The 140,501-nt window shown below is 48.0% G+C and overlaps 5 protein-coding genes, 1 long non-coding RNA gene and 1 pseudogene across 18 annotated transcripts; 3 read left to right on the top strand and 4 right to left on the bottom strand.

Annotated features, from left to right (window-relative positions):
* Positions 1–3,209: 3,209 nt before the first annotated feature.
* Positions 3,210–9,850, top strand: LOC115513821. The gene is made up of 3 exons (XR_003968800.1): positions 3,210–3,312; positions 3,531–3,657; positions 9,292–9,850. It is a non-coding gene; the product is annotated as an uncharacterized LOC115513821 (long non-coding RNA).
* A 57,922-nt stretch (positions 9,851–67,772) lies between these two features.
* On the bottom strand, positions 67,773–70,697 carry ZBTB9 (zinc finger and BTB domain containing 9). Its single transcript, XM_030315265.1, has 2 exons — positions 70,458–70,697; positions 67,773–70,272 (listed from the first exon to the last, which is right to left on the bottom strand). Exon 2 carries the CDS (start codon positions 70,188–70,190, stop codon positions 68,766–68,768), a length of 1,425 nt encoding a protein of 474 aa, XP_030171125.1. The 5' UTR covers positions 70,191–70,272; positions 70,458–70,697; the 3' UTR covers positions 67,773–68,765.
* Positions 70,698–72,717: 2,020 nt separating this feature from the next.
* SYNGAP1 (synaptic Ras GTPase activating protein 1) lies at positions 72,718–103,555 on the bottom strand. Of its 6 annotated transcripts, XR_003968799.1 has the most exons (20): positions 103,489–103,555; positions 99,939–100,060; positions 97,684–97,789; positions 91,299–91,390; positions 90,718–90,839; positions 88,777–88,930; positions 88,462–88,560; positions 86,292–86,918; positions 86,005–86,149; positions 85,633–85,777; positions 83,881–84,117; positions 83,539–83,740; positions 83,133–83,311; positions 82,398–82,439; positions 80,930–82,004; positions 80,434–80,607; positions 78,579–78,790; positions 77,369–77,459; positions 76,484–76,563; positions 73,410–73,491 (listed from the first exon to the last, which is right to left on the bottom strand). XR_003968799.1 is itself a non-coding variant. In XM_030315253.2 (19 exons), the coding sequence occupies exons 1-19, from the start codon at positions 103,553–103,555 to the stop codon at positions 73,345–73,347; spliced, it is 4,038 nt and encodes a 1,345-aa protein (XP_030171113.1). In that variant the 3' UTR covers positions 72,718–73,344. The 6 variants fall into 6 exon arrangements, 5 of the variants coding, with proteins under 5 accessions (XP_030171113.1, XP_032449035.1, XP_032449036.1 ...); XM_030315253.2 differs by lacking the exon at positions 76,484–76,563 and having other exon boundaries at positions 72,718–73,491; XM_030315257.1 differs by lacking the exon at positions 76,484–76,563 and having other exon boundaries at positions 73,409–73,491; positions 77,369–77,472; positions 103,489–103,541.
* Positions 103,556–105,719: 2,164 nt separating this feature from the next.
* CUTA (cutA divalent cation tolerance homolog) lies at positions 105,720–107,335 on the top strand. 3 transcript variants are annotated; one of them, XM_030315248.1, is made up of 6 exons: positions 105,720–105,822; positions 106,221–106,429; positions 106,611–106,670; positions 106,782–106,827; positions 106,935–106,984; positions 107,110–107,335. In XM_030315248.1, the coding sequence occupies exons 1-6, from the start codon at positions 105,757–105,759 to the stop codon at positions 107,234–107,236; spliced, it is 558 nt and encodes a 185-aa protein (XP_030171108.1). In that variant the 5' UTR covers positions 105,720–105,756; the 3' UTR covers positions 107,237–107,335. The 3 variants fall into 3 exon arrangements, with proteins under 3 accessions (XP_030171108.1, XP_030171109.1, XP_030171111.1); XM_030315249.1 differs by lacking the exon at positions 105,720–105,822 and adding an exon at positions 105,854–105,958; XM_030315251.1 differs by lacking the exon at positions 105,720–105,822 and adding an exon at positions 105,995–106,027.
* Positions 107,336–107,431: 96 nt separating this feature from the next.
* PHF1 (PHD finger protein 1) lies at positions 107,432–112,774 on the bottom strand. Of its 5 annotated transcripts, none has more exons than XM_030315245.1 (15): positions 112,386–112,774; positions 111,491–111,666; positions 111,315–111,396; positions 111,110–111,205; positions 110,593–110,693; positions 110,358–110,506; positions 110,074–110,169; positions 109,795–109,863; positions 109,535–109,658; positions 109,358–109,425; positions 109,088–109,192; positions 108,774–108,963; positions 108,591–108,685; positions 108,241–108,321; positions 107,432–108,079 (listed from the first exon to the last, which is right to left on the bottom strand). In XM_030315245.1, the coding sequence occupies exons 2-15, from the start codon at positions 111,647–111,649 to the stop codon at positions 107,791–107,793; spliced, it is 1,704 nt and encodes a 567-aa protein (XP_030171105.1). In that variant the 5' UTR covers positions 111,650–111,666; positions 112,386–112,774; the 3' UTR covers positions 107,432–107,790. The 5 variants fall into 5 exon arrangements, with proteins under 5 accessions (XP_030171105.1, XP_030171103.1, XP_030171104.1 ...); XM_030315243.1 differs by having other exon boundaries at positions 108,241–108,318; positions 112,386–112,641; XM_030315244.1 differs by lacking the exon at positions 108,241–108,321 and having other exon boundaries at positions 112,386–112,641.
* Positions 112,775–113,682: 908 nt separating this feature from the next.
* Positions 113,683–129,167, bottom strand: KIFC1 (kinesin family member C1). Of its 2 annotated transcripts, XM_030315242.2 has the most exons (11): positions 128,734–129,167; positions 122,242–122,379; positions 122,020–122,119; positions 121,456–121,509; positions 121,295–121,345; positions 120,697–121,091; positions 118,205–118,984; positions 117,265–117,555; positions 117,091–117,164; positions 116,747–116,822; positions 113,683–113,862 (listed from the first exon to the last, which is right to left on the bottom strand). In XM_030315242.2, exons 1-11 carry the CDS (start codon positions 128,743–128,745, stop codon positions 113,818–113,820), a joined length of 2,016 nt encoding a protein of 671 aa, XP_030171102.1. In that variant the 5' UTR covers positions 128,746–129,167; the 3' UTR covers positions 113,683–113,817. The 2 variants fall into 2 exon arrangements, with proteins under 2 accessions (XP_030171102.1, XP_030171101.1); XM_030315241.2 differs by lacking the exon at positions 113,683–113,862 and having other exon boundaries at positions 116,407–116,822.
* Positions 129,168–139,384: 10,217 nt separating this feature from the next.
* Positions 139,385–140,304, top strand: LOC115514899 (annotated as a pseudogene).
* The last annotated feature ends 197 nt before the right edge of the window (positions 140,305–140,501 follow it).

The following is a 140,501-nucleotide window of genomic DNA, read 5'->3' as shown; positions in this document are numbered from 1 at the left end:
TTAGCAGATTTTGTCCTCCCTGGGAACGAGTGGCTCCCTGAACAAATTGAGTCAGGGTATGAGAAGGGGAGACCATTCCTACCTGTTGACCCCCTAAGGCTGAGGGTCCTGGTTTAGAGCCCTGTAGGCTCAGGCTGTTGGGACTGGGGCTGCTGAGAAGGGACAGTAGCTCCGGTGCCCCCACAGGGTGGAAGAGCTGTACAGGAGTTTAATTCAAGTAATCAATAAATCATCCTCCTCTCCCTGGTGAGGATCAGGCAACACAGCCTTTTTATTGTCACTGGTTTGTTGGAGTAGAATTTTACATCTTCTCTGAGCTGGCTTATTTTGATACAAAAGCAAAAAAAAAAAAAAAAGACTTACCTTCCCTTTTACAAAGCAAATCTAATTGCAAGATGGTATTACACTTTGGGTATCCATTAATTGGCTATTTTTTTCCAGAGTCTAATGAATATTGTGGCCAAGCATTGTTGCAAAAGATCATCTTTTTCCTTTTCATAGATTCATAACTAAACATTGTCCAATTTTGGAGAATATAGCCCAAAGGGCTGCATGCAGGGATCAAATTGTCATTTCTTATTTTCCAATTAGAACACAGCCAGTTTAATGCAAAGATACCAAAAGCTGCAGCAACAAATGAGCCAAATGAAGCCAAGAGTACCTCTGTGAACAAAGGTTCTCTAGTTCCACTCTAAAAGTCAGGGCTTCACCAACTGAATCAAATGGCTTCCTAGCCAATGTTTTCTTTTCCACTTGTTTTTGTTTTTGTTTTGGGGGGGGGGAGGAGCAGAGGGAGAGAGAGAGAGAGAGAGAGAGAGAGAGAGAGAGAGAGGATCTTAAGCAGGCTCTACATCAAGTATAGAGCCCAACACAGGGCTCAATCTCATGACCATCTGCGAGATCATGACCTGAGCCAAAATCAAGACTTGGACACTTAACCACATTGAGCCACCCAGGCACCGACCCCCCCCCCCCCCCAGTCAACTTTTTCTTAATCAAGCAACAAAAAAAAGGCTATGAGAGCCAAACTAAAACCCCTTATTTGGAGGCCACCAAATGGGAGGAAGAAATAAGAATTTAGTCACTTGTACTGAGGTTACTCACCAAAGAGATATCTGTCCATACTGAAACCAAAAGCTGTTTCCTTTGCCACAAGAGTTAAATTAAGCACCTGAAGGTCAGTGGAGCTGAAGTGGGGTGGGGCCCCCAGAGTAAGGTCTCTAGGACAAAGAGCCTAGGCAGCTGCTTAGACTCACCACCAGACTCCCATTAATAGCTGGGGCCACTGAACCAAGGTCAAAGAGTTCCTGGCTGGCTCACCAAATTTGTGACCAAACCCAGGTTCGTAGGACCAATGTGCAGCAGAGCCAATCAACTGAGACATCAAGTATGCAGCAAGGAAAGGGTTTATTCAGGATGAGCTGGAGCTTGTAACTCTTGATCTTAGGATCGTGTGTTCCAGCCCCTGGTTAGGCATCCAGCTTACTTGAAAAAAAAGAAGGAGGAGTTGGAGGAGGAGGGGGAGGGAAGAAGGAGGAGAAGGAGAAGGAGAAGGAGAAGGAGGAGGAGGAGGAGGAGGAGGAGGAGGAGGAGAGGAAGAAGAAGAAGAAAAGAAAAGAAAAGAAAAGAAAAGAAAAGAAAAGAAAAGAAAAGAAAAAGAAAAGAGGAAACCAAAGGAGAAGGGAGGGCAATCCTCAAATTCCTCTTCTCAAAGGGGGAGAGTCAGGGATATTTAAAGGTAAATGAAAAAGGATCTGGGTATAGGGAAAAGGAGCTACATGATTTCAAAATCAGTTAAAGGTAATTATTAAGTAAGGGAAGGATTGAAGTGATTTCATTGGCTGTACCTTCACATATCTTCTGTATGCCTCTTCTATGATCAGAGAATGGCCTCCTTGGTATGATTCGAGGGTGGGGTTTTAGACCCTTCTGTATCAAATATTCATCTATCAGACACAGGTGCATGCTCAAAGAGAAGACTGGCTGTCTTAACCGGTTCTGGCTGGTTTCTACTGAAACCTTGATTCTGCAAAATAAGGAAACCAACATTTTCTTATTGTTAGGCTAGGCAAGAATGTTATCTCTAGAAACATGGAAGCAGGCTGCATTCTGAGAATAAACAGATTTGAGTAGAAAGTCACCTTTGCATTTATTGGTCCCCTTAATCCTTTGGTAAGATTTGCTGTTAGCTTTCTAACAACCGGCTCAACTCAAATTCAAAACTCCCTGGGTCCATAGGCCAAAACTAACCCGTTGCTCTATTCTTGATACCAAGACCATAAAAATGTCCTCCTTTGAGTGATTATAGAGAGGGACTGTGTAACAAGAGCACCGTCCCTGGGGTGAAAACGGTTAACAAGCTTCACAGCATTTCCCTAAGGACAGGCTGAGACCCACTTCGGTGGTGCTATTCAGTGGAAGGCTGGTATTCCTGGGCTCAGTGTGGGTGATTTGATACAGAATGAATAAATAAGCGATGATAATCCAGTCAACGTAGTATTACAACGGGTATCACAGTGTGGGAAGGAGGGGCGAGCGCTTACGTGACAAAATCAAGTAGGAAAATTGGAGATGACAAAAACACAAAAATATTAAACTATATGTGGAAAATTATAGGAGTAAAAGTCTCTAAAATGGTAACAGTGGTCATTTCCTTATATTAGGGGTGACACTGCCTTTTTTTTTTTTTTTTTCCCCTCTTTAATGGTCCACTAGGAAATACAATGGGGAAAAGCAGTTTTAAAGATGATTCGCAGGGCGGCTGGGTGCCTCAGTCCCTTAAGCGGCCAACTTCGCCCCAGGTAATGGTCTCACGGTTTCTGGGTCGGAGCCCCGCATCTGGTTCTGTGCTGACAACTCCAGAGACCGGAGCCTGGAGCCCGCTTTGGCTTCCGTGTCTCCCTCTCCCTCTCTCTCTCAAAAATAAATAAACATCGAAAAATAAATAAATAAATAAAAAGTTAAAAAAAAAAAAAAAAGATGATTCGCGTGAAACGTGAAGAGTGAGGGGACCAAGCCTCGCAGAATCGCCGAGGCCCGGGTCGCCATGTTTCCGGTCCAACCCGGGACCGGCGCTCCCCAAGCGAGCTACGGAGCGGCCCACCGAGACGCAAGGTCCTCCGCGCAGCCTAGAGAGGGCACGAAGTTGCCTAGGGGCGGGGCCCGAGGCTCAGGCGGACGCGTGGTGGGCTGGGCGCGCGGAGTTTTGCTGCTCTACTGAGTGTGGGGCGGAAGCTTGTTGCTGAGGGCGGAAGCTTGTTGCTGAGGGCGGACGGCGTGTACTTTACTTCTCTGTTATACCCAGCGCCTAAGGTGAGTCGGTGCAGGTCCCGAGCCCCCTCGCGGGGGTCCACTTCGGCATTGTCTCTCCCCCTGCCCGGGGTCGTCGGGCCCTGCCACTCTCGGTGCCCCCCGACCGCGTCTTCTCAGCGCATCTCTCCCCCGCTCCTCAAGTTCCCAGCCCTGCTTCTCCTTCGAGGAGCAGGTGCTGGGATGACCCCGGACCATAGTGCACAAACCTCCTGTGGCAGGGGCCGGTGACCTTCGATGATGTGGACGTGGGCTTCGGAAACGAAGAGTGGAATCGCCTGGACTGCACCCAGAAGGCTCTTTACACGGACTGATGCTGAAGAATTAAGGGAAACACCAGCGCGCTGAGTAAGGACTTTCCTGTGACCCGACTGGTCTGACTGGAAGGCTTAACTGCAGTTTCTCACTAACTGTGGCTCCGTCTTTCTCCACATTTGCCCGCTCGTGTGTGGTGGAACGCTTCAGGGTCTGGAGAGCCTCCAGAGCTTCAGACCTTCCGAACAGCTGAGCTCAAGCTTCTTCTGTTTTTGGTTTTTGTTTTAGTCAATATTTATTTATTTCTAATTTATAGTATTTATGTTTATGCCCGACGAAAGGCTTGGAATTTGCGTGTGACTTGGCTTGAAATGTCCCTTATTGGTATGCCAAGCCCTCTTTTGATGCAAGTGTTGCTGGGTGGAGCTGTACAGGTCCTAATTCCCAGTGTTTTTGACAGAGAGAGCCTTGATGTGCTGCTGGACCCTGAGGCAAGAGATTCCTTTTTCTTTCTTTCTGTCTGTCTTTTCTTTTTTCTTTTCTTTTCTCTCCTCTCTCTCTCTTTCTTTTCTTGTCTTAAGTAAAATCTACCCCCCCATGTGGGGCTGAAACTCAGGACCCCAAGATTCATTAACAATGTGCAGTTTTCTAAGTGTTCTCAGTTCTTGCCTTTCTCCTGCCTGGAGTTCTGTGTAAGCATCCCACAGCAGGATCTTAGGCCTGGGACTGACTGGTAGGTATCTAGGGTGACTGCCCACTGCCACTGTCATCTTTCCATCCCAGACACACAAAAAGGAATTGCCCACTGGGCCCATCCACACCTCAGAGTAGGTTCTGTCTGTCGGAGAGAGCATATTCCTCCAGCTTCCCCCAAATACGTAAAATGAGTCTAGTTCCTTTTGTCATTATAATCCTGTATCAGAATGATTTAATTATATTAAATGGGGGGGGGGCATTAAGGTGGAAGACTCCACAATCTGGAGTTTGCCAGCCCCCCATATTTTGTCGTTAAAAAAGGAGGCCCCCAGTATAAGTGTTGGAGAAAGTATGTATGAATGGGATGGAGTTGAAATCCACCCTTGATAATGAAAGTGTGGTAGGAAAGAGATTCCCAGGGGTGCTTGGGTGGCTCAGTTGGTTAAGCATCTGACTTTGGCTCAAGTCATGATCTCACAGCTTGTGAGTTCAAGCCCCGCATTGGGCTCTCTCTCTGCTTTCAGTGTAGAGCCTGCTTCAGATCCTCTGTCCCCCCTCTCTCTGCCCTTCCCCCAAGCTTTCTCTCTCTCTCTCTCAAAAATTAAAATATTAAAAAGAAAAGGGATTCCCAGAATATCACCTAAAAAGGAAAACCAGAAACACAGACCAGGCTTTAACTGCCGGTTCTCTGTATTTCTGTGGTTTTTAGCAGAAAAACCTTTATCTAAGCTTTTTTTTAGGTTAGAGTGGACAGCAAGATAGTGGAAAGCTGGAAAGTCTACAGTTGGTCATGAGAAGAGAGGAAAGAAGGAATCAAATGGAGTATCTAGAGCCAGTGGGAAGGAGCCAAGAGGCAGGAACAGAGGAGGACAGTTAGCTTGACTGCAGCCATGAAATTAGAGGGCTCATCAGCAGAGAATTGCCCTGATATCCTGATTCCTTAACATGCTGACTCTTTTCCCTTGCCTGTGAATAGGATTTTCAGTCTATAAAACTGAAGTGATAAGCCATTTGGAAAGTGGGGAGGTCTTGCGTATCTGGGCTGGATAAAGAACCATAGTGTGGTGAGTGCAGGAAGGCCTTAGGAGCCCCTGTCCTGCTCTGCCTGCAACTTGTACCTGTTACATAGTAATTCTAAAGGCTTTTGAATTCTTTTGTTAAGAATATAGATTCATTCTAGTAAGTTCTCTCCTGGTTTATTTTATTTTTTTAATTTAATTTTTTTCTAAATTTTTTTTTGAGAGAGAGAGGGAACGAGAGTGGGAGAGGGACAGAGAGATAGGGAGACAGAGGTTCCGAAGCAGTCTCTGCCCTGTCAGTACAGAGCCTGATGTGGGTCTCCAACTCAGGAACCAACTCATGAACCGTGAGATCATGACCTGAGCTGAAGTTTGACGTTTAACTAACTGAACCACCCAGGCGCCCCCTTATTTTATTTAATTAATTAATTAATTTATTTATTTATTTTTAAATTTAATTTTATTTTGTCTTATCTTACTTATTTATTTTTGGTTTATTTTACTATTACCAATGTTATGCAGCCTTTTCTCCCAGGTCTGAACTCTGGTTCAGAGGTACTATGAAGGAAGGCTTAAGATGGATTCCTTTCCACCTTCCTCAGTTCCCCGTGGACTTAGGATTTCTAAGTGAGCAGAGTGTAGTAACATTTGCAGGTGTTTTTTTTTTTTTTTTTCCTATGTTATTAATCATTTTTTTATTTTTTAAGTAACCTCTATACCCAAAGCGGGGCTCGAACTTGCAACCCCGAGATCAAGAGTCACATGCTCTTTTGACTGAGCTGGCCCGGCACCCCTAGCATTTACAGTTTTTATGTGTCCTATTTAGAATCTGCATCTTCATGTTTGCTTGGAAATAGAGCCGAGTAGAGAACAGGACTTTAGATCTGGATCCCCTCAAATTCTCAGAACCCTCATGTTCAAATAAGTCCCAGTCCGAATCCAGTGGCTCCTCTTCTGAGGTTGGACTGAGAAAAGGTGTCTGGGTGATGGGCATTGGGACCTCCAACCTTGCTTTCTCCCCTCTGTCCCCTTAGTGAAATCATAGGGACCTCTCATCCCAGGGAATAGGAAGAGGACTGGAAAGTTATGCTGACAGGACAGACCATTTTGCCTCTAGAAGATGAAGACCTTTCCTAGTTGCTTGGAGGGCCAGGAGCCCATTCCTGTTCTACTCTCCTGGTTGCTGAGTGAGTGAGCCCTGGCCCTAGTAGGATTGATGTACTCCCTCCGATCCAGACAGCTGGGGTCATTTGCTAAGGGCAAAAAGAGTAACTTCAACCACCAGATATTTAAATAGTTGGAGGTTTATTGCTGATAAAATTAATTTAAACATTTGATTGTCAAATTCTATTTGAAAATGAAATCCAATAAGGGATGCCTGAGTGGCTCAGTCAGTTAGGTGTTCCACTCGATTTCAGCTCAGGTCATGGAGACTGCTTGAGATTCTCTCTCTTTCTCTTTCTTTCTGCCTCTCCCCAGCTCATCCGCTCTCTCTCAAAATAAACAAACATTAAAAAAAAAAAACCAAAACACTGAAATCCAATAAAGCCATTGTTGTTCATTTTTATTTCCATGCTCTTATGAGTAGAGAAGGTTGCTAATAATGATCCTCTCCTGGTTTAAGAATGAAAAATCACACACTTTGTGGTCATGAGTGAGCCAAAAAACCTAGCATATCTATTTAAATAGTGCTACCAAGGGGCGTCTGGGTGGCGCAGTTGGTTAAGCGTCTGACTTCAGCCAGGTCATGATCTCGAGGTCTGTGAGTTCGAGCCCTGCGTCGGGCTCTGGGCTGATGGCTCAGAGCCTGGAGCCTGTTTCCGATTCTGTGTCTCCCTCTCTCTCTGCCCCTCCCCCGTTCATGCTCTGTCTCTCTCTGTCCCAAAAATAAATAAACATTGGAAAAAAAAAAATTTTTTTTAAATAAATAAATAAATAGTGCTACCAAGACTACAAATTAAGTAAGTCCGTCAGAATTATAGACTTTAAAAGTTAAAGACTACTTTCCCAGGACGTGGTAGCAATCTCTGAAGTCCAAGAGTCTTGAAGGACTCCTTAAAAACAACCTTAACAAGAACACTTTCGTGACATTGAATAGTACGTGCTTTTCTGCAGCTGTAGGAGAACAGAAATATTTTTTCCTTTGATCTAGCTGAGACTTTTTTCACCAGTAGGTGGGAAGGTCTGTAGTTTCAAAGCCAGACTTGGAATTCTGTTAATTAGTAAAGGAGGAGGGAAAAGAGAGCAAACTTGAGAAGCTAAAAATTCACAACGTAGAAAGGAAAAGAGCTGAATAGGATAATTATCAAACAGACCATGGGAATGTAATGTAGTCCTGTTTTCCAGTAGAATCTGGAAGATAGTTGTTAGGTAGAACGCACATGAAGTACAAGTCCTAGCTGGTCTCAACCATGGACATGGTCTTGGGCCTGTAATCATGGTCTCCTGTCACTACTGCACTGGTGGCTTCTGAGCCAGTGGCCGACCTGTAACCCCTAGAGGAAAAGGGAACAGGGTGGCTGGTGGGACAGCTCCTGACCCTGCTGTGTTCATGTGGAGCTGCTGCTCAGAGTAGTCCTCTTAGTCTCTCCTCCCTGAGGCTGATGTGGTGTCAGGGATCTAGGGAGGGACCAGTAACTGAGAGATCAACTAATCACTACTGCCTTCTGAAATGCTTTTCAGTATATCAACTCTGGGACCCAGGGTCCTCATTCTGGCTGTAGAGCCTCTTGGCTTTCAATCCAAGCATTCCAGAAAGGAAGATCCCAAACCTCTGTGGGTAGTAAACCCTTTAAATAAGTCTACTGGGTTATTTACTAGTACACGGTGGTTTGAAGAGAGTGGTTTCTAAATGCCATGAAAGTAGATTGTTTTCAGGGCACCTGGGTGGCTCAGGGTTAAGCATTTGACTTGGGCTTGGGTCATGATCTTGTGGTTCGTGAATTTGAACCCCGTCTCTGTGCTGACAGCTCAGAGCCTGGAGCCTGCTTTGGATTCTGTGTCTCCCTCTCTCTCTCTGCCCCTCCCCAGCTCGCCCTCTATCTGTCTCTCTCTCAAAAATAAATGAACATTAAAAAAAAAAGTAGATAGTTTTCAAGTGAAGAGCTGGAATTTACCCTAGGCCTTAGGGAACACTATGATTTTAATTGGGTAGCCATATGTCCCAATTTGTTTGAGACATTTCTAGTCAAGACCCAATGTCCTGCTCCAATTTTTTTTTTAATGTTTATTTATTCGAAGAGAGAGAGCACGCGAGCAATGGAGGGGCAGGAGAGAGGGAAAGAGAGAAGCGCTGTCAGTGCAGAGCCCAACACAGTGCTTGATCTCACAAACTATAAAATCATGATCTGAGCTGAAGTCAATAGTCGACTGAGCCACCCAGGTGCCAGCCCTCTTCCCCCTCCTGCTTTTTTAACAGAGAAAGAACACCAGCAGGGGAGAGGGGCAGAGGGAGAGAGAGTGAGTCTTAAGCAGGCTTTACGCTCAGCATGGAGCCTGACGTGGATCCCAAGAACTGAGTCAAAATCAAGAGTCAACTGACTGAGCTACCCAGGCGCCCTCTGGTGTAATTATTATTTTTAAAGTATGTTTATTATTCTTGAGAGAGAGAGAGTACATCAGCCAGGGAGGGGCACAGAGAGAGAGGGAGGCACCATCCAAAGCAGGCCCTGAGCTGTCAGCCCAGAGTCCCATGCAGGGCTCAAATCCACAAACCGTGAGATCATGACCTGACCTTAAGTTGGACGCTTAACCGACTGAGCTACCCAGGCACCCCTCTGGTGGAATTATTAATAGCATTCCTTTCCAGTCTCAGAAGTAAGAAGTATCCCCATTGTGACAATAAATCGTACGGTCCCTGAAATTCTAGGACAGATTACATTTGGTCCAGTATTAGTTCCTACTCTCTGAATTCCCTCCCTGGTCATTTGGACTGGAAGCAGTCAGACTAACTTACCTACGGGTTACCTGTGTAACCCTGGAATCCCTTTCTTTTTCTTTTTTTTTTTTAAAGGAATCTCTCTACACCCAGCGTGGACCTCTCAAAATTCCAAGATCAGAGTTACACGCGCCACCGACTGAGCCAGCCAGACGCCCCCAACCCTGGAATCCCTTTCTTACCACAGGTTGGTCATGCAGTTGGTTTCCATCATTGATAACAGCGACTGACACGTGAGCATAGAAACTGTTCATTGTTGAGGTGCCTGGCTGGTAGAGCATGTGACTTGATTTTGGGTTCATGAGTTCAAGCCCCGTGTTGTGCATGGAGCCTACTTAAACAAACAAACCTGTTCATTGCTGGTGTTTTAACAACATCCTACCTGAGGGAACACTGACAAATAACTTGAAACCCAGTTGTGAACACCCTGAAGAAAGAGGAGCATTGACTGGGATGGCCTGTACAACAACCTGTAAATTCCTATCACTTTAAATTGGTCTTTTCTGTGGATACTTTAATGCACAAATCAGGGCAGCTACAGGGTAGATGGGGGCTGTTAGGCCAGTGCAGGCTATTTATTTATTTATTATTTAAAAATTAATTTTAAGTTTATTTCTTTTGAGGGAGAGAAAGAGCATGGGAGTGGGGAGGGGCAGAGAGAGAGAATCCCAAGGGGCTCCACGCTGACAGCGTGGAGCCCAATGTGAGGTTTGAACTCACAAACCAGGATGTCATGACCTGAGCCAAAATCAAGAATCAGACGTTCAACTGACTGAGCCAGTCAGGCACCCCTGCAGGCTTTTAAAATAAGTGGAATGGGGCTCCTGGCCAGCTCAGTCGGAGGAGCATGCAGTTCTTTGTCTCAGGGTTGTAAGTTCGAGCCTCATGTTGGCTATAGAGATTAATAAAATAGGCCAAATTGAGGTACTTCTGAGGAGCATCCCCCCTCCCGCTGCCACTTCTGCAGAGCCATAGCACCCTGCTCCTTGTCAACCTCCCAGCTGCTTCACTCACATTTACTTTTTTTCCCTGGTGTCTAAAGACTTGGGAATTTGTGAACTCAGCCCTAAATTTCCCTTTCTACCTTTGTTGTTGTGGAATTAGATGGAGAGGCCTGCTGGCTTCTCAGGCTGGCTCTACCCTACCCGTGAGACAGACCTGGCCCTCCAGTACACATGCATACTTGCAAGAATTTCAGAGCTAATAGCTAACCTTTACTGAGCAACTCCCACTTGCCAGGTATTGTTGTAAGCATTTACATGTCCTGGTAACCTAAAGGCAGGAGTCCTTTTATCCCCATATTTATAGGTAAAGAGAGGTTGATTAACTTGCCTAAGGTCATCTGAATGAAAATTGAAAAACAAAATTATTGCTGCTTGTTTTCTGATTATAGAAGCAATTATTTTTCATTATAGAAAGTTTGGAAAATGCAGAAAAATGAGACCTAAATTTACAAAATTACAGTATAAAACAAGGCGTCTTTAGCTGTACCCTGAGACACAACCCCATGCTTAGTAAGGTTCTGCCAGGTTTTTTTCTCTCCTATTTAGTTTTTTAAACATAGCCAGGATTATTTGATACATCTGTTTTGTAACCTGATTTTCTAAATGTCCTCTATTTGTGGACATTTTCCCATGGCAATCTCTACTTTTACATCATGTTTTTTAATGGCTGTGTAGTCTTATATATATATATGCACTATAATGAATTTTATTCTTAACTGATTCCCTATTGTTGGACATTTATGTAACTTTCAAGCTGTTATAATTAGCCAGCATGCAAATTTACAATGAGAAATATATCTGGCAAGCAAACAAGACTATTTCTGCAAGTTGGTCACACATCTTTTCCCTATAAAAAGGATATAGAAAGTCAAACTATGTCATAGAATTCAAAAAAAGGGCATTGATCTTAATAACCAGCATCAGCAAGCTACGTGGTAGTCTGTTAATACACATTTGAAGATGTTTGAATCAGGTTGTCTGCATCATAGCTTTCCAAGTTACATTAAACACAAAGCCTAAATCATGTGTGTCAGTCTTCTCATCCTCACCTTTAGAGCTAGCCTGTGGTGTCTGGGTTCGGCAGGTGATTTATCTTGTCTCTCCTGCCACTCCTAGGGTCCTAAGTGCCTGTCATCTCATCCCCATGGATGAGGCCTGAACATCTAACATGGATATCTATCATGTATACATGCTACCTTGCCCTCTTTTCACCATAATTTACATCTCATTGCCATGTGTTTGTAACACCTAAGTATTTGATTAACAAAATTGTATTAGCTTTATATTCTTTGGTGAATGCATAGATTAGTGGGAAACTACTCAACATCCTTTTCTCTTGGAGACATTTGCAAATTGATTTAATGTGTGTCTGAATGTAATTTTTTAAAATTTACTTATTTTGAGAGAGAGAGCAGAAGCAGAGGAGAAGGAGAGGTAGAGAGAGAGAGAGAGAGAGAGAGAGAGAGAGAGAGAATCCCAAGCAGGCTTTGTGCTGGGGCTCGATCTCAGGAACAGTGAGATCATGACCTGAGCTGAGATCAAAAGTTGGATGCTTAACCAACTGAGCTACCCAGACACCCCTGTGTGTAGTATTTTAATTTAAGTGAAGACTTTGTTTATTGCTAATACAGTCATTCACATTTTCCCCCCACACCTCATATGTGACAGGTACTGTCCTAGATGCTTGAGATCATCAATGAACAAATAAGAAAAAAATCCCTTGCCTTGTGAATTTCTGTGCTAGTGAAGTAGGGTATTGGGTATTACTGAATTTCACTGTGTGGCATGAGTATGGTAATCTCTGCTGAGCCACTCTCTTGTGCTATAGTTTTAGTTTAGGGTGAGTTTTGCCTATTTGGATTGTTGTATTCACATTTTAACTTAACTGTATTCAAAAGACAGCTTAAATAGTGGGTTTTTAAATTCTTGAGATGTTCTTATATGTGGAGTGTAGAGAGTCCAGTAAGAAGGAAATGCACACAATAAGATGCTTCAGTGCTTCTTAAATGTGTGTTTGAACATTTTCCCCTTAAAGGGAGGATTCTGGAAAGCTGTACTTAGTTTAGTTTTACTGTGCTTGTACAAGAGTTTTTTGAGCTGCCTCTGAAGTGGATACATGTACGTGGGCCTCAGGTGTGACTGCTCTTTGCCTTTGAGGATCATGTTATTTTGAAATATAGCCAGACATTAATTTAGTAGAGTCTGAAAACCAAGGAATTAATCAAGCTGGTGAACAGATGTTTATTCAAAAATATATGTGATGTGGGGCACCTGGGTGGCTCAGTCGGTTGAGCGTCTGACTTTGGCTCAGGTCATGATCTTTCAGTGTGTGGGTTCGAGCCCTGTGTTGGGCTCTGTGCTGACAGCTCAGAGCCTGGAGCCTGCTTCAGATTCTGTGTCTCCCTCTCTCTCTGCCCCTCCCCTGCTCATGCTTTGTCTTTGTCTCTCTCAAAAATAAATAAACGTTAAAAAAAATTAAAAAATGTATGTGATGTGACCTGGGAGTTTTTTGGCCCATAGGAGTAGAGAGTGTGCAAATTATACTCAGTTTGAAGCCCATTGTCATTATTAGTCAAGCAAGGTTTCTCTCACTTTATTCACTGTTTTCTTGGTAGCCCATTCCCACCCCCAAGAGTAGGCAATTCTTTTTTTTTTTTTTTTTTAGGGGTTTATTTATTTATTTAAATAGTCTCTAACTCCCCACCCCCGCCACCAGTGTGGGGTTTGAACTCACAACCTAAGATCAAGGGCTGCATGCTCTTCCAACTGAGCCAGCCAAGCACCCTGGCAATTCTTTTTTTTTTTTTTTTTTTTTTTTTTTTTTTTTTTTTTTTTTTAAGATTTTATTTCTTAAGTTACTCTATACCCAGCGTGGGACTCAAACTCACAATCTGGAGATCAAGAAGAGCCGCATGCTCCACTGACTGAGCTAGCCAGGTGCTGCACCCTGGCAGTTCTTTATCCTGTTCAATATTGTACCTTTTTTCATGTTAAGGTGTCCTTTTGTGTAAGGTACATGTATTTTCTAAACAATGTCTCTTATTATAAAATTCATGCACAGTGTAAAAAATTCAGTCAATAACAGAAGGTATAAGGAAGAAAATTAAATTTACTCCTAATTCCACCACCTACACTCTGAGCATTCTGATGCATATACTTTTTTTTAAAATTTTTTTCTTGTGATGAGAACTTTTTTTTTTTTGAGTTTATTTTGAGAGAGAGAGAGAGAGAGAGGGGTAGGGAAGGAGGAGAGAGAACATCCCAAGCAGGTGCAGAGCACAATGCAGGGCTCAAGCTCACAAACCGTGAGATCATGACCTGAGCCAAAATTAAGAGTCAAGTCAGATGCTTAACCAACTGAGACACCCAGGCTCCCCAGTTGATGTATATACTTCCATCCTGTGGAAATTTTCATACACTTACATGTGCCTCTATATATTAACTTGAAATGAAAAGATTCTATATGGTTTATGATCCAGTAACGGTTGACTGTGCCTTTTTCTTGCTTCGGGCTTTCTGATATCTTCTAGTCTGTACATCTGGAGTGGTTCCTTGTCAGTAGTAAGTACACATGGTAGAGGTTATTCCCCTTGTGTTAAAGAGGTCTGGAGCTGCGGTGCCTGGCTGACTCAGTCAGCAGAGCATGGGACTCTTGATCTTGGGGTTGTGAGTTGGAGTGCCACGTTGTGTGTAGAGATTACTAAAAAAAAAAAAAAAAAAAATCTGGAGCAGGCAGCTCCAGGCGGTGTGGTGGCTCCATGATCATGATGTCATCAGTGCCTCAGTCTCCTCCTGCTTTTTTCACTATCTTCCTTAGCATGTGGCTTTTGTGAGGTCACATCATGGTCAAAAGATGGCCACTGTAGCTCCAGCCACCACCTTCACATTCCAGGCTGGAAAAAAGAGGAAGCTAACTAAACTCCCCTTAAAGTAGCACTTCTCAGAACTTTAAATGCACATGTGAATAAACAGAGGATCTTGTTAAAATGCAGATCCCAATTCTGTAGGACCCAAGATTCCATATTTCTTTTTTTAATGTTTTACTTATTTTTGAGACAGAAAGAGAGAAAAAGAGACAGAACATGAGCAGGAGAGGGGCAGAGAGGAAGACATAGAACCTGAAGCAGGCTCCAGGCTCCGAGCAGTCAGCACAGAGCCCAATATGGGGCTTGAACTCACGAACCGTGAGATCATGACCTGAACTGAAGTTAGATGCTTAACAGACTGAGCCACCCAGGCGTCCCCCAATATTCCGTATTTCTAACAAAGTGTCACATTTTTAAATAACAGGGCTTTAAAGAGCTTTCTGGAAGCCCTATCTAGTGACTCCTGGCTTTCATTTCATTGGCCAGAACTCTCATGTAACCAACCAGCCCTGGCTATGGGGGAGGCTGGAAGATGTGGCCTTTTTAGCTGAGCACTTTGTCACCCTGGATACAAATGTGTTTCTGTTAGCAGGAAAGAAGAGAGTGGTGTTGGTAGGTGACTGGCACCCTCTGACAGTGGTCAGATCACATTGAAAAAGCTTTTTTGAAAGTCTGTCCTGTTAATTGTCACAATTCATTTTTGGTAGAAAGAATGATTTCCACTGCCTAGCCTATATGGAAAATCTTTTCTGGGGATGTTCTCAGTGAAACCAGAGTAACTTAGTAATATATATGAAGTGATGGCCCTTGTCACCCTTTCCAGATACAAATTCTGTGTACTATAGTTTTCCCATTCTGATTTGTGAAATGTGACCTTTGCGGCGGGAGAAAGGGCAGGCAGAGATGGGCTAAGAGAGACCCTCCTGCTTGGCTTTGCATATTTATTCAGCCTTTACATTCGTCCTGTGATGCTATTTTAACTCCAGATACAAACATCTAAGGTCCTGTAGATCTGTCGTTATTTCAAAATAAAAAGCTAAATAATCTTGAAAATCCCGATCCAACTATAAATGATACTTTTGAGACATTTTTTTTTTAAATGTTTATTTATTTTTGAGACAGAGAGAGACAGAGCATGAATGGGGGAGGGTCAGAGAGAGAGGGAGACACAGAATCTGAAACAGGCTCCAGGCTCTGAGCTGTCAGCACAGAGCCCGATGCAGGGCTTGAACTCACAGACCACTAGATCATGACCTGAGCTGAAGTCGGATGCTTAACCGACTGAGCCACCCAGGCACCCCGTGAGAAATTCTTGAATTGTAGACATTTTCCATGCAAAAAGTTTTTTAGAAAGTCTTTAAAAATTGAAAGAGATCCAAAATATATAAAGGACTCCTACAATTTAAATAAATAAATAAATAAATAAATAAATAAATAAATAAATAAATAAATCCTAAATGACTCCATTAAAAAATGGGCCAAAGACTTAAATAATAGACATTTCTCACAAAGATGTGCAGATGGCTAATAAGCATAGGAAGAGATGCTTAACATCCCTAATCATTAGGGAAACGCAAATCACACCTACAGTGAGATACCGCTTCACACCCCTTACAATTATTATACCAGAAAAACAGAAAATACAAGGGTTGGTGAGGCTATAGAGAAATCACAACCCTCGTGCATTGCCAGTGAGAATGTAAAATGCTGCAGCTGCTGTGAAAAATGGTATGGCAGTTCCTCAAAATAATTAAAATATAATTACCATATGACCCAGCTATTCTGTTTTTCAAGATATTTCCAAAAATTAAAAACAGGGACTCCAGTATTTATTTGCACACTCATGTTTGTAGCAGCGTTAGTGATGATAGCCAAAAGGTGGGAGCCACTCAGGTATCCACGAGGGGATGACTGGGTAAACAAAATGCGGTGTACATACAACGGAATGTTTGTTATTCAGCCTTGAAAATGAAGGAAATTCTGACACATGCTACAACATGGATGAACCTTGAGGACATGTTAGTGAAGTAAGGCAGTCACCAAAGAATAAATACTGTTCGACTCCACTTACATGAGGTACCTAGAGGAGTCAAATTCATAGAGACAGCAAGTAGCACAGTGGTTGCCAGGGGCTGGGGGGAAGTTATTGTTTAACGGACGTGGAGTTTCAGTTTGGGCAGATGAGAAAAGTTCTGGAGACGGATGGTGGTGATGGCTGCACGGCAGTGTGAATGTACTTAATGCCACTGAACTATCCACTGAAAAATTCGTACAATGGCAAATAAGTTCTATACATCGCACCACAATTTTAAAAAGAAAAAAGGTGGTTGCTGGTTGGGCTCAGCCACGAGGAAGTCTCGGGGATTGTCCTTTCAGCCTGGGTGCCATGGAGCAAAGCCACAGCCCTTCTATAACACGAGTGAGAAATAAATCTTTTTACTGTTCTAAACATCAATAAATACATTTTATGTTTATATCTTACATGATACAAAAATTTGAGAGAGATGTTTTTCATAAAGCTCTTTGTGTAAAAAAAAAATGTTGAGAGTGAATGAATACCCCTCTTAACCCTTTCCTTCAAGAGTTTGGAATACCTTCATCCAGACTTTGTACAAGTCTTAAATTCTAGAGTGAGGCCTGCCTGTCTTTCTCCCACACGAGAGATGTTGGGTATTGTCCATTGCTGCCTGAGAGTCTGGTTTCCAAAGTAGGTTTGGTTGCAGGGTCAGAACTACAGGGCTGTGCGCACTCCGCCTTTGGTAAACATTCCTGCCTTGTAAATATTCCCTCCCTGGGCATTGGGAATTGGTCAGGGCACAAGGCAGAGGACTGCCTTTGTGTGTGTGTGTGTGTGTGTGTGTGTGTGTGTGTGTGTGTGTCCCCTCAGAAACTTTTCCCCCATCCTCTGCCAGTTGTGGCCCTAAAGCACTCACCCTCTGCAGAGGAAAGTCCTGAGGCCCAGTCATGGCAGCCGCAGCCCTACCGCTTGGGTCTGTGAAGCCTTGCTTCCCTCTGCTGCCCTTCCTGAGACCTTGGCTGGCCATCTAATTAATTAAAGTTTGCATTCCTTCCTGTGGTATAATAAATATATTTGGTCTTTGTCCCTGATTCCTGGCAGTGAGCTCCTAAAGCCCTTGGAATTTCCTGGGTGATAGGATTGTCTCTTGCTACTCTTCAGGAGTCCCTTTCCAAGTGCACTGGGTTTATGCTAACAAGGGCACTTAAGGTAGGGTCCCTTGATAACCTCAGGATGGAGCTGATCACCAGAAAGATCAAGTAATTGGAGGGTTGCAATTTTCAGCGCCACCTGCCAATCTGTGGGAAGGGAAGAGGGCTGGATAATAAGCCCTGTAAAAATTGCTGGGCAGTGAGATTTGATGAGCTCCTCCGGGTTGATGAACAAGAACGTGTCCATTTGCCAGGAGGTGGCACATCCGAAGTCCACAGGGGAGGAGGCACCTGTGCTCTGCTTATGTATCCCTTCATCTAACTGTTTATTCATATCTTTTAATACCCTTTGTAATAAACTGGCAATAGTAAGTACAGTTTTCCTGAGTTCTGAGAGCGCCTTTCGCAAATTAATGGAACCTGAGGAGAGGGTCATGGGAACCTGATTTATAGCCAGTCAGTTAGTGCAGGTGACAACTTGGACTTAAGACTGGTGTCTGAAGTGGGGACAGACCAGTGGAACTGAGCCCTTAACCTGTAGGATCTGATGCTTTCTCCACATAGTGTCAAAATTGAGTTAAATTGTGGCACACCCTTGGAGTGCCTGCCTGGCTCAGTCCGTAGAGCACGTGACTCTTGATCTTGGGATTGTGAGTTCAAGCCCCACATTGGGTATAGAGATTACTTAAAATCTCTAAACTGTGGGACACCCAGCTGGTGTCAGAGAACTGCTTGGTGTAGGAACACTCTCCTCCCCACATTGGCCCCCCAATAGACACACATTTGGTGACCAAAAGTGTTGGGAGAGGGGAGAGAAACGCAGTTTTCCCTTGCACTTTCATCGCTGTGACATTTGCTAACCATGGCAGCCCTGACCACCGCTTCTCTGCTGGAAGGGTCTTCCTAAACTTGACCCTTGTCTTATTCCATAGCTGTCTTTGCTTGTCAGGTATAAACATAGATTCAAAGCCTTCCCTTTACCCTGCTGAATCTGGTTGTGCCCCTCAGGGAGTATTCCTCTGGTGGCAGTAGAAATCACGTGTTTCAGGATTGGGTGACCTTCGAGGACGTGTGAGGCCACAGCTCTACACTTCACTCATGGGGACTGGCATCATCTGACCCTTCCGAGAGGAGTCTCCATTAAGATGTGATGGAGAATTTGGGGAATGTGATATGACTGGGGCAGAAATCTGTGTGACTCAGTTCATCCATTGCTATAACTAAGTCATTGCTGCCACCCATTTGCTAGCAGCATGCTCTAAAGATTTCAGGTTAGTTGGTTTTACTTTCTGGATCCTTGTAAGCTCCGTGGTTCCTCCTGATGAAACGTGAGCTAGTTCTGCCTCCCATAAATGTTGGGTTCTGATATTTCCCTCACTGGGAATGGGCACCTTTTCTGTGATGTGAGTCTACCCTCTGCAGCACCCAGGTGATCTGCCTTTGTATTGAAGACCCTGCCCGTGGGGGTTTCACTTCTGTCCTGAGATGGTCATCCCCTTACATAGCAGCCTGCCTGTTGGCTCCCCTGCCATATCCGTTTCATGGCTTAGGGCTAAGTCTGGTTTTGGTCCACCATGTTCCCTTTCCTGTCTCAGTGCTATGAACAGAATTTCATTTTTCCCAGCCTAATCTGATCGTCTTCCTAGAACAAAGGGAAGCGCAGCGGGGACCAGGTCTGCCGGCCACTGAGGGACGGAGGACTTCATTTGCACCAGTGAGTGAGGGGGGCCATTCGCTCCCTCCTTGTTGTGACCCCTGCCTCGTGCCTTTTGAAACATGGCTGCACCCAAGGCAGAACACGGATCTAGGGGATTCCTCATTTTCTCTTGGTCTCTTAGCCACCGGGTGGAAATCTGATGGGCACAGGAATACCCAGCACACATTCCTTTCTGGGGCTAGCCGTCAGCACCCAGAGGACGGCGGCTGATGCCATGCCTCTGCCTGGTCTGTCTGTGTGACGACACCGAGGACCTCTGCCCTCAGCCATTCCCCTTTGCCTGCTTCTTTGTTTTCTCACCCCTTACATTCAAGGGGTTGACTTCATCTTCATATATTGGCTGATTTTCCTATTTATTCCCTAGGTGTTTTGTTCTGTCCTTTGTCCCCTCCCTCTTATGCTCTGTGTTTACCAGTCTACTCGGCCTTCTTTGCTGGCTCCTGTCCCCGTTCAAGCCCCCTTCCCTGCCTTACTGTGAAGGGTTGGGAGGGTAAATGCTGCACACTCCCATTCTCTCTCTCTCTCTCTCTCTCTCTCTCTCTCTCTCTCTCTCCCTTTTTTTTAAATGTTCATTTTTGAGACCGAGACAGAACATGAACAGGGGAGGGGCAGAGAGAGAGAGGGAGACACAGAATCCAAAGCAGGCTCCAGGCTCTGAGCTGTCAGCACAGAGTCCGATGTGGGGCTCGAACTCACGAGCTGTGAGATCACGACCTGAGCCAAAGTTAGATGCTTAACTGACTGAGCCACCCAGGCGCCCCTCCTATTCTCTCTTTGATTGTTCTGTTCTCGGTTTGGTTTTTGCTCACAGTGGCTATCAGGTCATGCCATGTTTTTATTTGTCAGATGGTGAGAGCAGAGCCAAGAAGGTGGAGTCAGCAGTAAAGCAGGGTCTTTCTGACCACACTGAGTATGGAGGGAAGGTGTGGGGAAAACTCCCAAAGGCTGGGCCCCAGAGATCCAATTTGGTAGACTTTCCTAGAGTCTCTAAGACCAGAGGTCTTAGAAGAAAAGATCCTTCAAGTATGGTGAGTGCAGTTAGAGATCCACTGGGAAGTCACAACTTACTGCGTATCAGAAAATATAGTGGAGAGAGGTTTGCACTGTCCCGTTCTGCAGCCCATAGGAACTGCACTGGCAAGAGAGTGTGATGGATATACAGAGTATGAGAAAGCACCGAGAAGCAATAAGATTCTTGTGCATCAGTGTGCCCACACCAGAGAGAGCCCACTCCTGCAGCAAGTGTGGGAAATTGTGTGTCCAGGGCTGTGACTGTCCGCAGCAGATAGAAGGCAGTGAATGTAAGCAATGTGGCAAGACCTTCAGCTCTAGTTCCCAGCTTCCAACACATGGGAAGAAGTGTCCTGAGAGCTGAGGGTGGAGAGATAGCACCAGGAATCACCAGGAACCAATCACTCAAGCTCCTCATTAGTTCTTCATAATAGACAAGGCTCCAAGCGTGGAAGAACCTTCGAAGACAACGAGGCCCCTTTTCCCTTTCTTTCTGATTAGGAGTATATGTATATCTGTAAGGAGTGCAGAGAGGCCTTTCCTCAGGAGGCTGCTTTTTGTTGTTGATTACACAGTCCACACTAGGGAAAAGCTGCGTAGGATGTAAAGCAATAGGTTATACCACATTACGTATCAGAGAGTTCACACCCCTAGTAGGCTATATGTGTGCAACAAGGGTGGGAGAGCTTTTATGTATTACATTAATTACTGTGCGCTGTAGAGTTGACACTGGAGAGAAGCCCCACAAACATCAGAGCTCCCAAAGCTTGGTGCCTCTGAGTAGTCTCTGGGGAAAAGCCTTTTACATGTGGCCATTGTGGGAAGGCCTTCAGAAATCAGCCCCATGTCATCACCCATCAGACTATTCAGACTGCAGAGACGCCTTAAGAGTGCCAGAGGTGTGGGGGCGCCTGGGTGGCGCAGTCGGTTAAGCGTCCAACTTCAGCCAGGTCACGATCTCGCGGTCCGTGAGTTCGAGCCCCGCGTCAGGCTCCGGGCTGATGGCTCAGAGCCTGTTTCCGATTCTGTGTCTCCCTCTCACTCTGCCCCTCCCCCGTTCATGCTCTGTCTCTCTCTGTCCCAAAAATAAATAAACATTGAAAAAAAAAAAAATTTAAAAAAGAGTGCCAGAGGTGTGAAAAAGCCTTCGGCCAAAATGAATCTAAGGGCCTATCAAAGAGTCCACACAGGAGAGAAACCTGGGAGTATCGCGAATGTGGGAAGGCCTTTATGAGGAATACCAACCTTATTGATCATTAAAGACTCCACTTTGGGAAGAGGCATTGACTGGAGAGAGGAAAGAAGAAAGGTTGTTAATAATCATGAGGACCGTCAACGTAGTCGGTTTCATACAATTTCCAATCCCATGAGTGTGATGAGTGGGAAAGCAGAAAAGATCACACCTGACTACCCCAGAATGGACGCAGGAGACAGATTGTGCAAGCACGCTAAGGAGGGGAGACCTTCGCTGTGGCTAATTCCGGAGCATGGGTGGCCACGCTGTTTTTGTAAAGGGCCAGAGAGTAAATATGTTGGGCTCATGAGCTCTATGGTCTCTGTCGTAGCTACTCAGCTCTGCTGTTGGGGCACAAAAGCAGCTAGACGGTACGTACACAAATGAATGTGGCTGTATTCCAGGAAGATTTTCTTTACAAAAGCAGAGAGCTGACCAGATCTGGCCCATAGGTCCTACTTTGCCAACCCCTGTTCTAGAGAGAAAAACCTCTTAAGAAGCCTTAATAATCAGAGGGCGGGGTCACAGACTGGATTCCTTCTGCAGAGGAATCTTGGAACAGCATGACCATGGAACAGAACCTTCAGGGGATACTCCAGCCTTGTGAGAGGGTCAACAGGAGAGGCATGAAAGATCCAGAAACCTGCGTTCTGCCACAGAATAGCTGAAGGACTAGCGCCCAGTCACCTAAGAGCCACAGGGCTTTTTTTTTTTTTTTTTTTTAACGTTTGTTTATTTTTGAGAGAGAACATGCCAGTGGGGGACGGGCAGAGAGGGAGACAGAGGATCTGAAGCAGGCTCTGCATTGACAGAGAGCCTGATGCAGGGCTTGAACTTGTGAAGTGCGAGGTCATGACCTGAGCTGAAGTTGGATGTTGAGTCACCCAGGAGCCCCAGGAGCCACAGGGCTTTTATGAGAAGAGCAAGAGAGTATATCTGAAAGTGCTTTCAAAGTGAATGTGGTAAACACATTTATTACATTTGTTAATTTTTTTTTTTTTTTTTTTTTTTTAAGTAAGCTCTACACCCACCACGGGGCTCAAACTCACCACCCTGAGATCAAGAGTCGCACACTCTGCCGACTGAGCCAGAGCCGGCCAGGTGCCCCAGTATGGTAAACACATTTGAAATGGTGGTTTATGTGAAAAGATTTTACTCTTTGCCCAAATAGTTTTGGAGCCCCTACTGTGCCCGCATCCTGCAGAGGTAAATTGGGAGTGTCAGTGTGTGGATGGTGTTTAGAGCCGTGGAACAGGATGCTTCATGAAGAGGATTCATGGCTGAGCTAGGGGCGTCCAACATTTAGCAGTGGGGAGAAGTGAAGGACTCAGCATAAAAGATTGTGAAAGTGTCCTGTGAGGTAGGAAAACGGCATTGTGGAGCCAGGAAATCAGGGTAAAGGCAGTGTCTGATGACGGAACGGTCACTGTGTTAGGTCCCTGGGGCTGCCCTAATGCACCACCGCCAGCTGGCTGGCTTGAAACAACAGGAATTCTCAGAGTTCTGCAGGCCCGATGTCCAAAATCAAGGTACCAGCAGGGCCGTGCTCCCTCCGCGGGCCCTCAGGGATAATGCTTTGCCTCTGCCAGCTTCTGGGGCTCCAGAGGCTCCTTGGTTTGTGTGGCTGTGGAACCCCAATCTCTGCCTGTGTCTTCACAAGGCCCACTATGCTGCCTGTGTCTCTTAGGACACTTGTGTTTGGATTTAGGGCTCACCTCAGAATCCAGGGTGGACTCATCTCAGGATTCTCCACTTAACTACATCTGCAAACTCCCTTTTTCCGTATCAGTTCACAGTCATAGGCTCCAGGGTTTAGGATGTGGATGTAGCTTTTGTGGGGCAGCACTCCAGGTTTTGCTGGTGAAGCACTAGTAGCAAAGCATGTGAGCCGGTTCTGGAGAGAGTGGGGGCAGAGCGCAGACGGCAAGCAGGTCTAGAGCTGGAGGGTAAGACTGAGTCACACTTGCCTGATGAAAGCAAAGATCCTATTATACCCTACTCTCCGCGTCGGATGCCTCACCCCCGCACACGCGTTCTCAGAAGGAGGGGCCGGAGGAGGTGGGGAGTTATATCACAGTATTCCTGTTACACAGCCATGACCTTTCTGGAACCAGCCATTGCAGTGGGTGCGTCGCATCAGGGTCTAGGGGCCACATGAGCTTGATTGGAGGTTGGAGAGGAGCGTTACCAACGGCGGGGCGGGGGGGGGGGGGCGGGCAGGATATAAAAGAGATGAAACTTGTAGTGGCCTGACTTCTGGAAGCCCTTAAGGCTGTGTGGAGGGCTCGCAGAAGCCGGGTTACCTGCAGTACTGAGGCAGCTCTCCAGAAAGCAAGTGGCATGTCCTCCATTGCCACAAGAGACTTGTCCTTGCATAGGAAACCCACTCCCCAGATTTCCAGGAGAAGGAGGTAGTCTTGTATGCAGGGTGCCCTCGTTAGACTTGGCGTCAGGCTGGTACCCAGACCTCTGGTGGTAAAAGCTCACCCCAGCTGTCTGGCATAGGATTTCTTCCCCCCGCCCCCCGGGTTTGTTTTATTTATTTATTTATTTATTTATTTATTTATTTATTTATATTTTTTAAATATATGAAATTTATTGTCAAATTGGTTTCCATACAACACCCAGTGCTCATGCCAACAGGTGCCCTCCTCAATACCCATCACCCACCCTCCACTCCCTCCCACCCCCCCATCAGCCCTCAGTTTGTTCTCAGTTTTTAAGAGTCTCTTATGCTTTGGCTCTCTCCCACTCTAACCTCTTTTTTTTTTTTTCCTTCCCCTCCCCCATGGGTTCCTGTTAAGTTTCTCAGGATCCACATAAGAGTGAACACATATGGTATCTGTCTTTCTCTGTATGGCTTTCTTAAACAGCAACACAAATGGTGCACTTGAGGGAATAGTGAGTTGAGGTCATCTCAGCCTTGAGCAAAAGAGAACTAAACAGAGGGTCTTAGGTAGGGGCCATAGCCAGATAGGCCATGTTGCGACATGTAGACAGCCAGTGATGGTGACAGGCTGGATGAAATTACTCCCTGGAGGGATAGTGCCTGGAGGATGGTCAGGTGCAGGGTGGGGGGGGATGTGTTCAAGTCTCAGTTGAAACATAACTTTTCCAGAAAGACATCCCTGAGTAAATTGTGTTCCCTATTTCAACTCATCCTATTCCTGTCATCCGCCTGCGAGTGTAGCTCCACAATGGTAAGGACTGGCCCAGCATTCCTAACTCTGACTGAATAAACTGGAGAGGGGGAGGCAGAGCGTCTGGCTCCCACATCTCCTGGGGAGGGCTTTGTCCTGAGCAGTTGCCTGGTGACATCCAGGGGCACCGCCACCGCTCACCGCCTGTGGGAGCTGCTCTGTGCACAGCCACCAGGAGCAGGGTGTGCAGCATGGGGGTGGGGTCCCTTGAAGTCACTCACTGAGGGTGGAGGGGGTGCCGCCCTCCCCCTGCACCTTTGCCTCTCCAGCGGCCTCTTTTGTCACTGTTGCCATTGCCTCCCACTTCCAGCTCTTCCTGTCCCATGTCCTTATTCCCACACTGCAGAATGCCACATTGACGTGTTTCCTTTGAGTCCCTCTCCCCCTCTCCCCCGCAATGTTCCCCTGTCTTTTGGACAACCCTAGCTGAGAAAACACGGTGGGGCGAGAGGTGTGCTACTCCCAGCACTGGCCTGAGGTCCTGCTTCCCATCCTTCGCCAGGCAGAAGTACCTCAAACGAGTGGATGGAAGCAGACATTTCTACTTCTACACACGCTTCTGGGGGTGTTCACACACAGGCATCTCCCTGTGAGAAGGTGGGTCAGACACACAACTGTTTCTGAGGTTTGACACTGGAAATGGAATTACTGGAGAAACTCATTTTCTTTTTTTTTTTTTTTTAATTTTTTTTTTCAACGTTTATTTATTTTTGGGACAGAGAGAGACAGAGCATGAACGGGGAGGGGCAGAGAGAGAGGGAGACACAGAATCGGAAACAGGCTCCAGGCTCCGAGCCATCAGCCCAGAGCCCGACGCGGGGCTCGAACTCACGGACCGCGAGATCGTGACCTGGCTGAAGTCGGACGCTTAACCGACTGCGCCACCCAGGCGCCCCTGGAGAAACTCATTTTCTATGTCCTGTGCCTCTAATGTATTTTGTAATCAGAAGGAGAAATTAAAAAACTGAAAAAATATGTGTGTGGCTATTTACTAACCATTAGTTACTAGAATCTTTTTTAAGGATTGTTTTCAGTATTAGGGCTCTGCTCAGCTTGATCTTTCTATACATCTTTTTCTCTTGAAATTTAATTTTGACACATCAGCTCCCCATTTTGTAAAGCACAGATTAAAAACCATTTATAACCTATGTTTGGCCAAAGGAAAGTTGTAGAAAAGTAGTTCCTATCTTAGCTGTTTTTAAAAATTAAAGCCTAGTTCTAATTTGATTGTTGATAAGGGTGTACAATCTTGGAATATTTGAGAAGTATCCATTTTGTTGCCTGCTGGTGCACTGATCACAAACTTTTCTCTAAGTGATGTTTATTTGCTAGTTGTGAGCAGAGGGGAGTGTCCCACGGTCACTCGGGGACCTGTCTCCAGAAGTGGAGTGGACTTTGTGACTCCGGGTTTGCTCCATGTGATGCTGTGTTCAGTGTGGCCCGGAAGCAATGCTCTGGTGTCCCACTTCCCTCCTGACCCATGGCACTAAATACGTAATCTAAAAAGAAAAACAAGAATGGTATCTGTTTTGTAGACACTTGAGGAGGAAAATCCCTGAAATGGGAACAGGCTTTTTTCAAAAGCAAACTTGGCTTCGGCCTTCCAATTTCTTTGATTCTGATTGTGTTGTTCTAGAAGCTGTTACATAGCTGTTACCTACCGTTAAGGTAGGTAGTTTCCACTGTTAGAGGTGCCCCCCACCCCTGCGCCTGCCGCTTTTTTGAAGGGTGGCATTAAAGACCTAGGACTAGACTGAATTTTTGAACTCCGGGAGCATTTCTTAGTCATCTCAGCACCTCCAGTACTTGATGTGAACTAGTGAGGTGCGTGGAGTTTTCACATGGCCAGAAAGTCATCAGCCCGGTGCCTGTTCCTGGGAGTAGGTGGGCTTTGCAGTCTGCCCCCCACCCCCTGACCCTTGGACCCCAGCTCAGGGAGAGGAGGTAGAGATGAGCGGCCCCACAACCCCCCCGCGGCAGATGGCTCCAGCACCCCAGGTGAGAGAACAGTGAGGGCAGCCGCAATGAGGCCAGCGGTTGGGCTGAGCGCACCCCTGCCCCCTGGCCAAGGAGCAGGGGTGACCTGAGGCGGGAAAAGAAGAGGCCCAGGCCCGGGGAATGCAAGAGAGGTTACAACCCTGGGGAGACAAGCAGGAAAAGGTTTCCTTTCCTCAGAGGAAAAGGAAGGAGAGAGCCTACTTTTAAAAACACCCACGGCCCCTGCTGGTAACCAGAGGGGCCCAGGAGGCTGGCCTCTGATGGAAAAGGGTGGGCTGGGGCACGCAGAGCCACCCCCAAACAGCAGGCAACACAGGCATCGAGCCGCAGGAGAAGCAGGTTTATGAGCCTTGAAACCCTCTGAGATGTGAGAGATAATATCCATAAAATCCAGGATTGCTAGAAAGCCACAGACTTGCTTCTCCAAACTGCTGAAAATAGAAAGGAGGAAGTGAAATTAATAGCGCTGGGAATGAGAAGGAAACCAGGCCATGTGTGCATATCTTCAAAGCTAGAAAATAACCACATCTTCTGAACACATTACATTCCAGGTGCTGAACCAAGCAATTTTCACTTATTATTTCATTTAATCCTCATAAAAGCCCAAGGAGATAGGTATTACAATCTTGTTTTATCGGTGAAATTCTCTTAGGTTGAGTAACTTGCCCAAAGTCACAGCTGAACCCTATTCTAGCTGACTCAAGAGGATGGGCTTAATCACTGCCGGTAGCTTTCGAACTTTTTCCACCAAGACCCACAGATCTTAACCCAGCATGCATACGTATAATATATAACTGAAAGAAAAATTTCATAAAACAGCATGTACCCTTACCACCTACAATGCTCTCTGATACTTTCTATTCATTCTATTTTATTTAAAAGGAAATGCTAGTCACGACTTGCTAAATGCATTTCCTAATTCATTAATGGGAGAGGACCCCAATCCCCCCACACAGTTGGAGGAACACTGTTACCACCTCCTGGCAGTGGGAGGGGGTACATTGGACCCAGAAGATGGCTTTACCAGCCCCCCTGAGTTGCTGGGCTGAAGGGTAAACAGCGCAGACTGTAAAATCCTCTCGAATCTTCTGGGCCTGATGATCAGCACAGTGCGAGAATGCGCCTCATGGACCTTTCAGGAAATGCCCCCGGGGGACACTCTGAATTATGAACAAATAATTAGTAAGCGATTACAAAGGGTGCATTCGTGAAGAATAATTCTTGCCAGATTGACCTCTGTCCTGTCTGATACATTTCACTAGTATGGCAGACACCATGGCCGTGAATTTCAGCAAAGCATTTGACTGATCTCCTAATAGCCCCAAGGATAATTTGGGAGATTGAGGATGGTGTGTGGTTAAGTAAACTTATTCCTGGTTGACTGCCTATCCCAAACAGGGCTCAAAAGAGACAATCTGTGAGGGAGTTCTTTGTAAAAACAAAAGAACAAGGGGAAGTTGTAATTTGTATATGTAATTGCCTCTGCCTCCTCCACAAGGGTGTGAGCCCTGTGAGGGTGGAGGACTTGTTTCCTCTGCCATCTTGCATCCCCAGCACTCAGCCCAGGCTCAGACATTTAGATGCTCCTCAAGAACTCTCAGGGGATGTTATCATTAATTAGTCAATATCTGCCTGAGAGAGGACTCTGGGGACACGGTCCAGGGTTCTGGCCTTAGTCCTCTTGTGCTCCACATTCTCTCCAGTTACTTGGACAGAGAAACAGATGACATATTTACCAAAGTTTCAGGTGGCAAAAAACTGGGACAGCCAAAGCACTGGATGAATCGGGGTCCAAAAATAACTTAGCAGCCGGGAACGGTGGGCCGAATCAAGATGAAAAATAATAGAGATCTGTGTTCTGCCTGTAGGTCTAAGACTTAACTTCCCTAGCGCAGGATGAGGGGGTATACGGTTTAACAGCAACACACGTCAGGGACTTGTGGTTTATATTGGAAACTAACAAATGAAGCAGCGATGTAGCAAGGTCACCAGCCAACACTGCAGACTTAGCCTGTGAAAATACAAGCTTAGTGAACAAATAGCAGAAGGTCAGGGCCCCTCTACTTCGTGCAGGTCAAATGACACTGGAAGGGCTGGCTTTGAACAGCAGTTATTAAGGACGATATTGACACATTGCAAACCTTCTAGAGGAGAATATGTTGAATTTGCCCACATCAAAATCAAGGATTTCTGTTCAGTAAAACACCAGAAAGGCACTCAATGGCTGGATAACAGACTAGGAAAAGATGTATACAATTAACACAGAATTAACATCCAGGGTATTTAAGGAACACCTTCACATCAACAAGAGAAAAGCAGGAAACTAGGAGAAAAGAGGGCACAGGGGATGAGCAGGCATTTTGCAGAAGAGGAAATTGGAATTGCCACCGGTGTAAGAAGAGAGGCTGGGATCCGCCACTAATCAAAGGAACTCAAATTAAAACAACAGGACTCTCCTGTAATAGGATAACTCTCCCCAGCAACCCTCCTGCTGAAACAGCTAAATAAGCTGGATAAAATGTTGAAAATAACCTCTGTAAAGAGCTGACAAGATGGGATGAGGTAGGACAGCATCCTAAGGCACGGGGATCAAGGAGTGAGGAGCCCAGAGGCTGGTCCCTTCCTGAGGATTGCACTGAAGCGGAGGGTTGAACTTTCCTACTGATGGCCTCTTGAGATGAATATGTCCCCAGGCCTGCCCCGGGTGGAAAGTCTAACAGGAGACCCCATTCCCCGCAATATGCCCGGTTAAGGGTAAACTAGAAGTGGACCAATCTGCCAGAATCACAGCCTGGTTCTGTTTGCCTGGGCTACGGCAGAGCATCCCAAGCCTCAACTTTGAATAGCTCAGCACTGGCAATGCCCCCAGGCTCTTGAAAGCAGCAAACACAAATTCTCTGTGGAGAAAGCTACCTTCATCCCAAATTATTCCTACAAATAATCTTTGAAATATAACAACCAGCATATAATCAAAGATAACTTGGGAAACAAGGAAATCAGGCTCCAGTCCAGTGCCCTGGAAGCCCAATTTCTGTGGCTGCTAGACTCCAAATCTGACACCTGGGAGCTGGGGTGCCACTGACTAAGCGTGTGGCCATCAGCGCCCATGTGCCCTGGCGGCCAGGGATTGTGTGAGTGGGTGACCGTGTGTGTGCCACCAGCATGGTTTTTTTAGAGCAGAAGTTTGTTTGTCTGTTTGAAGTTAGTTTATTTTTGGAGAGAGGGGAGGGGAGGAGCAGAGAGAGAGAGGGAGAGAGAGAATCCCCAGCAGGCTCCACCGCACTGTCAGTGAGGAGCCTGGGGCAGGGCTCAAACTCACAAATGGTGAGGCAAAGTGGGATGCTTAAACGACTGAGCCACCCGGGCATCCCTAAGGGGCCCTAAATAGGAAGGCAAAGTGATTTTTCATGTTGAGGTGATTACAATTTTAACTATTTTATTTGTATTGCTGTCATAGTGTTAAAAAAATCACTTAATTTGTTAAAGTCTAATGCATAGAAGAAGTAATCCAGATTATTAGGAAAATAAAATCTAAAATACTTTTATAATGTCAGTATATTTTTTGGTAATGGTGGTCTCTTCACAGAATCTGACAAAAATAAATTCTCGGTCAAAATGCAAAACTGACCAATTAGCTGGAGAGGGTTCATCTCCCAATGACTCCAGTTATTTAAGTCCTCTATTTTTGTTAAATTTATCAACAAAATCATCTTTCCATATTTCTTTAGATACATTTGTGAAGTTAATGATTGATTTTAATTAGTTAATCATTTAATGGGATTAACATTTTTTAAAGTCCCCATAGTCAAATGTAGCCTACAGCCAAACCTGAAGCGTAAAGATCGTGTATAAAATTTATATCAATTGGGAATGCAAGCTGGTGCAGCCACTCTGGAAAACAGTATGGAGGTTCCTCAAAAACTAAAAATAGAGCTACCCTATGACCCAGCAATTGCACCACTAGGCATTTATCCACAGGATACAGGTGTGCTGTTTCGAAGGGACACATGCACCCCCATGTTTATAGCAGCACTATCAACAATAGGCAAAGTATGGAAAGAGCCAAATGTCCATCGGTGGATGAATGGATAAAGAAGATGTGGTGTATATATATATATATATATATATATATATATATATACACACACACACACACACACAATGGAGTATTACTCAGCAATCAGAAAGAATGAAATCTTGCCATTTGCAACTACGTGGATGGAACTGGAGGGTATTATGCTAAGTGAAATTAGAGAAAGACAAAAATCATATGACTTCACTCATATGAGGACTTTAAGAGACAAAACAGATGAACATCAGGGAAGGGGACAAAACAGAAGAGACTCATAAATATGGAGAACAAACTGAGGGTTACGGGAGGGGTTGTAGGAGGGGGGATGGGCTAAATGGGTAAGAGGCATTAAGGAATCTATTCCTGAAATCATTGTTGCAGTATATACTAACTAATTTGGATGTAAATTAAAAAAAAATCTCTTTCAAGAAACATAAATAAGATGATACACAGTTAGAAGGAAAAAATAATTTATATCATTGGGTGCCTGGGTGGCTCAGTTGGTTAAGTGTCTGAGTCTTGATTTTGACTTAGGTTATGATCTCACAGTTCTCGAGATTGAGCCCCTGGTCGGGCTCTGCACTGACAGTGAGGAGCCTGCTTGGGATTTTCTCTTTCTGTCTCTCTCTGCCCTTACCCGCTCAAAATAAATAAATAAACACTTAAATTTTATATCAAATGACAGGCACACGCACACAAAATGACAAACACTATTTGCTGAAAGTTGATTAAATCAAGAAACCTAGACCAGCATTTTATTTTTTATTTTTTTTTCAACGTTTATTTATTTTTGGGACAGAGAGGGACAGAGCATGAACAGGGGAGGGGCAGAGAGAGAGGGAGACACAGAATCGGAAACAGGCTCCAGGCTCTGAGCCATCAGCCCAGAGCCCGACGTGGGGCTCGAACTCACGGACCGCGAGATCGTGACCCGGCTGAAGTCGGACGCCCAACCGACTGCGCCACCCAGGCACCCCAAGAAACCTAGACCAGCATTTTAAGTAAGTGGTCAATCTACCTCATTAAAATCAGATCCCCTAACTCCAAATGACTAGGTACAACTTATGCTGATAATATTTAAGATAGATGGCAATTCTCGAACACTCCAACTGGTCTCTGGATGATGATCCTGGGAAGAGCTGGACTGGTGAGGGGTCTCCTGAAACCCACGTTGTGAGCAGGCTCGTTGCAGCTTGGGCCTGGGTAATGAACGATTGACGACTGAAATGTGTTGCCACCAACTGGCTTTAATGTGTCCTGGTTTACTGATGCAAAATTGTTTATGTTGAAGTTACATTTGCAAACTCCTTATTAAGAGATTAAATTTACACTGGTTTGCTTTGTTGTATTTGGAATGCTCAGATACATTTTTATTATCTTCTGGGAGCTCCAGGGGTTTCTCACAAGTAAGCTTCTTGTTAATTGCCTTTTTTGTGCATAAACAAAATCCCAAATTGGAAAAATGAAAGAAAATGAAGAACTAAAATTTCTTTACTTAAAATGCAATTTAAAAAAATGCAATTCTTTTGTAGTTTTATGCATTCTTTCTCCTTTTTCATGAATTATTTAACACGTTTTTATGATCCGTGGGGTTAACTGGCCTGAATTAAAATTGGAACGGGGAAAAAATATGTTGTCCAAATGATGGTGTATTTTTCCAGTAATAGTTCTGAAGAACAATGGGGTGAATTTGAAAAAGCATGAACTTTACAATCATTCAGACCTGGGTTTTAACTGGGGTTCCCCAATTAGCTCTAAATTGATGCCTTTGTTGCAGTTTCTGTTCTGTCCGATGGGAATATCACCACTCTTGCAGTTGTTATGAAGGTTAAAGATATGAGGAAAGTGTCTGGCACATGAGAAAGAGTGCTTAATATTATTCCCTAGTATGATTCTTTTATAAGTTTATTTTTTAAATGTTTGTTTATTTATTTATTTATTTATTTATTTATTTATTTATTTATTTTGAGAGAGAGAGAGAGAATATGCACACGCGCACGAGTGGGGCAGGGGTAGAGAGAGAGGGAGAGAGAGAATCCGTGAGGTCATGACCTGAGCTGAAATCAAGAGTAGGATGCTCAACCGACTAAGCCACCCAGGTGCCCCTCCCCAGTGTGATTCCTGCCAGGATTTAATGGTTTAAGCGTGTCAGTCTTGTGGGGGTTTTGTGTTGTTTGTTTGCTTTTACACTTAGTCTGACCTCGTGGACTGTTCTTGTCCTTCTGTATATTCTTTTCAATATGATTTTATTTTCACCTGAACTTGAGACATACCTTCTTCATGTAAGTTCATTGATCTGATCTTCACAATAGCCTGTGAAGGTCTCTTTCAAGGCCATGAACATGAGCTCACAATCCAAAATGGGGAAATCCACAAGGAAGTAATCCACCATGAATCAGAATTTGCCTACGTAACAAAGAGCAAGTTTAGACCCAGACAATGGAATAACAAGATTCAAGCTATAAGTATGTTAAAAATAACTGAAGTCAGGGGCACTTGGGTAGCTCAGTTGATTAAGTGTCCGACTTAGACTCAGGTCAAGATCTCACTGCTTGTGAGTTCAAGCCCCGCGTCGGGGTCTGGGCTGACAGCTCAGAGCCTGGAGCCTGCTTTGGATTCTGTGTCTCCTTTTCTCTCTGCCCCTCCCCCACTCGCACTCTGTCTCTCTCTCTCTCTCCCTGTCTCAAAAAGAAATAAACACTAAAAAGTTATATTTTTTTAAAAATTAAAATATAAATTAAAAAAATAAAAATAATTGACATCATAAGACAAAGAATCAAAAGCATGTGAAAGAACAGAATGCTATAAAAAAAGGTTAGGTATCGGGGCGCCTGGGTGGCGCAGTCGGTTAAACGTCCGACTTCAGCCAGGTCACGATCTCGCGGTCCGTGAGTTCGAGCCCCACGTCGGGCTCTGGGCTGATGGCTCAGAGGCTGGAGCCTGTTTCCGATTCTGTGTCTCCCTCTCTCTCTGCCCCTCCCCCGTTCATGCTCTGTCTCTCTCTGTCCCAAAAATAAATAAACGTTGAAAGAAAAAAAAAAAAATTAAAAAAAAAAAAAAAGGTTAGGTATCAATAATTACAAATGATTATTATAGGGACGCCTGGGTGGCTCAGTCCAGTTAAGCATCCAACTCTTGATTTCGGTCCAGGTCATGATCTCATGGTTTGTGAGTTTGAGCCATTGGACTCTGCCCTGACAGCTCAGAGCCTGCTTGAGATTCTCTCTCCCTTTCTCTCCCCCTCTCTCTGCTCCTCCACCACTCGTGAGCATGCTCACTCTCTAAATAAATAAATAAATAAATAAATATTAATTTTAAAATGATTATTATAAACTCAGTGGATGGATTAAAAGTAGCTGAGGTTAGAGTCAGGCACTGGGAGATAAATCTGGCAAAATTATATAAAATGTAGCACAGAAAAAGAGGTCCCTGGCTGGTTCAATACATAGAGAGTGTGACTCTTGAGTCATGAGTTCGAGCCCCAAGTTGGGTGTTGAGCTTACTTTAAAAATAAATAAATAAATAAATTAATTAATTAATTAAATGGCTAAAATCGTGAATTAAAAAATAAATAAATAAAATGTAGCACAGAAATGGGGCACCTGTCTGGTTTAGTTGATGGAACATGAGACTTTGATCTTGGGGTTGTAGGTTTGATCCCCACATTAGCTGTAGAGATTACTTTTAAAAAATCTTAAGAAAATGTAGCACAGAAAAATAAAGAGATGAAAAGTATAAAAGAGGAAAAGGCATGGTGGTTAGAGTGAGGTGTCTGTAAAAAATCAGAGCATCAGAGCATAGAGAGAATGAGGAGGAATGGAGAAATGCTCATTTATTTACAAATTCATTCAACAACTATTTATAAGCACCTAAAGTGTGCCAGGCACTATTTTAGACTCTTTCAACAACAAATAAGGAGATGATGAGAAGAGATCATGGTTGATCATCTTCCAGAGCTGATTTTGGACAAGAACTGTCAGTCTCAGGAAGTCAATCCCAAGATACACTAAATCTTCATCCAAATAAATCAGAGAAAAACTGAAGAACTCAAAGATGGGAGGGGAGTGAGGGTGGGAGGACATGTTAAAAGAAACCAGAAAGAAAACACATGTTTTCCACAAAGCAACGATGCCTAGACAAATAGCAAATTTCCCAACAGCAACTACAGAAACTAGAAGGCAGAGGAATGTTGTCTTCATTGTTCTTAGGGGAAATACCTGGAAACTTGGACCGGCACACCCAGCTAGTTCATCATGTGAGAATAAAGGTGAATTGAACAAAACACCAGTACACAGTTAACTCTTGTTTAGATTGACCTAAATCCTTACGGACTTTTTAGATAATTAAAGAAATATGGATATAGATATGATTAGACTGTATGAAGAATTACTATGTTGTTAGTGAAAAATGATAACTGTGGTTAAGTAGGAATCGTCCTTATTTTCATAAGATGAGTACGCAAGAATTTAAGGGTGAAATTTCATAATGTGTGTAATAACTTTTCAAAAACCACAATGACCTTTTATTTCATCTAATCGTATTGGCAAAAGTAAAAAGAAAAATCTGAAAATACCAAGTATACCAAGTACTGGGGGAAGGAAAGGTCTATATACTGCTCGTAGAGGCATAAATTGGCTAAGTGGAGAGTGATTTGGTATCGGGTGGTAAAGTGCAATATGCAATTTCCTCCTACCCATCGATGCTGCTGTGGGAGGATGTAGCCAAGATGATGTGGCAGGCAGCTGACCCTCGAGCTGGACCCAGCAATTCAAGGCTCCTTACCCACTCCCCTCTGCTTGGAATGTGTGCACCGTGGGAGCCTTTTTCAAACACAAAGCCTTGAGAGATCATGTGTTATTGAGACCATCTGGATGGGATATGTGACTGAACCAGGTTAAGGCCTCTATATCAACTTTATTGGGGTGGGGGGACTAACTTAAATTTTTTTAATGTTTATTTATTTATTTATTTTGAGAGAGACAGATAGAGCACCAGCAGGGGAGGGGCAGAGAAAGAGGGAGACAGATAATCCCAAGCAGGTTCCACACTGTCAGTGCAAAGCCCAATTCAGGGCTCCAACTCATGAACTGTGAGATCATGACCTGAGCCGAAATCAAGAGTTGGAAACTTAACCAACTGAACCACCCAGGTGTCCCTATAAACTTTTAAGACTTGTTGGGCTGGTGCCAGAAATCTACTTGCTTGCCAAGACTAGCCTTGTAAGTAAATTCCCTTGCTTATTAAAACTGACACCTACCAATCTGGGGTGGCCTGCCTCTTTCTTGGGTCTCTCCCCGCCCTCTGTGTATGGGGGCCAGTTTCAGATTATACTGGGAAAGTTCCTGAGATTGTGAACCAATAGCAACTTTTTAAGTTTATATCCTAGAAAATTTACAGAGATATATGTTAGATGTACAGAGATATATGTACAGAGATATATGTTAGATGGTCCCACTGCACTGTGTGCTGATTATCCATCAAATGTCTATGTCCCTCCATCCTCAGGGTGCCGTTTTCAACACTTCTCAGCCTCTTGTTTATCATTTTGTGATTGGAATCTATCACACATAAGTCCTATCTAGAAAAAGTCCAAAACAAACCATTAATGAGAGATACAGTCCTAGCGTAGAACTTTGTACAAGAATGCTTATTATATAGCAGGTGGACCCATAATATGGTAATGTATTCTGATGGGAATAGTGCATCACTTGTGATATGAGCTAGCTCAGAATGCTTGATTTAAATCTAATCAAGCCCTGGGATTCTAACCTACAGTTAAAAGGAAATATAGAGGAAAGAGGAACAGGCTAAACACCACAAGGAAGCAATCAGACCCAGAAGGTAGGATATTTCATAGGACAACCGGACCTGTCTGTTCAGGAAATCAGTGTCACAAAAAGAACTGACATTAAAAGAGGCTTAAGGGGCATAATAAATAAACTGACACAGTGTCTGGTTCTAGATTGGATCTGATTTGGAAAACCACACATGATTGGGATAATGGGGGAAATCAGAATATGGAATAGACATTCCTTGATATTAAGGAATTACTGTTTCTGGTGTTAGATGTGTTTGTGTTCATTTGGCCTGTGTGAGCAAAGGTTCTTTTTAAAATGTAGACACAAATATTTATGATTGAGATATCAAGACATCTAAAATTCTGGATTTTTAAAATATGAAGTAAGTTTGTTTTTGTTGTTGTTGTTTTAATGAGGGTGAAATAGAGTAATTTTCATTCAAAGAAAAACTCAGAGTGAAAGATTCCTAAGGGATGTATTTCAGAATGAAGGAAATGGGACACTGAGATACAACAGAGAAAAGTGTACAGCTGAAGACTTGAGTACATTTCAACAGGTGTGGACTTTGTAAAGCAATAATAATAGCATAAATATGGGATATATAAAATAAGATACAACTGAATGCTGGACATTGTAACACACCAGATGGAAGGGAAGTGTCGGTGTAGCAGCTGTCAGAGGCCCTTTATTGTTCTGAAAGGAGGTACGGAAATTAAGCAACTTTGAACTGTCAGGTATGCATGTTAAAATATTAAAGATGGGGCACCTGGGTGGCTCAGTTGGTTAAGCATCCGATTTTGGCTCAGGTCATGATCTTGTGGTTCATGGGTTCACGTCCTGTGTTGGGCTCTCTGCTGTCAGCATGAAGTCCGCTTCAGATCCTCTGTCTCCCTCTCTCTCTGCCCCTCCCCCATGCTCTCTCTGTCTCTCAAAAATAAATAAACATAAAAAATATTAGAGATTTTATTTTTTAAAGTGATCTCTACACCCAACGTGGGGCTCAAACTTACAAGAATCACATGCTCTACCAGCTAAGCCAGCCAGGTGCCCCAAAATATTAAAGATATTTACTAAAAGAATAAAAGTAGGATTATAACTTCCAAACCACTAGAGAGGAAATAAAGGAAAAAAGAAAACACAATCATTCCAAATCCAAGAAGGAAAGCAGAAATGCAGGCAGCATAGGAAAATCACAAAACACAAGATAATAGTAGTAAGTCCAAATGTATCACTAATCAAAATAGATACAATTTTCCCATCTTTCCAAGGATTGGTGGCTTGGAAGATTTTAAAATATCAAGCTATATACTATTTACTAGAGCAGATATAAAAGAAAGAGGCACAGAAAAGTTTAAAATAAATGGATATAAAAAGACATACCAGACAAGGGATGCCTGGCTGGCTCAGTTGGTAGAGCATGGGACTCTTGATCTCGAGGTCATAAGTTCAAGCTCCACGTTGGGCATGGAACCTACTTAAAAAAAAAAAAAAAAAAAAAAAAAAAAAAAAATATATATATATATATATATATATATATATATATATATGAAAGCATTATTAGAAATGAAGCAGGGGCGGGGGAGTGCCTAGGTGGCTCAGTCGGTTGAGTGTCCAACTATTGATTTTGGCTCAGGTCATGATCTCATGGTTCATGATTTCAAACCCCACATCGGGCTTGGGATTCTGTCTTCCGCTCTCTCTGCTCCTCTCTCTCTCTGGCTCTCTATCTCTCTCTTTCTCAAAAATAAATAAATAAAAACATTTTAAAAAGCAAAGAAAGAAATGAAGAGGGGGGTGTCTGGTGGCTCACTCGGTTAGGCATCTAACCCTTGAGTTCAGCTCCGGTCATGATCTCATAGTGAGATTAAGCCCTGAGTCTACTTGGGATTCTCTCTCTTTCCCTCTCTCTCTGCCCCTCTCCCGCTCATGTGTGCGCACACTCTCTTTCTCTCTCAAAATAAATAAATAAACTAAAAAAAAAAAAAAAAAAAGGAAATGAAGAGGATCACTATCAACAAAACAAAAAGGCAACCTATTGAATGGGAGAAGACATTTGCAAATCATATACCCCATAAGGGGAAAGAGTATTGAGGTTCTTCAAAAAATTAAAAATAAACAATTCTTAAAATAAAAATTTTTAATGTTTATTATTTATTTTTCTAAAGAGACAGAGCGCGAGTGGGGGAGGGGCAGAGAGAGGAAGACACAGAATCCGAAACAGGCTTCAGGCTCTGAGCTATCAGCACAGAACTCGATGCAGAGCTCGAACCCACGAACCCACAAGATCATGACCTGAGTGGAAGCTGGATGCTTAACTGACTGAGCCACCCAGGCGCCCCTTTTTAAAGTTTATTTTTGAGAGAGAGAGAGAAGGAGAGAGAGAATCCAAACAGGCTCCAGGCTCTGAGCTGTCAGCACAGAGCCCCACTCTGGGCTCTAACTCACGAGCTGTGAGATCATGACCTGAGGCAAAACCGACAGTCAGATGCTTAACTGACTGAGCCACCCAGGAGATCTAACTTAAAAAAAAAATTCTTAAAACAGATAAAAGCAAAACGGGGCACCTGGTGGCTCAGTCAGTTGAACATCTAACTGTTGGTTTCAGCTCAGGTCATGATCTCACAGTTTGTGGGTTGGAGCCCCATGTCTGGCTCTGCACTGCCAGCGTAGAGCCTGCTTGGGATTCTCTCTCAATCTCTCTCTCTCTCTCTCTCTCTTTCTCTCTCTGCTTGTGCTATCTCTGTCTCTCTCAAAATGAATAAATAAAACTTTTTAAAAATTCTTAAAAAAATAAAAAATAGAACTACCTTATGACTAATTCTACCGTATATTTACTCAAAGAAAATGAAAACACTAAATTGAAAAGATATATAGACCCCTATGTTTATTGCATCATTATTTGTAATAGCCAAGATATGAAAGCAACCCAAGTGTCCATCAATAGATGAATAAATAAAGAAGTGGTACATATATGCAGTGGAATATTACTGAGCCATAAAAAAGAATGGCATCTTGCCATTTGCAACAACATGGATGGACCTAGAGGGTATTATTCTAAGTGAAATAAGTCAGAGAAAGACAAATACCATATGATTTTGCTTATATGTGGAATCTAAAAAACAAAACAAATGAATAAACAAAAAGCTGAAACAGACCCATAAACACAGAGAACAAACAGATGGTTGCCAGAGGGGAAGCGGGCAAAGGGCTGGGCAAAGTGGGTAAAGAGAAATGGGAGAAACAGGCTTTTCGTATGGAATGAATAAGTCGCAGGAATAAAAGGCATAACACAAGGAAGATAGTCAGTGGTGTTGTAATAGTGTTGTATGGTGACAGATGGTAGCTACCCTTGTAGTGAGCATAGCATAACATATAAATTTGTCAAAATCACTGCTCTACACCTGAAACTAATGTAACATTGTGTGTCAACTGTATCTCAATGAAAATAGAATGGAATAGAATAGAATAGAATAGAATAGAATAGAATAGAATAAAATAAAATAAAATAAAATAAAATAAAATAAAATAAAATACCTAGTTATCTTAAAAAGAAATGAAGGGGATCTCTATATAATCATAGACGATATATTCACAAGGAAGAAGTTAAAATTCTTAATTATATGCACAAAGTAAAATAGTCTATAAATGTAAGAGCAAAAGCTAACAGATTTATAAGGAGATATTTATAATTGCCAATGATTTTAACATACATCTCAGAAGTTTCTAGATTAAGTAGGCAAAGTAAGAACTATATTAGCACACCATAGGTAAGCAATCTTGCATATGATTATCCTGTCAAGTACATATGAGACACTTGCAAAAATGGCAAAAAAAAAAAGGGGGGGGTTAAAATTTTAATTTAAATTCTAGTTAGTTAACATACAATGAAACATTGGTTTCAGGAGTAGAATTCAGTGATTCATCAGTTACATACAACACCTAGTGCTCATCATAACAAGTGCAAAAATGGCAAAAATTGACTGTGTACCAGGACACAAAGTAAGTCTTAGCAAATTGCAAAGGTTATTATCATATAAGACAATATGCTTAGACCACATGCAATCAAGTTAGAAATCAATTTTTTTTAATTTTTTTAACGTTTATTTATTTTTGAGACAGAGAGAGACAGAGCATGAACAGGGGAGGGTCAGAGAGAGGGAGACACAGAATCAGAAACAGGCTCCAGGCTCTGAGCTGTCAGCACAGAGCCCGACTCGGGGCTCGAACTCACAGACCTCGAAATCATGACCTGATCCGAAGTCAGCCGCTTAACCGGCTGAGCCACCCAGGCGCCCCAGAAATCAATTTTTTTAAGAAGACTTTTAAGGCTCCCTGTTTTTACACATTGAAAACACACACACAACTTCTGGATGAGTCATAGGTCCAGTAAAAGATCCCACGGTAAAGGGACTACAGCTTGCATCTGGACAGTGACTGCAGTCGAAATTGCACCAGGTTACACTGACAGTAGTCCACAGTCATTTTTCTAAGATTACACTTGACTTCTGCACAGGCCTAACTGGTGAATTAAATGGGAAGGGTTAGGAGTCCCTCACCCTGCTTCTTTCAAGTCTTTGATGAGAATGTTAATGTCTGCATTTCCCTCAGAGATGCAGTGTTGCTTCTGGTTTACTCTCTTGACAGGAGGTAGAGGTTCCAGAGGCTTCCACTTAGCCCTGCTACCATAAAGACCCCATACTGATTCCATAGGTGAGAGCCAATGTGGGGATTCTGCCAGTTGCCCAATACATCTATTCCATTTATACCATTCATATTCTCAGGAACCAGGGAAATAGCCACAGGATGAGTGCGTGGGCCAACTGGGCCTGTTGTGAGTCACACTTGAGTTGAGAGTCTTTGTAGCATGTGTCCACCATATACCCTTACTTTGAGTGGTAGGCCACATTTTTGAGTTGGTGGCATTTTTTTTAAAGGGAAAAAATATTAATGTTTATTTATTTTGAGAGAGAGCATGAGCAGGGGAATGGCAGAGAGAGAGGGAGAGAGAGAATCCCAAACAGGCTCTACGCTGTTGGTGCAGAGCCCAACATGGGGCTTGAACTCCCACACGATGAGATTATGACCTGAGCCGAAATCAAGAGTTGGAAACTGACTGAGCTACCCAGGCACCCCCTTTGAATCCTAAGGAATTGGCATCAATTCAGAGCCAGTGTCTAGTAATCCCTGAAAGGTCTAGGTCTTTCCTTCTACTCGGTGGCACAGTTCCTCTAGTAAATAGTTGTGGGTTCCTTTGGGAATGCTTGCAGAAAGATTAAGGTGTTTGTGGAGCAAGGTCCTTGCTCAAGGGAACCTGGCTTTTTGAAAGGGCTTTGGGTCTGTGAACTGATTTCAGTCTGGAAACAGATTCTCTACCATGGTGACTCAAGTTAGGTGTTTGGCTACCAGACCTAGAGTTTTTCCTGTTACGTGGATCAAGTAATTCTAGTAGGCTGATTATCTATTTCATTCCCGAGGACACGATGATCAGTTACCACTAAAGATCTCTGCGGGCTAAGGCATTGATTACTGAAACATCCCTGATGCCCTCTATGGTGGAAGTGCCCACCTTGTGTTTGATGGTTAAGTGCTTCCACTTGGCCTCTGCTACAAAGGAATAGTATCATCATCTGATTTCTCACTGAAATCAGAAGTGCAGTTTAAGAGTGGCATCCCCTACAGTCATAAGTGGCCCACAAGGGAGAGAAACCACAGAACTCTTCCGGCATAGAGGTGCTCCCCTCACAAACACATTTCACAGTGCCTTAGTAAAGGGGGTATCTTCTTGGCCCTTCACACAGAATATAGTAAGGGGATAGGTCACACATGATGGATGCAATCCAACATTGCAATCTCCCTACGCATCTGGATTTCCTCCTCCACATCATGCCAGGAAACTCTGGCATCTTGACCCCATTAAATTAGACCTCATTAAACTGGAATATTGAGTTCAAGTTTCAGTCAGCCAATCAAATAAGACGTTTAGAGCCACCTCTAGCTACACAAACTAACAGACTACATCTGGAATTCTGGTAAGCTTATTCATGTAAAAAACTTGATAGAGTGTTAAAAACTTTTTTTTTTTTTTTTTTTTTTTTTTTGGATATGGTGTTCTATCTCGGCCTCCTTGATTTACCAACCTAAGAACCCATTCCCACACATGTTCCTCAGGTTAGTACCAATATAGGTTAGAAAATTCCTGGGGCGCCTGGGTGCTCAGGTCATGATCTCACAGTTTGTGGGTTCGAGCCCCGCGTCAGGCTCTGTGCTGACAGCTCAGAGCCTGGAGCTTGCTTCAGATTCTGTGTCTGCTCTCTCTCTCATGCTCTCTCTCTCTCTTTCTCTCTCTCAATAATAAATAAATGTTAAAAAAAATTAAAATAAAAAAGAAAATTCCTGCAATTCTTTTGATGTCTATACTACTTTCTCCTGGGTTCCAATTTGTGTTCTGGTACCTCTGGAGCATGCTAAGGTTTTACACTATTTATGGGCCTAGTGGCAAAGGCGGATGGCTGTGGTGGATCCTGAGGAGAAGGGGCATCCTCTTTCAAGGCATCTGCCTCAGGCAAGGTTATCACAAGTTTTTCAAGTAGGGAAAACTACTATCTTCAGACACGAGAGGGCAAACTACTTGCATTGGCAAGGGGGCTCAGAATGACCTGGGAGTTCAAGATTATCAGTTTTATTTGGATGCCTCAATTCATTTGGGATGTCTCAATTTCAAGGTTCAGATCTCATTCTTTCCAGATCTCAGGGCCCTAACTTTCACATGAAGACCTTGGCAAGACTGTTAATTCAACAGTCATTATAATTCAGCAACCTACACAATTGAATTTTGATTTTGATTTTGATTGTTAGCTATATCAGCCCTGGAACTCTATAAGAAATAAGAAGTTCTTTTAGGGTTATCCTGGAAGCTTTCTGGTTCTCATTCCATGACTTAACAGTCCTGAACTATTATTTTCTCTTTACATCAGAACAACTTGTCTCACACCACAGTCCTTACAGTCATCATTATTATTTTTTTTTTGATAGAGAGCATGCACATGAGTAAGCAAGGGAGGGGCAGAGTGAGGAGAGAGAGAGAGAGAGAGAGAGAGAGAGAGAGAGAGAATCTTAAGTAGGCTCCATGCTCAGTGTGGAGACTGATGCAGGGCTCGATCCCACAAACTGTGAGATCATGACCTGAGCCCAAATCAAGAGTTGGATGCTCAACTGACTGAGCCACCCAGATGCCCCTAAAGTCTTTTTTTTTTTTTTTTTTTTTTTTTGGTGATAAAGGTGATTTTATTAAAGCACACAGGGTGACAGACCCGTGGGCAGAAAGAGCTGCCTCCCATTAGTCATTTTTTAATTTATTTTTTTATCATTTTATTTTAAGTTTATTTATTTATTTTTGAGAGGTGGGGGGGGGCGGGCAGAAAGAAAGGAAGGGAGAGAATCCCAAGCAGGCTTTACACTGTCAGTGAAGAGCCCAACACGGGGCTCGAACTCACAAACTGGAAAGTTCATGGCCTGAGCTGAAACCAAGTCATTTTTACAAAGATCTTGTTTTTTAAGTATACTCTACTCCCAATGCGGGGTTTGAACTCACAACCCTGAGATCGAACGTCACATGCTCCACGGAGCCAGCCAGGCGCCCCCTTATCATCACTGTTAATGGCTTAACAGCGAAAGGCCGCAGCCACATGGGCTCCCGAGGCATGTGCTCAGTTGGCACTTCACGATCAACCACAGATGACAGTCCGATTAATTGTGGTGCCATTGCATGCTGTGGGCCACTAGCAGCCCATCTGTCATTGACAAAGAGGTCAGCACTGCTATCAAGCCGGAGCCTGTGACCCAACCAACGCCCAAACCCCACCTATATCGGCCTACTTCCTGGGACGATTCTTGGTACCAATTCTTCATTAATTTGTGCCCAGTCAAGAGACAGAAGCCACACAGTAATGTAAACAGGGTAGCTTACGATAAGGAATTATTAAACAATGGTAGGTTAGTAACCATAAAGAGGTGCAGAAGTGTTCTAGAGCCGAGGGAGAGTGCCCCAGCCTCTGGTTCAGACCTTACTGACCCACTGCGTGGCAGAGAAGCTTGCTGGGTTGCCCAGGCCAGAGCTAGTCAGCAATCACCAGACAAGCGGGAATCAACCCTCCAGGGTGTGAGCGAACGGAGGCTACTGGGCAGACATGTAGAGACAGTCGAGGCATGTGGAGTGTGTGGTGGTCACAAGAAGGTTGTGGGAAATAACCCTGGGGCGAAGTGAGCCGAGGCCGGTGGGCGGGCAGGCAGAGGGGGTCAGGGCACTGCCACGGGCCATGAGGCCTGGATATACTGTATCTGCCCCGGGAGGACAGCAGCAAACTAGTCCCTGGGCCCACTGGGACTTCGTGGTAGCTGAAGGGCTGCATTCTCTAGACTCATGGCTGGAGCGGAGCACTCCCAGATGGTCCCGCCCTCGGCCACCACAAACACACACGTCCACACATTGCTGCTAGGCCATGGAGCAGGGGCAACAAAGACAGAATGCAGCCATTGGAACGAGGAAGAAAAACGCCCTCGTTCTTCTGTCCTCCTGTGCCCTCTACATCATGCTCACTGTACAGAAGAAATACTTAAATCGTCCAGGCCATGACTGCCGAGCTAGGACTGAAGGATGAATTTGGAGCTGAGAGTTCATACATTGAGAACTGGCATAATGCTGTCCATCACTTTGCTATAGTGCTTAAAAACAAGCAGGGCCAATGGGGAGCCTGGGTGGCTCAGTCGGTTGAGCATCTGACTTCACCTCAGGTCATGATATCCCGGTCCACGGGTTCAAGCCCAGCGTCGGGCTCTGCACTGACAGCTCGGAGCCTGGAACCTTTTTTGGATTCTGTGTCTCTTTCTCTGTCCGACCCTCCCCCATTCATCCTCTGTCTCTGTCTCAAAAATAAATAAACGTTAAAAAAAAAAGTAAAAAAAAAAAAAAAAGCAGGGCCAGAAAAAAAAAAAAAAAGGAACGTCTTTACAACTCCTTTGCAAGGCTCCTGTAACATTTATTTATTTAAAACTATTCATTCATCTCCTACTATGTACTAGGCACTGCTTTAGATCCTAGCATCACATCATGAGTGAGATAGATCCATTGCCTGCTGTCACAAAGCCCACCTTGTAATGAGGGAAGACAGCAACCGAACAAACTTAAAAAGATGTCACCTGGCCACAAATGATACGCAAAGTCAAGCAAGAAAGGACTGCCAAGTGAAGATACCCCTCTCTCAGCTGTGATGGCTTGGCTAGCAGGACACTAACCTCCCCACCAAGAACAAGAAAGCCTAGATAAAAATCAAACTATACAAAACAAATTTTATTTGCAGGCATCAGATAGCTACCAAGACAGCCAGATTTTGAGGGACTGAGTTTCCAGAAAGAATGAAAAATCATTGAGGTAGGTCCAAATTCTACTTAACTGTTCACCCAGAAGTATCTGCTAGTTTGTAGTGGCACAGGGTGAGGAGTAAGAAGCTTGTCAGAAAATGGCCACTAAGAGGTCAAGAAACTCAGCACCTCCCTCAATGGTCTCGTGGGGCTGAGGGGGCTCCTGAGACAACCAGGGCTTGAGGGGCCGAGAGCCTGGAGAGGGGAGTCCTAAAAAATGATAGTTGCCGAGAGGAAAGCATAAACTGAGAAAATGAGAATCTAACAGAGTTCTTGGCTGTCTCATGGTGCCAGGGACACAAAACACAGAGCTCAGGCTGATGAAGGAGGAGAGTTCCCTGTGAACCCCAGGCTGTCAGTTAAATAAGGTCTAAATCCTAGGAGTAATGGAAGACCAGAAATCAGAAATAGATAAAAAAGCCTTACAGAGCACACCAGACACAAATAAGCTCAATAAGCTCAATTCCTGATTGAATTAATCTGTTATACCTCTAACTTCCTGCCTAGAGAAGCTAAATAAAATAAGTCTTCTCTGGAGAGAGGTCACCTCATCCAGAGTCTCATCAGTTCATACAAAATGTTCAGCAATTGGCACAAAAACAGACACACAGACCAATGGAATAGAATAGAAACCCCAGAACTAGACCCACAAACATATGGCCAACTCATCTTTGACAAAGCAGGAAAGAACATCCAATGGAAAAAAGACAGCCTCTTTAACAAATGGTGCTGGGAGAACTGGACAGCAACATGCAGAAGATTGAAACTAGACCACTTTCTCACACCATTTACAAAAATAAACTCAAAATGGATAAAGGACCTAAATGTGAGACAGGAAACCATCAAAACCTTAGAGGAGAAAGCAGGAAAAGACCTCTCTGACCTCAGCCGTAGCAATCTCTTACTCGACACATCCCCAAAGGCAAGGGAATTAAAAGCAAAAGTGAATTACTGGGACCTTATGAAGATAAAAAGCTTCTGCACAGCAAAGGAAACAACCAACAAAACTAAAAGGCAACCAACGGAATGGGAAAATATATTTGCAAATGACATATCGGACAAAGGGCTAGTATCTAAAATCTATAAAGAGCTCACCAAACTCCACACCCGAAAAACAAATAACCCAGTGAAGAAATGGGCAGAAAACATGAATAGACACTTCTCTAAAGAAGACATCCAGATGGCCAACAGTCACATGAAAAGATGTTCAGCATCGCTCCTTATCAGGGAAATATAAATCAAAACCACACTCAGGTATCACCTCACGCCAGTCAGAGTGGCCAAAATGAACAAATCAGGAGACTATAGATGCTGGAGAGGATGTGGAGAAACGGGAACCCTCTTGCACTGTTGGTGGGAATGCAAATTGGTGCAGCCCTCTGGAAAGCAGTGTGGAGGTTCCTCAGAAAATTAAAAATAGACCTACCCTATGACCCAGCAATAGCACTGCTAGGAATTTATCCAAGGGATACAGGAGTACTGATGCATAGGGGCACTTGTACCCCAATGTTCATAGCAGCACTCTCAACAATAGCCAAATTATGGAAAGAGCCTAAATGCCCATCAACTGATGAATGGATAAAGAAATTGTGGTATATATACACAATGGAATACTACGTGGCAATGAGAAAAAATGAAATATGGCCTTTTGTAGCAACGTGGATGGAACTGGAGAGTGTAATGCTAAGTGAAATAAGCCATACAGAGAAAGACAGATACCATATGGTTTCACTCTTATGTGGATCCTGAGAAACTTAACAGGAACCCATGGGGGAGGGGAAGAAAAAAAAAAAAAAGAGGTTAGAGTGGGAGAGAGCCAAAGCATAAGAGACTGTTAAAAACTGAGAACAAACTGAGGGTTGATGGGGGGTGGGAGGGAGGGGAGGGTGGGTGATGGGTATTGAGGAGGGCACCTTTTGGGATGAGCACTGGGTGTTGTATGGAAACCAATTTGTCAATAAATTTCATATGTATAAAAAAAAAAATGTTCAGCATTGAATAAAAAAAAGCCCCAGGCAGGGGCACCTGGGTGGTTCAGTTGGTTAAGGGTCCGACTTTAGCTCAGGTCATGATCTCCCAGTTTGTGGGTTCAAGCCCCACTTCGGGTTCTGTGCTGACAGTGTGGAGCCTGCTTGGGATTCTCTCCCCATACCCTCTCTCTCAAAAATATTAATATTAATATACTCCTCCTTATCCAGTCTTATATCCCAATCCCCTTGGCCCAACACCTTCAAGATCCCCATACCCAGGCATATTTTCCCAGTTACTATTGGTACATAATATCCAGATCCATGAATAAGTTCTTTTCTTCTAAAGTGGAGTCAGGATTTCCCCAGTTGGGCCATGATGAAAAATAGTCCAAATTACTGGCCTAGAAACCATGGGAAGCTGGGGGCAAATCTTGAGGAGAGCAAATATCATCTTACAAGGCATCTGCCTCCACATGTTTCTGAACATGTGGAAGCTGTTATCCTCCAACAAAGGGGAAATGAGATATTTCATTAGGTCTAGCAAGTTTAGGAAAAATCAGGGTTCTCAAGCATGTGCACACACTATCCCCATCCCAGGTACCAGAGTGTCATTCTCTCCTCATCAGGGCACTGATTTTGATGTAGGAGCCTTAACAGGGCTGTGAATTAAGCCTTCTCTATAATTCTGCTACTCTCACAAACAAGTCCTGTGCTTGGCTTTCAGCTCAATCTTCCCTCTAGCTGCAGAAGATGCAAGTCTTTCGTAATACTGCCGCTGCAACATTCTGGCTCTCACACCTTACCTGAATTTGTGGCCTGTCATTTTCTCCATCCAGCATATCAAGGGCACTTATAAGAACCTAAAAAATGAGGGTATAAAAATTTGTTCAGGGGCGCCTGGGTGGCGCAGTCGGTTAAGCGTGCGACTTCAGCCAGGTCACGATCTCGCGGTCCGGGAGTTCGAGCCCCGCGTCGGGCTCTGGGCTGATGGCTCAGAGCCTGGAGCCTGTTTCCGATTCTGTGTCTCCCTCTCTCTCTGCCCCTCCCCCGTTCATGCTCTGTCTCTCTCTGTCCCAAAAATAAATAAACGTTGAAAAAAAAAATTAAAAAAAAAAAAAAGGAAATCCAAAGGAATCTATACAGAAACTATTAGAATTAGTAAATTTAGGGGCGCCTGGGTGGCGCAGTCGGTTAAGCGTCCGACTTCAGCCAGGTCACGATCTCGCGGTCCGTGAGTTCGAGCCCCGCGTCGGGCTCTGGGCTGATGGCTCAGAGCCTGGAGCCTGTTTCCAATTCTGTGTCTCCCTCTCTCTCTGCCCCTCCCCCGTTCATGCTCTGTCTCTCTCTGTCCCAAAAATAAATAAATGTTGAAAAAAAAATTAAAAAAAAAAAGAATTAGTAAATTTAGTATGATCCCTGAATAAATATTTAAAAATAAATTGCACTTTTATATACCAGTAACGCCCAATAAGAAAATCACATTTTTAAACACTTATTTATATTTGAGGGAGAGAGAGAGAGAGAGAGAGAGAGACAGAGTGTGGGCAAGGGATTGGCAGAGAGAGAGAGGGAGATGCAGAATTTGAAGCAAGTTCCAGGCTCTAAGCTGTCAGCACAGAGCCCAACGTAGGGCTTGAACTCACAAACCATGAGATCATGATCTGAGCCAGAGTTGGACACTTAACAAACTGAGCCACCCAGGCACCCTGAAAATGACATTTTTTTAAAAGAACATTTATAATTACATAAAATACCCAGAAAAATATCTAACAAAAGATGTACAAGATCTTTACAATTAAAACTTCAAAACATCACTGAGAATAACACAAGAAAAAGTGGAGTAGGGACCTCTGAGGGCCAGCTCTTCCCAGAACCACCAAAAAAACCTCCCCAAACTGGTCAGAATCAACATTATAAAATTCTGGAAGGTAGTGAAAGGCTTACAGCAAACCAGGAGAAAGTCCACTGTAACAGGGCAAGGGAGCTTTGAGGTGTTTTAACTTAGTCTTGCCCACTCTCTCCCTGGCATGGTGGCAGTCTTGAAGATGGCAGATTGTTTCCCAGTGTACCTGGTTCCAGAGGGAACAGAATGGACTTTATTCCCAAGGAATTGTGTTTGTTTGTTTTGACCTGACAGGGGTTTCTCTGAAGGATTGCTGTAAGAGCTTTACCTTTGTTGCCCTATCTCAGAACTCTATCAGGGCAGAGCAGGTATGCAGAGGACATTCTTTAAGAATACTGAAAGACAATGTGGTGCCTGGGTGGCCCAGTTGGTTAAGTGCCAACTTTGGCTCAGGTCATGATCTCACAGTTTGTGGGTTTGAGCCCCATGTTGGGCTCTGTGCTGACAGCTCAGAGTCTGGAGCCTGCTTTCAGATACTGTATCTCCCTCTCTCTCTGCCCCTCCTGCACTCATTCTCTGTCTCTCAAAAATAAATAAATGTTTAAAAAAATACTGAAAGACAAATGAACAAGCTGCTCTCTCCTGGGGTTATATATTTATAGCTATTGGAACAAACAATAGACACAACAAAAACCTGGGAGGAAAAGCTAGGGAGATTTTGGGGGGAGGAGGGGTCATGAAAAGCTCTCATGGATATTGGAGAACCTTAAAATCCACACACGTGTATGTCTGGGGCAGAATGTATGCTCGGAGAAGAACTGAGAAGACCATAGGAACTCATTTCTGGTTGGGCCTTAGGCTGAGTGCCAGCAGGACGAGAAGGCTAAGAAAGCCTCATAAATGGTTAAGCACTGAAGGAGTTACTGCAACCCAGAGCCAATGTGGAAAGACCTAGAGAGTACTCTTTCTTTCCTTTTCTTTTTTCATAATATTCAAGATGTCCAGTTTTCAACAACAACAAAAAAATATGAAGCATGCAAAGAAATGAGAAAGTATGGCCCATTCACAGAAGGAGGAAAGGTAGACATCAATAGAGATAGAAATGATAAAAAGGAACCAAATAGAAATTCTGGAGCTGAAATATACAATAACTGAAATTTAAAAATCCACTAGTGGGTTTCAACAGGTGATTGGAGCAGACAGAGAAAATAATCAAGAATAGGTCAAATGATCCAGTCTGAGGGCAGAAAGAAAAAAATATGAAGAAAAATGAACAGAGCCTAAGACACTGTGAGACACCATCAAGCATACTAAGATATGCACAACGAGAGTCCCAAAAAGTAGGAAAGGGGCAGAAAGAATATTTGAAGAATTAATGTCTGACCCCCTCAAATTTGAAAAAAAAGACATGACTCTGCATATCCAAGAAGCTCAACAAGCTTTAAGTAGGATAAACTCAAAGAGATCCACATTAAGACAAACAAACTGCTGAAAGTCAAAGATAAGTAAAAAATTTTGAAAGCAGGAAGAGAGAGGTGAATCATAATGTGCAAGGGATGATCAATAACTATTAATAGCTGATTTGGGGGGCACCCATGTGGCTCAGTCAGTTAAGCATCTGACTCTGGATTTTAGCTCAGGTCATGATCTCATGGTTCATAAGATCAAGCCCCAAATCAGGCTCCTCGCTGACAGTGTGCTCCCCTCTCTCTCTCTCTCTTTTCCTCTCTCCCCCACTCCCCTACTTGCTCTCTCTCAAAGTAAAGAATAAACTTAAAAAAAATTTTTTTTAATGTTTATTTTTTTTTGAGAGAGAGAGAGAGCATGAGGAGGGGAGGGGCAGAGAGAGGAAGACACCGAATCAAAAACAGGCTTCAGGCTCTGAGCCATCAGCACAGAGCCCAACGCAGGACCTGAACCCACAAACCATGAGATCATGGCCTAAGCCGAAGTTGGATGCTTAACTGACTGAGCCACCCAGGCACCCCATGAATAACATTTAAAAAAAATAGCTGATTTTTAATCAGAAACCGTTGAGGATAGAGGCAGTGGGATGACATAATTCAAGTGCTGGGAAAAAACCTGTCAACCCAAGAATTCTATATCCAACAAAATGAATCCTTCAAGAATATAGAAGAAATTAAGACATTCCCAGATAAAAGCTGATGGAGTTTGGGGTGCCCCATTGTGCATATGTTAGTTTCTGAAATATGACACTGAAAGCACAGGCAACAAAAGACAAAAAATAGATAAATTGGACTTCATCAAAATGTAAAACTTTTGTGCATCAGACACTATCAAGAACATGAAAACATGACCCATAGAGTGGGAGAAAATACTTGCAAAAAAATGGGAGAAAATATTTGCCAAATATATATATATAAAGGGTCTAGTATCCAGAATATGTAAAGAACTCTGACAACTCAACAATCAAAAGACAAACAACACAACTTAAAAAATGGCCAAAGTGCTGGTGGAAGTGTAAAATGGTGCAACTGTTGTGGAAAACAGAACAGCAGTCCCTCAAGAAATTAAAAATAGAATTACCTTATGATCCAGCAATTCCACTTCTGGGTATACAGTCAAAAGAATTGAGGGGCACCCGGTGGCTCAGTCAGTGGAGCATCTGACTCTTGATTTTGGTTCATGTCATGATCTCACTGTGCACTCCAGCCCCACATCAGGCTCCAAGCTGACATTGCAGAGGCTACTTGGGATTCTCTCTCTCCCCGTCTCGGTCCTTCCCTGGCTTGCGTGCACGCACATGCCTGTGCACACGCATGCATGCGCTCTCTCTCTCTCTTTCTCTCTCTCTCAAAATAAATAAAAACTTAAAAAAAGAGAATTGAAAACAAGGGCTCAAACAGATCTTTGTACACCAATGTTCCTCATAGCATTATTCACAATAGCCAAAAGGTGGAAACAACCCAAATGTTTATCAATGCATGATTGGATATACAAAATATAGTATATACATACAATGAAATATTATTCAGACATAAAAATGTATGAAATACCAATACATTCAACAACATGCTAAGTGAAATAAGCCAGACACAAAAAGCTATATGTTGTATGCTTCCAAAATATGAAGTATTTAGACTGGGCAAATCCATAGAGACAGAAAGCAGATTGAAGGAGCTGCATAGATGAGAAAATGGAGAGTAACTACTTAATGGGTAGAGAGTTTCTGTTTGGGGTGATGAGAAAAATTCCTGGAGCTAGATAGTGCTGATGCTTTCACCTCTCAACACACTTTATCACTTCCAATATACACGTTTCCCTGTTTTTTTCCCAGCATCTTAGATGTACTTCACACCACTACATTACTTTAAAACAGTTAAAATGGTAAGTGTTATGTGTATTTTTTTCAATTTTGCTTATTTTCTGGGTAATAATAGTCTCAAGAACCTTTCTCTCCATCAAATGTTTGATCCTCTTGAAACATTTTTGGTCTTTGAGCTTGAATATGGAGCTTTACTGCATCAAAAATACAATTTTCTCGTTGTAGTGCTTTGGGAAGTTCTTCCGAAGAAAACTGAATCCAATCCATGCCTCTGTGAAATCCAGTCTCTTTGTCAAAGGGTACAGTACACTTTCATACGTGGCCAGAATGTGCAGTGTTCTCTCAGCTCTCTCGAGGCCGCTGTCTAGGGAAGTTTTCTGCAAAAGCCACAGTGGGCTAGTACTCGCTGCGGCTCCACAGCACCCCTCACTACTGAAGCCATCATCTTTATTATGTGCATTTTACAACAATAAAAATTTCATAGAAATTAGTAAAGACTACCAGAGGCCTGGGTGGCTCAGTCTTGAGTGTCAGACTCTTGACTTCAGCTCAGGTCATGATCTCCGGGTTCGTGGGTTTGGTCCCCACGTCGGGCTCTGTGCTGGCAGTGTGGAGCCTACGTGGGGTTCTCTCTCCCTCTCTCTCTTCCCCTCCCCTGCTCATGCATGCACTCCCCCTCTCTCAAAATAAATAAATAAATTAAAAAAAATCAGTAAAGATGAAAAAATGTAGAACTATATAATATTCATAGATTGGAAGATTCAATATTATAAACATATCAGTTCTTCCTAAATTGATCAACAGATTCAAGGTAGTCACAAGCAAAACCCCAGCAGGTGTTTTGTGAAAAGTGTCAAATTGAATCTCAAATGTATGGAATTGCAAAGGGCAAAGGCTAGCACATACAATCTTAGAGTAAAAGAGCAAAGTCAGAGACCCTATACTAATAGACATCAAGACTTACCATAAGGATATTATCATCTTTAAGACAGTGTGGCATTGGTGCAGGGACAGTTACCTGTTTTCTGTATCAATTCCTCACATTAGAAAATGAAAATGACCACAGTGGGGCACCTGGGTGGCTCAGTTGGTTAAGCGTCTGACTTCGGCTCAGGTCATGATCTCAGGGTTTGTGAGTTTGAGCCCCGCATCAGGCTCTGTGCTGACAGCTCGGAGCCTGGAGCCTGCCTCAGATTCTGTGTCTCCTTCTCTCTCTGACCCTCCCCTGCTCATGCTCTGTCTCTGTCTCTCAAAAATAAATAAACATTAAAAAAAATTAAAAAGAAAAAAAAGATTAAAAAAAAGAAAAGAAAATGACCACAGTGGAAAAACTGTCAAGAAAGCAGGTGAACCTAAGAGACTAGGGAAACATGTATATTGGAAGTGATAAAGTGTATTAAAAGGTGAAAGCATGAAAAGATATATGCATGGCATGCACTTGTTTCCTTTTTTTTTTTTTAAGATTTTTTTTAAAAGTTTATTTATTGAGCCCAACGTGGGCTTGAAGTCATAAACCATGAGATCATGACCTGAGCTGAAATCAGTCAGATGTTTAACTGACTGAGCCATCCAGGCACTCCTAAGATTTTATTTTGAATCTCCACACCCAACGTGGGGCTCTAACTCACAATTCCAAGATCAAGAGTCCCACGTTTCACCAACCGAGCCAGCCGAGCGCCCCCATGCACATGTTTCCACTTACTGTGAATACCTTATTTCCTGTGTGAGAGAAAAACGACAAATTATTAAAGCGTTGTTCATTCTGGAGAGCTTTACCGTGTGTCTTCCAAGAAACACATTCAGCTGGAAGGAATAATGCTGGAAGGAACTAAGTTGGAGGAAGAGCAGTGTTATGGACCGAATTCCATTCGCCCCCATTCGTATGTTGAAGCCCTAATGCTCAGTGTGACTGTATTTGAAGATAAGGTCTTCAAAGAGGTAATTAAGGTTAAATTAGGTCATAAGAGTGAAGCTCTAACCCAATATGACTGGTGTCCTTATAAAAATAGAGACACCAGGAGTGCCTGTACACAAAGAAAGACCACGTGAGGAAACCAGTGAGAATGGTAGCAGAGACTGCAAGCCAAGGACAAAGGCCTCAGGAAAAACCAAACCTGCTGGCCTCTTGATCTTGACCTTCCTGTCTCCAGAACTGTGAGAAAATAGACACCTGTCATTTAAGACACACGCCCTGTGGTATTTTGTAATGACAGCCCTAGCACATTAATACAAGGAGCCACTAATACTTGACAAGAAGTCTTTGAAGGAAACTTTATTTATTTATTTATTTTAAAAGTTTTTATTTAAGTAATCTCCACACCCCACATGGGGCTTGAACTCACGATCCCGAGAGCAAGAGTCGCATGCTCTTCCCGCTGAGTCAGCCAGGTGCCCCTAAAGGAAATCTTAGATCATGTAGACAGAATGATCACTGTTGCTTATAAGAGATCATGATCATGACAAGAGCAGAAAAATCACATTCAAAACGCAATTTCCAGCACAGTGTAGGGTAATCAGAAGCTGCATAACACAGGCAAAGGGAATGTGACACTTGCCCATTAAAAATGGGCAAGTTTCTTGTCGTGCTTTGTCAATACTTTCAGAGGACGATCCACAACCATCCACTTTTGAAGACTCATTGCCAAGGAAATGAGCAGCTTCCACCAGCTTCTTGGATCCCGACATGGATGAAGCTCAGACATTTACTGTTTCACTCCTTCTGAAGTCCATTCTTTTTCAGCTTCATCCACCACTAAACAGCAACAGTGACTACAACCTCCTTATTTCCTTCTCATCTCCAACCTCACTCAGGAGACCCTGCGATTTCAGTAAGCATGTTTTATTTTATTTTTTAATTTTTTAAATATTTATTTATTTTTGAGAGAGAGTATGAGGGGGGGAGGGGTAGAGAGAGACAGAGGGAGACACAGAATCTGAGGCAGGCTCCAGGCCCTGAGCTGCCAGCACAGAGCCTGACACAGGGGCAGGGCTCGAACCCACATAGCGCGAGATCAGGACCTGAGCCAAAGTTGGAGGCTTAACCGACTGAGGCACCCAGGCGCCCCAGTAACCATGTTTTAAAACTTGCCTTGCTTATTTCACTCTTGGCTGAGTGTTGTTTGCCTCCATTATGTGTCTTTAACATATCATTTCACTGTTCATTTACATTATAGTATGTATTTGTTGAAGTTAAAAGGAAAATGTTGGTATCCTATGTTACTGCACAAATAAACTCATTAATGAGTTAATTAAGTGTTAAACAAGTAGCTGGTGTTTACATTAAGCAGAAAAACCTGGTTGACTGTTATATATATATATTTTTAGAGTGTTTCAAGCGCTGAGGGAAATTGGTTGAGGTTTTAAATGTGCTGGAAATACTTTCTTTTTTTTTTTTTTAATTTAAAATAATGACATACAGTCTCCCACTACCTAAAAATTCACTATCCAACATGTTTTTAAGAATGGATTCCTAAAAATTCTCTGAGGGATGCCTGAACTAGAATAAAAGTTACTAGGATGAATAAAGTCATATAGTTATCATACTGCTGTATAGTTAATGCTGCATTTCACTAGAAGACACCCATGATTGGGGCGCCTGGGTAGCTCAGTTGGTTGTGTCCAACTATTGGTTTCGGCTCAGGTCATGATCTCACAGTTTGTGGGACTGAGCCCTGCATCGGGCTCCACGCTGAGCTCGGAACCTGCTTAAGATGCTCTCCCTCTCCCTCTTCCCCTCCCCCACTTGTACTCTCTCTCTCTTCCTCTCAAAATAAATAAACATTAAAAAAAAAAAAAGAAGACACTTATGATTAACCCTTAGTGATGCTGAGATTGAATGCCTAGATTAGGATTGCAACATATGATCACCCGATTTATAGTTAATGATTTCCCTCTTGAAACTAGGAAGTAATCTGCATGGTGTTACTTTGGCTCTATATGAATTTTTACAATAACTAATCATCTATTGGTTTTAATACCAATTGATAATCCTTGCCTGAGTCAATAGTTTTGTTGGAGTTTATGAAATTATGTTTTTCTAATTCTTTTATTTCGCTTACTTGTTTAACATTCCGTGAATGTTCTCTTCATTATCTAGAACTATTCGGTTATCCTAAAATAAATTTTTACTGGAAGAGCAAAACAAATGCTTAATATTTTCCCTTTAATTACCAACTTTCAAAGTAAGTTGTTCTTTTTTGTTTGTTTATTTTTGAGAGAGAGACAGAGTGCAAGAGGGGGGTTCAGAGAGAGAAGGAGACACAGAATCCAAGGCAGGCTCCAGGCTCTGAGCTGTCAGCACAGAGCCCCATGCGGGGCTTGAACGCACAAACCGTGAGATCATGACCTGAGCCAAAGTTGGACGCTTAACCGACTGAGCCACCCAGGTGCCCCAAGTTGTTGTTCTAATAGCTGCCTTAGGGGCACCTGGGTGGCTCAGTCGGTTAAGCGTCCAACTTTGACTCAGGTCATGATCTCACGGTTTGTGCGTTCAAGCCCCGCGTCGGGCTCTGTGCTGACAGCTCAGAGCCTGGAGCCTGCTTTGAATTCTGTATCTCCCTCTCTCTCTGCCACTTCTCTGCTCATGCTCTGGCTCTCTCTCTCAAAAATAAACAAACATTAAAAATTAAAAAAAAAATAGCTGCCTTAAATGATAATAAATGAGCCTCCTTGACTACTCTCATTTTGGGTATTGTTATAAAATAATGAATTTTCATTGATTCAGTGTGTTCAATACAATTAGTATTTTTCTATGTTTATTTTTGAGAGAGAGAGAGAGAGAGAGCCAGTGAGGTAGGGGCAGAGAGAGAGAGGGGGACAGATGACCCAAAGCAGGCTCTGCACTAACAGCAGTGAACCAGAGGCAGGGCTCCAACTCACAAACCGTGAGATCATGACCCGAGCTGAAGTCAGACACCCAACCAACTGAGCCACCCAGGTGCCACAGCCGTTATTCTTTTAGTTGTTCAGAATGTCATAACTTTGTTCATTGGGGACACCTTCACATGGGCTCCTGTGTCCAGCTTTCTAGTTCTTAACACAAAAACATGTCCCAGGCACACCTTGAAAAATGCCTGTTTTAGACCTGGAATCAGCAGTTTCCTAAAGAAACCATACTTTCATTTTGTTTGTCTTATTTTTCACTGTTAGTCTTTAAAAATTTTTTTTAATTGAAGAATTGTTGACATATAATATTGTATTCAAGTGTACAACATAGTGATTCAATATGTATATACAGTACGAAACGGTCACCACAATACGTCTATTCCCATCTGTCCCCATACAAAGCTGCTACACTAGTATTTACTATATTCCCCATGCTGTCCAAGGCCATGCTTTGAATGGGGGATGGTATTAGAGATCATAACATGGGCACTAGGGCTGCTCATTGCTTCTAACCCATTTCCATGGACAGAAACAGAAAAATACATATTTCAAAACTCATGAATTCATACTGAGTTTTCATTTTTCACATTGGTATGTTTTCACTTCATTTCTTCAGTTACATATCTTTTCTCTTGTCCTAAGAATTCTGATTTCTTACATTAATATAATTTCTTGTGTCCTTTAACCTATTTATAAGAAAATACTATATTTTCAAAGTTCCATTACTGGTAATACTACAAACAATAGAACTTCTGAGAAAAGTTTACATTTTAAGAGAGTTTAGGGGCACCTGGGTGGCTCAGTCGGTTGAGCAGCCGACTTTTGCTTTCGCATCAGGTCATGATCTCATGGTTGTGAGATCGAGCCCCGCATGGGGTTCTGCACTGACATCCATCTCCACCCTGGGCATGGAGCCTGCTTAAGATTCTCTCCCTCTCCCTTTGCCCCCTCCCCTGCTCGTACTCTCTCACTCTCTCTCTCTCAAAAAAAATTTTCAAGAGAATTTAATACTTAAGCATTTAAAGTTTAAAAATAGGAGTGCCTGGCTGGTTCAGTCAATAGAGCATGCCTCTCTTTTTAAAAATTTTTTTTTTTTTAACGTTTATTTATTTTTGGGACAGAGAGAGACAGAGCATGAACGGGGGAGGGGCAGAGAGAGAGGGAGACACAGAATCGGAAGCAGGCTCCAGGCTCTGAGCCATCAGCCCAGAGCCCGACGCGGGGCTCGAACTCACGGACCGCGAGATCGTGACCTGGCTGAAGTCGGACGCTCAACCGACTGCGCCACCCAGGCGCCCTGTGAGCATGCCTCTCTTAATCTCATGGCTGTGAGTTCAAGCCCCACGTTGGGCGCGGAGCCTACTTAAAATAATTTTTAAAAGTACATTAAAATATTTTAAAATAAAGTTTAAAATTATAGCTGGAGGTTTGTTTTTTTTTTTTTGTCTTTAGAGTACATCCCCTTAAGGTTGTAGTCTTTAGAACTCATTCTCTCTGTGATTATGTTGCCAAGTTAATATGGTTTAATTCATTTATTCTCAAAAGAATTTCTAAAATCTCTTTTATTTTTTGATTACGTAGTGGAATTACATGATTCAAAGTACACATAGAGGAGTCAAGTACATGTAGCCTTGTTTCTTTTTTTTTTTTTTTAATTTTTTTAATGTTTATTTATTTTTGACAGAGAGAGAGAGAGAGAGAGAGAGACAGAGCATGAGCGGGGGAGGGGCAGAGAGAGGGAGACAGAATCTGAAGCAGGCTCCAGGCTCTGAGCTGTCAGCACAGAGCCACGATGCGAGGCTCGAACTCACAGATCGCAAGATCATGACCTGAGCAGAAGTCAGACACTCAACCAACTGAGCCACCCCGGCGCCCCCACGTAGCCATGTTTCTATCTTTACCTCAACTTCTTTCCCATATTTACTGTTTTCTTATTTATTCTAGTAGTGCTTCGCTTTGCAAATATAAGCAAATACACCTTTCTTATTTCCTCCCCACCCTCACTGTCTCATACAAAACATAGGATATTACACTTTGCTTTCTTTCATCCAACAAAATATACTGGAGATCTTTCTACATCAATACATTGAGCAATTGATGGTTTTAAGAGTCAAGCACAAAGTTTTATTAACTTGGACCAGCACACAAACCAGAATTGTGTTTGTAATATAAAATTTCTGATTAGACATCCTTAAAGTGTTTAGCAATTCCCCAATTTATTTCTCAATCTTTAAAAAAATAAAACTGGCTATAGGGGTGCCTGGGTGGTTGAGTTGGTTGAACTTCTGACTTTGGCTCAGGTCATGATTCATGGTTTTTGGGTTCAAGCCCCACGTAGGTCTCTGTGCTGACAGCTCAGAGCCTGGAGCCTGCTTTGGATTCTGTGTCTCCCTCTGTCTCTTCCCCTCCCTTGCTCGTACTCTGTGTGTGTGTCTCTTTCTCAAAAATAAACATTTAAAAAAAAACATAAAAGTCTCTTAGAGAACAAACTGAGGGTTGATGGAGGGAGGTGAGTGGGGATGGGCTAGATGGGTGATAGTTAAAATAAGGAAGGCACTGTTGTGATGAACACTGGGTATTGTATATAAGTGATGGACCACTGAATTCTACTCTTGAAACCAATATTGCACTGTATGTTAAGTAACTAGAATTTAAATAAAAAAATTTTTTTTAAAAGAAAAAGGAAACAAATACAAAAACTATGATCCAAATAAGGTTCTCACATTATGATTGCTTAATAATATGTCTTTTAAAATCTTTTAGGGGGCACCTGGCTGGCTCATTTGGTGAAGTGTGTGACTCTTAATCTTGGGGTCATGAGTTTGAGCCCTTCATTCGGTGTAGAGATTACTAAAAAAATAAATGTAAAAAGCATAAAAATTTTGTTTAAACATGAATTTGTTGCATTAAAATTTTTTAAGTTTATTTATTTTGAGAGAGAGAGAGAGAGAGAGAGAGAGAAATCAGGAGAGGGAAAGAGAGAGAGAGAGAGAGAGAGAGAGAGAGAGAGAATCCCAAGCAGGCTCCGTGCTGTCAGCACAGAGCCTGTTGCAGGGCTTGAATTCACAAATCATGAGATCTTGACCTGAGTCAAAATCAAGAGGCAGATGCTCAACTGACTGACTACCTAGGTGCCCCCAAGACATAACATCTTTTAAACTACAGGTTTCCCTCCTTCCCCCTTGTCCCTTTGCAGTTTTTCTTGTGAAAAAAATGGGGTGTTTGTTTCTTAGAATTTCTTGCAGTCTCAGTTTTGCTGACTACATCATTGTGGTGTGGTTTAACATGTTCCCCTGCCCTCTGCATTTTCTGCAAATTTGTAGTTAATATTTTGAGGCTTGATCACATCCACGTTCAATATTTGGGGCCAGACTAATTCATAGGTGGTGGTGGTGGTTTTCCATAAGAGGCACATATGGTCTGGCTGTTTCTTTTTTGTGGTGTTTGCACTGATGCCCAATGCCTAGATCCATTAATTCATTTGTGGTTCATTCATTTTTTTTTAATTGTGGTAAAATACATGTAACATAAAATGGACCATTTAAACCATTTTCTTTTTCTTTTTTTAAGTAGGCTTCACACCCAGCATGGAGCCAAATGTGGGGCTTGAACTCATGACCCTGAGACCAAGGTCTGAGCTGAGATCAAGAGTAAGACACTTAACGGACTGAGCCACCCAGGTGCCCCCAAATCGTTTTCAAGTGTACAGTCAGGAGCAATAAGTATGTTTACAGTGCTGTACAATCACCACCTTCTATCTGCAGAACTTTTTTTCCATCTCCCCAAACTGAAACTCAGTATCCATGAAACAGTAACATATACTGCAGCAAAGTCATCAAAGTTGTTGAATCTCGGGTAATGTCAAGCTGCTATATACACTTCCTGCACTATTAGAAGTTACAACAAACAGCAAGATCTCCATTCCCACACAGATTTGCAGCATATATTATTTCTGAGCTTGAACCACAGTTCCAGCAGTGTTTTTCAAACCTCAATGCAAGTGCAAAGAAAATTTCTATATTTCATTTAATTGTGCAATTGAGGAGTTTCCACCTCATCTTCATTTGGATGTGACTAATCCAAGATGTAATGACATGATAAAAGGCAAGTATCAGGAGAAGAATATAATAGAATTCTATAAATGCCTTTCAGGTGATGAATATGCTCAATTAAAATTACATGCTCTTGGATTAATATCAGTAGTTGGCGGTACTATCTGTGTGAAGACATTTTCAGAGATGAAATATGTAAAATCTCATTACAGATCAGCATTAGCAAATGAACATTTGCAACTGATTCTGATGACAGGGAACACTAACTTTGTACCCCAGTTAAAGCAGTAGACCTGTATTACCAAAAAAAACCAAACAAACAAACAAACAAAAAAATTGTACTCAATCATTATACTTTGAGTTTTGTCAGGAAAAAAAACCTGTGGGAATTTGTTTTCTTTAATTTCCATGTACTTATATAATATCCTTGATTTTGCTTCTTGGCATGCAAAGCCTAATATTTACTATCTGATCCTTTATAGCATAAGTTTGCCAACCCCCGGTCTAGAAGAACATTGGACAAGTCCAGCCAGCTGCTTCTAGCCATTCAGATAAAACCCTGGATCCACTCCCAAGTCCTTCTACTCCTGTCTTCCACTCATTAAATGGCCTCTCTAATTCAATTAATCAAGACAAAACTCTAGGGGTCTTCTTTGATTTTTTACTTTCCCACAATCTCTGTATTAATCTGTTAGAATGTTCTTGCATCGGTCCTACTTCCAAATGTAATAATAGCTTTTAATCCATCTATTTCTCTCCATACCTGCTGTTTTTATCCACCTCTTGTCTGTGCTGCTGAAATAGTCTAATTGGTCTCCCTGCTTCCACTCTTGCCCCTAATGATCCAATATGCCCTCTGTAGCTGGAGGAATCTCTTTAAAATGTTAAAAGGCCATTGCTCCTCTACTTTAAACTCTTTATTGCCTTCCCATTGCATTTCAAATACAATCCAAATTCCTTAACGTGATCTGAAAGGCTCCATATAACCTAGTCCCAGCCCACCTCTTCAACCACATCTGCAATGGACTGAACGTTTGTTTTCCCCAAAAGTTCATGCACTGAAATCCTAACCCCCACTGTGATCGCATTAGAAGGTATGGCTTTTGGGAGGCGATTAGGTCATGAAGGTAGTGCCCTTATAGAGAACTTCCTTTCTCTTTCCACCACATGAGGACATGGGAAGATGACCATCTATGAACCAGGAAGCAGGTCCTCAGACAGAGTCTGCTGGCACTTGATCTTGGACTTACCAGCCTACAGAACAGTGAGAAATACATTTCTGTTGCCTATAAGTCACTTAGTCTGTGGTATTATTATAGCAGACCCAACAGACTAAGACATCTCATTCCTCCCCAAGTCCACTGGTTTCCTTGTCACACATACCAACCTCGTTCTCTCTCTTGGCCTTTGCATCTGCTGAACACTGTACTAGAACCATTTCCCCTGCCCTGCTTTGCTTGTCTGGGTCTTTCCTCTCCTTTGGAATACGAGATCAGTGTGTACAGTAGGCCTTCCTTTTGTGGCACACTCCCCCTTATTACCGGCTCATTTTCCTTTACGGCACTGGAATGTAATCTTATGAGGGCAAGCACTGTCCATCATGCCTAAAATAGTACCCACATATAATGGGTAATAGTGTATCGTTGGCATATACTTACTGAAAAGGAAATGCCAGGAAAGTTTCATGACAAGGTGAAATAAGAGCTAGTAGAACACGTAGCAGCAGTCCCACCTGGGCCTCATGGTCAGATTTCTAAAGAAAGTGATGTGTCAGCTGATATCTGAAGAGAGAGGGAATTAGCCCACTGAAGACTGTTTCCAGGTAGGTAACTATTCTAGGCAGAGAGATGAGCACGAGGAGCAGAAAAAGCAGAGGCCCGGGGGAGACATGAACGGCAAGAGTGCAGTAATTGGGAGATCATTTGGACTCCATCAAAGAGCAGGAGGTTTAAGCTGGAGAGCTGGCGAAACAGTACTTTATGCTTTAGCGAGAACACTGTGGCCATAGTGTGTGTGGAGTGAGACGTAGAGAAAAGCGAGACAAGACAACCAGTTAGGAGGCTGCAGTAACAGTAAGAGAATGCATCGATTTGAAATATTCAGGGGATGGCATTGGTAGGACAGATATGGGAGGTGAGACAGGTGCCCAGGAACACTTCCAGGTCTCAGTCTTATGCATTTAAGTGGATGGGGGAGCTTTTACTAAACCCGGAAACAATGGAGCAGCTGACTTGAGCTGGGGTATTTTAGGCATGCTGAGCTTGAGAGGTCTATGAAGTACCTACATAGCTGGTTTAAACATCTGCCTCTCAAGGTGATAATCCTGCCCTTCTCATCAGTGCCAGGTACACAGCAGGCCTTGTTGCCGAAGGAAGGAAAGAAGGAAATCTAAGTGGGTCTGGGGGTCAGGAAAATTGGACATATAAAATTAAGCGTCATCAGTATTTAAGTGGTTTAACTCAGAAAAGTGGATAAAAATCACCCAGGAATATATAAAGGTGGAAGAGGGCGAAGAGAACCCTGAAGAACTCTCACCTTTATGAGAAAGGTAAAAAATAATGTTCACATCTAATCCTTACTGAGTACTGTAATGTTTCATTTCCCCCTCAGTTGAAAATACTTTCCCTTTATATATGTGACCCTTCCCTGAGAGCACTGATCCTGGTAAAGGTGTGGGGAACTAATGTTCTCACTCATAATAACAGCTAACATCTATTGAGTTTACCGAGTGCAAGGCATTGTTGTAAGCACTTTACATGTATTAATTAATTCTTACAAACCTGCAAGCACGATTAAATGCTAATGAGGAACTCCAGACAGAGAGTGAAGATAACTGGACAGAGGGGACAATTAAAAGAGCAAGGGCTCTGGGAAGGGGGCTAGCCTTGGACAGTAGTAGGGACACCTCTTCCACTACATGGAGGAATGGACAGAGGCAGAGAAGTAGGCTTTTAAGTTTTAAATCTTTAAACACTTAAATCTAAATGCTTAGATCTAAATTCCAAGGCTGCTTGGAGTTTATTTTCCACTTGGTGCAAGGCGCATGGTTACAGGGTGTAAGGAAGGCTTGCCTGTGGCTTGGATAGTAAAGACTGGGGTTCTGTCAACTTCCTTTTTGGTGTTTTGCTGTTTTGTTGTAAAAGAAACCAATCACTTCTGCTTGAGGCAGCCTGTCTAGTCTAAGGGGAGGGAAGGGGTTCTGATGAGCCTGGCACCTCCTGGTGGTGGCCACTCAGGATTGGGGCCTGGTGTTGGCTCTGCCAGGCTGGCCACCAGGCTGCTTCTTCATGGCTTCCAGAGTCAAGTCACAGGTGATCGTGCCATTGGAGGCCTGGGGGAGATTCCAAGCGTGCTGGGGACTCCAACACTGTTAGCCATGAACTACTTTGGGAGAGGGGGCTTCCCAAAGAAGCGTGCCCACCAGGTCGGCCCTGGGGAGACAGGGGTGGTGAGGGATGGCTTCCCCAGTACACTGGGCAATTCCACAGAAGCTGTTACTGGAAGTGGAACCCAGGTGGCGCTGGTAATAGTCGTGGGTGGCCATGAGTGAGCGAGCTGCTGGAGGGATGGTTGCCATGCTGTCACTTGTGGCCTGGTGGAAGCTTCTGTGCAACCCCTTGTAGGCTTGGGCCCGCGATCCCGGGTGCCAGGGACTGAGACGCTAGGCCAGGGAGTCCATTTACATAGGAGACCGAGGAAGGCTGCTCCACGTGCACGGCGAGGGGTCTACATCCAGATCTTTCGTTATGGAACTTGTTTTTTGTGTAATTCCTAATAACTTAAAAACGATAAAACTCTAAGATGGCATTTTAATTTGCTTGCAGTAGTAATAACAAAGTTCTATGGGGACTGAGGAGAGGGAGGAAGCAATTCTGCCTTAAGTTCAGAGGGCAGAGGTGGAAGTTGGGCAGATTCACCATTTCTTGAATACCTATTAACTGCCAGGGGTATCTGACACCTTAAGGATCCCAAGATGGGCAACAGGTGAAGGTTACCTGGGGTGGGCCTCTGTTCCCCTGCGCTGACTAGCACCATTCCCCACTCTTATTCCAGTACCTCAATTTCCCCTTGAGGATTGCACATGCCCACTTTGTTGCCTTGATGGAACATATGTTCAGGGTGCTCTGGCCAGAGGGTGGACCTGAGGCTCAGAGTTCTCTTCCGGGAATTTTTATCTTGAGATAAGTAACACAAGAAATAAGGACTAGATTGGGGTGCCCTGGTGACTCAGTTGAGCATCTGACTTCAGGTCATGATCTCACGGCTGGTGGGTTCGAGCCCCAGGTCGGGCTCTGTGCTGACATCTCAGAGCTTGGAGCCTGCTTTGGATTCTGTGTCTCCCTCTCTCTGCCCCTCCCCCGCTCTCTTTCTCTCCTTCGAAGATATTAAAAAACAAAAGATAAAACAATTCTTGGATCATCCCAAAACATACGACCTACAAAAATCCCCCAGGAATTTCTGCTCCCTGAACGCCCAGGGCTTATCCTTATCCAGGTCTTATCCTTCCAAAGGCTGGTCCTTGAGCCCTTCCTTCCATCCCAGGAGCCACCCCACATACTTCCAGATTCCTGTTTTAATAAGGTTAGTCAGAGCCAGCTTCCCTTGCTTGCAACCAAAGGATCCTGCTCAATAGATACACAGGTCTGCCTCATTTTATTGCGCTCCACTTTATTGCACTTTGTGGATACTGCACAAACTAAAGGTTTTTTTACAAACTTGAGGTCTGTAGCAATTCTGTTGAAAGCCTGCAATTAAAGGTCTGGAGCAAGTCTATCGGCACCATTTTTCCAACAGTATTTGCTCGCTTTGGGTCTCTGCATCACATTTTGGTAAATCTTGCAATATTTAAACTTTTTCATTATTAATATATTTGTTATGGTGGTCTGTGATCAGCAATTACCACTTATTGAAAGCTCAGATGATCATTAGCATTTTTTAGCAATAAAGTATTTTTTTAAAGCTATGTACATTTTTTTAGACCTAATGCTACTGCACACTTAACAGGTTACCATAAAAACATAACTGTTATATGCACTGAGAAGCCAAAAATTTCATCTGACTTGCTCCGTTGCAGTGGTCTGGAACCAAACGTGTGATATCGCTGAGGTATGTCTGTAGTCACCTACAGAATGTGTGCCAAAAGAATGGCAGGTGGGTGGGATTGTAATTGATCCAAGATTGGTAGCCCTCTCCCTGACCCCCTTCCCAATGTATTCACAGTCCTTACCATGGGGATGGTACCATGGCGTGGCTCTTTAGAGGGGCTGACAGATCACAGCTCGAATTCACCTTCTCAGCCATAAAGTCACATTTTTCAGCCTCTTCTGGGTGCCATACCCAGTAAGATTTTAAGGAACATGCCTTGGGGAAAGCTATCAATCCTGGCCCTACTGTTCTAACTTCAATTCACGTTCACCATTTCAACATCATTGCAGCCACCCACACCGTCACTATACTCTGGTACAGAGTGATCTTTGTGAAACCTCTGCTCATCTGCAAGAGGTCTTCTCTCAGCTTCCTTTATGCCACTACAGTAGCCTGCACTGCCCCCTTTGATGGATGTGTCCTACTACATTGTCATTTTTGTCTAGCTTTGGTGGTAGCTGTGAACTTTTGGAGGTCAGGGTATCAGGGTCTAGCACAGTGCTATGCACTAAATGTAGAACAAACCAAACAACCAAATGTTATCGATGATACAAAAAGTCAGGGGAGAGTACAGGTAAAGATCATGTGAACCAACACCTTCAAAAGTAAGAAGACAGGGAACCAGTTAGGAGATATATACCACCTTACCAAAACCAAAAATGACCAGTTCATACTCTGAAAGATAAGGGAACTTACTAGAGATCATTCAGTGGCAGGTCAAGGCCTAGAACCTGGCCCACTGAGGTCGAGGACAATGATCTCTGCACCAATGTGAAACCATCCCATTCTTCCCCCATCAACATAGCCCTGCTGCATAAGGAACACATTCAAGTTTTTGCAACTCTGTTTTCATGCTGTCTCTCCCAATAAATTACTCAATCCAGTCCATTGTCAGCTTAGATTTCAGGGCAAAGTTTATTTGAAGAAATTAAGTAACTGTGAAAATCTCCCCATTCCAATATCTACTCTTCTCTCTTCTCTCTCTCAAGGGGCTATCGTGTGAGTGGGATGGAAAGGAAGAGTGTGTGGTCCTACTGTGCAGTTACTCTCCAGCCTTCTGCGCTGTCTCAGCCTCTGACAACAGACACTTGTTCAAAACAGTGGTGCTACCCTGAGAGCATTTTAGGTCGGTGGCCACCTCCTGAGTTCACTGGTCACATTCCAATCACTGTGATCAATATATGGGTGATCAGTGGTGGACACAGGTAAACAAGAGGCACAGACTGTTGAGGGAATACCCTCTGTTAAAAAGAGGGTTCTAGGAATGACACCTGGAATGCTCAAGTTTGTTAAAGTGCTCAACTACCACATTAAAAATAGAAGTGTTGGGAAGGTGAGAGAGCAAGTTATGATCTGAGGAGCTTCTGGAAAGATCTAACAAAAGAAAGCGCATAAAAAGAACTCTACCTAAATCATTTCAGCAATGACAAGGGCGAAAACACAGAGCTTATTAGTTTCGGAATCACTAGACCTTAGAATCAAACATCCCTACGTGGAGACCATCCCTACGTGGAGACCAGCTCCTTTAACTCCTCGTGGAGACCAAACATTTAATCGTCACGTCTTTTTGCTCTCTTTTCTCAGCAAACTCTTAATCTGAAATCTGGTTTACTGTATGAAAGGTCTATTATGGGCAAGTGATCAAATTATGTATGCCCTATACACCACCTTCTGATGGGGTGGTTAGCAAACCTCGAGATGAGAAAACTGAATTCCCAAATCTGACAGGTCGACGCCCACACTTAAGAACAAGATGTCCAGGATATATCTATTCTCTTGGCATGATTTCAAGATCCGAGAGTGGGGTGCAATGGTGGTGAGGGGAAAGTGTCCATCAGCAGCAGTGGCTCTCCTGCACTAGAAATTAGCGCATGGCCTCAGCAGTCAGTTGTAAGTCCAGTGAGCAGTGGCCCAGCCCTGGCCCTTGCACAGGTCCCGATGGCGAAGGAAACAGGCATGGACTCGGAACCGACGGCCGCAATGGGGGCAGGCATGCAGGGCTCCAGCGTGGGTCTTCATGTGCTCCGTCAGATGGTGCTTCAGCTTGAAGCGCTTATTGCAGACGCCACAGCCAAAGGGCCGAAGGCTGAAGGTCAGCATGATGTGACGGTCACGCTTTGGCTTCACTGCAAACCGCTTCCCACACAAGCAACCGAAGCGTTTTCCATCTGCGGGGGGTGTACCTCCTAACTTCACAGGCCCATGCACAGCCTGTCCTGCCCCCCCAGGTCCCCCACCCCCTGAGAGGATTTCATTCCCATGAAGATCCACTGGTTTCCAGGATGGACCTCCTCCTCCTCCTCCTCCATATGTCGCCCCTGCTCCCGAGGGCAGCAAGAACCCTAGCTCTCCATTCCCTTCAGCGTCCCCTCCAGGAAACACTTTGGTCTCCTCCTTTGCTCCTCCAGATTGAGTTCCACCTGTTGATATCTCTTCTTTAGGCTCAGAGGGCTCCTGCTTAATGTAGAAGACTTTGGGGGGCAGTGCAGTATGAGGGGCAGGAGGCTCGAGGGGTGCACTCTCGCCCTCTGGAACCCTGCGGGGCGTAGTGGATACGGGCAGTGAGTGAGATCCATGAGGGCAGGGAAAGCTCCCTGATACTCTCGGGGGCTGAGGAGTCTGGGAGGGTGCTGTTGACGCCTGGTCCTCCTCCTCCTCCTCCTCTTCTTCCTCCTCCTCCTCCTCCTCTTCCTCAACTTGAATCTGTAACACATCGCCCAGTTCGCTCCCCTCCCCTAAAACGGGGCTCTCGGTAGAAGTGGAAGACTGCACTGGGGTCTGGAAAGGGGAAGAGCGAATGCACCAGCCTCCTGGAGAGGATGTGGTGGAAGGAAGTGTGTGGTAAGAGGTCGCCCCCCGGGCTGAAATTCCACCACCTGAGTTTTCTAGTTCTCTAAGAATCTCTGAGCACTGATCTACTACTTGCCACATCTGCAGGCCACTGGCCACGAGGAGGTGGGCAGGGAGAGCATCCAGTGGCAGACGGAGGCGCCCGGAATAAATGAGCTGGAGCAGCCCCTCGAAGGCATCGGCTTCAATGACGCTGGGCAGAGTGAGACGTGGCGCATCCCCCAGAAGAAGTTTGTCATGGAAGTAAGGAGAGGCAGCAGCCAACACTGCTTTGTGAGCCCTAAGTTCCCGGCCCTGCACCAAGAGGGACACATCACAGAACTTGCCCTCTAGCCTGTGGCGGTTCAGGGCTTCCAGCAGCAGGGAGCTATGCTGCGGGAACTCGATCTGGATCGTCCGCGGGGCTGGGTTGCAGATCGGGGAGGGGGGGACGGGAGGCAAAGGCGTCGAGGTATCCATATGGCCTCCTCAGAAAGAGAGATCCCAGAGGATCGAATACGGGAGATGAGGGGCTGGGGGCGGAGCCCACGCGGGACGAAGGCTGTGGAGGAAAGAGACGGGGGTCACAGAAGCTCTGGGTAAGGGGAACCACGTCTCCTCACACAGCACTCGCCTCCCCAACCCAACATGTGGAAACTTTGCAGTCAGTGGCGATTTCCGCAGATCAATCCCGCGCACTCCCCCACCAAGGAAATAAGAACTAAACAACCACAGCAAAAGACCAACCGGGGTTTAACTTCCAGGGCCTGTGAAGGAGGATGAGGAGGTCCTTCCAGCCACGCGCCTGACCTCGCCGGCCCCCGACGGCTCCTGCCCTCCGCTCCGCTCCTTCTCACGGTGCCCTGAGAGCCCGGCTCCCGGGAAGCCGCGGCCACCGGGAGACCTTGAGTGACGGCCGAGAGGCCCTTCCCGCCGCCACGCCCCCGCCGGTACACACGCGGCTCTGGACCAGAGTGCCTTTGCGGCCACCTCGCCGTCCCAGACCGGAAGCCACCGCCTTCCCGCCGGACGCCAACGCCGGGTAGTGGGCGGTGCCAGAGCCGCAGCCAATCGGAGGGCAGTGGCCTAAAAGCCTCGTGTTGATTGGTTGCGCGGGCGAGAAGGCGGGGCTAGCAGGAGGTCGCTGGCCCCTACGCGGCTGCGGGTGGGGTGGCCTCTACTGGGGGAGGACCGCAAGCCAGACCTCCGGAGAGCATAGCTCGGAAGGAGGGGGAGACTCAAAAGTCGTAGGGTGATTAAATGTAGCGCCCGTCCCCCGGTAGGTGCTGAGAAGGCGAGTTTAATTCGGTACCTACTGTGCGGGCCACGTACTGTCCACGCATCTCCTTGTATCCTCCCCCAGCCCTGGAAGATAGATGTCGCGATCCTGTTTTCTTGGGGGAAACCGAGGCTGCCAAGTGACGGGTCTGGGATTGGAACTCAGATTTGCTGAGGCACCAAGTTCTTTCCTCCATTCCGTACGGTAGCATTTTAACCAGCAATTAAATAAACCTTATTTTTAGGTGATCACTAAACGTGTGTGTGTGTGTGTAACATAACTTGGAATTTATCAGATACTGTTCCTGTTCCTTGGCCTCTTTACTCCTTCGGGTTAAGTGGAGCAGTGCGGAGGAGAGACCTAGATTGGGTAAGCTTGGCCAGTGCAAACCCCCTGCTCAAAAACACAGTAGTCTCATCGCTGGGTGGGAGAGAGATTCTGGGGAATACCGTGGCATCACGCAGGGATATAGTTTCTTCCAGCAGGTCACCTTCCTATGAAAAAGCAGATCCCGTCACTTGCTGGTCTGTCTGGAAGTCGCAGCTTAGGAAAATCAGTACAGCGATAAAAGAACAATCTCCGTTTATTAAACATGATTTTTCTGTTTCACCACACACTCCAGAAAAAAAGGAAATGGGGCTGGGAGTGGAGAAAAAGGGATAGTGGTGAAGGACAGAGAAGGCTGGGAGTGGGGTGGGACAGGGTGGGGAGGGAGAACGAGAAAACAAAATAAAACAAGTAGGAAGAGCATCTCCCTACCCTTAGGGTGGTGGAGGGGGAGGGACGCGTGGGGGGGGAGGGGGCCAGGAAGCTCTGTACAGAGGGGTTGCCCCCAGCCCACACACACACACCCCCGATATGTACAGTACAAACCCCAGATAATTACAACAGCCAAAGAGAAGAGGAAAGAGGATCCAGGGGTAGGGTCTGAGGTTGGGAAAGCAAGGAGAGGGCACAGGGATAAAATTTCACATATTTACAACTTTTATATAAGTATAAATTTGGCCCCGGCTGGGTGTATGTGTGTAGGGGGATGGGACTGAAGGGGAACTGTCCATACAAAAGAAAGAAGGGTGAAGTCTGGAAAGAGTCTCAATACCAAACGCAAGAAGGGATGAGGGGGCAAGGCTGGGTAGGGGACAGCAGTCAGGGAAGAGGGGGTGCCAAGGAGGGGCTTCTCCCCTCCCATGACCTACCCACCCTAAACCCCATCCATCCTACCTCCCCTATCCCGCCAGAGAGCTATGTACAGAGAAACACCGAAAAATTGTGGAGCTGGCGGGAGGGAGGGAGGTGGAGGGAGATTGGGGAGGGGGGAGGATGAGAGGGAAGCCCAGCCCTGTCCTACCTCCCCCGGGGGGGGGACAGAGTCATGGAAGGGGGCCCCCAACACCCCTCCTCCAACACAGGTCCCCCCACCCTGGGGGAGAGAGACATGGCTTTTCCTAGAGTAAGTTCCCCCCTCCCCCTGGGAGTAGAGACCAAGAAGAGAGAGGGGGAGGGACAAGGGGGGCTGTGTGTGTCAGGGTAGGGCAGATCAACTAGTCTGTCCTCCCTAACATACACACCCTCCTAGACCCTAACCCCTCACCCTAACCTCAATTCCACCCCACCCAACACACTGGGGGAGGGGGGGGCATAAGCCCCCTCACCCCGCTCTGGGACCAGCCAAGAGCAGATCAGGTGTGGGAGGAAGGGGAGATGACTCCCATTCCCCCCTTGCCGCCCCCTCCCTGCCCCGGTGGCCCCTCCACCCCATCTGGGTTCTGGGTGGGGAGGGAGTAAATTTAAGAGTAGTAGGAGGAGAAGGAGTTTGTGCGTGCTGAGCCCCCCCAGACGCTCCTGAGAAATCAAGGGGTAATAGGGCCCCCTCACCTGGGGTCCCCTCCCCATAACAAGGGGGACAGGGGAGGCCAAAATGGGGCGGTGGAGGGGAGTTAGATTGTCAGCTCTGGTTACTGCTAAAAAATCACCCTGAAGTTGAAAGTTTGGAGGTGCCACACCCCCAGGGTGGGGGCGAGGGTCTGTCCCCCAGTGCTCAGGGGAACTATGAGGCAGAGGATGGGGATAGCACCCCGGAGTGAAGGGGTCTGTGTGGGGTAGGTGGTGTCCTGGGGCAAGGGTCCCTGGGGGTCACAGGGGGCAGCACCCCAACAGGAAGGAAAAGGGGACAGCTAAGGGTCCCCACTCTCCCCCCTGGAAATGGTGCGGTGGGGGTGGGGGATTGATGCCCCCCAAGGAGGCATTCAGGGAGGCAATCCCGCTGTCCCTCGGCGATATCCAGTCCTGGTGGTGGGTGCTGTTCCAGGGTGGGGTGCATGGGGAAGGAGAAGAAGGTCTGTGATGCTGGGTGGGCTAGTGGTCTGCGGTGTTTCGGAACTCGCCGTTCTCGGTGATCTGCAGCCGGGGTGGGGGGGGCGGTGCTGGGGGGGCCAGGCCGTTCCAAGGTGGGGCCAGCGTCACACGCGGGTTTGTTGGACCCAAGGGGGGAAGCTGCCTCTCCTGCAAGACACCAAAGAGGAGAGCGCGGACTTATTGAGACGCTTCGCGGGGGCCTGGGTGTCAGCCCCCCTAGCCGTAGCCTCCCCCATAGCCAGCCCATTCCATAAATCATGTCCTCCCACCTTCCCCCAAGACAACCCCCCACCCCCGTCCTCCTATTGTGTTTCTCACCTGCAGTAGAAGTTACATCTTCTGGGATCAGGGAGAAGGGAATCTCACCCCAGACTCCTAATGGGCCTTCCAACCCAGGGAGTCATACCGGGAAACCAGTCAAAAGAAACAAGTTCCTACCTCACCCCCAACCTAAACCCTTGCATCTTCCCCCTACCCAGCCTCCCTCCTCCTCTTGGAACCCCCTCCCAGCCCACCCCCAATCCGAGGTAGGAACTTTGTATTGAGGGAACAAGGGGAGGCAGTACAGCAAAACCTCATTAATCCAGACCCCCATGGATTTGGAATTTTTTCATAATTTGAACAAAAACTGGGCTTGAGTTTTCCTTTATCTATGAAGAAAGGGCGTGCTAAGCACATTAATAGTGGAAACGTGTCTGTAGGAGGGTACGAGCAAACAGACTTCTGAATCCTATCTATTCATTAACGCATGCTCCCTGAGGGCCTGGAGTGGAAAAGCCTTGTTCACCGAGTTCTACTTACTGTACGTATTTTGAAGACATGCATTTCATTAAATGTTAGACACTGTTATTCAGTTTTGTCACTTATTCAGAGTGGCCATCTTCCCAATATAACACTCCAAATCAGAGAGGTTTAACTGTACTGGGCTGGGGCGGGGGAGGGGGGATTCAGGGAAGTCGTGGGATGGTAAAAACATCGTGGGAGGGCTGCCTCTCTCTCGTGCTAAGGGCAGAAATGACTGGGAGCTTCTGCAGAGGCACAGCATGCCACAATCTCCGCATCCCCAGGAAGCAGAACTGCTTCATTCCTTTCCGCCCCCAGGATCCTTTCAATCCCTCTGCCTGGGATCCCAGTTAGAGGGTGAGGGGTATCAGACCCTCCTCCCACCCCTGGTCCTATTCTATCACCTCCTCCTGCTCCTGGACCAGCTCCTGGCTTCTGGCTCCTGCCCTCAGCTCTGGCTGCTGTTCCTCCGCTAGGAGAGAAGAAAGCCACCTGTTCTATACTTCTGGCTGCTCATTTGGCTTTTTAAAATACAGGCACAGAATTAGTTTTTAAGTCAATGGCTAAATTGCAGAGGGACCAATACCTAAGAGTGATTTAGAAAGTGTCCAGGGGTGCCTGGGTGGCTCTCAGCCGGTTAAGCATTTGCCTCTTGATCTCGGCTCAGATCATGATCTCACAGTCTGTGAGACTGAGACCCACGTCAGACGCTGCGCTGACAGTGCAGAGCCTGCTTGGGATTCTCTCTTTTCCTCTCTCTCTGCCCCTCCATCCTGCTCATTATGCATGTGCGCTCTCTCTCTCTCTCTCAAAATAAATAAATACACTTAAAAAAATGTTAAAAAAAAAAAACGCATCCAAATTGTTTCCTGGGCCACAGGGCATTTAGGCCTAGCAGCCTGGTTCTGCGTAACCGTATCTCTATAGGATACAAAACATTCCCAGTAGAGGCTCCCAGATCGGCTCTCCCTTTCAAATCAAAGACCTCACCTCTCAGAAGGTCACCAAACCCTCAGCCTTAAGCAAAGCTCCCCTCTTAGCTTGCTGAGCATCTTGCACACTTTCCCCAAGTCAGCAAGGGAGGAAATTACGTATGGTAGGGGATCCTGAGTGTGGCAGGAGAGCAGGGAAGGGAACCTCAGATTCCCTTCCCTCTGCCTGTCTGCTGGCAACAGAACACAGGCATGCCCCCTACACCCCCATGGACCCAAATTTAGAAAGTAGATAAATTAGGGCGCCGTTATTCATTTTACAAAAGAATTCTCGGCAGGAGTCCTGCAAGTGGTGAGGTCCCCTGGTGACTCGTAGCATCTGTTTGCAGATCACTAACTACTTTGACAGAGAGGCTGGGCAGGCAGAGAGTTAAAATTACAGTGTGAGGAGCCACTGCCCACTGCAGGTCAATCCCGCAGAAAAGAAAGCACCCCAGAAATGGTATCAGTGGCTGACAGGTTCCCATTTACTGGGTATTAGGTAGGACCGCGTGTCCGGCAAGGCCCCTGGGTGGTGGGAGATGGGGAGTGAGCTCCGATAAGGACGGACAGGTTATTTAACATGCTGTTCCCGACATCTCTGCCTAGAAATCCACATGGCTACTGAGCCCATGATCTTATCTAGGAAGACGGCTCACCCCACTTCCAACTCCCACGCCACATGGGCCCGTCTGCATCCTAACATCTGTCAGGGCTCCTTTTTTGTTTCTCCTTGTTCCACTCACCCTGCCTAGTATCCTGACATCCTGAACAGCATTCTTTTCAGCCCCCCAAAAGTCTTCCTGAGTCAGTTGCCCATTCCTAACTCTCACCCATTGGGGCCCAACAGGAGCTACAGATCCCTTCCACTCAGATATAAGGGAGGAGGAAGAGAAACGGGTGAGGGGTAGAAGGAGGGATGGAGAACGGAGGTTAGGGAAGGAAGGGGAAACCCCCACCTACCTGCTGCAGTCAGCACAGCCCCTCTAGCCAGGGTCCCCCAACCCATCATCACCGCCACCCCTTAACAAAGCCCACCCCCAAAGTCCCAACTCCCAAGGACGCTCTGGTGAAATGGGGGGTGACAGACATACACCGGAGAGGCAGAGGGAGAGGACCGAGAGGAGGTTGGGCGGCGGGTTTTGTAGGAGAGATCTGGGGATGTGCCAGGCCTGTCCAGGGCAAAATGCTTGGTGTTGGCGGGGTGTCACTGAGCATTTCTGGGAGCAGCAGGGAGTGCTCTCTTTGGGCAGTGCCTTGGGAGCCGGGTCTGTGCAGGAGGTGTCAGGAGGGTAGGGTCTGTGGAGGTTCTCGGGTGTGGAGGGCAGCAGTGAGGGTGGGGAGAGGCTCCAGAGAGTTGGAGGGGAGCGGGCTTCACGACCAACCTGCAGTGGTCCGGAGTCACCTCCCCCTGTGTCCTCCGCCCGTGGTCAAAGCGGAACCAGGAGAATTACCTGATGAGGAGCTGCAGGGGGAGAGAGTGGGGTCACGGGGTCAGGAGCCTTGGCGGTGGTGGTGGGGAAGCCTGGCGGTCAGAGCAGAGGAAGGAGGAGCATGGGTGGGAAAGTGAGCAGAACTGGGGTGAGCAAGGGGTAAGGGTGCAGGAGGGAGGTCCTACAAGCTGGCTGAGGAGAGAGGGAGGGCGGCAGGGAGCTGGAGGGCTAGACAGGTGTGAGGACCAGAGGGAGGGATTTTCATACTGAGGGAAGGAGAGCTTTCAAGGTGAGAGGGGCCTTCTAGAGCTGAAGAGTCAGAAGAGGAAGCTATTAGGGAGTTGCCCAGGAGACAGGAAAATTGGGGAGCCAAGAGAACAGAGGTGATGGGGACCATTCAGAGCCTGGGAACTGGAACTCACCCTGCCCTGTGCTCTAGTCTAGTCAACTGCAGCCTCTAGCGCTTCTGGCCCAAGATGAGCTCAGAGGAAGTTGAACTCCCGAGGTGAACAGGTGCAGGCACAGACAGGGCAGGGGTGCCAGGAACTGGGTGGGGTGGGGTCTGGGGGCAGAGAGACTGAGGTTCTGGTGGAGATTCCGAGACCCAGAGAGGAGCGGGAGAGACGGGGTAGGAAGGCACAGGGGTGGGGCTGACACTGCCAGGAGTGACAAAGGCACAGACGATGGGATGAAGATGGGGTCACCGGGGAGCACAAACGGAGGACAGTGGGAGACAGATGGTGATGGGGCCGGGTGGCTGGTGCAGTGAGTGCACGAAGGACAGTGGGATGGATGGGGATGGGACACGGAGAAGATAAATGACATTGTAATTTCCACCTGAGCGTCGAGCAGCCTCTTCTTGGGTTCGGGCAGCGGCTCAGGCATGGCGGGGTGGTCCCGGCGCAGCTCCTCCTCCACCAGCATCAGCCTGAAGGGACGGGCTTCAGTGGGGTTAGTGGCGGGCACAGGCTTGGAGCCTGCCGGTGGAACTCCTGATCCTGGGGAACCCCTGCAGCTCTCTGGAAAAGCCTGGGAGTCCTTCTCCTCTGCCCTCGAATCCTTCCGTCATTATGACCCAAAAGACACTCTGCAGTAACCTTCCTCTCAAGGACTCTCCCGTGCCAAGGACAGCTTTCTGGGCCTCGAAGACCTCCGCCATGCAGACACCCCCGGCACTCCGTCCTCCCACTCAGGATGGTGCCCTCCCACTGCCCCTCTGTAGCTGAGCTTCTGCATTTCCCATTCCATGTCCCCGAACCCAGGCCATCTCCAGTACAGCCCCTGGGACACCCCTAGCCCAAGAGTGGTGTCGACAATCATCATTCCCCGCATCTCCCTGCCTTTGATGAAGGCTCTCAAGGTGATTTCTCGCCGAGGATATCAATTAGAGAAGGGTTTGAAAACAAGTTTCAAGTCAGGCCTTTCTCCTTCTAATCAATCTTACTCAAAAATACATTCAGAGTGAACCAAAGTGGGATTGGCCCTGATTTGAGTGGGGCGTGGGGTCCCAGGACAGCTAACCACCTTGCCAGGATACCTTCTTTGGAGGCCAGGGCTTGGCAGAGCAGTGCAAGTGTGCACGCACTCCACTCAAAGGAGGGTCATTCGCTTTTTAACAGAGCACCTTTTCAAGGCTGGAGAGAAAGGGTTTACCGAGGATGGGGATAGCCAGGGGCTGCTCTGGCTGGGGCTCTCTGCCTCACTTTGGGGAGAACATCACAGGCTAGGTTGAGAATAACCAGTGGGAGGCTGCAGCCTAGGCTGGGGCCAGACGCATAGTAATGGACGGTAACAAGCACATTTTCCAAGGGCTTCAAAGGTCAATCTCTCAGGAGAGAGATCAGGGTTTGGGAGAGGAACACTTGTGCACTAAGCAAGAGGTTTCTCCCCATCGGGTGACCGGTGAATGGGTGGCAATCTCTGGGAGTGGGGTGGTGGGCTTTCCTCATGGGACCCTGAGTTTGGGGCTTGAGGCTAAAGGGGGAGCTCACTGGCTCTCTTCAGCCTCAGGTTCTCCCTTGCTACCCCTCCCCAGGCCGCCCCTCACCTGCCAATGATGCTCTTGATCTGCGAATCCTTCTCCACCTGCTGCTGCCTTAGCCTCTTCTCGCTCTGCTCCAGTCTGGCCTGATACTGCATCAAGATTTTGCTGGTCTGCTCTTCCTGGGACAGCAGCCTCCGCTCATACTCTTCTAGCTTCCGGTTGGACATGTGCAGCCGCTCCTTCAGTGAGTGGATCTCCTCCTCATACTCCTTCACCTGCCCGCCGGGCACAGGACCCCGCACTGTGAGGGGTGCCTCACCCTGACCCCACCACCCAGTCTCCATCCTTGCCTACCAAGCAGCCACTGCATGGTGAGGGACATCCCAGCTGGCTTCTCCAGACCCTTCCCTGCCTGCTCATCATACCAGACATAGTAGCTTCTGAGAAGGCCCTTCCATGGAGCCAAGGCTCCTTTAAAATGGACCAAGGTCATATGCTCCTACACCGAGAAGCACAGACCCGCCATCACATGTAAATCTGGACACGTGAGGACCCACACAGACTCACGGACACACCTTGAAGGACTGTGCACAGAAATTAAACATTAAGGTGACTCTTCAACCCAACCAGGGCACATTAGGGAGACCCAGGAAGAAAAGACATCAGATAAGAAGAGGCAATGTGGGGTCAGGGGTCTGGGCTTCAAACAAGTCGAGGATGAGAATCTAGGAATGCCTCTCTGTTGATAATGATCCTGGAATTCTGGGGCTGGAAGGGCACAGAAGAGTCATTTTTATCTGCCCTGTTGGCTCTAGAGCCTAGAGCTGTGCTATCTGATACGGTAGCCACTCGCCACATGTGGCTATTTAAAATTTAAAAAAAATTTAAAATTCAGTTCCTTGGTTGCATCAGCCACGTGTGGCCAGTGGCTACCATGCTGGACGGTGCAAATCACAGGACACTTCCCATTACTGCAGAAAGTTCCACTGGACGATACTAGTCTAGAGCCTTCATCAACAAAAATATCTCACCCAAGCCATAGAACAGAAAAAATGACTTGGGAGAGTATTTTCTCATTCTCCAGAGAGAATACATACATAACGAACCCCATTCTAGATGCAAAGCAGAGATGTTATATATTACCTGAGCTGGCTACCTTGATGCATCAGAGCTTAACTCTCTCATGGAACTTGCTACACCGAGTCCACCTAGATCAGTCCCGACATTTTCTTATGCTCAAAGACCACATGCCCCAAGAAACCTCTCTCTGCTCCACCCAGGTTGGAGTCAGACATTCTTCACAATAACCTAATCTTACAGCTACCCTCTTCTTCAGAGCCCTTGGAGCAACAGCTTCCCCAAGGAACTTGCTGCTAAATCATCTGTGTGTGCCCCTGAGCTCTTGCTGTCTTTTGCTCTGGGCATCACCAAGCTGAGAGTCCAGACGGTTTTTCCACACACAGGCCAAGTCATGCCACTTTCCAACACCGACCCTCTGTCACCCTATGCCCACAGGACAATGACTGGGTAAGCTGGACATCGCTTGTAGTGTAACTGTAACTGCTGTGCCCCCTGCCCAATTTATCAGCTCACACTGCTGGCAAATCCACTTCCCCTTTCCCGAGTAGTCACAAGAGCCAGGGCTTATGTTCCCCCTGGGGAAGAACACAGAAATAAACCTTAATATAGAATCTTTCTCCCCAGACGGTCTATGACATGCCACAAAATAAAGCTGGAAGTTGGCCTTCCGATAGACTGACTGTCGACAGCCTCCCCTGATACACTGAAGGCTTCTCACGGAAGGGGATCAGGTCTTTGTCTCTTCTTTCTACCGTAATCACTTGACCCTGGGTGCGTCCCTGGGAGTCATCTAGAGGCTTCCCCTGTGGGTAATGGGAAGGTCAGGGGCCCGGCGTACCCTGTCCAGCCGGCTCTCATCCATCGACTTAGAGTACTCCTTGAGCTTGTACTCTTCTCGCTCGATGTGGGCACTCTCGATGTCAGCTGACAGGTGAGGCATGTTGGAGACCCAGGCCACCGTTCGCTCGGAGGCTGGCATTGTGGGGTTCAGCGTGGATGGCGCCTGAGAATGCTGGGATGGGGCAAGGTGGGGGTGAATAGAAAGGAAAGGTGGGAGAAGGCAGGGTGCATTTAGAAGGAGACAGCGCTGCCAAAGGAGATGACCGTCCCAACCTTGTTCCCCTGCTCTAGTGTTGATCTCCTTGAATCCACAGTGCCTAGAACAGGACGTAGCGCATAGCAGGGACTCTACATACACTCGTTTAATGAATGAAAAGGGGTGAGAAAATCGTACCTTCAGACCACAGACTCTATTCTGCCCCCACTTCCCCACCCCATTTCCTTCTTCCCTCCCTGGCCCTCACCCACTTGGCCTTCCTCCCACCCTCACGTACCTGCTTGGTGATGGAGGGCTTGAGCCCCCCACCCCCTCCGCCACCGCTGCCCCCGCTGCCCCCAATGCTGCCCTCTTTGCTGAGGCTTTGTTGCCGCGGACGGGCAGGGCCGTAACTCGGCTCCGGTGACTGCAACAGATTCCCACTGGATGGCCGGGGTTTCTGGGCAGCGCTGACCGTCAACTGCTGAGACTTGCCCCTCTGCAATGGAGGCGGCTGGCCCCCGCCACCCCCACCACTGCCCCCACCACCGCTCCCACCTCCGGGCCCTGAGGGGGCGGGCCTCTGGGGACCAATAGTGATCTGGGGAGGGGACAGCATGTGCTGCAGGTTGTCCTGGAGTGAGAGCTGCCGACGGGTGAAGTCGGTGCCAGAGGGTCCAAACTCATCACTGTAGCTGTGGCTGTGAAGGATGGAAGCGGCGGGGGGCTTGGGGACCCCTGAGGAGAGGTCCTCGCTCTTGCTATAGCCATGGAACGGGGCAAAGGTGTCCCCGGGGGGCTCTCCACCTCGGTGGTGGTGATGGTGGTGATGGTGGTGATGGGAGGAGGGAGGGGCATGGCCACCACCCCCTCCGTGGCCCCCTGGGGGGCCTGGCCCATCAGCAGCCATGTGGAAGAGAGGGTTCTGAAAGGAGAGGGGGATACGCAGTTGCTGGGCAGGGACACCGTCCGTGGTGACACCCATCTGGCTGAGGCGCATGCCAGCCGCTGTAATGGACGAGCCACTCCCCTGGGAGAGGCGTCCAGCGGGCGCAGGCCGCAGCCCTAAGGCCGCTGTCAGGGAAGCCTGGCTCGAGTGCAGCAGGTCCCCAACGGCCGCCAGGTTGGACACACTGCTGCTGTTGAGACGGCCGCCGGGCCCGTCGCCCTGCAAATCCAGCATGGAGACACTCTTGTTGACACTCAGCATCTTCTGCTCTGGCTCTGTGATGTCCGAGCTGCTCGTGCAGTATGCCGGCGAGGAACGGGCCAGCGGTGGACGGCTTACATAGAACAGGTCTTTCCCCCCACCAGGGGGCGGTGGGGGTGGCTTCTCCTTGGTTGGGGAAGGGAGGCGAGCCATGTCCATAGAGCTGCGGGAAGGGAAAGGGGCGTACAAGCAGGAGGTAAGGCCAACACCACCGGCAACTGAGCCTGCTGTGGTCTGGCACAGGCCTGGGGGTGAGAAGTGGGACCCACAGGGAAGGGAGGAGAGCTGGAGGTGGCAGCTCTGCAGAGGGCAGGTAGGGAGGGGATACATGGGAAAAAGGAAAGGAAAAGGCCTTTCCTTTCCAGGGAGGAAGTGAGGCCTAGAGGAGGGGAGATGGGGGCACCAAGATGGGGGATGAGGGGCAGGTCCCAGCAGATATGGAGGAGATGAGGGTGCATGGAGGAGAAGAGGGGAGGAGGAAGGTGAAGGCCACTGGAGTGGGAGCGGGGAGCAGACAGGAGAGGAGAGGAGGGTGGGGGAGGGGAGAGCCCCTCACCTGTTGAGGCCTCGAGCCATGAAGGACTGAAGGTCGATGGAGCTGGAGAGAGATGGGAAGAGGGGCGAGCACAGACAGAGAGAAGGAGAGGTGGGCAGAAGGCGTGGACGCATGGAAGGAGAGGCGGGAATGGTGGAATGGGTATGGCATCATGGAGGGAGACCGGGGCGGAGGAACAAGCAGGGCAGTCATCAGAATGAACAGCAGCCGAGGCCGCCACATCGGAGTGGGTGCCAGGGCTCGGGAGGCCCTGCTAGGGTCCACATGCTACTTCTCTGGGGCTGGATCGTGGCTGAGGTCTGCAGGCTTCTGGCGGGGGGCTGGGGAAGTGCTTATTTACCAACCAGCACAGAGACAACTGAACGTTTTGACACGACATGGCTGATCTAACTTGTGTGGCTGAACCTCAGCTCTGGGACAGGCATGGGCAGGCAGAGGGACAAGGCAAATCAGAGCTTGTGGCAGGACCCACCCCACCCCTCCCAGGCTTCCAGCAAGCTGGAGCTGGAGGAGCCTCCACACTCTCCCTGGGGCTCTGAGATTCCTGCTCCCTCTGGCCTTAAAGGGGCTCTCAGCCTAACCACGGACTATACCGGTCTCCTTACCATTTTCTGTGAGAGCCTGCCTCTTTTTCCTTTTAAGCCCTAGAGAGATGCACAGGGGCCCAGTGGAGTGTGTCCGGAACAGAAAAGTAGGGGCTCCTAGGGCACCGGTGTGGGGGTCCCAGGTGCTCACCTGTTGAGGTCCCGCATCATGTAGCCCTGCATCTCGGCCGATGGGCCTCGCAGCACCACAGGCTGAGGCCGGGGCCGCTCACTCTGACGGCTTGGCTGCCTTTGGATGTTGGGGTTCCTCAGAGCTGTGCTGATGTCATTGAGGAGCCGGGGCAGTGGGCCCAGCTTCAGAAGGGCTTCCTGGAAGGGTGAGGCTGTTACCTGGGGGCTAAGTGCCCAGCTCTAAGAGGACCTCAGAGGGTGCAGATGGAGGGTGTCTGAGCTGGGGGGTGGGGGGGGGTGGGCGGGGGGTGCTAAAGACACATCTGAGGACAGTAAGGAGAGAAAAATCTGTGCAGGGGGTGGTCTCTCAGGCCACAGGAGCCTCTGGAGACATCTGGGGATGCGGCAGAGGGGCATCTGCTGACCTTACTGAGCTGGGGCAGCACCTCCCAGAGCAGGGCATGCAGTGTGGAGAGCTCTCGGCCCAAGTCGATGTAACCCTCAAAGCTACTGCTGTTGGTCAGCGTGTCCAGGTTGGAGATCTCATACAGGAACTGCTGCATGGAACCCCACTCCAGCTCCAGAAACTCATTCATGAATCCCAGAAAGTCCTCCTTTGAGGTAAACCTGGCCAAGGCATCCAGAAGGCAGGGGTCACACACACACAGAAGGCCTCACACCTACCCGTCTCAGGGTCTCTGGGGACTCAGGAGGCCCTTCGTGCCCACCCCCAGCCCCACCCTACCCCTGCCTGAGGCTTCTCTCACTTGGAAAAGTTGGCCAGGTTCTGGATGACCTTGGCAATGAGGGTTAGGGTTCGTGAGGTCTGCTCATCTGGGTACTCCTGCATGAGCCCAAAGAGACTGGGCGACATAATGGCTGGGCAGAGGAAGCGCAAGAAGAGCGAGGCGCTGATCAGCCTGTCAGCGATGTCCTCCCGGCCCCGCTCTGCGCAGCGCAGCCGCCAAGATGCAAACACCTCCTTCAGCTCCCTCGGGAACACGCTGAGGGGAAGGGGTGGGGAGACAGAGAGAAAGAGAAAGAAAGAGAGAGACCGGGACTGAGCCCCAGAGACCCTCAGCTTCCAGGGAACATGCTGAGGGGGGTGGTAGGAGGTGAGGGTGTGGAAACAGAGTGGGGGAGAGACAGGGAGGGAGGGGCTGCAGGAGGAAGACGGGAGGCTGCTGGAAGAAGAGGGCTATGGCAGAGGGAACAGACAGATCAGGGAAAGAGAAATGGAGGGGGAGAGAAGGTGAGGGGAGAGAGACATGCGGGAGAGAGACGGAGGGCGTATGAGAGAGACAAGGAGAGGAGTAGAAGAAAAACAGACACCAGGGAGAGACAGAGATGGGAGAGAGATGGAGGGTCACTTGAGGTACAGGGAGCTCGGACCCCCCAACTCTTCTGGATTCCAGGGAAATGGGGATGGAGGTGCCCCTGCGTGACCCCCATTGCCCGCAATAGCTCAGCTCACTCCCCACCTCCCCGTCCCACTTCAGTGTCCCACTGACACCTTAACCCCCCCCCCCAACTTGTGTAGTGTAAAGCAGAGCTCACCATCGCCCCCACACCTCCAACTGGCTCCTCCTCCTGACTTCCCCAGTTCTGTCAATGAGACCACAGGTCTCAAACACCAGCCCCGTGGCCTCTTGAGTCATCCTTGACTCCCCACAGACAAGCTCCCTTCTTTGCAATCAGCTGAAAGCTCTGGCTGATCCTTTCCTCAGTGAGTCCTTCACAGCTGCCCCTCTCTCCCTTTCCTGCCACTGTCCCGATCCACTGACAATCACCTCCAACTAGCCTGGACTCCGCTCTCCCTACCCCACTCACTCCCTGCACCCCACGCCACTTAAGGATTAATCTTCTCAATCATGATACTTCTTGGCACTAGCACCACTAATGGCATCCGTGACCTACCAATGAACTCAAACTCTTAGCCTGGCAGCTGAGGACTTCCAGATTCTAACTCCAACTCCCATGTCCAGACCTCTTCTGCCTCCACTCTCCATTAGGAGCCATGTGCTCCATTAAACCTGGCCTAACTGCTGGCCTCCGAAAGCTCCCGGGCCCTCACCTTCATGCATGTGCCCCTCCCATGGCATTCTCCCAGAATGTCTTCTTTGCCCATCAAATCCACACATCAGAACCTAACCCGGTCTTCAAAGCCCAGCCCCGGGCGGGGGGGGGGGGGGGAGGGGGGCGGGGGGTACCTCCTTCACGAAGCCTTCCCAGCTTATCTCAATCAAACCTCCACTTTCTCTGGCCTTATGTTGCCTGGGGGGAGGGAACCTTCCTTGGCACTTAACACACAGTACAACTGTTCCGTAGCTTTCTGTGTATCTAACCTGTCCCTCTAAGGGCAGGGGCCAGGCCTCAATCTTCTGTCTGCCTGCCTTACAGCCCCAAGCACGCCGCTTCGCCCATAACCAGTATTCAGTCCTCTTTGCGGATGGACAGATGGATGAACAGATGAACACACGACCCCAGCCCCGGCCCCCACCCAGCGTTCCCAGTCTCACCAGTGGGAGTTGACCACCTTGCACAGGGCCAACTCACAGCACATCCGCAGGTTGGCCTGGTGCTCTGCCAGGCTGGACGCCGTGCACTTGATAGGGTCCACCTCGCAGTTCTCCTCCGACTCATACAGAGCACGGATGAATTCCCCTGGGGTGGGGGCACAACAGAGGGTGGTCATACTTGCCAAGGGCAGGGATGGGGGCTGCCTGGGTTGGGGAATCTCGGAATCCCATGGTTGGAGGCTGGAGTCCGGGGACTCGAGGCTTGGAAGCATTCAAGCTGAGGAAGGGTGACTTGGGGCCTGGGGTAGCCAGGTTTAGGGTTGCGAGGCACGTGTGGCAGGTTTGGGAAGAAGACCTGAGACTAGGTCGTACCGATGGCATCCTTGAGGTATTTCTGACCAATCAGTCTCATGTACTCTTCTATGGCTTTAGTGGCGAGCGTGTTCTCGCGGAATATGAGGTGCTCCCGTTCCATGAACCGGTCTACCTCGGACATGGCCATGTCTGAAAGGAAGTCCTGAGGCCCGGGAAAATCCAAGGGTCAGCCTCCGTACAACCCAAGCTCATTCTGAAGACATTAGTGCCCTATCCTTACTATCCCCCTCTCCCAAGCAAGTGCCCACTCCCAGGTTACCTATTCCTGGGGGCACAGCACTCACCTTGGCCTTGCCCGTACTCTGCAGAATGTGAACCAGTGCACTGGCAACCTCCTCCTTGCCCTTGACATTCAGGGCGGGCTCCAATACGGCACACAGCATCCGGTAGTGGTTGGTGACGTACTCTGCAAACTCCTTATACAGCTCCATGGGCAGGATACTCATCGTCTGGTAGCGTGCTTTCAGCCGCACAGCTGGGCAGCCTCCTTTGCCCTTGCCCCCTGAGCCGCTCCCTGAGCCCCCGCCCCCTCCTGAACCCCCCATGCCCCCAGAGCCCCCACTGCCTGTCGGCAGGGTCACGGGGTACCACTGCTCTGTGAAGTGGCGCCCAGCTAGGGTGGCCACGGGCACAGTCACCAGGCCAACGTAGCCCGCCTTGTCCTTCTTGCGCTTTTTGTCTGAGTCACGGTACAGATGTAGCCGCAGGGCGCGGACAGCCGGTAGGTTGTTAAACTCAAAGTGCTCGCCCCAGAAGACGGTGTCCCCCGAGGCCGACCGGGGCTTGGAGGTGGTGCGGGCATACAGCATATCATCCAGGCAGAGCTCGCAGTAGTACCGCTTCTTGGGGGGTAGCTCCCGAGCCTCTATGATCCACAGCTTCAACACATTGTCCACCCGTCGGCTGTTGTCCTGGTGGGGTGGGGTGGGCATGGCGGATAAAGGGGAAGGGAGAGAGAGACAGAGACACCAAAAGGGGAGAGACAGTGAGAAAGTGACAGACAGTCTCTGAGATAGCAATCGGAAGGCTGAGAGTACGTGTACTGGGTTGACTAGTATCCTCCTTCCAAAATTCATGTCCATTTGAAACCTATGAACGTGACCTTAACTGGGAAAAGGGTCCACTTAATATGGGTCCACCTTAATATGGGTCCCTTAAAAGGGTCCACCTTAATATGAGGTACACTCATATTAAGATGTGTTCATGCTAGATTAGAGCGGGCTCTAAATCCAATGCCTCATATCTGTATGGAGAGAGATTTAGAGACCAGAAACACACGGAGGCAGAAATTGGACAGGTGCGGCTGTAAGTCAAGGAATGCCAAAGATTGTTGGCAACCCCAGGAGCTAAAAGGCAAGAAAGAAAAAAAGAAAACAAAAGCAAAAACAAAAGAGGCAGGGAAAGATTCTCCCTTAGAGCTTCAGAGGAAACAAAGTTCTGCCAACACCTTGATTTTAGACTTTTAGTCTCCCAAACTGTTAAGGAATGAACTTCTTTTGTTTTAAGTGACCTAATTGGTGGTAATTAGTTACGGCAGCCCTAGAAAACGAATGCAGATGGTAGCTCATACACCAGACAACAGAATCAGCATTGGGAAAATTTTCAAAAGCTAGAATAATAAACCAAAAATAAGGTGGAATTTGAAGGGAAGAACTGGGGAGTCCTCCAAAGACAATCAGAAGTTGATTGCAAAAACAAAAAAAGTGAGCTGCATAAATACAGGATGGGGGAGGCTACATGTAGCATGAAAGGGCGTTGAGGATACAATGGACCACAAGGTCATAGTGAAGCCCGGGAGATGTCACAGTCACAGTAAGAAGAAAGCATGGCGTTCGGACTCTGCACACGTTAGACTGTATCCAGCAAGTAGGGTCTAATTAAGGACAATGAAAAACAAGGGCCCCCTGGAGGAGGGTCACCAGGACTGTGGGCTCACTGGAAACTGGGATTCGAGAATAGCTGAGGGAACTGGGAGCATGTCTCCTGGGAAAAAGAAGCCTTGGGAAGAACACAGACTAGAATTTCTGAGCCAGAGGGGACTTTAGAGGTCATCGAATCCCCATCTAAACCCCATTCCCACCAGCTCTACGGAGAGGAAACTGAGGTCTAGAGACTTGGCTAGATGACAACTGTAGCTGTGCAGGAACGCTGCAGGCAGGGGCTAGGCGACCACTGCCAGGGTGTTGGTGGGGCGTTGCTGCCCCCAGGGAAGACGAATCGGCTTTGTAAGTCTGTGACTTCTATGGCAAAGAAACATCACAAGGTAGGAGGAATGGTAAAAAGACACGAGGGGGACCCAGAAACAAGTGGGGGTCACCTCCTGCTCACCCAGATCCCCTCCTCTCCAAGCCTCCCTTTCCTTTAGACCTCATCTTGCCCCCTAGGCCCCCGGCTTCCCCCGTGGCTTGACCTTTGCCTTGCCCATGCTGTCTGGGTCTCCTTTACTCCCGATACCTTGTTGGGTTTTACTGCCCGTTGTAGGTTCTCGATCCATTTGTCCCTCTCGGCGGCAGAACGACAGGCAAAACATTTTGTCCCTGAAGACGTTGTTACCTAGAGAGGGATGGGGGTTGAGATGGGGCTCCAGAGGGGAGGTGACTCCTAAGACTGGAGACTCCATCACTGTGTCTTCCTCCCTGGCCTGCCCTCCTTTCTTTCAACCCCAGAGGTTTCTGTTTCCTCACCATCCCCACCTGTGCTACCTTCGTCAGGCCTCTGTGCCCTCACCCTCCATCACTCCTGCCCTCCTCAGTCCGCGAGACCCAGTACCTCAAAACAGAACTCCTGGCCCAGGATGGAGCTATGCACTGGCTTGATAATGGAATCTTCATCCAAGTTGAGCTCCAAGGCCTCGGCCGCACTGCTAGGGCTCAGCAAAGACTCGTGCGAGTGTGACTCCTTGAAGCTCTGCATCAGCCGGGCCCTGGCAGGGAAGGGTCCGATGACAGGGTCAGGGCCCCACTCTTCTTACACACCCAGGGGCTAGCTCTAGGGTAGGGACCTGGGGAAAGAGTCCCCTGAGCCCCTTCCCACACAGACACAGACAGAAAGACATGAGGAAAATGAGAGAAGCCAGGACCCTTTAAGAAACTCCTACCCCGCAATTCACACCTAAGGGGTTGTGAGGACTGGGGACACCTGGAAATACCTCAACCCAGAAATGGACCATGGCAGAAAGGAAAACAAAAACAAAAACAAAGAGAACAGTGGGTGTGGGGCACTTTTAGGTGACCACCCCCACCCCCCAAATCAGAGCCTCAATATCAGGGGAAAAAGTAGGAGTAAAGAACCAGAAATACAAAGAAAATGTTTATTTGGGCCTGGCACACAGCTAGTACCTAAAAAACATGTAATGATTCAAAGAATGAATGAATGAAAGCAGAGGACAAGTTTTAGCAGAATCAGAGGAAGGAGGGAGGGGAAATCACAAGCAATAGGAGAAAGCTGTGGGCAGAGAAGTGAGAAGGAAGAGATTGAAAATGGGGCCTGGGGAAGAGGAGGAGGTAGGGCAGGAGGGAGAAGGGGGAGGCCAAGCCACGTGCAGAAAGACCGAGGATGGAAGAAGATGAGGAGCAGCTGGGAAGACGGGCGTGGGAACAGAGGTGGGGGACAAGCAGGGACCACACCAGGGAGCAGAAGGTAAAGGGGACTGAGGGAATGGAGGACGTGGCACACAACACAGAGGGATGGGATAGTGAACGGCTGGGAGATGGCTAGGGGAGGAAGAGTGGAGAGCAGCGGGAAAGCGGGAGGGAGAGCTCGGGTGTGGGAGCCTCCATGAGGCTATTTATAGCAGCCCCGTCATCTTGGGCTCCTTTGCCGTCAGCGCGACGCTCCCCCGGCCCCCCGCCCCCGCGGCCAGGAATACCATGCCCTCACCCCCCCGCCAGGCCCAAATCCAGCTCTGGTGACATAGGAGGGGGGTAGGGGAAGGTGTGACTCACCTATCCCAACCTCCCTACCTGCCCAATCCTGGGGGCGGCCAGACATGGGGGGAAAGGGAGGACAGGGTTCTCCCTGGGGAGAGACTGGGTGAGGGGGAAACCCAAAGAGGGACCCCAAGAGGCAGACAACAGAAGCAAATATCAGATCTCCTGCAACCTCAGTCTCAGAGACAGTGCCCCCTGGACTTCTCAGAGGGATTTCTGCCTCATACTTCATTCCACGATTAACCCTACAGCTTCCCCTCCCAGTTCTGTCAACCTGCATACCTGTGTAAGCCTCCCCTTTCTGTCAGGCTTTCTGCTGCCCTTCCCTCATCCATCAGTATCTGCCAGCCCCAGCCCCACTCCAACTGCTGCCATTCCCTCACACCCTTCTCCTAGATCATACTGCTCCCTCTCCTACCAACCCACCACCCCTTCCCTGGATTCCTTCAGTGTTTCCCAGGCTCCCAGGCTCCAGTACTCCTCCTCTGTCCTGTACAGCTCCTTCAATCCAGGGATGGAGCCCATCCTTCTGGTGACCAGGAGAGTCCCTCCTTGGCCTCACCTTCATTCTCTTCCTGCCTCTCAGCTTGTCCTCTCCCTGCACCGTGCCTCTCTCCTGCTTCCTCTTCTCCATTCTGTCCCTTGTCCCATAACATCTCTCAACCAATTCACCAATCCACGGCCTTCATTCTCTGCACCTAGATAGCCTCCTTCCCTCCAGTCTCACCCAAGAGTCCCCTATGCTGCATCCAGCTCATCCCGCCCACTCCAGCCCCTGTACCGGTCATGGTCAGCACTTCGGAAGCGAGGCAGGATCTGGCGAAAGCTGCTGGTCCGGTCAAGTTTGGGTTGTGACTTCGTGCGTTTGATGGAGCTTTTTAGCCTCCGGCTCAGGAAGCCTTGCTGGGGTGGGGGGGAAATGGGGAGAGGGGTGGATTGGGGCAGGGTCAGTTCTACCTACTCACCCCTCAGCTGGTAGAGTCCCTGGATGAAAGTGGGATGGGGGGGGCGGTGAAAGGGAAGTCTCTAGAGATGAGGAAATGGAGATAGGAGCCCTGCTACCAATTTTTCTTCCCTTGCTCCCAACGGGTGCAAGCATACACACACACACACACACACACACACACACACACACACACACACCAGCTTGGAGAAGGTGGGAGGGCTGGTCTGAGAAGCAGGGGGACAGAGCCAAGGAGGGGGAAACCAAAGAGGTGGGGAGAGGCGCGCGCATGAGTGAGTGTGCGCGCGCTTTCTCTCTCTCTCTCCCTCCTGCCCCCTTTCTCAGAATCCTGGGGCTCCAGCTGGGGCTAGAGAGGAGGGGACCCAGCTGAGCCACATCTGGCTGGTGCCTTCACTCACCGAGGGCCGGAAGGGCGCAGCGGGGGCGGCCTCCATGCTGTACTGCTTCCCCCCTGGGACGCTCTTCCTCCTCGAGCGACCCAAGTGGTATTCTGGAGGGGGATAAAGAGCCAGAAGGGAAGTTGGGGAGGGGTTGCTGTTAGCCCAGGTTTCCAACTCTGGCCCCAGCCCATTCGCCCACCTCCCTCTGCCCCTCAGCTCCAGCCTCACCTACCCCCCGGAAAGCAGCAGGAAGAGCAGCGGCGGCTGAGAGGCTGACGGCGGGAAGGAGGGGGTAAAGAACCCGAGCCGGAGCCCCCCGAGGGGGATGGGGTGGGAGGCCTTAGGCCCATGACTGGGACTGGCAGTCAGCAGAAGGGCATGGCTGAGAGGGTCAGTAAAACCCCAGTGATAAAAAGGACACCAAAGATCCACAGAAGCTAGGTCCTTGGTGCCCACCCCCCCAGGAAGGGGCTAGCTGGGGGGGGCAGTTGGGTTAAAGGTCATTGCCCATAGGCAGGCTTTCCTCTCCCCTCAGCTGGGCACATCTTCCACCTGCCCCCCTCTCCTGGAACCCCTGTCTGTCTGGACAGCCAGGGCTGCCTCCCATGACCCCCTCCCTGGTCTGGAGGGGGAAGTCTTAGAAGCGACCTGTGAGGAGTGGCAGGGGAAGAAGCCTGGGGACAGAAAATTCAAGGGGCAGATGGGAGGGGGAGGGGAGAAGGGCAGGTTCCACGTGCACTGCAGTGGCAGGGACTCAGGAGGGAAGGGGGGTGGGGAAGAGGAAAAGAGAAGAATGCAGGGGAGTGGGCAGGGAGTGGGGAGGATGAGCAGTGGAGGTTCAGGGGACTCCCAAGTGAGGGTAGGGAGAAGAGGAGGAGGGGAAGAGAATGCGGATGAAGCTCGGACTGCCACGAGTCTAGAGGGGTGGCAGCTCAGAGGAAGGAAGCTGGGGCTCTGCTGCCAGGGAATTTAGAGGGGCCAAGGGGCTAGAGGAGGATGAAAGTGGGGGGATGCCAAGCTCCGGCTCCAGCTCCAGAATGGCTGCCCAGGCCTGGGCTCCCCCCTCAGCCCCACAGTCACCACTGCAGCCAATGGGGGGGCAGGTGCTGCATCAGGGGCGGGGCTACCATCTCCACGGCAACAAGAAGCTACAGGCTGGAGAGGGGGGACCGGAAGAGCTGCCTGTTAACCCTCTAGGTTCCAGAACAAGGGAGGGCCACAGCTACATTTCACTGTCTGCTTCCAGAATTGCAAATCACCAGCAATCTACCCTAGAATCAGTCTTCAGTTTCCCTTTGCCTCCAAAGCCCAGGTGTTAGAAAGTCTGCCCACAAAAATGCGGACACCATGACACAGGAACCCTTGTCAGACCCTTGGGAACATGTGTGTAGAGGACAGAAACATACACTGAGCTGTGTGGGTACGTGTATATAACCACAATACAAAAAATAGGGATCTAGGTGCTTATGAGACATACACACAACTGTGAGCACAGGGGTGCCACAGATCCACGTTCTGAGACCTTGGGACCCACATACCCCACGGGATACATGCTTAGACATATGTGAACACTGCAACAGGGGAGTACACATTTGGACCCAGACACCCACATGAGAGCTGCTGGTGTGGACCTGTGGCCCCAGTCCCTTGGGAATCATGTGGGCAGCACATTACAGAATTAGACATTTAACCCTCACACACACACACACACACACACACACACACACACACACGGAAGTCAGTTTAACCTCTAAGATACATGCTTGAGTATACCATGATCCCAACCACAGCAAGGTATCCTGGTACCCCAAAAGCAAAAACATCCTTCATTCACATGGGAAGTATGACCACATCCACTCTGTCTCAGGACAACCCCTTCTCCCCCAGCCCTTCCCTGACTCCAACACAGGCATCAGTGATTGCTCTCACAATAAACAAAAACAAGGAGCAAACGCATTATTTATCCTTCTGAGGGCACACTCAACAATGCATCCAAGGGTATCTTTTTCCTAGTCTCTGCATTTCTCAGGTATGGCTGCCTCACTTCCATTCCAAGGAACCAAACTCAGCCACTACTTTCATATGCAGGCTCCTTTAATAAGGCACAAAGACTAACTTGAAATCCACTAAAATTTTGCTTTAGAACTAAAGAATTGACAGGCAGAGAACAAATTTGCTAATTGGTTCTCTTGGTTCTTGGAAGTAATATCACCTCATGCATATTATCAGGAGCTGAGATCTATGAACTCACACATAAGTCACAGGTACGGGTAAACCACGTACGCATACGCTTACAAAGACTTTCACTACCGCAAGAAAGAAAACCACAAAGAAAAATGAAACAAAGTGACAGAAACACAGGACATTCTGCTATTAATGCTGCATGCAATGACATGTACAGGAAACACAGCCCATACCCGTGTACACACACAGAGCAAACCTGGTAAGTGTACACTGCGATCCTGGGTCTCCAGGTCCCATCCCTGCACGATGTATACACGCATGCACACACATAACAGCCACCTACACACACCCGTAACACAGGCATTGTGCACACACCCACACATGTACACACCCTGTGTACACACACAATTGCACTCTCACACACACACAGCGAGGGCTTGGACTCCCGCCTCTCCAATCTCTCTAATCTTGCCATCACCCACAGAATCTCTCCCTGCCCTCCAATGTCCCACATCCCTAACCTTCCCTTTGGCCTTTCTTCCTTGTCCTACCCAGCTGGCAACTCTTGAGGGGAGCCAAGGAGAAAGGTTGCCAGAGCAGGATGAGGAACAGAGCTGGACAGAGCAGCGAAATGGGGGGCAAAACTGTGCAGGGGACAGGAAGCTCTAATGACAGCACCTGCAGTGACAGGCCTCACTGTGAGCCAGCCTCTATGCCTGAGTGGCCATCTCTCATCCAACCAAGCCTGATCCTATACAACCTACATGAACCGGTGTCCTCTCTCTCATCTTGCCCCTTTCTTCTCTCAAGAGATAGCTTTACCAAAAGGCCTCTTTCCTCCTCCTGCCCCTCCTCCCCAGCTCCCAGACCCCTTCTCCCTCCATCCAGTTCCCCATCTTAAGCTTTCTTATCCTCTTTTCTCCTCAATCTGGCTCCAATATCTCCCACATTCCCTTTCTCCAGCCATTCTTTCCCTCTTAGCCAAGCCTCTCTCATTCCTCTTCACCTCCCTTCTCCCCACTTTTCCACTTTCTCCCCACTCCTTTCTTTTTCAGCTTTTCAATCCCCACTCCTAGACACACCAGGGGCTCACACCTGCCTAGCTCAAAGGTGTTTCGTACATAGTAGGATGCCAAGAAGCCCACTCACACACACTCACTCCCTTCCCCCACTTGCACACCACCCACATCCAGACACACCCTGGACACCCGTGCTGGGATTGACACAGATACCCAGGCCAATGATGGAACACATGCAAAGACACACACCTGCCACCAGGGACAGGGAAAATCCTGCTCATGCAGCCACACATCCCTACACACAGGAAACTGACTGGAGGTGAGCCCCAGCCAGAAAGAGACATGCATGTTCAGGGTCGGAGGTGACATGTACCAGTATGACCAGTGGCCGGCCCAGCAGTCTCCTAGGCAGGAACCAGACAGAGGCACGATGAGACAGGACAAGCTTGCACACGGCTGGCTGCACATGTGTGCATGAGGAACTGGGCCCCGGGTACACATGGCATCGACACACAGGGGACACGAGCATGGACACGAACACATACACGGACACGCGGGCTGCCGTGTCCACCAAGGGGCTCCGAGATCACCCCGCACCGGCCTCCCCCGCGTGCTCGCGACCCTGGCCCCCCCGAGGCCGGTCCCCGACCCCCCACCTCCGCTGCCCCCCTCCAGTTACCATAACTCCCCCCACTCGGAAGATGCAGCGAGAACATGCGGAGGGAGCAGCTGCCGCCGCCGCCGCCGCCGCCGCCGCGGCTTCCCCACCCCCTCCCGCGCCCACGCACACGCGCGCCCCCGCCCCCACGCGCGCTCCTCGTCCGCCCGGCCCCGCCCTTACCTCGCACCGCCCCCTGGGGGGGGTCGGGGGTGTCCCCGGTGGGGGAGGGGCCCCGCCCCTGCGCGGGGGAGGGGCGGGGTGCGGCGGGAGAGGGGGCGGCGCGGCCCGGCTCGCGCCGCCCGGCGCGTTGGGGGCGGCGGCGGGGCCCGGGACGGCCGGGACGGCCGCGCGGTGACGGCCGCGGGAACGGCTCCCTCCGCCGCCGCTCCCGCCGCTGCCGCCGTTGCCCGGGCCCCGCCGCCGTTGCTAGGCGACCGCTGCTGCCGTGGCCGCCTCTGTCACGAGCCCCGTCGCCCGGAGACAGCGCGAGAGAGACGGGGGAGGGGGGCGAGGGGACCCCCAAAATCAACCGGGCCTCCCACCATCTCCTTCCGAGCAGGACCCCCCACCAAAATCGCGGAGGGAACGAGGGGCGGCGGCTCCACCCAGCAGAGGAGGAGCCCTGGATTCCAATGCCCCTCAAAGGTCCGGCGACCTCTCCTGGGCTCCAGCGTCCACAGCCTCAGCACACCCCTTCGCGGACCCAGGCCCCCAAGCCCCCCTAAAGATCCTTATGTCCCCTGCATATCCTCCATGTCCTTTACACATTCCATGTCCCCCTGAAAACCCCAAACGTTCATTCACCAGCTAGCAACTCTTTCACTAAACCCTCCCCCCCAACTATATATACTCCAGGACCCTCTTCCAACCCCTACTGAACCCCCAACACAACAACTTCCACATACCATCCCCAACTCCAAACACACACGGTGCCCCCACCCAAAACACACAGGAGACCCACACCAGAGACCCCAGACCCTGAGGACTCAGGATAAGGAGAAAGATGGGGATTATGTGGGCAGAGATTATCAAACACGCGACATATGATAAACATGCTCCATGAGCATGTGACCATTCTGGCCTAGACACACAGGTATGCACATGTGCACACACAAATCTTTCCCAGACATGGACATGACTCACACACACACACACACACACACACACACACACACACACAGATGTGACAGACATCACACATATTCTCTGTACACACCACCACCACCACCACCACCACCACCACCACCACCACCACCACCACCACCTGGCTTTGCCTCACAAAAATGTGCTATCCACACACCCCCATGGTCATAGGTTTCCATGACAATGACACACATCCCTGCCCACCCACCCACCCAGGGCCCCAAAGCTGGCCCCCAAGGGCAGTGAGACCTGGGCCTATCAGAAGAGGGCTAAAAGGATGCCAAAGGATGGAGACAGGCCACTCAGTCTCTTTGAGCAAGAGAAACTGGGAGTCTGGATCCCTGAGGGGAGGAGTTGCTGGTGGAAGAAAGGGGTCACCAGGGGGTTTGGAGGGGATGGAGGAACTGGATCCCTAGGTCCTGGAAGGGGAATGCAGTGATAGGGGGCAGTGAAATGGGGGTTTCTGGGGGCTGAGGACGTCTCTCTGCACCTTGGCTGCAGATCTCTGTTCTCTGCCTTCATCTACCCTCACTGTTCCCATGGAAACCTTTTAAGCGAACTTCTCAGGAAGACAAAAATCTTTTTTTAAATGACTAAAGAGGGGGGTGGAGGGGGGGCAGAAAGAGGGAGGGAGGGGAAGAGACAGATGGAGAGAGGGAGAGAGTTGGAGAGACAGACTGAGCAGATAGCTCTACAGACAGACAGAAAGATGATGGGGGTCTGATGAAGTTCCACTGGGAGCAGAGGGGAGCGACAGAGGAATCAAGAGGGGTGCAGAAAATAATGAGAAATCAGGGAGGAAAGAGAAAGGGGGCGACAGAATTGCAGAAAATAGCAGCAGTTGAAGAGAAGAGAAAAAGGGGTGGGGGGAGAAAAGAGGAAGGGCCCACAGGCCCGAAGGTCTGGGAGAGGAATCAGGACCGTGGGGGTGGGGCAGAGGTCTGGGGGAAGGGCAGGAACTAGGTCATTCTCTCCACGATCTCAGACCAAGGGCTGGGAGGGGCAGGGGCCGGAACGCTCGGACAGGAAGCTAAAGATCTAAGGAGACTATTTTTACAAGCATCAGGAAAACAGGCAAACTTCGCTGCTGGAGAGGAAAAAGGGAGCGAAACAGAGCAAAGACCACTGGGGCCTCTCACCCACAGCCCCAGTCCCGCTCCAGATCCCAGAGGAGGGCGCCTTCTCCTTCCAGGCTCCCACTCGCAGGATGAGAGACTTTGTCTCCTCCTCCTCCTCCTCCTCCTCCTCCTCCTCCTCCTCCTCCTCCTCCTCCTCCTCCTCCCACCCCCTGACAGCTCCCTCATTTCCCGGACTCCCCACTCCCCGGCAGCCCGGTCCACCTTCAGCCCTCTCCCCGCGACTGTCCGGGGCACGAGAGCCTGCTCGGCCGCCGTACCATGCTCGCCGTGGGGCCGCCCCTCCACCGGCACAGAGACCGTGCGTCTCAGCAGTTTGTTGCGACTGGACTCGCTCCTCCGGTCCCGGATCAGAAGGGGGTGTATCTAGGGGATGCGGGGGTGTGTCAGACCTCACTGGCCCAAGCCGTCCCTCTTCTTGCCCCCCGCCCCCACCACCGAGGAAGAATGAACCTCCCTCTCCATCGGGCCTGCCCACCTTCAGCCCCTGCTCCCGCACACTCTTGAAGTGTCTCGGGATGAGTCGATTGCTCTTTCCCCTCTCTCTCCAAGTGTCTCTCTCTCTCGTTCCCTCCCGTCCCATCCTCCTCTTCCCTCCCTCCATTTCTTTTGAAACACCCTCCGGGAAATTCTCCCAAACCCGACTCAGTTCTTCCCGCAACTCCGCAGGAGTCTGCTACTCTCCTAATCCCCTTTCCCCTTGACCTTCAATTCCTCCATTCTCCCCGCTTTCCTCCCAACCTCCCACCTCCCTCACCACCTTCCCTCCCTCCGTGCCTGTCACGGGGGTAGCAGAAGCTGCATTTATAATCAGGATCTACAGCTTGTCTCCCTCCCACGGCCGGGCTTTCGGCCAGACTGGGACCCAACCTCCCCACACCCCCCAAAGGGCCTGGTCACCTCCCCACACCCTTCATCTCCTTCCCTCGCCCCCCCCCCCACTCAACCTCTCTCACATCCCTCTTCTCTTGAGCCATTCCCACTCCCTGAGCCTCATCCCCAGCTCCAATCCTCCAATCTCCTCTACCCTACAAGAACCACCCCGCCTCGCTAGTCCCTAGCCCCAGGTCCACAACCCATCCACTTCAGCCCCTGTGGCCCTAAACGCTGCTTACCTACCCATCCCATCCCATCCCCCACCCTCCCTACTCCAGACTCTGGCCACTTGTAGTGCCCCTCAGCTTGCTGGCCACCGGTTCCCCCCACCACCTGGGCTCAGCTCTACCATTCCACCATTACCCCATCCATTGCTCTCCCTCTTCATCCTCCCAACAGTCCCCACTCTCATTGGTTCCTGTTTCCCCAATTCATCCTGCAGACCACAACCTTTGGTCAAGACCCGCGACCACTAGTGAATCACTCAAATGCCCCCCAATGCCTAAAACTTGGACTCCCTAACCACCTCGTCCTTTAAAGCCACCATGTCCCCTGTGACCTGGAAGTTCTAGCTGGCCATCTTTCCACACTCTCACTTGCCCCTCAGGTCCCTCCGAACCCTGATTAACCCCAATTCCAATTCTAGCCCTGCCTCACCACACCCTCCCCAACAGCACTGGGAGCACATCTCTCACCACTAATCTGGTTTCGGAGGCTACCTATCACTCTCTAAAGCTGCTCTCCCAGATCACCGCCACTCCCTGGATCACACCTCTGGGCATCCATATCTGCATCCCGTTTTCTCTGATGGGTCCCCCACTGCTGCTTCAGTGACTGGTGGGAACCCATACTCCCCTGCCTCTAATGGCCCTGCATGGCCCCCACCTCCCACACTTTGACTAGTCCCTGCCCCTCTCCTACTCCTACTCCTTTAGAAAATGTCCTCTACTTCTAGTTCCCCTCCTCCCCCTGGCTTCCCCTCCCTTATATTCTTTTCCTGATTGATGTCTCTGGTGGAAGCCCTCCCAGTCTCTCTAAACCCTGACTGCAGGCACCTTCCCAATCTTCACCGCCATCCACGCCAACATCCAATGACTTCTGTCATCTCTCCCAGTACCTCCCAGCACCACCACCCCCCACCGCCCAGTTTCCCTCAATTCCCTCTCCCAACATGATAAGGGCAGGACTGGCAGTGGTGAATGATGGGTCTTGCTGAGGTAGGGGTGGGGAGAAGAGGAGAGGGTTCTCAAGGATCACTTTGGAGGTGATCCCTCCAAAGCAATACCCATTTTGCCACCCCTTCTCCAAACCCTTCAGTTTCCCTTTCCCATCCTAACCTATCCCACAATATGGTCAGGGTGACAACAGGAGCCACCCTCAAATCTTCAGAACCACATCTCCTTCCCAACCCTGCATATGGCCCTGAAAGACCCCCTGGCCAAGGGGAGAGAAGGCCTGTACTTTTGCACATCCCAATCCAAATCTCAGTGGCCACCCTCCCCAGGCCACTTGCAAATGTTTCTCTCTTTTTTGCTTTCTCTGTGCCTGTCATCCCTTCGCTAATGAGGATTCTCCTTATTCTCTCCACATTCTCCCATGCTACCCAGAGGTCTTTTCCCAACCTTCCCACTCCGCTCACCTCGTCCTCATCCAGCATGAGAAGCTGGTTCCCCGAGATGATGCAGAACCGTGGGTTCCAACCAGGACGATCATATGGGGAATGAACGTATTGGGTTCGGTGCATAGGGGGTCCCCGTACATCTGGGGGACAGAGACACACAGAAACAGTAAGGGAGGCTCTATGCGTTTAGGAGACAGAGGCCCAAAATGGCAAGAGAGAGAGTCCACAAAGTGGGAGAATGACACCCCACCCGCCTTGAGATCACAGATAGAGGATAGGCACATAGTAACTTTAAAGGAACAGAAGATAAGCCTGTATATCTGGGGGGAAAGAGGGGAGGGGAAATCACATCACAGGGGGCTCCGTAGACTTGAGTTAAGAAATTCGGGGGGGGGGGTTTCAGGGAGGGGAAGCATATCATGACAGAGAGGGTACAAGTTTAGAGGCAGAGAAAGTGACCGTGCTTTCCATCCACATCAAAAAATATATATATAAAGATGGAAGGAACAGCAAAACTGGCAGAAGGAAGGCACACAGAGATGGTGGTGGTGGGTGACTGGGAAGAGGGAGGGCATCCAGAAGATGAGGACTTGGAGGGAAGGTGGCTCACCCATCTGTAAGACAGTGAGAGGAGGGCTGCACGGCTGTGGGAAAGAAGGATGGGGGTGGGGTGGGTAGGAACATTTGGGTCATGAAATTCTGATAGCTAAGCATCTGGAAAAGAGAGGAAGTGAGGGAGCTTACCTGTTCACAGAATCAGAGACAGGAGAGGGCCTCTCCTCCTGTCTCTCCTCTATTCTCAGCTCCCTCCTCCTCTAGCCCAACCCCGCTCAACCTCTGGGGAAAGTTCTGGTTCTTCTGGTGGTAGGGGGAGGATAGGTCTTGTCAACATCTGGCTATGGAGGGGCTGGAGAGTGAGGAGGTAGGAGACATGCCTTTGTTTGAATGAACAGAGACTGAATTGATCTCTTCTCCCACTCCATGCCCAGAGATTAAAGATTCAGTACTGCCCCTTCTCTTCACCTAGTCTCCACGGACAGGACGGAAGCCAACTCCACAGGTTAGGAACCTCTCCAAGGCACAGTGAGGAGCTTGAGGAAGAAAGAGGGGAAGGAAGGATGGAAGGTCTGGGCCTGTGACAGAGAGGGGGCCTCCAAAGTGCAAGCTGAGGATGGGGACAAACTTCTGAAAAAGAACACTAGACCAAGCATTGCCCATGCTCGGAGATGCCCCCAGGGGGCATCTTACCCAGTTTAGCTGTTCTTTCCATTCCCCCATCCCTGCAAACTGTCTCTCCTTTAAATCCCAATGCCACACACCATCACAGGGACACAGGGAACAGGCCCTATGGAAGTAAGAATCAAATTGGTGACATCAAAGTGATAGAAAATAGGTTTAAGGTATCACAGTGTGAAACAATTTAGAGGAAGAAAAAAAAATCAAATCCTGTCACCTTTACAGGATAACTAATCATGGACATATTGCAGGAAAAGAACTGTTCTTTAAGCTCCCTCCTAAATGAGTACCCCGGGGCGCCTGGCTGGCTCAGTCAGTAGAGAATGTGACTCTTGATCTCAGGGTCATGGGTTCCATCCCCATGTTGGGAGTGGAGCCTACTTTAAAATAAAATAAAATCTAACTGAATACCCCTGAGCAGGAAAGTTTTGAAAAATCTAGCCCCTTTCTGTCGATATGCATGTTCTTCAAATGGACGTAACCTTCACATCAGAGTCAGAGATGAACCCCTAGAATACATATATTTAGAAACCCCAGTACTTCCAGACTTTCACTATCTCCATGCCACTTCAGAGATTCTCTCCAATACCCTCTTAGATACAGATATCACCAGTCCCTAGGCTCTGAGACTGCACACACTGCAGGCAACATGCCCACCGCACTCAGACTCTGAGGGCTCCCAGAAGAGAAGTCTGTTGATACATATAACCATTCTGGGAGGGGCTGGTTCTGGCTGTAGCCACAGGAAGGCAGGCTAGAGTTTAGGGGACACTTTCCCCCCGGGAGCAGGGAAGGTTGCAGGGAACTTAGCTTAGGAGCGACTCTGGAAACACACACCCCACACACACATATTGTCTGGACTTAAGTAAGGATGATTCTGGGAGGCAGATGCAAGAGACAGACCAACACAGCTGAGAAAAGGGAAAAAATTTTACTAGGATAAGAAATCCCACAGGGCTTAGATGGGGATGTCTCATAGGCCCTGTTCCAACCATCAAAACCTACGTCTTTGCACCCCAAATCTCCAACGCCCCGGGAAGTAGAGGAGACAAGAAAAGAGGAACGGGTGGAAGAGCGAAGTAAGGTATTAGTGGAAAGTAGGTAGGCACAGACTTGCAGTGACAAGATGGGGAATGGGGTAGGGATAGAGGATGGACTAGGGGACAAATCACAGGGATGGAGCTAAGTGAAAAGGAGACAGAAATGAGAGTCAATCCCTAGAGACAAGGGAATATACCAGAAAAGCCCAGTCGGACATGGGGCAGAGGAAATGAGGTGCACCTAACAGGGGTACTAAGACAATGGGGTCATGAAGGAGAGGTAGAGAGGTGGCAGAGATATAAGGGAGCTACCAGATAGAAGGGAGGGGAGAGGGAATGGGCCAGAGAAGGGACTGAGATAGGGGAAGAACAGAAGGGGGACTCATATAAGGAACGGACACCATATGGGGGGAAAGATATAGGTGATGGACACCAGAGGAGGGAGGGGGAATGGAAATAAGGATTGGAGGTGGGGGAGGGGGGTAAAAGTGGTGAAGTGAAGGGGGCGGATAGGACCCCAGAGGGTACATTTCTCTGGTCAAAGGCCTTAGTGATGGTCAGAGTCTGGGGCAGGGTCCTAACCTGCCCTCTACTCCCAGCGCTCAATCTTACTTCTATTGCCCCCTCCCCCCCTCAATAAACACACACATAATTTGGCCCTCCCCCTGCCCTGGTCTCTCCTCCCCCAGCCCATTCCCTCTCTCCTCTCTTCCCTCCATCTGGACCCTCCATTCCCCCACCCCCCACTGCCTCCCTCTCTCTCCATCTGGCCCCTTCTTCTCTCCCTCCATCCTCCTCTCTTTTTCAACCCCCTACCATTCTCTGAGCCCCTCCACCATATACTACCCCCCCATCTTCTTGGCCTCTCTTTCCATCCCTGTGTTTTCATTTCCCCCTTCCGGCCCCTCTCCTAAGACTCTGTCCTTCTATTTCCTTAATATCTTCCTCATCTCTCAGCTCCCACCTCCAAATTATTTCTGCAGGTCTCCCCCCAACCCTAGCCTTCTATATTCCCACCCTTTCTGGCAATCTCTTTTCCCCTTCATCATTTTCCCTTCAGCCCCATTCAAAGCCTGTTTCCTGGCCCCTCCGGCCCCTATCTACCCCTATCTTCTGGCCTCCCAATCCTCCTTCCCCATTGCTCCCATCCCTGCCTTCCCGGTCCTCCTCTCTCTCCCTCCATTTCAGCTGCTCCCCTCCCTGGCCCCGGCTCTGCACACCCCCCCCCCGCCCCTGCCCCTCCCCCTCTTGCCCCCCCCCAATTGGCCCTCCCCCTCCCCTCACCACCGTACCTCTGAAGGGGGCATAGGACATCGCGGGGATGCTCCCCCGATGGATGGAGGCGCGAGACCTGCTCATCAGGCCTGGGGGGGAGGGGGCGGGGGGACGGGGGAGAAAGAGAAGAGAGAAAGAGGGGGAGAGAGAGGGGGAGAAGGAGGAGGAGGTGGAGGAGGAGGAGGAGGAGAGAGGAGGAGAGAGGAGCAGAGAGGAGCAGAGAGGAGGAGAGAGGAGGAGGAGGAGGAGAATAGGAGCCAACGGCAGCAGCGGCAGCCGGGAGGGAGAGAGAGAGAGAGAGAGAGAGAGAGGGGGGCGGGGGAGTGAGCGAGAGAGGAGAGAGCAGGAGGAGGAGGAGAGAGAGACTCTGCAGCCCCCACCCCTACCCAGTGAGAACCAGAGAGAGAGACCCCTGCCTCAAAAACATAGTAGACAGAGTGCAGTTCTAAAGATGCATACCTCAGATCCTGAGACTGACAGACCCCAGACCCACAGAGAAATATACCTTGCCATCCCCCAGGGGGGGCGGTTAATTTTAAACCCAAAATCTAGAGGGAAAGATACCCCAATCTCAGGGCACAAAACAGATCCTGGACTCCCCTCCCCATTGAGAGAAGGGTCAGAGATCAAAATATCAATGTCCAGCTTCAAAAAGGTTCTGCACAGCCACAGAAATCTTAAGACTCCAGAATCAGATGGTGATTTCAGGAACCAAGATCAGAGACCTAGAGTCAAAGAAAAAGATGAGATCCAGATTCAGAAAAAATCCAGACCTCGAATTAGGTCTTAGAGAACTCAGATCCAAAGATACCAGACCCCACACTTAAATCTCAGAGAAAAGAAACTGCAGACTCAGAGACTGATAATTCAGGAGACCAAGAAACTCCAGACCTGAGGGTTGAGGATGGGCAGAAGGGAAAAGAGAGAAGAAGAGGAGAAAGAGACACTCAGGTAGCTCAGAGATGTAGAATGCAGAGACCCCAAACTCATAAAGAGTTTGAAAGACCTTGGAGAGAGAGTGATCTCGGTCCCAGAAACACAGAAATTCCCAAAACAAAAAGGAATCTCGGTCCCAAGAAAGATCCCACTGCAAATACTGAAAGGCCCTACAGAGATCCAGCTCAGAAACAAACTCCAAATCCAAAGACAGATCTCAGGGAGACGTCATCCCCAGAGACGCAGGTAGGACAGAACTCTGATAAACGCCCAGTGACACCCACCCAGCAGACCCAGAGACCCCAGATCTTGAAAGGAGGAGAAATACTGGGTAGGGGGAGTGGCAAGAGCCTTTTCTCTGCTGCCTCCTCCCACCTCTCTCTCCTCTCATTGGCCCCTCTCTCCATTTTTGGGTCACTGGATGTGCTTGGGCCCCAGGGAAGTTATGTAGGACAGGTCCAGGCTCCTGGGGGATGGGTTAAGGGAAGGAGACCCAAGACTCAGAGGTGTTATAAGTCCTGAAGAGTTCAATAGAAGAGGGGTGAGGGACAAAAGGACCATCACCACGTCTTGGTGTCCTCCATATCCCCAACCTGCTGCCCTCGTCTCTTCCCCACCCCCACCCCATTCACCAGTCTGTCTCCAGCTGTAGGGTTTTAGTTAAGAAGGCTGAATTGCCCTCAGCCCCATTTTCATCACCCTCTATCCCATTCACAGGGTTTCACTCTGTCCTTTTAAAAAAGCATCTTGCCCCACCTAGCCATCGTCTTGCCATGCACATCCCTGCCTAATCACTTTCCCCTGCCCAGGGACAGCTGGCTTCTCAGATTATCCCTGTTCATTACCCAACCTAGACATATGTTAGTCCTAACCAAAGAGGCAGGGGGCGCTCTCTTTACCCCCTGAGATTCGAGCTTCTCAGACCCTCCCACTCCTTAAGGCCTCGGGAACAGTCTAACGGCTGTAACTGGGCACATTCTGGCGTTTAAAGATGATTCCACACTCCACAACCTGACGCATCGAATTGGCGGGGTCTCCAGCCCCCCCTTTCCTAGCACCAGCACTCTCGTCACGTGGCGTGCGGGGCTGGCCAGCGATTGGCCTCTTCGCGTCGCTCATTGAGATACAGCCGCCTGAGGGAGACAGGCCCCCTCACGTGACAGTGGAACGACGCTGCGGCTCCCCTCAGCCTGCAATTGGCTGTTTTTCGGTTTACACGGAAACGAGAGTGCCATTTCCGCGCACGTCTGCAGATCCGGCTGTCGATTGGCCCAATTCCCTTTCGCTCCTCCTCCTTCAGGAGGAGGGGCAAACTGGGCCACGTGAGGGCCAGGATTGGCTGGCTCTGGATGTTCGGTCCGGCGTCCGCTGTGGTCGCGTGGTGTGCTTTTTCTTATCACGTGACTGCTGCCCAGGTAAGAAGAGGCCGCTCTTCCTGGGTTTGGGGTCGTTTCTCGGAGTTACGTGTGATTTTTGACATTCAACCCTCCTCTACCAGCAATAGGTTGCATGAGTTGGGGGCGGGCTTCCGCAATCCTGTTCGGCGCAGGGGTGAGTGACCGGCCCCGCCCCTTCCGGTCCTCGCAGCCTCTACCACCACCCGCTCCCCAAATCCTAGAGGTTGGCTTCTGAGGAGGGAGAGGAAACCGAGTCTGCCTTAATTGCTCAAGTTTCTCTCCCAGCTTCAGGGACCTTTTCCTTCGGGGTGCAGAAGAGGGGAAGGGCAGAGCTTGTCTATCCAAGCGAGGGGTTCACGAGATGCAGTTTCCTCGGGTAGTTGTGGAGTGACACCGAATTCATTTCGTGCTCTCAGGCCGCTCTGCTTCTGTCGCTTCTTTGGATGCCGGCGCTGCTGCCTGTGGCCTCTCGCCTTCTCTTGCTACCCCGAGCTCTGCTGACCATGGCTTCCGGAAGCCCTCCGTCCCAGCCCTCGCCGGCCTCGAGCTCAGGCTATGTTCCCGGCTCAGTCTCTGCAGCCTTTGTCACCTGCCCCAACGAGAGGGTCGCCAAGGAGATCGCCAGGTGGGAACCTTAGCGTGGGGCCAGGAAGGAGGATCGTGAGGGGAGAGAGTTGGAGGTGGCAGAGAAGTGCACTCCTGCAGCTTCCTGCCTGATCTCCCGCTTTGGAACCCTGTCCTTTGGCTGCCAGTGCAAAAATCCGGGTCATGGGGCATTCTGAATGGGGCTTTCTCTTCACCTTCAGGGCTGTGGTGGAGAAGCGCCTGGCAGCCTGCGTTAACCTCATCCCTCAGATTACATCCATGTGAGTCATAGGCTTTGGGGGGGGGGGAGTTAACCTGACTCTAGGGGCTGACTGGGCCTTTCCTTGAGGGCAGTCTTTGCTCCCTTAACACTCTCTCCCTGACCTTTTCAGCTATGAATGGAAAGGAGAGCTTGAGGAGGACAATGAAGTGCTGATGGTGAGAAACGTTTCCCCATCCAGCGAAACCCTTTTGACTCCTATCCGTCAAGAGATCCTGAAATCAACCCCACCCCTGATTCAATCATGCTTATCTTTGCTTCTTAGATGATTAAAACCCGAAGTTCCTTGGTTCCAGCTTTGACAGATTATGTTCGGTGAGAACTCTGACGTGGGTAGGGGTGAGGGCGTGGGGTAGGACTTGTTGGGCAGTCCGAGGGAGTGGGCTCCTTTAGGTAAATCTTTGAGTGATTCCTCCCCCCCGCCCCCACCATTTTTTCAGTTCTGTGCACCCTTACGAAGTGGCCGAGGTGATCGCATTGCCTGTGGAGCAGGGGAACTCCCCATACTTGCATTGGGTGCACCAGGTTACAGAGTCAGTTGCAGACTCCAGCACAGTCCTACCATGATGAGCCCGGTTCCTGCCATGTTCCCCTTGTATATTTCAATGCCCTTTGACTTGCAGTGATAACTGGGCCCCTAATAAATCCTGTCTGTGGTTCTCTCTGCCTTTTGCCTCTTTTCTTGTCACATATGTGAATTTGGGAAGATTAGAAGTGCTTCTGTTTCCTGTGTTCTCATCTTCCAGAATGACCCAGGGCTGCTAGATTTGTTTATTTACCTTTATTTCAATCATACAGAGTCTGGGATCCTTTATCATCCCCCACCCCCCTGCCCTCAGTCTCAGTCCCCAGGGGTTAAATAATTTTAAAAAATATTTAAAAAGCTGTAACAAAATAACATCAAAGGAAATGGGAAGAGGGATGGGGGAAGGGTCAGGAATCACGAAGGGAGCAGAGAAGAGACAGCCTCTCCCCCAATCCCCCCACCTGGATTCCAGCCTGGGCAGTAGAGAGAACTACCCCCTACCTCCCCAGGTACATCCCAGCTGTAGGTGAGGTCAGAGGTCAGGGTATGAAAGTGCCGGTGTGTGTGAATGGGGAGGTGGGCAGAGGCAGGCTGTTCAGAAGATGCCCCCACCTCCCCACTCAACCAGGTACTGCACAGAACCATCAGGCCGTACTCTCCGAGCAAGGACCCGGACAGGGTCCCCTCGGGACAGGTAGCCAACCCCACCTCGGACTCCTCCCCCAGTCCCAGGAGACAAACTACGGCACAGGGGAGAAGCGGGTGCTGAGCGTCTAGGAAGACCTGGGGAGGGGGCTGGGACTGAGGAAGATGAGGCAGTCATCGAGTGGGGGGCACTTTTAGGGATGTCTGTGGGGAAACCAATGTGAAGTTCCAGGGGTGACCTAGGGAGAGAAGGCAATTGTGAGTCCAGATGCAGATAAGGACTGACTGAAAATGGAGCTCACATGTGGATCAGAGGAACGAAGCAATCAAGTTAGAGACTGAGGAACTTAGGAACATAGAGGTGAAGAGGGGTGGCACAGGCAAAGGGGTAGAATCTCACCTGTCTGGGGGTTCACCATCCCCAGAGGTCCCTGCGGTGCTGGCAGAGGGGTGGAAGGAAGCGAACATCCGGATGGGACTGCTGGGGTTGGGGAGGGGGAAAGTCAGGACCTGAAGCAGGGGAATAGGACCCTCTCCCACTGAGAAGGGAAGAGCGCAAACATTAGCCCCAAGGAATCCCCATCCCCAGAATACTAGGGATCAGACATTGGTTCTAGAAGTCTCTCTAAGACAAGAAGTGGGGAGCCAAGGGGGAGAAATAATTCTGGGTAAGAAAGTTCAGAGGATGTAGATAATTGGAGAAGAGACTCCAAGGGTGCATATCTGGTTGGAGGGTGAAGGAGCACTGACCTGGGCAGGCAGCGGGCGTCTGTGGGCCGGAAGTTGTAGCCGCTGCTGCCCTGGTAACTCTGGTTAGGGCTGGGGGTTGGTGGAGACACTGAGGCCTAGAAGAAGGAGCAAAGGACTGAGAGATAATCCTTGATTCCTTCCCACACCACCGTTTGCTCCGTGGGGATCCCCCTGCCCCTGTACCTGCAGTGCCCTCTGCAGACGAGCCCGCTCCCTTTGCTCCTGGGGCTCGGGCTGATTGCGCACTGCTGAGGGTGGCCCCAGCTCCTCCATTTTCCCCTTCTGCCTCCTCCTCAGGGGCTCTGGCTCCGGCCTCCGGCGCTTCCCCAGGGGACGTGAGACCCCTCCCCCAGGGCCCTGCCCTGAAGGGAAGCTGTAAGAGGCCTCCTTATCCCCCCAGCCCCCTCCCGGACACCCCAAAGACCTCCCCATCTCCATACATATACCACCCCCTACTGATACCCTGAGAATTTCCCCATCCTCCCTGGACCAGTGACCTGGTGGGGGCTCCATCTCCAGTAAGGGGCTCTACAGGGGGAGGGATCCGAGCATGAAGACCAAACAAACATTTCCTCTTCTTAATCTCCCTCCCTGAAATGAAACTGGGGTGAGGAGACAAATGATACAGGGTCAGTGCAGTAAAAAAGAGCCCTTCTTATGCTGTCACTTTTCAGAGATGATCTTCCAGGGGGGTGGCAGCCCCTTCCCTCCCAGGATTCCATATCCATATCTGCATCTCATTCTGAGCCTGTCTCCATCCAACTCACCGGTCCTTGTGGCTGTTGAGAGCAGAGAGGAGTTTGGAAGAACGTTCTCCCTTGGGGGTATCTGAGAGCTGGGGGAGGGGAGGGAAAATGGGGTCAGGGGAGCAGTGGTGCTTCCCTTCCCCCTTTCTTTATACTTCCTTGTTCCACCCTCACCGCCGAAGCCTCACTACCCCTTACCTCCCCGAGGAGCAAACTGTCCCAATTCTCAGAGGTGAATGGGAGGATCTCACGGTCAAAATCAAAGTATTTTTTCTTACAGCAAACGCTGAGGTGATAGAGGACAAGATGGGCCACATCCACCCTGAAGAAATATTGGGTTGTCAAGGTTGTGGAAGCATTAAAAGAGCCTAGAGAATCCCGAGCTGGGAGGTTGGGGTGTGCAGGATAAAATCCTGGGGGTGCGGAGAGAAGTTACACTGGTCCCCAAACCAGCTCACCAGCGAAGCTGTAGCCTCCTGACCTTCTCAGGGCCCCCCCGACACACACAGCATTCAAACTCATAGAACCTGGAAGTGGGCGAGAAGGAGAGAACACACCTTACGCAAGAAAACAATACCTACCACACTATAGAGGACTCACGAGCAAGGATGGGGCACGCAGGGAAGGGAAGCTTCAGAGCTTGGGAAGAGGACAGATCTGAGACAGCATGGCAGGGCGCCAAGAGGGTGGAGCAGAGTGAGAGGGCTCCCCGTGGCTCCCGGCTGCCCCAGTCTCACCTGTCCCCATAGAGGAGGGGCTTGCTCAGACACTGGGTGCAGGCTTCATGGAACCACTGCAGGCAGCTCCGGCACTGCAGCATTTTCAGGTTCCACCTGCGGGGGAGCACAGGCCTAGTGACCTCCAGACACTGCCCCCACCTCCACTGCCCCGGACCCTACTCACCACCTCCCCCTGCCCTCTTCGGCACTCGCGTCACTCTGTTCTTTCTCCTTCATTCCCCGAAGTCCGCCTCCCCCCTACTCTATCACTCATTCCTTACCTCCCCCCCCTCATTACTCACTCCCCAGGACCACCACAGTAACAGTAGCTCTGCTGCCGGTTGCTCAGATGTCCAGCGTCCCAGTCGAGCCCCTTCAGTCCATATGGCAGTGACAGCTTCATGCCCAGCATGGCCCGGGCGTAAGGGCCCTTCTTCAGTGCACCCCCCCTCTGCAGAGAGGGAGTGGACAGGCCGCCTCAGAGGGGTGGTGGGGAGAAGCTGTGGGTAGGGGGTTCCCACAGGAAAGTGCCTTTACCTTGGTGGCGATGGCGAAGACACACTGGCGGCAGACCCAGGATGGGCCCTCTCCCTCTCCAGGGGCTGGAGCTCTGGGAACGTGGCAGTCCTGGTGATAAGCTGAATAATGATAATATTGAGGGTAGACCAACCACTTATGGCATTGCATACCTGGGTGGGCTAGATACTGGGATAGGAAGAGTCTCAGCCACCTCATTTCATTTTTCGCCACGATCCTGCTGCGGTGAGTGAATTACTCTTATTCTACAGATGAGGGAACCAGGCTCCTAGAGGTTTGGGGATTTGCCCCAAATCTTATTAGACAAGGGTGTATTTGAAGCACCCACTGTCTACAAAGCTCACGCCTCCCCCCTCCATGGCTGTTTTTCCCTGTGCTGGAAGGGAATGAGGTTACAGGGTTGAGGACACTGCCCAGAGCAATGGCTTGGGGACTCAGCCAAGACAATGGCATAAGGACCATGGTGGAGGGAAGGTTCAGAGGCAAGCTAGACCATTCAGGTGTCCCGCCCTCTCACCGTGGCGACACTTCTCACAGCTGACCAGCCGGTTCCCAGGGACCACAGTCTCAGAGCGACAGACACAGCAGAGGAGTTCCTCCCCAGGGAGGGCAGCTGTGAGGAAACACAGTGTTGCAGGGCCTGTCCTCAAGCCCCTTTCCATCCCCCAAGTCAAGTTTCTATTTTCCATGGCATGCACACACTTGGGTCCCCAGGGTCTCACCGGGGCTAATGTCTTTCCATAGAACCAGAAACTGGGAATCGTCCTCAAACTGGACCAGACACACCTCCCGAGCACTGTCCACCTGGAATGGATGAGCATAGGGGATGAAACAGGAATCAGAACTACATAAGGGGAATGGGGGAAAGGCGCTAGGTCAGAAATCAAAAAGGTCTTACCTTCTTGATGGTCCCCAAGTATAGCAGCCCATCCGTCCATCTGGCCAAAACATCTTGACCCTCCCAAAGTCGAGGCCTGGGGCCTGAAGTGGGAGCAGGGGAGGCTGGGTCCCAAAGTGGGGGGGCACCAGAGCGGCTCAGCCGGGGGGGCTGTGCCATTGCATCCTGGGGGGGGCCTAGCCAGAAGTGGGATAGGAGAAGGTTATGAATGTTGAGAAACTGTCCCCAGTTTTCTTTGCCTCAAGGACTCAAGCTGCTGTGCCCCCAGACTCCAAATCTGAAGCACCTGGATAGGAAATCACACAGCCCCCCTCCCAAGCTTCTTGACTCCAGCTTTTCCAACTCTGGTGCCTGGCTCTCCTCTCCCTAACTACCCCCACCTCCCAACCTAGTTCTCTAGCTTCCCAGCTTCCAGAGCTCCCCTGGGATACTATATCCTGGCCTTGAGATTGTAGGAGAAACGATGATCGAAGAAGCAACGGATACCATTCAGTTTCTACTATCACCTTCTCCTGTTAGAGGTATCATAATTGGGGTGCTCTGCTACCCAGAGATGTGTTTTGGGACCTTTTCTGGAGATGTTTTCCAGAATAGGAACGGCTGCCTCCCTGGGCCCGCGTGTCTCATTCAGAACAATCAACCTGATGCCAGGTTATGTCAGGTCACCCTCAAATACGGGGCTCCCTGCCCCCGGGTTAGATAACTTCCCTGAGTGCCCCGGGAGGGGGGCGTGTCCCAGTCCCGGTCTCTACTCCCCATGACGGCGAGTCCGAGAGGGGACTTGAGTCGGCCCAGCCCGAACCGATGCCTAGGCGGCGAGGCTCTCCCGCCCGCGCCCTGCGCGCCGACCCCCGGCTCCCTGCCCCCCCACGGGCGCCTCCCGCCGCCTCCTTACCAGTGACAGCTGGGGCCGCCGGGAGCCGGGCAGAGGCAGACGTGGGAGACCGAGGCGAACCCCCCACGCGGGGAGGGCACGTCTGGGCGTCGGAGGGCGGGCAGGCAAGGGCCGGGGGGTCCCCAGGCCCAGCCCCTCCGTCCCGGCAGCTCTGGGGCGTATGACGCAGCAGCCAAAGCAGCGGCAGCGGCAGGAGGAGGCGGCGGGGGAAAGGAGGGGAGGGGAGGGGAGGGACAAACCGGCTCGGGGGGAGGGTGGTGGGAGGGGAGGACTGGGGGGAAGGAGGAGCCGGTGGGGGGGGCGGGCACCACCTCACCCCACCTCCCTCACCTCCAACGGGCCTGGAGGCCGCCGAGCGAGCTGTGCCCTCTCCACAGCTGGGGCGGGTGGAAAGTCAAGACCAGGAGGGAGAGGGAATCCCCACAGCCCCTTCCTCGGAGGGAGACCCGCCTTCGGGGCAGGAGGGAATCCCCCCCTCCCGACAGCCGGCCTCCAGACTGGCCCCCGCCCCAGCCACATCCGTTAACTGCCCCCCCAACCTCCATGGTCACTCCAAGTCCCGCCTCCTGGCCCCAGTTCACGACCCCGCCCTCCATTCACCCTTCCCGTCGCCCCCGCCACGCCCTCCTCCCTCGAGTGCCCCGCCCTCCTCCCGCCTTTGCCCCCGGCCCCGCCCTCCCCGTGGCAAATTCCCCCCCAACGCCGCCGCGCTTCTGCGCACGCGTGACCCCTCCCGCGCGCGGCACCTGGGAGGATTGGACCCCTCCTCTATGGGGCGGCGGCCGTTACCGGTTGGCGCGAGCTAGTCAGCGGGCGTGCGTCCCGCCCAGCGCTTCTAGGGCGGGTGCTCAGACCAGGAGAGCTAGTAGCGAGGCAGTGACGCCGCCGAGAGCCAGCCAATGGGCAGCGGGCGGGCCGGCCCTGGCGGTTCGAACGCTAAGGCAGGGAAAGGGCGGGAGGGGAGAGCCAGCAGTTTGTGGGAGGGCGCGCCAGCCCCGCCTCTGGGCTCGGGTTCCCACCTTCCCTTATCCACCAGAGACTTCCCGCGTGGGGCTGGGGTGGCCGGCGGCAAACTAATGACGGTGGTTGGCTAGTGGGCACATCTCCTAGATGCGGACAACCCGGGAGGGTATGGGAGCCTCAGGCCACCTAGACTCCCGGGGATGGCCTAATGGGGAGAAAAGCTGAAGCCCTTGCCCTGCAGAGCACAAATACTTGGCAGAGTGGACAGTTCCCATTTCTACAGATTTGGGCAATCGCTAATAAAACCGTTATTAAAAGACGAAAAAAAACAAAAACAAAACAAAAAAAAACTGTTCTTTATTTGATAGACCCAGGTCATATGGCACCCCTTCCCCCCACCCCCCAATAAAGCATCCCTCAGCTGCCCCATCCCCATCCCTAAACACACACACAGGATCTGGATCAGTCTTCATTTCCTGTTAGCCTGGGCCGTACCAATAACACACTGGTTCACCTGCGGACAGGGGGTTTAGACAAGATAAAAACGTTTTCAGAGTAGCCAAAAGTACAGTTTTTCTCCAAGATCACCTCCCACTCCCAATATTAGGGCTGCCCTCAGAAAATACTGAAACCAAGGGCTCTGAAGGCAGGTACAGGCCTCAGTTATGGTTAGTTCTATGCCCATTGACCACACAAAGTCAAAGAGTAGGTGAAAAGGCTTGAGAAGGATGGAAGCCACACACAGGAGCAGAGAGAGATGGAGTGTCCATTTCCAGCAATTTCGTGGCCCAGAGACCCCAAGCCCTCCTAATAAGCTAGATAAAACATGAACAACACTCATTTAGGAATCAAGGCTCCTCAGAAAAATGATCCCAAGTCTAGGGCAGGATTTGTACAAAGTGAATCTAGAATAAAGACTGCTTGGGTCCTGTCTAAAGGGCACAGGAGCCAACTTAAAGGAGCTCCCACTGGGCAAAGATGGAGCAATTTGAGCATCAGAAAGAATAATGACTACAAAGGATAGATATCAATACATAAGCATCTGTAAAATGATACTCCCCCACCCCCCATAAAAACTCACTTGGTTACCTTTGGAAGTTGCCAAGATACCAACTTCTAACACTAGAAATCGATAAAGAATCTAGCATGTATCCTGCATTTCCTGTATGTGTAGAATTTCAGAGTAACCAAATAATACATGGTAAAGGAAAGTACTTTCTAGAAGAAATGTGACTACTACGTGTAGAATGGGAAAGTTAAACTCCCTAATGAAATAGAAGATCTAGGTATGAACATTGATAAAATCACTAGGTGAAATCACTAGGTCAACAGGGTATTTTCAAATGGATAGATCAAGTTATTAACACCCAAATCCAATGATTGGTTTTTATTTCATTAAAAGTAGAACAATTAGGTATTTAGGTGCCTCCTGCCTCAACAAAAAGTGTACTGCACCATTTAAGTTTTCTTGTCAGGAAATGTGAGACTGATTCAAATTTAATCAAAGCCCCTAAATCTACTAGAGAACAAAAATTATGGAAGAAGGAAGCAACCAGCCAAAATCCAGATTTGGTATATTCTACCAGACAAATGACCCTATTTCTTCAACAAATAAGTATCATAAAAGGTCGTGAGATTCTTACAGATTAAAATAAATTTAAGAGACAATCCAACAAAAAGAAATGAGTGGCCCTTGCTTTGATCCCAATTAGAATAAACCTAATATATAAAAGACATTTGAGACAATCAGGTGAAATTTAACAACGTAAACTGGGTATTAGAGGATAGTAAAGAGTTTATGCTTTGGCTGTTAATGATGTTGACAGAACTTTAATCAAACTTGCAAGACAGCAAAGGAAATCCTGATCAAAGCAGAAGACCAGAGCAAGGTGCCAAAGGACCTGACTACTCCCATGGGAGCAACCAATGTCCACTGGGGTAAGCCCGAGTACAGCAGAAGGGCACACCTGACCAGAGATCCTGAATAAAGCCAGAACCCTCAGGAAGGGAATAGCCAGAGAAAAAACTACCCTCCAGAGACCAACAGTATGGAAACCTTCTGACTTAACTCTAGTGCAGGGAGCATAAATATCCTAGAGAATTCATGGCACGGCCCTCCTTCCACCTAATGTTTAAGTGTGTTTTGGGGCCTGAATTCACACTATTTGGAATGGTCTGAAAAAAATGTCTATTTTGGTCCAGAAAATCCCATTTCCAGGAATCTCTCCCTAGATAGTCAGATATAACTGGGGTGCCTAGGTGGCTCAGTCAGTTAGGTGTCTGACTCTTGATTTCAGCTCAGGTCATGATCTCACAGTTCATTGGTTCAAGCCTGGGGTCGGGCTCTGCGTAATAGTGAGAAGCTTGCTTGGGATTCTTTCTCTCCCTCTTTCTTTGCCTCTCCCCTGTTCATACTTTCTCTCTCAAAATAAATAAATAAACATTAAAAAAAAAAAAAAAAGATAGTCAGGAGCGCCTGGTGACTCAGTCAGTTAAGCGTTTGACTTCGGCTCCAGTCATGATCTCACTGTTTGTGGGTTTGAACCCCGCATCAGGCTCTGTGCTGACAGCGCAGAGCCTGGAGCCTGCTTCAGATTCTATGTCTTCCTCTCTCTCTGCCCCTCCCCTGCTCATGTTCTGTCTCTCTCTCTCTCTCAAAAATAAACATTAAAAAAAAAAAAAAAGATGGTCAGGTATAACTAAATAAATACAAGATGACATATGTACAAGGTTAGTCAACATGGCCTTGTTTGTAATAGAAATAAAGTGGAAACAATCCAAGTGTCCAGTAGAGGGAACTGGTGGATAAACTTTGGTGCAGCCACACAACGGAGTCCTAGGCAGACATAAAAATAATGGAATGATCTCTGTGTACTAGTGGGGACTAATCTTGGGGCTGTCTTGATAAGCAAAACAAAGTACAGAACTATATATATATATATGCATATATATATATATACACACACACACACATATAGATACATATATATACACACACATATGTATATGAGAGAGATCTTTTATATAAAAAAGAATAAGCACATGCATATTGCCTATATTTGCAAAAAGAAACACTGAAAGGATAAGTAAAATGATAAATGAGAAAAATGATAGGGCAGGTAGGGAGAAAGGGGTAGACAGGGGTGGTGGTAAAACTTCATTTGTTGTATATAGCTTTTATATAGTTTTGACCTTTTAACTACCTATTTTTAAAAATTAAAAAACCCAAAAGCCAATAGTTAAAAATGAATCTAGAGAGGTAGTGCCCCGGATGCCTGACAAATGCAAATCCTTTCCAGATGAATGTGCCCTTGGCCTAAAGGACTGAAGGGTCAGAATGGAGAAGCCTACAACCACCCAGGGGTCCTGACAGGGCCTGGGCTTGGTGGTAACTGCACCTTGGAGGCAAAGCGTAGGGAGTTGAGGGACTCGGACACGTTCTCTTCCAGAGGGGAAATGTTCACAAACATGAGCCTGTGGAGAGAAGAGAGGGGGCCGAACCCCAGCATCAGTGGCTGAGTAGAGCCTGGACCAGGTTTCCATTTTCCTGCCCCTGACCCCAGCATCACAGTCTCTACCCAATGCCCCCTCCTTTCTAAATCTTATTTATTTAGGTAATCTCTACACCCAACATGGGGCTCAAACTCACGACCCCAAGATCAAGAGTCACATGCTCCTCTGACTGATCCAGCCAGGCACCCCTCCACCCAACCTCTTCTATCCGTCTGTCCCTTTCACTCACATCTTAGCGCTGCCACCCAGAGAGTTCTGCAGCAGGTAGGTGAGCTTGCTGTTCCGGTAAGGCACATGGGACTCCTTGAGAGTTGAGGGGGATAGGTGATTAGGATAGGACAGGGTTCAGCATGACCAGCCCCAAACCATCCCAGGTCCCACCTGCCAACATCCCCATGCCCACCTTGTTGCTCAAGGCCATGATGACCAGCCCCAGGGTAGACAGGCTGCTGTTAATGGCTTGGGTTTCCCGAAGGCGTTCCCGCTCCCCAGGGCCAAGGGTTAAGCCGGGGTCTAGCCGCTCACTCCCAGCCAGGTCCACAAGGCTGAGGGGGGCCCCACATTGCAGGCCTCGCCCAGCGTGCTCCCCAGAGATCTGCAGCTGGAACACACTGTGACTGCGTGATGATCGCTCATTCTGGGCTGTGCGGGCCACAGCCCGGTTCTGGTGGGCCAGATGGAGCAGGGCCTCCACCTGGGGATGGGGAACAGCAAGGGGCAAAAGCAGGCAGGGAGTCAACGCGTAGCTATTATCAGTAGCAATTAACAAGAGTCAGCACCTGCCCTCTTGAAGCTTCCTTTCCAGCCAGTGAAGAGACAAAATAAATAAAACGCACAGAATAGCTGAGATACTAAGGAGCAAAACAAAACAGAATAAGGAGTATGTGAAAGTAGGGTGAGAGTTGCAATTTTAGACACAACGGCCAGGAACAGCTTCAGTACCTTAAACTCCTAAGGCAGCGAGGGAGCAAGCCACTCTGGGAGAGGAACATTCAGGCAAAGGCCCTGCTACAAGAACGTGACTAGCAGGCTAAAGAACAGCCAGGAGGCCAGCATGGCCAGAGTGAACTGGGCAAGAGGAGTAGTAGGAGCTGAGGCCTGAGATGCAGTGGGCCGGGGCCGGAGAACACCCTGGCACACGCGTCACTCCACTCCCTAGTTCTGTACAACGGACAGATCTACCTTCCAGCCCGCCAGCCAATGCTGATGTGGCGACCCATCCGCACAACGTACCCTCCCCTCAGCCTTCGACTTTCTCCTGCTCCCTCCTGCATCCACCTGCATCTGATGCCACCGGATCCATTCCTCCCCGTTTTCCAGTCCCAGGGCCCATCAGTCCTTACCTCTTTCTCACAGGAGACAGGAACATATCGGGCATTGGTGACAGTAAGCTCCTCGCTTCCTGGCCCTGCCCGGCGAATCTCACACTCGCCGCCCTGGCCCTTCCGGGTCCCGGTGGCCAGCAGGTCTCGGACAGTCTCATTATAGATCTCTACATAGCTTGCCACAAAGCTGTAGGTCCAGCCCTGGCTGCCCAGCTCCTGGGCCACGGAGAAGAGATGCCGCAGGGCCCGAGGGATCAGCCCCTCCACCTGGGGGTCTCCCCCAGGCCCACCCTCCATCGTGAAGGTCTTGCCACTGCCTGTCTGGCCGTAGGCAAAGATGCATACTGGGTAGCCATCCAGGGCTGACTGGACAAGCATGGCAATCTCCTCAAACACTTCGTCCTGTCCACTCCCTGGTGGGAAGACCCGGTCAAAGGAGAAGTCATGGCGGGTGGGGGGGGCCGGCGCCCCACTCAGGGTCCCACGACGCTCGTCAGATCGGGAGAGGCTGAGGCGGGTTGGAGGATCAGAGGGCCCACCAGGGCCAGAGGGAAACAGGAGGAAGCCAGGGGGTGGGGTGGGCTCCCCTGGAAGGACAGGGCGGACCCGGCAGAACACACGGATATTGCCTTTGAGTTCCTGTAGCTGGTTGTGTAATCGCCGGCGCTCCATCTCTAGCCCATGGAGACGTTCTCCTTGCTCCACTAGTAAGGCCGCCTGGGTTGTAGCCTCCTGGCGCAGAGACGCCACCTCTGCTTGGCTGCCTGACAGAGCTGCTTCTGACGCCTGTAGCCTCCTCTGTCCAGAACGGAACGGACACAGAGGGTGAGACACAACAAGGAAGAAGGACAAGTCATGATGAGGTGGGGGGTGGAGGTAGGGTGGTCCCTGTCCCCAAGGACTTCAGTCTGGTAAAGAAAGAGGGAAGAAAATAGGAATCATGGTACTAGAATAGGGAGTGCTGTGGGAAGAGCCAGAAGGGGCATAAGGACAATGACATCTAAGCTGACACCCAAAAGTACAGGAGTAAACCCAGGAAAAGATGGAGAACAGAAAGAACATTCTGCAGCCAGGGAAGTATATATGCAAAATGGCCTGAAGAGAAGATTGAGGCATCGGAGAAACTGCAAGGAATTCAATCTAGTTGGTGCTCACCAAGGAGTCAAATGGACATGAGAAGAGGAAGAGAGAATGCCATGGAGATTTGGTTTTATTTTTTTATTAAAAAAATTTTTTTAAATGTTTATTTATGTTTGAGAGAGAGAGACAGGCAGAGTGTGAGAGAGGGAGGGGCAGAGAGAGGGAGAAACAGAACTTGAAGCAGGCTCCAGGCTCTGAGCTGTCAGCACAGAACCCAATGCGGGGCTTGAACTCACAAACCATGAGATCATGACCTGAGCCAAAGTCAGACGCTTAACTGACTGAGCCACCCAGGTGCCCCGGAGATTTGGTTTTAAATGTTTATTTATTTTGGGGGCACCTGGGTGGCTCAGTCAGTTAAGCATCCGACTTTGTCTCAGGTCGTGATCTCGCGGTCCATGGGGTTGAGCCCCGCGTCAGGCTCTGTGCTGACATCTCAGAGCCTGGAGCCTGCTTTGGGTTCTGTGTCTCCCTCTCTCTCTGCCCCTCCCCAACTCACACTGTGTGTGTGTGTGTGTGTGTGTGTGTGTGTGTGTGTGTGTGTCAAAAATAAACATAAAAAGAAACTTTTTTAAATGTTTAGTTTTGAGAGAGAGGAAGAGAGAGAGGCAGAGAGAGAGGGACAAAGGATCTGAAGCGGGCTCTGGGCTGACAGCAGAAAGCCTGATGCAGGGCTCGAACTCACGAACTGTGAGATCATGTCCTGAGCTGAAGTTGGGCACTCAACTGACTGGGCTACCCAAGCACCCTGACTTTTTAAAAAAAAAATTTTTAAGTTTATTTATTCTCGAGAGAGACAGGGACAGCAGAGTTGGGGGGAGGGGCAGAGAGAGAGGGAGAGAGGGAGAATCCCAAGCAGGCTTAGTGCTGTCAGGGCTTGAACTCCCGAAACTGTGAGATCATGACCTGAGCTGAAACCAAAAGTCGGACACTTAACCGACTCAGCCACCCAGGCACCCCACGATTATTATTATTATTTTAAGTAGGCTTCATGCCCAGCACAGCCCAACGCAGGGCTTGAACTCACGACCCAGAGATCAAGACCTGAGCCGAGATCAAGAGTCAGATGCCTAACCGACTGAGCCACCCAGGCACCCCTGCCATGGAGACTTTTGATCAGGAAAGAAAGAGAGAAAGACAGAGGGGGAGACAGAGGATGAAGGGAGACACAGATCCAGGTGGGAGCTATGAAAGCAAGAAGGACAGGGAGAAGCAGGGCAGAAATAAGACACAGTCAGGGGTGGGCTGGGGTGGAGGTTAGAGGACAGACGTGTACTGCCAAAGAAAGGCAGGCAGGGACCCTAAGCCCAAAGAGACTTCAGGGTAACCCAGAAAGAAGGGTTAGCATTTGGTGAGAAGGTGGTCCTTACCTCCTGCTCCTCCAGCCGGGCGGCCAGTCCCCTTCGCTCCTCCTGCAACCCCAACTGTTCTTTCTGGAGCTCTTGCACCAAGCCCTGCTGTGTGCCCAGCTGCTCTTCTAGCTCCAGGACACGGGCCCTTAGGTTCCCCAATTCCTGTTGGCCCTGCTCGGCCTGGGCCTGCGCCCTGGCCAACTCCCCTTCCAGTGTCCTGCATTCTGCCCCCAGGGACTTGGCCTGTTGTTGGGCCTCCCGGAGCTGGTCCTGTAGCTGTTGGTTCTCCTGGTCCAATGTCTGAGTCCTCTCACGACAGCATTTCAGCTCTGCATTTAGGTCACATAACTGACCCTTTAAGTCCCAGGCCGGACGTTTGGTGGGTTTCCTCCCTCCCAGCACGGGAGCAGCCGCTAACATGGCACAGAAAGGGCAGGGTCAGGGAGGCCTTGGCTTTCTGCCTCTCTTCCCTCCTAGGCTTTAAGGCCTCCACACCTCCTGCTATATCTCTTTCCCCTCCAGACAGGGAGGAGACCAGATGGATGTTTTGGGGTACTCACCATCTCCTCTCTTCCCTGTCCCAGCCCCTCACCTAGTGGTTATGTTTGTCACCTACCTCCAGGCTTCTGGGCAGGAGCAGCAGGGCCTGGTTTCTGATTCTTCAGCGCTAGAGAATTGGGGAGTTAACGTACGGAATCAGCACGGGTGTCCTTTACACACCCTCCCTTTACACACACCCCAAATCTCTTCTCAGCCCCAGCTCTGAAGCACTACTACCTGTGGCAACAGCTGTGGAACATCGGGGTCCCGTCTTCTTGGGAACTTTTGGAGCTATCAGGAGATGGGGGAGAGGAAAAAGAACAACCAGTCTCAGGATGGTGTGAACTCTGGCTGGGCCAGGGGCAGAGGAGTTGCGTTTTCTGAGGATTAGAAATAAGATAGCTTCCCTCTTCCCTGAAGTGTGGCCAGCTTCTAAAGGTATCCTTCCCAGGACCAGGAATTACACAATACCCCAAGAAAAAGTTGGACCAAGATAAGCAAAAAAAGAACACGGGGCAGAACCACATGTCAAGTATGCTACCATTTATGTAAAAAATATTGGAGACATGTCCATGATAGAACACCCCTGGAAGGACATACAGTTGCTCCTGGGGAAGGGACCTGGTGGCTGGGGGACAGAGGTAGGAGGGAGACTTTTCACTGTATAATAATGACTTCTGTGCCTTTGGAATTTTGAAACAAGTGAAACATATTACCTATTCAAAATATGCTAAAATTGAAAGAAATCTGAAGAGCACTGGACTTCCGTTCCCTTGGTTTCTGTCCACCCCTAGAGCCCACCTGTGGTCTGGCCTTGTGTCTGTGGCACTGTGGTGAGGGCTGGTGCTCTGGGGCGGGATGTGGCAATTTTGGTCACTGTGTCCAGGCCTCGTGTCCTTTTCTGGAGAAAGACAAGAATGGGGTCCATTTACTCTCCCTGATTGAGTTAGACACACACGCTCTCTGTCCCTCTCTCTCACACACACATACATGTACATGTAAAGCTTTCCAAACCCAGCTTACCTTCTCAGGCTCCAAGGCATCCTCCATCTGGTCAGGCCCCCTCTTAAACCTGGTTCCCGGAAGAGGCAGCCGAGAAGGAGCCTTGACCGGGGGTCTTTTTAGCTGTATGTTCCCCCTCACTTCCAACAAGGGGGACCTCTGTTGGGAAAAGAGAGAAGCTTTAGACAACTCCCTGGAGCCCAAATGTCCCAGGAACTCCCCTTCTTGGCCCCCCCACCCAAACTCTTAACCACCAACAAGCACTGAGTACCTCTTGGGCACAAACTGGGGCCCACAGATTATGTGCCAGCCAAAAGGCAAAGAGAGAAGTGGGACATAATGCGAAAGTGGGAGAAATCTCTAAGGGAAAAGCTGGACAGACGACGCTAAACTTCAGCTAACTTTAAGGGTAGTTACTTAAATAAGCAGAAAGACATGGACATTGTTTTCAGAAGGCAAAACCTCAAACACGCACATGATACGGCTGGGAGACCAACGGGCTCTTTGAGCTAGAATGGAGAATCATAAGGGAGAGAGTGGAAGAAAGATAAGGCTGAAGACTAGATGGGAGGAGCAGGTAACATTTTAGAAATTGTTTTAAATACTTCATCTGTATCAGCTTCTTAATCCTTACAGCAGCCCACTGAGAAGTGCTATTATTAGCCTCATTTTGCAGATGAGAGAAGGAAGGCACTGAGAGGGAAAATAGCTTGTCTAAGGTCATCAGCCAGTGAAGGGCAGAGCCAGGGTTAGAATCTACACGGTCTGGTTCCGGAGGCCATGTTTTTAACTGCTAGGGCTGTGATGCCAGGCCTAGGGAAGAGTTTAGTCTTTAGCCTTGCATATGTGGAGAACCAGATACAGCTTCTGATTGGGCATGTGAAAAATATATAAAAGAGTCTACTTATAAAAAATAATGAGGTTGACTTGCATGGAGAAGACTCAGAAGTAGCATGACCCAGTTTGGAGACCACCAAAGTCAGGTAAAAGGTGGGGACAGTGGGAAAGAAAGAGAGTGCCTCTCCAAAGCATCTCAATTCAGTGCCTGGGGATTATGTCCACTCCACGGCTACTCCTGTCTAGGGTGACCAACCATTGTGGTTTGCCCAGGACTAAAGGGTTTCGGAGGACACAGAACGTTTCTGTGCTAAACGCAGGTCCTTCCTATGCAAACCCTACTCCTATCCCACGATCAGGAGAACGCCATGTATACAGAACAACTTCTGATCTTCATGAGAGTTAACTTTTATTTACTATTATTTTATTTTATTATTTCATTTCATTTCATCTCATCTCATTTCATTTTTGAAAGCAAGAGACTGAGCGTGAGTGGGGGAAGGAGCAGAGAGAGAGGGAGATACAGAATCTGAATCAGGCTCCAGGCTCTGAGCTGTCAGCACAGGGTCCCCGCGGGGCTTGAACCCACAAACCGTGAGATCATGACCTGAGCCAAAGTCGGACACCTAACCGACAGAGCCACCCAGCCACCCCAGAAGAGTTAACTTTTACTTCCAAGGCGTCTTCTCTGTCTTTCAGCTTACTTCATTCACTCGATATTTACTTAGTGCCTGTTATGTGCCAGGAAATGATCTGGGTTTGGGAGTAACCAAACCACCAGATGTGGTCCCTGCCCTCAAAATGCTCATAGAAAATGGTGAAGAGAAGCATTTAAAGAGAGCATTAAAACTTTACTGAGTGCTATCATAAAAAGTGCCCAGGGGAGGGGATGGGCATATAGTTCAGATGGGGAGAGTGTCAGAGAACACTTCTAAAAAGTCTTTTTAGGCAAAACCTTGAGGATGAGTTGGCCTGATGGCTTGGGCCAAGGACGAGCATCCTAGGCAGAAAGCAAGGAAGGGGGTGCACACAAGGAATGTCAGGTTATTGTGTTCAGCTGACACATGGAGTGTGCACAGAAAGTGGGGAGGTGAAGGCAAGGATTATGGCAGTTGGCATGCCATGATAAGGACGACAAGTGTCTACTGAAGGCAAGAGGGACCCTGATGATTTTTAATCAGGAAACTAATATGACTAGATTTGTACCAGAAAAGCAAGTAAAGCAATGTGAAGAATGAATGGAAGCAGAAGAATGAGGGCTATGACAGGCAGAGAGAATGCATCACTCCTTTCGTCCTTCATTCAACAAGGATTTGTGGCACTCAGATTTACTGCAAGACTGCTCTGTACCAGATGTTGTTTTAGAAGCTGGGGTAAGAGTAATGAACAAAATCCCTGCCCTCCCGGAGCTTACTTTCTAGGGCAGCCTTTCCAAACTGGAGTACAAGATAATTAAGCTCTAAAAAAACGATCCACTTTCTTAATTCTCCCAAGGAAATACACATCTCTCACTATTCCGGATGCAACAGGGAGAAGTTAATCATTAGATGTAAAGAATGCAGTGGGGCAAGAGCTTAATTTTCATATTAAGAGGGGCTGTTTTAGGAGATTAAGGGCTAAAAAGAAATGCATCTGAGAGAGGCCACCCTCTCTTGGGTTCCCCCTCCCTCATGGAAGGTTCTCCTCATTTCTCCAAACTTGAATGGTGGTCTTTCTGTTCTCAGTGGGAATGAAAAGGAGGGGCTGGATTACTGGAAACCAAGTATTGACCTAACTAGGAGCTGGCTTGGCAGTGAGGGAGATGGGGGAAACCGGGTGGACACCAAGATGCCTGTCATGGTTCCAACAACCAAGAGAACAAGAGGAAGGGCTGGTTTTCTTTTGTTTTTTAATTAAGCTTTCATTTAAAAATCATTGCAGACTCAGGGGTGCACGGGTGGCTCAGTTGGTTGAACATCCAACTCTTGATTTCTACTCAGGTCATGATCTCGGGGTTCATGAGACTGAGCCCCACATAGGGCTCTGCGCTGACAGCACGAAGCCTGCTTGGGATTCTCTCTCTCCCTCTCTCTCTGCCCTCCCCACTTGCACTCTGTCCCTCTCTCGAAACAAATAAACATTTAAAAAAATCACTGCAGATTCACATAAAGTTGTAAGAAACATTACGGAGAATGTGATATATTCAAGGATGTTCACAGAGCCAGCCAGGTGCACCTCAATACATTTTTAAAGGAATGAAATTTGATGTCTACCAACAGGGGAATACTTAAATAAACTGATATATCCAAACCACTGGCTTCTATACAAATAAAAAGCCCCCACCCCAAAAAAAGGAGGTGTCATTTTTTGTTCTGTTGCCTACAGAAATGTACGTACACAAAGAACGTTTTTTAATCAATTTAGATTAATCAAATGTATTTTTTTTATTTTATCTTTTTTTAAGTTTATTTTTTTCAGAGAGAGTGTGCACAAGAACAGGGGAGGGGCAGAGAGAGAGAGAGAGGGAGAGAGAGAATTCCAAGCAGACTCTGCACAGTCAGCACAGAGCCTGATGCAGGGCTCAATCCCACCCATTGTGAGATCATGACCTGAGCCAAAATCAAGAGTCGGATGCCCAACCAACAGAGCCACCCAGATGCCCCCAAATGTAGTGTTAAAACCAAAGTTTTCTTTAAGTATTCCAAGGCTACACACTGAATTTTGTTATAACCAATGCCCTTCGTTCTCTCTACACTGCCACAATGGATCTACTAAAGACCTAACTCCCCGGAATTTGTGTGGGCTCTGAAAAATGTATTCAAAGGTTTATTTATTAAGGAAAACTCCAAAGAGTTTAGTGTTTATTTTTCTTCCGTCTATAATATAAAGCCAGGCACAATGACTCCCAACTTTCCACAATGAGAAGCATAAGAGAAATGTTTCCCCTCAACGTGCACATCAGATCCTACTCTCCTCATCTACTAAGAGAGACCCCTACCAATCCTTCCTTTTCTCCTCTACACCATCGACTTTTCACTCCACTGGATCATTCCTACCTGCTACAACACATGCTATTGTTGTAAAGAGTTTCTTGACTCTACTTTCCCTGCTAGTTCTTTCTTTGTTGCCCTTTGCAGCAAAACTCAAAAGTGCTATCTACGTAGCATTCACTATGTCCAGATTCTCTCCTAAACCCATCCCAATCAGGCCTTCACTCTCCCCATTTCACCAGAACCACTCTCCTCAAGGTCACGAGGTCACTCTCCTCATGTTGCTAAGTCAACTCTGCATCTTCCCTTTCCTTGACCCATCAGCAGCATTTGATGCAACTACTCACTCCCTCTTCCTTAATACACTTCCTTCATTTAGCTTCCAGGAGACCATCCTCTTTTGGGTTCCCCGTCTCTCACGGAAGGTTCTCCTCATCTCTACAAACTTTAATGGTGGTCTTTCTATTCTCTATCCACATTCCAGTTCACTCTCATGGCTTTAAATACCATCCATATACTGACCACTCCTAGATTTATATCTCCAGCCCAGACCTTGCAACTGTCTCCTCAATGTGTCCACTTGAAGTCTAATAAATATGCCAAACTAACATCCAAACTCACCTCCTAACATCCAAGCCCCCTTCAAACTCACTCCTCTTACAGCTTTGTCCATCTTAGTCAATATAATTACATCTTCCAGTTGTTCAAGCCAAAAAACCCCAAGGCCTCCCATTTTATTACATTCCATATCTAATGCCAGCAAAGGATGACAGAATCTGACCATGTGTTACTCTTTCCACTGCTACTACCCTGATCCATGTCACCATTATCTCTCAGGTTATCACTTGCCACTGGTTATCAACTGGGGGTGATTTTACTCCCGACAGGACATTTGGCAACGTCTGGAGACAATTTGTCATTGATTAGGTGGGAGCTGCTACCAACATCTAGTGGGTAGAGGCCAGGAACACTGAGAACATCAGACGATGTACAGGACAGCCCCCACAGTAAAAATGTCAGTAGTACAGAAGTTGAGAAAAGCTGCTGTATTCCTCACAGTTCTCCTTGTTTCTATCCTTACCCCCTACCTCTACGCTCAATGTGGCAGCCAGTGACCCTCTTAAAATGTAACACAGATCTTATCTCTGCTTAAAATCATCCAGTGATTTCCCATCTCTCTCAGAGTAAAAGTCAAAGCCCTCACAATGGTTCCTACAAGAAGCAGTGGGGTCAACAATCCCACTCTCCATTATCTGACTTCCCTTCCAACAACTTGCCTCCTCACTCACTCCATTTTAGCTTTGTTTTACAATTCTTTAGGACTTGGCTCTAGTAGATTTCCTCCGCCTGGATTGCTCTTCCTTCAATATCCACTAGCCTTTGTCCCTCACCTCCTTCAAAGCTTTATTCAAGGCTCACCTTCTTCATAATGGAGCTTACCAAGACCATTCTATTTAATACTCCATCCTGACAGTTGGCCTCCCCTCCTCCCTCTTAATCTGCTCAGATTTTTCCTTTTCTCCATTGAATTTAACACTTTTTTAGAAGTTTTTTTATCTTTGAGAGAGAGAGCGTGCACGTGCAAAAGTCGGGGAGAGGGGCAGAAAGAGAGAGAGAGAAAATCCCAAGCCCCACATGGGGCTTGATCCCACAAACCATGAGATCATGACCTGAGCCAAAATCAAGAGTCTGGATGCTTAACTGACTGAGCCATCCAGGTGCCCCCAGCACCTATCACTTTCTAAGAGAGTTATATAACTTATGACATATTTCCTGTCTCCCCATAAAATAACAGCTTTCCATAGAACGGCATCTATAGAGATGACAGGGATTTGTCTTGTTTATTGCTGCATCCCAAGTATCTACAACTGGGCATGGTACATAATAGGTGCTCAGTAAATATTCTACGCATACATATGAGAAGGCTTCTACTATTTTTCGCTGTCACATCATACTGCTCTGCTCTTTAGTTGTCAGGACACAAAGAGTATCTCTTCAGGTTGAAACTTGACTCTGGAAAACTCTGAATGTGAAATACTAACAAACAGAGCATCCAGGGAGGAGCCTTTTTCTGGCACCAAAAGTCAGTACACTCTGGCTGTCACACATCTTTCTCCACTGGACAGGGGAGGCTGCAGATGGTTGTGGGGTGCAGCGGCACTGATAAGAGAAGAAACTAAGTCAACCAGCCTCACGGGGCAGAGATCGCTGTAAACTCTGGGGAAGGAAAGAGAATAAGGAGTCCTTCAGTTCAGATTACCCCATTCCCTCTATCCCCTTTCTACACTCCGAAGCGGCAGCAACCAGGAGAGGACAGGAAAGAACACCGGCAGGGATTTGGCCTCAGGCACCATTTCCCCAGAGGTAAACGGAATCGCAGGACTCTGCCTTCTCAATCACGGACTGCAATCGTCGGTACGAATGGAGAAGTGGGTACCAGTCAGACAATCCTGAGAATTCGAAATGGGAAATCCTGGAGACACGAAAGCGAGGAAAGGTGTTTTGAGACTCCCTGAAATTGGAGGAGGGCAGGCAGACGTGCACTCAGACTTTCTGGGGCTGCTCCCTGCCGTCTCCCTCCCTCACCCCTTTCCAATGCGTGGGGACGCGCGGACCTTCGCCTTCCAAGCCGGCAGGACCAAGGCCGGCCGGGAGCCAGGGGCTCGTCAGCATCGGGGGCAGGAGATCCAAGGCGGCTCTTACTCACCTGCGGCTCCATGTCCAGCACCGTGCCGCACGCGCCAGGGGACCACAATAGAAGAGGACAGGGCGCCGGGACTCCTGGGACCCACGTTCTCTCGCCAGCTCGCGACACAAGGGACGCGAGCTCCGAACTCCAGCGATTACCAGCCTAGCGCCACACCCGCCACTTTTGAATTCCAACCGCCGCTACCCTTCTCACCTCCCTCCGCACTCAGGGGCCAATCGTCGCCGTCGCCACAGCCGACGGCCAATCGCAGCGCCCTCCGCCTCCCGAGGCCACACCCCGCCAAGCCGGCACCTTGTCCTTCCTGCTTCGCCGGCCTGGGGAGGCCGCCTGGTTAGTCACGCTTCCGGCTCCACTTCCACCTCTCTTACCCACCCCTCCTCTAGCAGTAGTTCCTCTGGGCTTCCGGTCGGCCCCTAGCCGCAGGGCTTTAAGTCGGAAAATGCTTGGAACGCGCCGCTCGAACGTAGCTGGTGTGGGGGCAAACCGCTGGAGGAAAGGAATCACGCGTGCGCAAACGAGGACCCGTTTAGGGCGAGGGACGAGACGAGCTCCCCCTAGCGACTGCAGCAGGGAGCGCACTAGTTAACCCCTACTGGATAGTTGTGATTGCGGTTGGTTGCGCGGCGTTTTCTAGTGGGAGCTGGATCCCTCCCGCGAATGTGAGGGTGGCCGCGTCTGCCCTTTCCCCGGTCATTTTTGTCATTTTTCACCAAACTTAGGGACCGTGGGTGCAACTTGGCGCTCCATGGGAGCCCGACGGTGGGGATTCGAGGTTCAGAGTAGTTTTCTCTGCAGTCCCCCTCTTCACCCTACCTCCTCGGTACCTGGGCGCTAATACTGGAGCTGGCTTAGGAGCCTCGAACCCACAGAGGGCATACTGCTTACATTATGGAGTATTTTATGCTTTTCAGGCTGTCTGCACGTGCATTGTCTCTTAATAATCGCTAAATTCATTGAGCTCTTACTATGTGTCAACCGTTTTTGCATCTCTTATCTGCAAGCTGGACGAAGGAGACGAGGTTTAGGAAGGTTAAGTAACAAGTTCAAGGTCATACTGCTGATTAGGAGTGGATCTAGATTCCTTTAGCTTCAAAGTCCAAGCTATCCGTTACCTCACACTACCTCTAACAACCTTTGTGTCGAGAACAACCAAATCTTACCTGTGAGTAATTTGCAGAGTGATTCTACAGCGTGTATTCATCTGAGTTCCCAACGAACCTGGAGATAGGCAGGACAGGAAATTTATTGATGAGACTGAAAGGCACAGGGAAATCTGTCTTGGTGCATTTTGGGGAATCAAGAGAACTGGAACATAAGCCACCTATCTTCTAAGGCACTGTTTTAACTTGAATTCAGCCTGCTTGTGGAGAGAGCAGACTGTGAGGAGACAAAATGTCTGAAAACCCTGTTGTCATCCCCCAATCTTTAACAGCCTAGGAAACCTACAAAAAGCAGGAGCTTGAAACGAGAGAGGAGGAGTGATGGAGGAAACAAGGAGACCAAGACTTTTTATTTTTTTCATGTTTATTTTTGAGAGAGAGTGCACAAGTGGGGGAGGGCCAGAGAGAGAAGGGGACAGAGGATCATGACCTGAGCCAAAGTCAGCCACTCAACTGACTGAGCCACCCAGGGGCCCCAAGGACACCACCATGTAATGGATAGGTAAAGAGGGAGAATTGAGAAGAAACATACAGCAAAAGGCATTTCTCAAAAATTAATGTTAGACTAGGAGAAATATGGACGCATACATTAAAGGGGAAGCAGTTTATTCGTGTCAATTGATGCATAAAAATTACTCAAAACATTCAGCATCTATTGATACAAAAGAACACCCCATAACCTGATGAAGGATATCTTCAAAAACCCTACAGGCCACATCACAGTAATGATGCAATGTTGAAAGCATTTCTGCTAAGGTGAGAAACACCAGGGTGGCTCGGTTAGTTAAGCATCAACCTCCTTTTTCAGCTCAAGTCATGATCTCACTGTTCCTGAGATTGAGCCCCCACGTCAAATCTCCGCCTAGGATTCTCTCTCTCCCTCTCTCTCTGCACCCCCTTCAAAATAAATGAATAAACTTAAAAAAATCACATTCAAAACAACATTTTACTCACAATGCCCATTTCTCTAGTGACTTTCAGAAATTACTTAGATATTGCACAGAAAAATATTTTTTCAATAAAAATATGCCATTTGGTTACATGAACATATACATATGTAAGTCAAGCTGTACACTTTATTTATTCACTTTATGTTTGTTTTAAAAAAAAACTTTTTTTAACGTTTATTTATTTTTGAGACAGAGAGAGAGCATGAACAGGGGAGGGGCAGAGAGAGAGGGAGACACAGAATCCAAAGCAGGCTCCAGGCTCTGAGCTGTCAGCACAGAGCCCGCCACGGGGCTCGAACTCACGGACCGTGAGACCTGAGCCAAAGTAGGACGCTTAACCAACCAAGCCACCCAGGCGCCCCTATTCACTTTATGTTTGGTTGCAATAAAAATTTTATTTTTTTGTCTCAAAAGTTTTTATGGGTAATTGTTGTTGTTTTTTAATTTACATGCAAGTTAGTTAGCATATAGTGCAACAATGATTTCAGGAGTAGATTCCTTAATGTCCCTTATCCATTTAGCCCATCCCCCCTCCCACAACCCCTCCAGAAACCCTGTTTGTTCTCCATATTTAAGAGTCTCTTATATTTTGTCCCCCTCCCTGTTTTTACATTATTTTTGCTTCCCTTCCCATGTGTTCATCTGTGTCTTAAAATCCTCATATGAGTGAAATCATATATTTGTCTTTCTCTGACTGACTACTTTCACTTAGCATAATACCCTCTAGTTCCATCCATGTAGCTGCAAATGGCAAGATTTCATTCTTTTTGATTGCCAAGTAATACTCCATTGTATAGATATACCACCTCTTCTTTATCCATTCATCCCTCGATGGACATTTGGGCTCTCTCCATACATGGGCTATTGTTGATAGTGCTGCTATAAACATAGGGAAGCGTGTGCCCCTTCGAAACAGCATACCTATATCCCTTGGATAAATGCCTAGTAGTGCAATTGCTGGGTCATAGGGTAGTTCTATTTTTAGTTTTTTGAGGAACCTCCATACTGTTTTCCAGAGTAGCTGCACCAGTTTGCATTCCCACCAACAATGCAAAAGAGATCCTCTTTCTCTGCATCCTTGCCAACATCTGTTGTTGCCTGAGTTGTTAATGTTTGCCATTCTGACAGGTGTGAGGTGGTATCTCATTGTGGTTTTGATTTGTATTTCCTTGATGATGAGCGATGTTGAGCATTTTTTCATGTGTCAGTTGGCCATCTGGATGTCTTCTTTGGAGAAGTGTCTATTCATGTCTTTTGCCCATTTCTTCACAGAATTATTTGTTTTTTGGGTGTTGATAAGTTCTTTATAGATTTGGGATACTAATCCTTTATCTGATATTTCTTTGCAAATATCTTCTCCCATTCCGTCGGTTGCCTTTTAGTTTTGCTGATTGTTTCCTTCGCTGTGCAGAAGCTTTTTATGTTGATGAGGTCCCAATAGTTCATTTTTGCTATTGTTTCCCTTGCCTCTGGAGACATGTTGAGTAAGAAGTTGCTGTGGCCCAAGTCAAAGAGGTTTTTGCCTGCTTTCTCCTCAAGGATTTTGATGCCTTCCTATCTTACATGAGGTCTTTCATCCATTTTGAGTTTATTTTTGTGTATGGTGTAAGAAAGTGGTCCAGGTTCGGGGCGCCTGGGTGGCTCAGTCTGTTGAGTGTCTGACTTCAGCTCAGGTCATGATCTCGCTGTCTGTGAGTTCAAGCCCCCGTCAAGCTCTGTGTGGACAGCTCAGAGCCTGGAACCTACTTCAGATTCTGTGTCTCCCTCTCTCTCGGCCCCTCCTCGACTCATGCTCTGTTTGTCTCTCTCTGTCAAAAATAAATAAACATTGGGGCGCCTGGGTGGCTCAGTCAGTTGAGTGTCCGACTTCAGCTCAGGTCATGATCTCGCTGTCTATGAGTTCAAGCCCCACATCAGGTTCTGTTCTGACAGCTCAGAGCCTGGAGCCTGCTTCCAATTCTGTGTCTCCCTCCCTCTCTGTCCCTCTCCCCCTCATGTTCTGTCTCTTTCTCTCAAAAATAAATAAACATTTAAAAAAATTAAAAAAAGAAAGTGGTCCAGGTTCATTTTTCTGCATGTCGCTGTCTAGTTTTCCCAGCACCACTTGCTGAAGAGACTGTCTTTATTCCATTGGATATTCTTTCCTGCTTTGTCAAAGATTAGTTGGCCATATATTTGTGGGTCCATTTTCTGGGTTCTCTATTCTGTTCCATTGATCTGAGTGTCTGTTCTTGTGCCAGTACCACACTGCCTTGATGATTACAGGTTTGTAATACAGCTTGAAGTCCGGGATTGTGATGCCTCCTGCTTTGGTCTTCTTTTTCAAGATTCCTTTGGCTATTCAGGGTCTTTCCTGATTCCATACAAATTTTAGTATTGTTTGTTCTAGCTCTGTGAAGAATGCTGGTGTTATTTTAATAGGGATTGCATTGAATATGTAGATTGCTTTGGGGAGTATTGACATTTTAACAATATTTGTTCTATCCAGGATCATGGAATCTTTTTCCATTTTTTTTGTGTCTTCTTCAATTTTTTTCATAAACTTTCTACAGTTTATAGATTCAGTGTATAGGCTGCAATAAAAATTTTAATAAAAATATACGATTTGCAATAGCAACAAAAATATAAAGTACTTGAGAATAAATTTAACAATAGGTGTACAGGCCCTTTGCAGATAAAATGATAAGGCTTTACTGAAAGATATTAAAGAAAATCGAAATTAATGGAGAGAGATACTGTGCACTTAGAAGAACGACCTGATATTGTAAAGATGTCCGTTCTCTCCATGACCTCAGTGTGGGGCCAAGGGGGATGATAAGAGTCTTCTATGCCCAGTCCTGGTACAGTCTCACCCATCTGCCCATCTCAGGAGCAGACTGAGTGGGACAGCCCTTGGTGGGCCTTTACTCCTCCCCAGAGATTTCCTCCTGCAAGCTGAGGAGTTTTTCTTACCTTGCAAATCACATTCCTGAATCCCTCATCCCTTTCTCCCCCTGCTTCCCTTTCTGGCTTGTCTCACCCTTTGCAGATCTCTCCACAGATGGCAAGGTGGGCTGTAAAGTTAACCTTGATTATGTCTGAAAGATGTCAACCCTTCACACACCCCCCATCCTACCCCAGCAAATTCTTGTGTTCGCCTTCCTGGAAGGTGTGTTACTTAGCCCCTCACCCTTGCAAGTATGCTGCCTCTGTTACCCTCTCCCACAAAATTTGTTGTCACTGTTTTGATCCTCAGCCCCCTTGGTCTCAGAGTAGGGTGACAATCCAGCAGTTCTGTGACTATACTAAAAACCACTGGTTTGTACATTTTAATTTTGTTAATGTTTATTCATTTTTTTAGAGAGAGACAGACAGACAAACATAGTGCAAGTGGAGGAGGGGCAGAGAGAGAGGGAGACACAGAATCTGAAGCAGGTTCCAGGCTCCGAGCTGTCAGCACAGAGCCCGACGCGGGGCTGGAACTCACGAACTGTGAGATCATGAACTGAGCCTAAGTCGGACACTTAATTGGCTGAGCCACCTAGGCACCCCTGATTTGTACATTTTAAAAGGTGAATTTTATTTCTCAGAACTATTATGAAAAGCTTTAATAGGCCATTCGGCTTTCAAGTACAATTCATTCAACATTTTTGAAGTGCCCACTCATACCATGTATACTCTGCTAGGCTTTGATGAAGGAGACACACACAGTCTCTTTCCTATCAGAGCTACAAGTTGGGGAGTAAAGGGGAGACAGACAACAAAATATTAGCATATGGGAGAAGGAAGACAAGTGCTGTTGGATCACCTTTCTCAGAAGTGAGGAGTTGGAGAAAGATTTCCAGGGGAAGCTCTCATCTCAGCTGTGTGAGCAGCGAGATAAAGTAAGCACGCAGAAAAAGTAGCTTCCATCTCGAAGGAGTGGAGATGTGGTTACAGGCCAGGAGCTGAGGTCCCAAAGGATGGGTCGAGCTTTGTGGGTCTGAGAGGACCCAGCCAGAGGTGATTGATTTCCCCTAAAGTTATTCTCCCTTTATCCCAGGGTTTTATTTGGTAACACAACCAAGGCATAGATAGATACCGGTCCTGTGAGGTGGAGACCCACTCATCTCCACAGAGTAAGTCATGGCAAGGAGTAGGCCTGTGGTTTATTCTGGAGAAGGAGGCCTCCAGTTTTTCCCAGAGTGTCCCGCCACTGCGGTGCCTTCCAGATCCTTGTCTACAGTCTCTAGGGGAAAGGGTGCAGAGAAGCTCTGCAGGGGCCCCCACAAGCTCACCTTCTGGGAACACAGCAGAAGAGGAGCCCTATTCCAGGCCACTTGCCCCAAATCCACAAGTGACAATCATGGGTGTTTCTTCAGGCACCAAGATTTGAGTAGCCCACGGGAGAAGAACATAACTACCATTAGGTCTGAGGTGCACTATCAGCCTTTTGTCCCCCAGGGAAAGAAGTATTTGGAGTGGGAGAAAAACCTCTAATGTTGTCGAGGCTGTGTAGGAAGTGAAGCCCAAGATGGCATGAAGACCGGGCAATTCAAAGTGTGCCAGGGCACGGGGAGTACTTTCACATTTTGTACCGCACGAATGCATTACACAATAAGATGAAAAGAAAATGAGAAAAACGAAATATGCCTCCCTGTCAGATTGGTACTCCCATACATTATTGGTACTTCTTTTCTAGAAGTTTAGGAAACTTGAAAGTGCCAACACCTCTTTTTGTTTTTCTTAATGTTTATTTATTTTTGAGGGGTGGGGGAGACACAGAATCCGAAGCAGGCTCCAGGCTCCGAGCTGTAAACAGAGTCCGACGCGGGGCTCGAACCCACAAACCGTGAGATCATGACCTGAGCCGAAGTCGGACGCTTAACCGACCGAGCCACCAGGTGCCCCAGTACTGACACCTCTTAAAGTAATATTCCAATTTAAGAATTTGGTTTAAGGAAATAATAAAAAATGCGCACAAAAATTTACAAAAGTAAAGTGTTGGAAACAACCAAAGTTTCCACTAGTGGATAATTATTAAACAGAAGATGACAAAATTATGATGCAAATTTAATTTACAAATATTGATAATAACACATATATACATATATATGTGTATGTGTGTATACACACACACACACACACATACATATAGTATACTTATCAGGGACAGTGTGCCTTCTATGTGTGCTGCTGCTGGTGATTCAATCCTGAGCCCTAACTCACCTAGCCCTGCCCTCAGGGAACTTAGAGTCAATTGAAGAGACTCACCTTAAACACAGCCATACCATTCAGTGTACAACTGTAAAATGAGATGAACTCTAAGGAAGAAAAGCATTTGAGAACATGTGGAACATCATGCAGCCACTGCGAGTAGTGATTCTGGAGACTCTACAGTAACAAGTGTGGCATAATGATACATTTGTGGGAATGCAAGCTGGTGCAGCCACTCCGGAAAACAGTATGGAGGTTCCTCAAAAAAACTAAAAATAGAACTACCCTACGACCCTGCAATTTTACTACTAGGCATTTATCCACAGGATACAGGTGGGCTGTTTTGAAGGGACACATGCACCCCCATGTTTATAGCAGCGCTTTCAACAATAGGCAAAGTATGGAAAGAGCCCAAATATCCATCGATGGATGAATGGATAAATAAAATGTGGTGTATACACACACACACACACACACACACACACACACACACACACACACAATGGAGTATGACTCAGCAATCAAAAAGAATGAAATCTTGCCATTTGCAACTGCGTGGATGGAACTGGAGGGTATTATGCTAAGTGAAATTAGTCAGAGAAAGACAAAAATCATATGACTTCACTCATATGAGGACTTTAAGAGACAAAACAGATGAACATAAGGGAAGGGAAACAAAATCATATAAAAACAGGGAGGGGAGGGGCGCCTGGGTGGCTCAGTCAGTTAAGCGGCCGACTTCGGCTCAGGTCACGATCTCGCGGTCCGTGAGTTCGAGCCCCGCATCGGGCTCTATGCTGACAGCTCAGAGCCTGGAGCCTGCTTCGGATTCTGTGTCTCCCTCTCTGTCTGACCCTCCCCCGTTCATGCTCTCTCTCTGTCTCAAAAATAAATAAACATTAAAAAAAAATTAAAAAAAAAACAGGGAGGGGGACAAAACAGAAGAGACCCATAAATATGGAGAACAAACTGAGGGTTACGGGAGGGGTTGTGGGAGGGGGGATGGGCTAAATGGGTCAGGGGCACTAAGGAATCTACTCCTGAAATCATTGTTGCACTAGATGCTAACTAATTTGGACGTAAATTTTAAAAAATAAAAAATAAAATTAAAAAAATAAAAATAAAAAAATAAATGATACATTTTAAAAGACCATAATTCAACCTTGGTTCAAATCACTTGTCACTGTTACAAGTGGCAGTGATATCTTACCGGAAGTGTTGCAAGAAAAGAATTTCATTGACATGAAGTCTTTCAGTGCAGCTTAGGTACAGGTTATAGGTACAGGTACAGGTACAAGTATGGGTACGGGTACAGATATAGGTACAGACAGTATGTATCAAGTACAATGGGCCAACATTTGGCCAAGGGGAAGAAGCTTTTCCAAAATTATTTTTGGCATGCTCTGTTTCTAGTTAAAGTGTAACTACCATTTTATTTTATGTTTTTAATTTATTTTTTAAAGTTTATGTATTTTTGAGAGAGGGGAGGGGCAGAGAGAGAGAGAGAGAGAGAGAGAATCCCAAGCAGGCTCTGCACTGTCAGCCAGAGCCCGATGTGGGGCTTGATTCACGAACCGTGAGATCATGACCTGAGCCGAAATCAAGAGTCTGACACTTAACCAACTAAGCCACCCAGGCACCCCTCATTTTATTATTTATTTATTTATTTATTTATTTATTTATTTACTTTTCCGTTTCATTTTAAAAAGTGGGATAAAATCAGGCAGCCTCTGGGATTGGCTATTTCTAACTCCAGAAATTACAACCTACAATTGAAGGCTTTGATGATAGGCTTTTTATGAAAGGAAATTGCATTTGTCGAGACTATTTGTTATAGCAAATTGTGTTTGTTTACTTCATGTTGAAACTATATTTGTTATGTGAAATTACATTTGTACATTCACCTTATATTGATAGCCTCCTGTTTGAGACCTTGCTGATTTTGTTACAATTAATCAAATCTGCATATTATCTTGCCAAGTTAGATTCCAAATCTAGAGTATCCCTCCTTGTTAGTTATTCAAGTAAAAAAAAAAAAAAAGGTATTATAGCACATTTGCTTTCAGAAACACATCATTGCATCTGGATCCTCCACAAAGGAGAGCATTTATGATTTAAGGTGAGTGAAGAAGTCTGCCCCCCTGGGGGGACTTGTATATACACTACATTCAAAATTGCGTTTGGGAAAAAAAGAGGATGCATAAGAAAAAGAGTGGGGAAAAATAATCAAAATGCAAAACTTTTCACTACATTTTCAAATGTCATGTAACATGGCTATAGTACCTAGGTATGAAAAATTCTTTTAAAAAGATTTCCCTGAGACTGAGAATTAAATCTGCCCCCCAGGCCCCCCAGGGATCCACTGAAATGTTGAGATGTTTCTGTGGACACAAAGATTGGATGGGGAACATTGGAAAATTCCTGTTTGCATTTTTCTACCCAAAAACTAATAGAGATTTTTAGTCCACGTGGTAATTATTTCTCCAGTGACTTTCCAGTTCTCAAAAAGATAAGAGAGCTCCTGACATTAACTACAAACAGATGGCTGGATTCTCTCTGGCCATCTCATCTTTCTCCCTACTCTCCCAGACTATCCAAACACAGCTAACAGCACAGATTTGGAAGAGGAGGGGAAATGAGATTGGGGATGAGAATGCCCACGGGACATTGGGCATGAGGGAATCTTCAGAGGCCAGGCATCATCCAGGTTTCACCTCACGCTGCTACGGGAATGTTCTTTTTAACCATGTGTCCGGATCACAGAATTCCACTACTACAAACTGTATTCAATGAACGTCCTAGAGAGTTTCTCATAAAGGAAATTTTCATATCCAGACTGGGAAATAACTGGTCACTTAAGTAGGCCAGAGGTTGGGTTAGATGAAAGAAATGTGGCTTTCTATATTTTACTGTCATTTCTTTGATGGGAAATGCAAGTTGGTCAATAAAAAGGGAGTGAATGCGTACGATCCCTCCCTGGAGATACGAAGACCTCCCTCTCCAGTCTCCAGTCCCCATTGCCAAGGAGGCATCACTCACCACCACCACACCCTCCATCTGTAGGGGTAAGCCTCCCAAGAGACAGCCACTCCCTGAGTAAGGTCCATTATCACACTGAAAAGCAATGTCAAAGATCCAGGGAAGATACACCCTTTAGATCTAAGGAATCATCTTCCTTTCTTTGGTCAGTGCTCCTCAGAAAAAATTAGTCATAAAAGAAAAAAAAAAAGGTGCTACTACCCTTAATAACATTTTGCTTCATTTTTTATCCAGAATACAAATTCAGTGTAAGAAGGGCTCCCATCAGTAACTGCTTCTTTGGAAAGGCAACAGTTAGTGGTCTCCCTCCCCCTGGATTTTGAAATGTGTTACCTGATTAGCTTGGGCCTGGGAGATGCCAAGAATCAACACCCAAGGGCCTGGAAGTTGTAAGACGCTGCAGCTGAGTGTATCTGGAAGCCTATACCTGAGTCCTGACAGTAGGGAAGAAAGGCCCTGGAAGAGTTTTATGGAAGAAAATTGATTCTTGCTTATAGAGAAGAAGTGGAACAAGAAGCAGATAATATTTTGAAGGATGCTGATATCAGCGATTCCCTATGGTTGATGATCCATTTGGGGCTACAACACACAGTGATCTCATTCTGAGAGCAACAAAACTGGGAATCTCTCATCGACTTATTCAAAATGCTCTCATAATAGATGCTTAGGCTGCTGTTTTGTAGTTAGGTTTACAGTTGTATAAATTGGGAGAGCCAGGTTCTATCGTTTCCCGGACAGGCACTTGGACACTGGAAAGCTTTTTTGACAAAGTGAAGAACAGACAAATGGCACACATGCGTCGTGCTTACTAGATATTGAAATAAAGAGTAGTCTTTGGAACATCTAATCGAAGGAAGACTTACAAACCTCCTTGGTGTATGAATGAAAATCAAGCAGCCCAGCAACTTCTGGAGATTGTTCAGAATCAAAGAATATGAGAAGAATCAGCAGCCACCAAGGAGACACTGTGTTAGCTTAGCCAGGGTTGGAGCTAAGGACCAGAAAATTGCAGCCAGCACTTGCAGCAAACATGCACCATGAACTTGGAAGGACCATTTCACTCCTTAATTATCACAGGAGACAACATGCGTCTGTTGGAGATGGAGATGCTAAGCCTGTTTTCCATACGGGAAAACAGCCCAGAATCCCCAAGCATTGATGGGCTCCGAATATTGACATTTTCTATTGTTAGATGGTTGATTTCAGTCATACATGCCTGTACACGTGTTTGTATAACACACTGAACAGTTCTTCTGGTTTATTTAATAAGTTTAAAACAAATGACCAAGAAGAAAGATGTTGACTCAACAATCAAAACAAAACAAAAAGAGAATACTTTTTAAAAAAATTTTTTAACGCTTATTTATTTTTTTGAGACAGAGAGACAGAGCATGAACGGGGGAGGGTCAGAGAGGGAGACACAGAATCTGAAACAGGGTCC

Source organism: Lynx canadensis, chromosome B2 (assembly GCF_007474595.2).
Source record: "Lynx canadensis isolate LIC74 chromosome B2, mLynCan4.pri.v2, whole genome shotgun sequence".
NCBI lineage: Eukaryota > Metazoa > Chordata > Mammalia > Carnivora > Felidae > Lynx > Lynx canadensis.
This window is presented reverse-complemented; position numbering and strand designations above follow the sequence as displayed.

Coding starts and splice junctions, on each gene's coding strand:
- ZBTB9 (XM_030315265.1), bottom strand. CDS start 70,190: ATGGATACCTCGACGCCTTTGCCTCCCGTCCCCCCCTCCCCGATCTGC.
- KIFC1 (XM_030315241.2), bottom strand. Junction 118,985..120,696: donor CCCGGCTGGAGGAGCAGGAG/GTAAGGACCACC, acceptor CGTTCTGGACAG/AGGAGGCTACAGGCGTCAGA. Junction 117,165..117,264: donor TCATGGCCTTGAGCAACAAG/GTGGGCATGGGG, acceptor TCAACTCTCAAG/GAGTCCCATGTGCCTTACCG.
- SYNGAP1 (XM_030315253.2), bottom strand. CDS start 103,555: ATGAGCAGGTCTCGCGCCTCCATCCATCGGGGGAGCATCCCCGCGATG. Junction 88,561..88,776: donor GCCAGGAGTTCTGTTTTGAG/GTACTGGGTCTC, acceptor ATCCCTCTCTAG/GTAACAACGTCTTCAGGGAC. Junction 82,440..83,132: donor ATGATGCGGGACCTCAACAG/GTGAGCACCTGG, acceptor ATCTCTCTCCAG/CTCCATCGACCTTCAGTCCT.
- CUTA (XM_030315248.1), top strand. CDS start 105,757: ATGTTCGGTCCGGCGTCCGCTGTGGTCGCGTGGTGTGCTTTTTCTTAT. Junction 105,823..106,220: donor ATCACGTGACTGCTGCCCAG/GTAAGAAGAGGC, acceptor TCGTGCTCTCAG/GCCGCTCTGCTTCTGTCGCT. Junction 106,828..106,934: donor AGGACAATGAAGTGCTGATG/GTGAGAAACGTT, acceptor TTTGCTTCTTAG/ATGATTAAAACCCGAAGTTC.
- PHF1 (XM_030315245.1), bottom strand. CDS start 111,649: ATGGCACAGCCCCCCCGGCTGAGCCGCTCTGGTGCCCCCCCACTTTGG. Junction 109,864..110,073: donor CCCCTCCTCTATGGGGACAG/GTGAGACTGGGG, acceptor GCCCACTTCCAG/GTTCTATGAGTTTGAATGCT. Junction 109,193..109,357: donor CTCAACAGCCACAAGGACCG/GTGAGTTGGATG, acceptor TCCTCACCCCAG/TTTCATTTCAGGGAGGGAGA.